Raw genomic sequence first — 144,179 nt, forward strand, 5'->3', positions numbered from 1 at the left:
TTCCATTACCTTTTCATACACTGTTTACTACGCAAACTTTGATGTAGATCAGGTAATTGTTGGAGTAAAACTCGTTCTATTCAAAATTATTCAATGCTTTCCAAGTGCTTAATTCATTTAGGCATACTTACGCATAGCAAAATTTTGTGATGTGTTACAACAATTCTGACTTCGGATTTGTAATCCGCACACTCGATTTAGTATAGGACAAATGTTTTTTGCCCAGTATCAGACGAAAAGTATTTTTTTTGCTGCGTGGTGGGAAAGAATGTCCCCAGAAAGAACTTTAGTCTATCGCCCAGATTTCATTGAAGGTATATGGACAGTGAAAAACTGTTACGGCCAATATGGACTAAAATATTTTTTGGCCATGTCTATGAAATGACTGTCCACCAAATGCTTGTTCAACTGCTGTTCATCTAACAACCAACCTATCTAATGTGTACTGCCACTTTTCAGGAAGGCAGCAGGAGAAGTGGAGTGGAGGCAGCAGGAGAAGTGGAGTGGAGGCAGCAGGAGAAGTGGAGTGGAGGCAACAGGAGATTAAGTGCTATACCACTCTACTAGCACTGCTGTCATTGCTAATAGTCAGGGGTCTAGAAATTCAAGGATGTCAGTAATCGAATCTCAGAATAACAGGATAACACCTCTCGACTCATCTCCATTCTTAATTCTGTCTGATTGGCTTTATTTCCATAATTTGGATGATGACCCCCAAAATCCATAGTCTATCCAAGGTTTTTTTTATATGGAGAGATTATGGTTTTAAAAATCCATATATTGAGTAAAAACATTTCCTAGCGGCAATTGCAGAATTGAGAATTTCCTCGTTTGTCGTTCATTGATTATCGAAATGCATGAATTTTGATTGTTACAACTTATCACTGCATATCATCAATTGGTGCTCTTTAAAAAAAAAAAAAACTGTAAAGGATTTCTTACTGTATTTCACTAAATGCCCCTCTACACAGGTTAACTCAGCAGGCAATTGTCAGAACCGTTTGTTCCTAATAATTGCCTTCTGGACCCAGGATGTGAGACCTGTATTTACATGCAGCAATCATCTTCTCTGTATGGAGACTAGAGATCGCTACTGCAATTGCTTGTCCTCATAGAGAATCGCTGTTTCTGGGCAGCAGATCTACTGCCCAGAGACAATGATTTAGGTCAGTGTTTCCCAACCAGTGTGCCTCCAACTGTTGCAAAACTACAACTCGCAGCATGCCCGGACAGCCTTTGTCTGTGCGGGCATGCTGGGAGTTGTAGTTTTGCAACAGCTGGAGGCACACTGGTTGGGAAACACTGATTTAGGTGACCACATCAACAATGCTTTTACCCAGGGCAGTACCAAGTATCAAGCGTTCCAAGTGCCGCTCCTTCCTGATAATTGCCTTATCATTGACTTGTGTAAAGGAGCCTTTACAGTGATGAGTCTATAGACCTTCCATGTATAATTTACTTCTGAGGTTAATCTTATCTCGGACTACACAAACAATGTAAGACTATTAATTAATATTCAAATCTGCCTTACTTTAGATGCATAAATATAAAGTCAAAATTATAAAATCTGCTAAATATTATATACTTACTATAACAGTGCCTCTGGCTAGTTCAGTGTCTTCAATGAGTACCCTTTCTACTGTGTCAGATTTGTCATTTGCATTGACGCAAAGAGAGACAGCGAGAACGCACAGGACTGCCTTAAGATCCATCTTCCTAGATGTCACTGAGTAAAATAGAAATTAAGAGTTTGTCGGTTCATATAGTAAGAATGAACCATTATGTCAGCAGGGGTGTTTCTTCACATTGGAACACAGCATGTACCACGTGATTGTCATTAAACCAGGCAGGTGTTCCACAATCAGATATTCTCAGATGGAATAAGACTCTTTGTCAAGGTCTATTTAAATGCATTGTTTGTCTTAGTTACACATTACAAAAATATGCGATTTCTCTTCAACTTCACAAACGTGTGATTGTTAATAAATAATAGTCGACAAAAAGTTCATACTAAGTATTATTACATATTTTTCCTTAGTAATTAAAGAGGTTGTCCAAGATTTTGATATTTTTGGCCTATCCCAAGGATAGGTCATCAATATCAGATTGGCGGGGGTCTGACTCCCAATACCCTGCCAATCAGCTGTTTAAAGAGGGGGCAGCACTTCGGTCAGTGCCACAGCCTCTTCCTAGGCCAATGACATTACGTTCATCAGTCACATGGCCTAGATGCAGCTCAGTCCCATTCAAGTGAGCTGTAATACCAGGCACTATCCAATGGACGGCGCTGTGTTTGATAAGCTGCAAGTGCCACCGACTCCTCAAACAGCTGTATTCCCAGGTGATGGACGCCCGCTGATCTGATATTGATGACCTACCCTAGGGATAGATTATCAATATCAGAATCTCAGAAAACTTCTATAAATATAACATTATTTCCCCCCCCCCCCCCACCCCAAAGGGGGTATTGCAAAAAGTTTTCTCCCAGAGAAAGTGCCACCTTTTGGAAGTGGCTCCCCTATAAGTTAACTTCTGCCTTTTAAACAAGCCTAAAATACTACAAGGATATATACCTGAGGAAGTTTCCCTAACCAAGGATAAAGCCAACCATAGGGCATACGGGCCTTGGGATCAAGACAGACAGGATTTCTGAGGAATAGTGCACAGGATTTCTGAGGAAAAGTGCAGCCTGTTCTGTAAGTGTGTTTACCCTCTCTGTATCTTGCAAGACCATTGTGCCTGACATTTTTATATAAGCCTGCTTGAGACTGCTTCTGTCATATGGAACTGAACCTAAAGAACTGTAAATAGTTAATTGCTTCAGTAAACAAAAGTTTTGGTTCACTGCAAACTGTGTACCTCACTTATTACTATTATCAATCGGTGTGCCACCGTTACCGGCACTGGCGTCACGAACTTAAAGGGATCTTGCCACCGGCACATTAAACCTGCAACACCCAGGGCACCTCACCTACCACCGGCCGGGTCCCTATATACAGAGAGTGCCCCAGAGGACTTCTGTGCCAGCCTCTCCATCACTGCTGTACGCCTGCCCAGGGTCTTCCTATAAACTGTGAGTAACCCAGAGCAACCCTCGTTTGCCTAATAACCGTGACCTCACCATCGCAATTCCCTGCAGGGCTGCGTACTGCATTATGAGATCCCCATAATGTAAGGCTGTCTATGCAGTGCACATTCCTATTGATGTATGGTGATGTGAAGGTGAGATGGGGGAAGATGGGGGGGGAATGGTTTATGTTTTGTCCCAGCACTAGGAATTTTGTCATCCATAGAACTGGAGTTCCTCTATAGGTTTCCCAATCTCAGATATTTATGGCATATGAATAAGGATATACTTTAAATGTCTGAGATGGGAAAACCCTTATGAAATCTGATGTCTGTTTCATTCACATCTCTTTTACACAGTTGTATAATGGTGCAAATGTTGTATACTGATGATGTTCCAATAGCACAAGGTCATAATGCCCCAACTCTTTCCTGTTACACACATTTAAAAGTCATTTTGTCTACTCCACAATGTCATCTTACTTTTTAAGGCCCTCTTAGTCTGAACAATTTTGGGAATAATATGGAGTATGAGGCTATGGGATGCAACACATTCCAAAATTGTGCTTTTAGGTATTTAAAATGTCTTTGAGTGTTTCTATTATATTGAAGGTAGTGGTGTTATACAGTGTGTTGTAATGTAACACAAAATGCTCACAGTTCATGTTCAGAAATGTAGATATGTCAGGGATTTCTTAACCAATATATCTGTAATGATGCTGCTGTTCACAAGACCACAGAACTAGACTTCACCTATAGCAGTCGCCTTTCCCAAGTCTCTTGGAAGTCAGATACTGGAAGGACTTACAGTAGGGCTGAAATGCACAACTATTGGATGGGCGCAAGAAACATATATGAAGCACATAGCAACACTGGCAGACAATAGTGTACTGAAATAAACTCATCAATAGATGACAGAAACTGAATGAAAACCATGGACGGAGGAGATGGGAGTCTGGCAATGGAGTGGATGGAAGATGGTTGGCAGGGGATGAATGACAGTGAAGGAAATAAAAATATACTGAACTGGGGGGGCGTGGCCAGCCAAGCATGTGAGCGGCCGCAGGTCCGGTGAGCTCCCGCACCTCCTCGGCAGTTTATCCTGACAAACCACCCCAGTTACTATATTTGGATCCCCAAAGTCTGCCTAACGGTGCCCCGAGTCCTCCGGTACCTGTGATATTGCAGCAGGAGGAGAAATGACCGGCTGGAGAGAAGCCAAAAGCGCCGACAGGGATATCCAAGATGGCGCCGGATCTGACACGCTGAGAGCGCGCTGGGGAGGTTCAGCGGGAAGCAGCAGCTAAGCTGGGCAAGTATGCCCGTAATGCAGCAAAGAATAGGGGTGGCAACAGGCAACATCCTCCCACTGATTCAGAGGAAGAAGATTCCGCTGAAGGGACTGCTGCCAGGCATGTCTCTGACACAAGTGAATCCTTGCTAAGTTATAAAGACAGAGCTGAGATGGATGCAGACCCAGAGCCAGAAGAACCTACTCTTAAGGACGTCCTGCGAGCCATCACTAAATGCAGTAAGTCCTTAACCGCTCTCACAATGCAAGTGGGTACTATTAAAGAGGACGTGTCTATAGTGTGCCATGATTTAAAACCGTTGGCGGAACGTACTACTGCTTTAGAAGGTCGCATGGGGGATCTGGAGGACGCCATACCACCTCTCAGAAGGGAAACGAGTGAACATACCCGTAAGCTAGATGTTATTGCGGCCAAATAGGACGACTTGGAAAATCGTCTACACAGAAATAATGTGCGTATTGTGGGAGTACCGGAAAAAGTAGAACGGCCGAACCCTACTGATTTCTTTGAAAATTGGATTAAAGAGCAATTCGGAACAGAATCCCTCACTCCGCTTTTCGCAGTGGAAAGAGCTCATCAGGTTCCGACCCGGCCCCTACCACCGGGTGCCCGACCCAGACCAGTGCTCATGAAAATACTCCATTATAAAGACCGGGACATTATTCTCAGAAAAGCTCGTGAAATGCCTGCAATGTCTATTAACGGCCAGAAGGTGTCACTCTTTCCTGACTATTCTCTTGATGTCCAGAAAAGAAGGGCGAAATTCCTGGATATAAAACTCTATGCTTTATCCGGCAAAATTGAGAGTAGTTGCCTTAGGGACTACCACATTTTTTGAAGACAAAAGAGAAGCAATGAGATGGCTAGATATGCACTAGAGTTTCCGTTTTTAAAGCACTGTTCTCCCTTTCTAAAAAAAAGATTAGGGATCCATAGTAGTTATATAATATGACTAGGTTTGAGATTATATTGAAATTGCATAGTCCGAGGGGGTGATAGCGGTGGGTCCAAGGACTCTACAGGCCCCAATGATTGCAGATTCTATTCTGTGTTACATGGTTTAAAAGTTTTACCATTTGTATTTTACTACCACTCCCCTCACGGGGTAGTCAACTACGGGGCAAGGCCCGGTAGTGCTGACGGGTTTTGATTACTGATCCCGCGGTCCTGTCATGGGAGTTTTTGCGGGGACCTGTTGGTACGGCCGGTGTCCGTCCTTTAGTTACAATTGTTTACATGGGATGGGGATAGGGAGGGTTCCAAGGGTCACGGTTAGGGAAAATTGGGCTCCTAAGAGGTACGCTTTAATTAGTCACTTGCTGATGTTTGATGACCATGGCTAGCTCCGTAAATCTTCTGAGCTGGAATGTGAGAGGGATTAAGGACGCCAACAACAGAAAAGCAGTTTTAGACAAGGTCCGACAGCACCAGCCTTTAATATGTTGTTTGCAGGAAACTCACTTGCTCTCCTCTGACACTCACTTGCTCACTCCTTTCTGGGCTGGACATAGCTTCCACTCCACGTATTCGTCATACGCCAGGGGAGTGAGCATTCTGGTTCATAAAAATATTCCATTTACCTGCATCACCAAAAGAATTGATGAGGAAGGGAGATATGTATACCTGCACTGCACTTTATTTAATGTCGAATGCGTTCTTATAGAGATCTATATCCTTCCGCCCTATTCAGCATCGCTGATAAGGAAGGTGATCTCCTTTATTGCGGACTTGCCACAGGTTCCCACTCTACTTTTTGGTGACTTTAATACTGTTCCCTGTCAGAAATTAGACAAGCTCAACCAGACCTCTAATGTGATAAGTGAGGGTATTACTCCCTTTACGCGCTTAATACAGGAGGCGGCGCTCTTTGACTTCTGGAGAATGAGAAATTCGGATGTGCGACAATATTCTTGTCACTCTAGTTCGTATGGCTCATTATCTAGAATTGATTTGGCGCTAGGAAATGAGACTATGGGCCGTTTTGTACGAGACATTGCTTACCTCCCTAGGAGGCTGTCTGATCATTCTCCGTTACTGACAATCATTGCCTTGCAGCAGGGAGACAGGTGTTGGAAATTTAACCCAAATTGGCTGCATATACTAGTGGATGTAGCAGATGTTAAGCAACAATTGGCAGAATTTTTCACTTTTAATTTACCTACTGTTTCGCGGATGATTGTTTGGGACGCGCTGAAAGCCTTTCTTCGAGGTATTCTTATAGCGAGGGTTAATGGGAGGAAAAAGGAGACTAGAGAAAAGGTGAGGAGGCTGACGCAAGAAGTAGCGGAAACTGAAGCTGAGTTTATATTAAGTCCAGCTGTAGATTCTGAGAATAAGTGGAATGAGGCCCAAAAGGTGCTGAATGATCGATTATTGGTGAATGCGCAGAATAGGAGATTCTTTCAAAAACAGCGGTACTTTGAGGAGGGAGAAAAGACAGGGCGATTGCTAGCTCTCTTAACTAAGGCCCAACATCAGTCCAGCTTTATACCAGCTCTGCGTAATTCAGATGGGTCGATATGCACCTCCCTGGAGCAGGTGATAGAGATCATGTATTCCTTTTACTCCAATTTATACTCCTCCAAAACTACTGCCTCTGAGGCTCTGATAGAAAACTTTCTGGTCCCACTTGACCTCCCTACTCTTACACAAGACCAACAATCTCAATTAGACGCCCCCATTTCCCTTATGGAATTAGAAATAGCACTGCGAGACATGTCCAATAATAAGGCTTCTGGGGGTGATGGACTACCAGCTGAAGTATATAAAACCTATTCCTCAGTACTCCTGCCCCAGTTGTTAGAAGTATTTAAAGAGGCTCATACCAGTAAGGCCCTGCCAGCTTCTATGAATGAGGCCATTATTGTGGTTATCCCAAAACCGGGGAAAGACGTCCTAGAGGCAGAATCTTACCGACCCATTTCCCTATTGCAGGTGGTCATCAAACTGTTGGCGAAGGTATTGGCTAACCGTTTGAACCTTGTGATTAAGTCTGTAATCCACTCTGATCAAGCCGGATTCATACCCAACATGTCAACGGCGGTGAATATTAGACGACTGTACCTGAATATTCAGGTGGGCCAAATTCATGCGTCGGAGTGGCGATACCTCATTACTGTACTGAAGGACATGGGATTTGGGTCAGGGTTTATTAATTGGGTCCAGTTACTATATGCGTGCCCTACTGCTAGAATACAAGGGAATGGCAATCTTTCTGACTCCTTTGAACTGCACAGGGGGACTAGACAGGGGTGCCCTCTTTCACCGCTATTGTTCGCAATCGTGGTGGAACCTTTGGCAGAGGCTCTCCATAAGGCAGAAACGGTAAAGGGTATTGCTTGTGGGTCAATAACGGAAAAGGTTGCTCTCTATGCGGAAGACCTTTTGCTATTTCTTGATGACTGGACCTCCCCCCTACCAGCAGCTATGCAAATCATTAATGATTTTGGGCGTCTCTCTGGCTTGACTATTAATTGGACAAAGTCAGTGCTAATGCCTTTGGGAAATACTACACAGACAGACCATAATTTTACTGCGGGCTTGCAGATTGTACCCTCCTTTAAGTATTTGGGCATACAGGTATCGGCAGATCCTCGAGATTTTATCAGTTTGAATTTATTACCGCTACTGGATAAATTCAGACGGAAAATCCAAGTATGGATTAGACTCCCATTGTCACTTATTGGTCGTACCAACTTGTTAAAAATTGTCCATATGCCACAGCTCTTGTACATTTTACATAACTCCCCGTCCTGGATCCCCTTAAGAATATTTCATTCTATTAATGCAATATTCCGAGACCTCATCTGGAAGAAAAAAACACCCCGAATTAAACTTGCGGTGCTGTGTAGATCCAAAACCCAGGGGGGTTGAGTGTCCACGACCCACGGATGTATTATATAGTGGCCCAATTACAGCATCTTCGAGGATGGGGAGAAGTAGATGGGCTGAACACTGCTGGGCGAGTTGTGCAGCAGCTTATCCATGCTAAGAACGTAATGGCAGCTTTGGAGGGTGGAGTTTTTTTATGACAAGGGTAGGCAATACGGTATCCTACGCACCATACACACAGTATGGTGGAAAGCTAAAGAGATTGTAAGAATCCAAGGGTATGCAGAACTTACCCCGATCTGACCTAATTACCTGTACAAGGAGCTAAATACGGTAACCAATGTGAAAGTATGGGACGTCTATGGTCTTAATTGAATGTGTCAACTATATGAGAATAACTGTCTTAAATCCTTTAATATGTTACAGCAGGAGTTTGGACTGCCTAAGACGTTATTTTATGTCTACCTTCAGGTACGGCATGCTATACAAATACAAGACCGTAAGGAGAAAATAGTCTCTGCTGATTCACATTCGATTATTACTCATATTACCTCCCAGGGGGATACAAGAGGGGTGATCTCCTCGTTCTGTCTGAGCTTAATGGAGGCGTTACACAAGGCCCATCCGCTACAGCTATATTCCAAATGGCAACATGATGTCACTGATCTAACAGTGGAACAATGGGAGGAGGTATTAGAAGACTTCCCGGTGGTAGCGGTAAGTGAGACCCACAGAGTCTCACAATTGCTATTACTACATAGAGTGTACAGGACTCCAGTCCTCTTACACAAAATGGGTATAGGACGGACGATACTTGCCCTAGATGTGGCGCGCACAATGCCGATTTAGTTCACTTAATGTGGAATTGCCCAAGGCTGCGAAGATATTGGTCAGATGTGGGGAGCTTAATATGTAATGTGTTTGATATAACTATTGATCTAACTCCTACAGTCTGTATTGTGGGATATACCAAACTGATACCTGCTACCCCTGAGCTTAGAATAGCGATCACAAGAATCCTTTACCAGGCAAGGAAGTTAATTGCGTATCACTGGATTGCCTCTGTCCCCCCGGCTATCCAGAATTTAGTGGATAAGATTCATATGCTAGTGAGACTGGAGAGTTATGTATACCAAAAACGAGGAAGTAATAAGAAATTCGAAAGAATATGGTCACTTTGGATATCACATTATAATGTTGTGGTGTAATGTAGTAGAATTGTTGCTTTGAATGGTGATGGAAAGGTATCGCATGATGATCTGTGAGCACGACGGGGTGATAGTTGGCGTGGATGCTGGATTTGCATGTGAAAAATGAAGAGCCAATGGGAAGTCGAGTAATGGCTTATCCTGAAGATCTTCTGGGACTATGGTTCTTGGAGTAACATGAAGCCATCATCGATGCCTCTCCTATGGACTTTCTTACAACCGCGGACTTGAGACTCCAGGTGTGGGGAGGGAGGGAGGGTTTATGTTTTCCCCTTTTTCGGGGTGTTTGCATAAAATCTTATTGAAAATCAATAAAAAAGATTTGATTAAAAAAAAAAATACTGAACTGACCCTGCTCTGAAATACAACCCATCAAAATGGCCAAGAAAAAAAAAAAAACTCAGCAAAAAGGCAAACTTCAATGCTGACAACCATGAAAAACCAGGACCAAGTAGGTATGGAATCTGGAAAAAAAATGCACATGGCATACGTTATCCCCAGCAACCAGAGGAGAAAAAACCCTGGACATGTAAAGGCTAAGCAATCAACAACTCCACCCAAAATTAACCAGGCTGAGTTAGGCCATAACCCATATGGATGCATGGCAGTGGCATGGCAATTACCCCAATAATGCTAGTAAATTGGTGAACATGAAGCAACAAGGAAATCTCATTTGCTCGTAACAATATCTGGGCCGTTCATATGCCAAACAAAGATCAGACACGATAAAATGTAATGCACAATGGTTGTCAATGCAATATTTTATTGGACTTAAAAAATAAATTCAGACATCATATAATGTACATTCCAAATGTAAGAACCAATTGAAATGATATAGTCAAAAACAAGGAAGGCCTTTTTTTCTACATAAGGCAGAATGTTAATCATGAAATGTGCATCGAAATTTACTGCAGTGTAGTTAACCATTTTCTACATTACAACTGTAGTTAAACGAGCTATTCTGGGATTTTAATATTGATAGTCTATCAATCCGATATCAAAGGCCATAAATATCTGATCAGTGGGTGTGCAGGGTCAGAACCCCACTCAGGGATGCCAACCTTCCAGAAATTTATGGACAATCTGTAAAAATAGGCAACTTTTTTCCAGTGTCTGTAAAAAAAAATTGTTTCAGAATTTTTTGAGGCTGGTGGTATTTTACTAGATTATTTCGGCGGTAATTATCATCATTTTACAGCTCACAGTAAATGCTGGTAATGAGTTCTTATCAGTATATTGAACTATAGACATGTATTACTTATAATCTTTATCATTCATTATGGTTTTCCAATTTGTCCATAAAAAATGTTGACTGTCCATGATTTTAGGATAAGCTGACCAGAAAAAAGAAAAATTCTGTTTGGCAACCCTGCCCCTGCTGATCAGATATTCATGGCCTTTCCTGATCAGCTGCTTCAGAATACCTTCAGCACCGGATGTCGGTACCAGAGCTACACAGCTTTGTCCATTGTGTACTAGACAGAGCTGATAACTGCACCCCTGCTCCCACTGAAATGAATAGAAGCAGTGCTGCCGTTACACGCTCCACCCTCTGCTCAATGGACAGAGCTGCCTCTGGAGCTACTCTGATACAGCTGATTGGGGTGTTGGGTATCGGACTCCTGTCATTCACATATTGATGGCCTATCTTGAGGATTTATAAGCAAAGACCCTTTTTGGCCAGAACATATTTGTAAATATTAATAACCAATAGCCAAAAGGTTATAAAGTTCAGTTTTTGGCCTATTATTTATTTCTTAAAATATAACTTTTATTATGGTCCTGTTTAAAATAAAATAAAATACATTTTATTTTAAACAGGACCATAATAAAAGTTATATTTTAACAAATAAATAATAGGCCAAAAACTGAACTTTATAACTTTTGGCTATTGGTTATTAATACCTATCTTGAGGATAACCCATCCATAGTAAAGAAGTGAACAACCCCTAAAAGGACGAGGAAGAAAAAAGAATGATACACTAAATTACTATACAAGTACATATAATCCTTTTACAGACCAGACTGGGAATAATTTCTTGTGTTTCCCTTAAAATTAATCGACCAAATTATCTTTCCTCTGAAGTACAACATATACTCAATAGTTAAAAAAAAAAAAAAAGAATCCCTGTAAAAAATGAATTCTTCAGTTCAATAGGCTAATATAAATTTTATCCCACCTCTGCCGTAAATACATACATATACAATATATTTCCTTTTAAACCAGGACAATAAATTACAATCTGTTTAACTAATAGCAATAATGTCAGTTTTGGCGACTTTTTACAGACTGGGAGGTGGAACTATATACATTATATATGTTTATGAAAGGAAATAATATATTTTTCAAATTGTATATATTACATTTTACAGTATATATATAGTAGAACTTGTTTAGTTGCCCATATCAACCAATCAGATTCCACCTTTCATTTTTAACAGCTCCTTTGGAAAATGAAAGGCGGAATCTGATTGGTTGCTATGGGCAACTAAACCAGTTCTACTTTACACCAGTTTGATAACTCTCCCCCAAAGTGTGTAAAAATAGAATTGACTTTTATTTTATTGAATGAAGGGTGCACTATATAGTAATGTTGTAGCAATATCTATTGTGTAGCTTATTTGTATTGCTTTATTATATTGTCCTTCCCTTTATGCTATGCTAATGCATTCAAAAAGCAATTATTCAGATTGCCTATAAAAGGTATATTATATATATACTACTGTCTATGAGAATGGCTGAACATAAAATTGGTCATGCAGAGGGCATTATTAAGTGATTATAATGACTAGAAGCACTCTAACGAGCAGTGGGTGAGGACTCACTGTACCAACTAACCATGTCATCCTTGTGATCCCCTGGTTTTCATCCTTTAACTGCTATGCAGGGATCTGGCCTTCACTGTAGGGGTCCCTACCCACCAAGCCGCTACCTCTTGGAATAGTCTCAGTGTAGTTGGCCGCTGACCAACTGGGATCATAGACACCTGAGCGACACATCAAGGGAACGAGCAATACTCGTAGTCAAGAAACAGGCCGAGGTCAGGGTAGGCAGAGCTTTTGTGTATCTGTGAAACTGGTTCAAGGTTAGGGTATGCAGCAATGGTTCAATATGGTAGTCAGGCAATAGTCAGGGTAGGCAGTGGATGATCAAATTTGATGAACAGGCAGAGGTACGGTATATGGGCAAACAAAAAGATCAGCGCACCTTCACTGAAACACTAGCAAGCTAGGAACCTAAATATCAGGCAAAGGGGTGGAACAAACAGCCCAGAATAAATAGGAGGATTGATTGGCACCTTAGTCAGCAACTGAACAGAAAGCAAGAGAGAAGGTTAACCTTTGCATTACGACAGAGAAGTTTCACTGAATATTAGCAGTGATACACATAGGATTAGTGGAGTGATGCCAGCCCTCCCTGGTATAGCAGTCCAGCGTAATAAGCATTTAATATGACACAAAGAGGTGGCTGTACTCAAGTCCACTGCATAGAGTGTCACAGGGACAGATGCCATGGTCCTGGGTTTCAGGTGGTGCACCAATAAGCCACTCCCTCTTGGTCAGGTATTTCCAAGGAAGGCAGAAATACCAAACTAGGAGAGGAAGGATCCAGCGTGTTGTATAAAATCCAAGGCTTTATTAGATAATTTCAGTAAAAATACTCTTCCTAGTAAAAGCTTTATGCATTTACATGTTTCAACAATCTAGTGTGGTCTTAACCCGCACTAGACAAAGACCGTACTAGATGGCTTGAACATGTAAGCATATGAAGCTTTTACTAGGAACATATGTTTTTACTGAAATTATCTAATAAAGACTTGGATTTTATACAACATGCTGGATCCCTCCTTTCTTACTTTGGTCTTTCTACAGGCCTAACAAGCTGTGGATCCATTGTGGACTGGGTTGTGCTTTCTCTGGGTGACCTGGTTGTGCAATACAACTGAATTTCCAAGGTAGGGCATGGAACATAATATTTGCTAGACTTTTGTTAAGGAAAGCCTAGCTAAATCTGGGGTATCCAAGGATTGAAAAATGAATTACTATCTAAGGTCAATGGGACACCTTTCTATTCCTGGTCACCAAGATCTGGTTACTAAAACTTTCTATTAAACCTACTTGAATGGAAGAACAATATAATGAAGTCGTAAATATTTTTCACGGATATAAAAAAAAAACTAAATTGCATTATTTGGGACAGCAGCTTAAAAATTTTAACATTTTAAAATTATAAAATTAATATACCGGTATGTTACAGATTAAAACCGTTTTTCAACCTCTACATCTTACAAGATTTTTGACACTTGACATTTAATAAAAATCAGCAAAGATAGGTGGCTAATCATAATGGTCCAATATTTCATTCATCCATCCATGAATTGTAGAGAACTAAAGTGACCAGCGAAAACCTTCAGATCAAAGTAACCAAAGTAGTGATGTTCTCAGCCAACATGCAGTTTCAATTTCCCAGCTAGGTTCAATAACAAAGATGAATCAAATTTGCAGCATTAATTTTTCCTTCATAGACTGAAGAATAGAACGGCTTCAGCATATGCTTGTCATTGAGCCAAAGTAGGATGGATATGGATCAAGAAGTGTCCAGAAGCAATCACAGTGTTAATATGTTTAGCATCACCATTCCACATGCATATTCGCTGAGATATAGTTCCATCCTTGACTACGAGCCTTTCCCTGTTAGCCAGGAGATATCACCAGTTCTATGAGAAAAACAGATAAAAAAGAAAAGTCATTAAACCCATCATTGTTCCGCTAAGGAGTTGAGGGAGTCAAAAGGTGGTAGGGGCATATGAGACAAAGGAGGAGAATGCATATGTTTTAACAACTATGCTTTGTTATATGGTCAAATGTAAAAGAAAATATAATTTTTGTTTTGTATTTGTAAGCCAACACCAGGAGTGGAACAAAGAAAAAGAAGTATAAGATCTTCCTTGTTTGAATCCACTGATGTAACATACTTCTAAAAATACTCAAGTGTTAAAGAAGCATGCCAACAAAAAATAATTATTTTCCCATTAGAAAGGTACATGATGTAAACTGTAGTGAAGGTAATCTTCTGACTGTAGTCATGAGTTATCCTCTCCTGTTTGGTCCTCTTCAATTGACTCATTAACTGACAAAGTGTCTTATGTGTGGACAGGAACTCCGTTTCTCTATTCAATTCTATAAGGCTGACATTGAGGCTTTCATAGGAATGAATAATTAAAATGACTTCCTGTCCACACATAAGATGTTGTGTCAGTTGAAGAGTCAGTGTCGGTCACATGACAAATCTGAGGATCAGAAGGGAGTGGTTAACTCACAACTACCGTCACCAATAAGAAAATGAGCTTCACTAAGGTTTACATCAATTACATTTTTAACAGGCCACAGAATAAAAAATGTGGGAGGGCTTCTTTAAAGGGACACTACCATCACTTTTTTTTAATCAGATATCAACAGTCTACATATAAATATTTTATGTATCTTTTTCTAAAATAAAATGGGTGGATGGATTTCTATATTAAATATATTGAAGTCACTTCATGTATTCTACTTCCTGTCCTGGCTCCTCCTCTACTTCCTCCTTTCTTTGGACTTTTAGCATGGCAAACAGCCTTGCTTGACTTTCTCAATTAGACCATTCACTGCAACCAGAGAGATGTACTCAATTAGAGCATCACACATTACACGCTTCCTATGTGTGAAGTAGGGCTTGTACTCATTGTAACTGTCTTCAGCACTGCTAGGGTTACACTTCTCCTGCGAGCTGCTGCATGGCTGTGTCCAGTTGCTAATCAACCACTCCTATATAGATATGCTGCTGACCTTATTTTCTTGCCTTGAAAGAAAACAAGGTCTGCACTTATATATGGTTGTGGGTGCTTGTGGAAGACTTGTCAGCCAGTATACTCAAAAGTTCACAGCACTCCAAAACATTAGATGCAATTATATCATATTTCATTTACACTTCCAAAAGGAAATCCAGGAATATAATAATATATATATATAATTGCATGATAATCTTAGATATACCACTTAATCCTAAACAATAGGACTTTTTGGTCGTCGACCTGTATCGACCTTCATCAGCATCAGGTTTCTGTAGCTTGGTGACAGGAGGTATAAAAAAAAGCCTGGATGTCCACTTTCTTGCCTCTTCAATTGATCTCTGTTGGCCTCTACAGATCTTGCTAGGTGTCTCTCTTGCTAGCAAGAGCCAGTAAAAGGGCTTTAATTCATTTTCCTGCCCATGTACCTGACCTGTGTCCTTTCATTATACTGTTCCTGTGCCGCCTACCCTGACCTTTGGATTGTTCCACACATTAGCATGAACTCTGACAGCCCTGACCTTTGCTTGTCTCCTGACCAGTTTCTCAGATTCCCCATGGGTCAGCAGCCAACTATACCATGACTATTCAAGGAAGTAGTGGTCTATTTGGTTCCCTGAAAATGGCAGCACTGATTGGATAGAGTGAGTTTGTGTAGGTACACACCCCAACTGTTTACCACCCCTCTGTACCCTTACTGTAGACTGCTAGCAATTCATTCATAACTTCTAGTAGAAATAATAAAGGAATGGCACAACATAAGAATAGATGCTCCAGAATTGTTATTACATGGAGAATGCATGAAGCTATTAAAACAGGCATGTCAGGGGTGGTGACAGGTCATATATATTTTTTTTTTTTAATTCTTTTTATTGAGCATAAAAATACCTAAGTTATACAGAGTACATACAACGGTATGTACCGTACAAAATCACAAATACAAATACAATCCGTACATGTCATGTTGGTCAATCACGTTACTTAAGAAATATTCCTATATATTGTTATAAAAGCTTATAGTACATTTAATGTAGCATGTGAGTACACAATTATCTCGATACTTCAGCTAAAGAGTTAGAAAGATCTTGCCTAGCATACATCGACTGCGGTGAAGAGCACCATCTTTCCCATATTTTATTGGACTTCGAGGCACAACCCCTATTCTTATATACGATATTCTCATACGGGATGATGATATTCACTAGGTTTTTCCATTGAGTCAAAGTGGGCCCTCTCTCTCCCATCCACCTAATTGCTATTGCTTTCCTTGCCAAAAATAAGGTTTCCCTCAAAAATATTCTCTCATAATGATCCCATAACTCGTCATCTAAAATACCAAAGATGCATACTTTGGGGTCCATTGATACTGGGCGCCCCATAAGAGTAGTTAAAAAATCAGTAACTTTTGTCCAAAACCTCTGAATGTGTGAGCATATCCACACCAGATCCCAAAAGTCAGCACCTTCCATGGAGCATCTGTGGCAACAAGAATGTGTGAGTACACCCATTTTATATAAGCGCCAAGGAGATAAATACCCCTGGTGTATTATACATAATTGTATAAACTTATTGTTTATGGCCGGGGATACCAATACTGGGGACTCTAGTAAATCTTCAATATCTTCATCAGTTAGATCTGGTATCAATGTTTGCCATTTTGACAAAACCTTCAATGGAACTAGCTTACATTTAGCATTCAGAAGATGGGTGTACAATCCTGAGATAAACCCTTTGGGGCCTTGAGATCGGATTACCCCAATCATAGGAAATTTGGTTATCTGAGTTTGGGGCGCACCAAAATGTGTCTGCAAAGCATGACGTATCTGTAGAAACTTATGAAATGAGCTCCTAGGTAAATCAAATTTACTGCACAAAGTGTCATAAGTACAAAAACTATTACCGTCATATACATCTCCGAACAGTTGTACATTATGCAGTTTGCAAAATTGAATTCCGGGAAGTGACAATAGAGATGGGAACATGGGGTTATCCCAAAGAGGGATTTCTGGTGTGTGATCCGAATATTCATATAAGGCTTTACATGCTTTCCACACCTGGATACCCAATCTATGTATTGGTAATAATCGTCTAGGGAATAAGTTCGGTTTTTCTAGAACAGGCCAAAGTGACTTTAGGTCCAAAAATTCAGCAAGGAGATATTCTGATCTAGGTGTTTGGATATCCATATTTAACCATGCTTTCAAATAGCGTAATTGCCCTGCTAAATAATATGTATATATGTCCGGTAAAGACATGCCCCCACATCCCCACTGACGGCATAAGGTATCTATTGACAACTTGTGTCTGTTAGGTCCCCATAGAAAGGGCGCTAGCATAGACTTATACTGTTGAAAAACCTTCTTTGGAATAATGTAAGGTGCATGCTCCATAACATATAAGAATTTGGGTAGAACAACCAGTTTAATCAAGTTGATACGACCTGCTACCGATAATGGCAGGCCCCCCCAAACCCTAAATTTCTCCTTACAAAAGTCCAGTAGAGGTACAATATTGGAAGCATGAAAGGAAACTGCATCCTTTGTGATGGTAACTCCCAGGTATTTAAAACTGGATACTATGGGTAAGTCCCCATTAGGAAGTTGCACAGGGTCCATGTCATATAAAGGAAAAAGTATGGACTTGGTCCAATTGATTAGGAGGCCAGAGAAGCGACTAAATCCTTCAATTATTGTTACAGCTCTAGGGAGAGTGGTTTCTACATCAGACATGAAGAGCACCATGTCGTCTGCATATAAACCTGTTCTGTCTTCCCCTTGTCTCAGACTCACTCCCTTAAAGATTCCATCTTCTCTAATGCGTATAGCCAAAGGCTCTATAGCCAGTGCAAATAGCAAGGGAGAAAGTGGGCATCCCTGCCGCGTGCCTCTACCCAACTGAAAGCTACTTGAGGATATTCCATTCACTAGGATATTGGACTTAGGCTCCTTATATAATATGGAGATCCATTTAATAAAATTCGAACCAATCCCAAATTGTTCCAGTGTGGCAAGTAAGTATGGCCATTCTATGGAATCGAAGGCCTTAGCCGCATCTAATGAAGCCAATGCCCATCTCTGATGTTTAGCCAAGCCCACTTGCGTGACCACCTGCACCCTTCTGATATTATCTGAAGTGGATCTCCCAGGCAGAAATCCCGACTGATCTGGATGAATCAATGGGCTAACTACCCCACTCAATCTTGATGCCAGAATTTTTGCTAAAATTTTATAATCCAGATTCAGCAGGGATATCGGCCTGTAAGAACCGCACTCCACTGGGTCCTTCCCAGGTTTCAACAAAATCACAATAGACGAGTCATATAGGGATGGTGGTAAATTTCCCTGTCTAAATGACTCATTGTACATGTGCAGCATAGATTGAGATATAGAGGCAGCATATTTGGAATAGACCTCCACTGGCAGTCCATCTGGACCAGGGGATTTCCCTTTTGCTAGTGCGGATATAGCATTCGAGATCTCTTGAATTGTTATCTGGGCATCCAATATATTCCTTGATTCCTGTGATAACTTCGGAATCTCTATGTCCGAGAGATAGTCCCTCACCTCATCAGTTGTATAATCTGCTCTTTCAGTATACAGCTCCTGGTAATACTCCCTGAATCTGCTGACAATGGCATCAGGTTCAGTTAGCATGACACCATTTACGTCCTTAATCCTAAGAATCGCTGGGGAGGCCTGGTTCTGTCTGATTATATGAGCTAACAGTTTACTGGATTGATTCCCCATTTCAAAGTAAAATTGTCTGGTAAAAAATAACCTACGCTGGGCCTTCTCTTTCAGGAGGGCCAAATATTGACTTCCTATCATAAGCCAATTTTGTTTGTACTGCTCAGTGGGATCATCAACATATATCCTCTCCAAAGCAGAGCATTCCGAAGCCATCTCCTCTTCCAACCTAGCTGAGGCTTTCTTCACAAAAGATATGGAGGATTTTAGACAGCCTCTCAAATAAGCCTTCAGTGTGTCCCATTTCAGCAAGGGATCTACATTATCATCATGAAAGTCTGCAAATACCGCGAGCTGATCCTGTACACGATCATTAGGTGAGAAAAGGGTAAGCCAGAAGGGATGTATCTTCATCGATTGACCCACTCTCTTATGTCCAGTTAAAAGAGTTAAGAGTATTGGTGAATGGTCAGATACCCCTCTCACACCAAATGCAATCTGATAGCTAGTTGAGCACATATCAGAATTCCCCATAATATAATCTATTCTAGACAGACTATTATGACTGGCAGAATGACAGGAATAAACATTATCATTAGGATGTTTGAGCCGCCACATATCCACCCATCCAACTTCTGCCATTAATTTAGCTAGAGAGGATCCACACCCATCAACATTGCTCATAGAACCACCTGGATGGAACCTATCCAAAGTGTTAGACATAATCATATTATAGTCACCCATACATAACACCCTAGCTGAAGGATAGGAAACAGCAAAGCTAATAGCCTGATGGAGTATTTGCAGAGAGGATGGGGGGGTATATACACACCTATCAAGACATACAGAATACCCTGAATATACAGTGGGGGAAATAATTATTTGACCCCTCACTGATTTTGTAAGTTTGTCCAATGACAAAGAAATGAAAAGTCTCAGAACAGTATCATTTCAATGGTAGGTTTATTGTAACAGTGGCAGATAGCACATCAAAAGGAAAATCGAAAAAATAACTTTAAATAAAAGATAGCAACTGATTTGCATTTCATTGAGTGAAATAAGTATTTGAACCCTCTAACAAAAAAAGACTTAATACTTGGTGGAAAAACCCTTGTTTGCAAGCACAGAGGTCAAACGTTTCTTGTAATTGATGACCAAGTTTGCGCACATTTTAGGAGGAATGTTGGTCCACTCCTCTTTGCAGATCATCTCTAAATCCCTAAGGTTTCGAGGCTGTCTCTGTGCAACTCTGAGCTTGAGCTCCCTCCATAGGTTTTCGATTGGATTAAGGTCCGGAGACTGACTAGGCCACTCCATGACCTTAATGTGCTTCTTCTTGAGCCACTCCTTTGTTGCCTTTGCTGTATGTTTTGGGTCATTGTCGTGCTGGAACACCCATCCACGACCCATTTTCAGTTTCCTGGCAGAGGGAAGGAGGTTGTCGCTCAGGATTTCACGATACATGGCTCCGTCCATTTTCCCGTTTATGCGAATAAGTTGTCCTGTGCCCTTAGCAGAAAAACACCCCCAAAGCAAAATGTTTCCACCCCCATGCTTGACGGTGGGGACGGTGTTTTGGGGGTCATAGGCAGCATTTTTCTTCCTCCAAACACAGCGAGTTGAGTTAATGCCAAAGAGCTCTATTTTGGTCTCATCAGACCACAGCACCTTCTCCCAGTCACTCTCTGAATCATTCAGGTGTTCATTGGCAAACTTCAGACGGGCCTGCACATGTGCCTTCCTGAGCAGGGGGACCTTGCGAGCCCTGCAGGATTTTAATCCATTGCGGTGTAATGTGTTTCCAATGGTTTTCTTGGTGACTGTGGTCCCTGCTAACTTGAGGTCATTAACTAACTCCTCCCGTGTAGTTCTAGGATGCTTTTTCACCTTTCTCAGAACCATTGACACCCCACGAGGTGAGATCTTGCGTGGAGCCCCAGAGCGAGGTCGATTGATGGTCATTTTGTGCTCCTTCCATTTTCGAACAATCGCACCAACAGTTGTCACCTTCTCTCCCAGCTTCTTGCTAATGGTTTTGTAGCCCATTCCAGCCTTGTGCAGGTCTACAATTTTGTCTCTGACATCCTTGGACAGCTCTTTGGTCTTTCCCATGTTGGAGAGTTTGGAGTCTGCTTGATTGATTGATTCTGTGGACAGGTGTCTTTTATACAGGTGACTAGTTAAGACAGGTGTCCTTAATGAGGGTGACTAATTGAGTAGAAGTGTCTAACCACTCTGTGGGAGCCAGAACTCTTAATGGTTGGTAGGGGTTCAAATACTTATTTCACTCAATGAAATGCAAATCAGTTGCTATCTTTTATTTAAAGTTTTTTTTTCGATTTTCCTTTTGATGTGCTATCTGCCACTGTTACAATAAACCTACCATTGAAATGATACTGTTCTGAGACTTTTCATTTCTTTGTCATTGGACAAACTTACAAAATCAGTGAGGGGTCAAATAATTATTTCCCCCACTGTACGCTGCCACAAATATGTATCGCCCAGCGGGATCTATCTGCATTTGCTCAAGTTCCCATCTTAATGATTTATGTATCAGTAAGGATACTCCACGGGACAAATTCGTATAGCAGGAATGCTGCGCCCATTGCTGCCACGGTTTTCTCAGTCGCTTAACCGTATCTTTGATTAAATGAGTCTCCTGCAGACATAATATGTGTGGGTTAAATTTCCTTATTTCAGAAAACACCATAGCTCTTTTCCTTACGCTCCCTAGACCCCGGATGTTCCACGACATTACTCTCATGTCTGCCATTTCCCAGCATTCACATCTGAAATCCTAGTAGTTACGTGATTTAGTGACCTTAATAACGTGGCATTGACATAGTACGGATCAGTGAACATGTAAAAGAAAAACTCAAAACAATACAAAAAAGCAGGATTCGGAATATGTTTCATTCCGAATAGGTACTTTTCAATCCTGCAATACTTAAATAGTGACAAAGCTCCGTGGCAACACTTGAACGGAGAGTACTAATGGTATATCTTTACCAGTCGCACTGATGTTGACAGCTGTAACATGTAAAAGAACGCATACCCTAGCTTTCACGTAGGTATATGAAAAAATGCACATACGCACAACTTAAGATTACTCTTATAAATGATATGAGGTTATCAACATTATAGGTGCTTAGGCCCAGGCGAGGCGTCTCTCCTCCATTCCCTTCACACTTATCCAGCATCAGAAGATATGTTATGGATCATATATCAATGGATCGTTATACTCCTATATCTAGAGGGAAGACGCCTCCCCAACCGCCACACAAAGCACATCACTCTCAGGGTTTCAAAACTGCACAGACAGCATATAAATTACTGAAACAAGGTAGAACATGAACGATTCATCTTGACAGATTTTTTCCCAATCAAAACAATGTAAGTGTGGAAATAAATTGCATTCCCGATATTAAGGCCTTACAGCCTGACATCACGCCCTCCTCCTATCACTGTATCATACCACATATGACCCAGGAATAAAGTCATCTTTGTTCTCTGACAGGACGAGGTCTGCTTTCCAACCAGGCGACAACCTCCGTCGGCGAGTTGAAGAATCTACTCCTCTCTCCATCAGCAATCCGCAGACGAGCTGGGTACGCCATAGAATATGGTATGTCCAGATCTCGGAGGCGTTTCTTCAGAGCCACAAATGTAGCCCTGCGCTTTTGTAATTCCGCGGAAAAATCCGGAAAAAGCATGATCGTGGCGTTTTTTAAAGCAGATATTCTGTTTACGCCTCGCCAGTTGAAGGATGCGATCCCTATCGTTGGAATTCAACAATCGCGCCAGCAGCGGACGTGGAGGGGCTCCTGGTGGTGGTGCCTTGGCGGGAACTCTGTGGGCTCTTTCCACAATGAATGCACTGGAGAAGGTGGCATCAGGAAAGGTAGATTTTTGCCATGTAGTGACAAAAGTACCAGGGTCAGTACCTTCTGCTCTTTCTGGAAGGCCAATTATGCGCAGATTATTACGTCTCGTGCGATTTTCAAAGTCATCGCATTTCTGCTGCCAAAATTCAACCTTCTTTTCTAAGTCAGATATTTGCTCAGGTATCGGGTTCACTCTATCTTCCACAACAGAGATTCTTTGCTCCGATTCCTTAATGCGCTCACACATGTTCTGCATGTCAGCCCGTAGCAGGCCTATGTCCACCTTCACCTCTTCTAACTTTCCTGATAAGGAGGACCGAGAAGATGTGATGGCTAGCAATAGCTGTTCCGTCACTTGTTTGAGTGATGGCTCACCCTGGGTCGCTTCCTCTGTTTCCACAAGCGATTCCCCAGAGGCCGATGATGAGCGTGCCTGCGCTCCTGCTCCGCCGCCATCTTGATTATCCAGGCGGGCAAACTCTTTGAGCTTTTCTGCGGCGGTAGGAGCTCTATTTCGGGACATTTTCAGTGCACGGGATCTACCCGATCTCTTACCCCTCGGTGTAGAAATGTTGGCGTTTGGTAATTTCAGGATTAATGTAAAAGCCAGGGTATGAGGTCCGGAGCTTCTGCTAACCGCGTCTGCTCATGCCAGCTTCCGGCCACGCCCCCGACAGGTCATCTTTAATTGCTATCCGGAATTAAGGTACTTTATAATGGATTTAGCACGGGTACCAGCGATTTTATTTTTTATTTTTGCTTGTCTGGAGAGCTGGTCCGTTTACTCCAAGTAACGTGGATCATGAGACCCTTGCTGCTGATCTTAAACCCTGCTAGGGCCTATTATAGTTGTTGTGGCTGATCACAATATTACCAGGTGAGCACCTCCAATTTGTCCTTATATCTAAACACTCTGTTACAAAGGGTATTATTCGATGTTGTGCTCTGCCTAATTTTTTATATGTAGTGGTTTTATTCTTCTATGTTGTCTGCTACAGAAGGTCAATATTTTGTATTTAATTTTAGATGGTATAGCACTAAAAATCCTAAATGAACTTGTTTCCTATGAATATTGAGTTACAAATACCCCTTTATGATGGAAGTGTCCTGTAAGCCAATATATCTACCTTATGGCCAGTTTTACACACGTGTATTATGGGTGCATGTTCTTTAGGATTCATTCACACGATCGTGCTGTGTTTTGCGGTCCGCAAATGATGGATCCGCAAAACAAGGATGCCGCCCGTGTGCCTTCTGCAATTTGCGGAACGGAATGGACAGCCCATTATAGAAATGCCTATTCTTGTCCGCAAAACGGACAAGAATAGGACATGATCTATCATTTTTGCGGGGCCACGGAACAGAGCAATGGATGCGGAAAGCACACAGATGCGGCTCGGAGGCGGAACCAAACCACAGTCGTGTGAATAAGCCCTTAAGCTGTACAGTCTCTTTTCAATTACATGTCTAGAATCTGACTGTATAGGGGCAGGTATTGAGACTTTATAACAAATGGCATTATTCACCATCACAAAAAATTACTCCTCCTGGGTAGATATTACCCTGACCTACAGTGTTAAGGGCCCTTTACATGGGCTGAGAATCCGCCAGATAATCGCTAACAAGCATTCATAGGAACGCTCATTAGCAATTATCTGGCGGTGTAAAGGTGCCACTGCTTACCCGATGAATGAGCGCTGGCATTAGCGATCCCTCCTCCCCATACTGTGGAAGAGATTGTTGCATGTAGCGGTCTCCTTCACTGACGAGCAGGCGCTTCCAGGAAGGAAGTGTTCGCCTGCTAAATTGTCCCATCTAAAGGGACCTTTGGTAACACACCGGCCTATATATGTCAGCCCATGCAGCAGTGCACAATAACAAGGTCATAACAAGGCACAGACTAACAATAGTCCACTGTAAACGTCTATTAACTTACTTGCAATGACGAACAAACATCCTATAAGAATGGAAGCATTAAAAGATTAAAAAAATAATTACAGATCATATCATTGTACAACAAAGATCTGATTTACCGTATTAAAACCGATATTCTATATGAATTTCTGTTGTGGTTTTGCTTTGGTTCTTGTCAGAATTTTAATTAATTTCAATAAATAACAACAATCTTTAAAATTTAGAAAAACAATGCAGCCATGGGTTGAGTATAACTGCAGCCAACACAGGCATCGGTGGCATACGTGGTTCTAGAGAGTAAAAAATGACTTCTTAAAAGGGTTTTCCTGGAATACAATATTGATGACCTACTATTCAGTGCTACCTACTAACTACCTACAAACATTTGAATTATCACTCATGGGACAAATTTAAGCCCTGCCCTGGTAGGAGGTGTTCATGTGTGTTTTACGGTATGGTTGATAAGCCATGTCAAGGGTTTTGTGGACTGTAAGCTCATATGGCCAGGGTTCCTACTTAATAGATCTAATGTTTGTTTGGTCTGTAGCAAACTGGGAGTAATTTATCAAGCCCAGTGTGCCAGTTTTCTGACGTGAAAAAAGTTGCAATTTTTTTTTTCTCCACTAGAGAAGCTTTTCTAAAAAGTGGGTGGGGCTCAGCAGAAAGGACAGGGAGACTGACAGGTGACAAATTTATCATACTGTACACCAGAATCATACCATAAATTATAGCTGACTTCTACATCAGCTCTTCGTAAATCTGATGCATGTTACTCCAAAAGAGTCTGCCCCACTGTTATAAATGTTATGTTTTACCTTAATGATTTGTAGATCACGATACAAGTTGATCATACTATATAAATAACTATAATGACGATAACCCGCCGGTCATTTCTTTGCTATTTGCGAAAGTCCACTTTTCATCCCAGTTTTTAGAGAATCACAATTTTTCATGCTGTTGTTACCAATAATAGAGGCTCACTAACTTCCTTCCAACAGTGACTACTTACTCAACATCCCGCTTGCGTATAGATTTTCCTGATGCCATGACTTCTGCTACTTTGGACACTATAGGGTCATAATTCATACTGGCAACTGCAATGACTTCATCATTACTAAAATATACAGAAACAGCACAAACACATTTCAATATGTGAATTGAACTTCAGTAAAGTATTACATTTGAATGTCTTACAAAAATAAAACATGTTGTGCTTTTTACTTAAATTGTATCTGTCATTTTTTTTGTAATGTGTAGGGGCAGTGACAATGACTATTTCTGGATTATACTTTAATTACTGAAACTGTACATTTCTATTAGAAAACAGCTCTAAATGCGCCCATTTTGTGCCTTAGCAACGCTCGCAGTCAGTGTGAAGCAAGTCTCCACAGTTAAGTAGACAGAAGACAGGGATCTATTTTTCTAATAGAAAAGTACGATTTCAGTAATTAAAGTATATTACAAAAATGGTCAGTGTCACTGCCCCTACACATTAGTAAGAAAAAAATATATAACAGTTACATTTTAATTCTGTTTTTATTAAAACAAAATAGAAGCATAATCTTAGAGTTCTTGACAGTAACGGCAAAGAGATGATCAACAATGAACTTGCAACCCCTAGTGAAGTCATCACAAGGCCGGGAAAGATCTTTGCAGTATCTTTTCCTTTTCCTGTAAGGACTTTTAAAGATTAAAGAGGACCTATCATCGGTCCAAACATTGTGAACTAAGTGTCATGATCTGTACAGGGGTGCCCAGGGATCTCACTGCACTTACTATTATCCCTGGACGCCGCTCCGTTCTCCCGCTATGCACTCCGGTATCTTCGGTCACTTGGTTATAGTAGGAGGAGACTGCCTTTGTTCTCCTGGGCGTCTCCTTCTCCTAGGCTGTAGCCCTGGCCAATCGCAGCGCAGAGCTCACAGCCTGGGAGAAAAAAACCTCCCAGGCTGTGAGCTCTGAGCTGCAATTGGCCAGCGCTACAGCCTGGGAGAAGAAAACGCCCAGGAGAACAAGGGCAGGCTCCACCCAGTATAACCAAGTCCCCTAAGTCTCCGCGTACTATAACCAAGCGAGCAAACATACCGAAGGGCATAGTGGGAGAACAGAGCAGCGCCCAGGGATAATAGTAAGTGCAGTGAGATCCCTGGGCGCCGCTGTACAGACCATGATACCTAGTTCACAATGTTTGGACCGATGAAAGGTCCTCTTTAAGGCAATATGACATTTTCATAGCTTTTTTTTACTACATTTAACAAACAATTTTTTTTTTTATGGTTGGTCTCTCCATATTTTGACATCTAGACTTTTTAATTGTTCTCTTGATGGAATTCATGCCTTGTATTTTGTAGGGCAAGCTGTAGTTTTGATTGGCACCATTTTGAAGTGTTGCGACATCATTATTTCTGTACATTACCATGGATTTGTCATACTGTTGTGACACCATCGTAAGCCTTATTGCTATACTGTGACATCATTCTGCACATTATGGACACTATTGCGACATCACTTTGTGCATTATCCTTGTACAATATGGAAACCAACATGGTCATAAGCTTCTCATGTTCTGAACTTTGCTTGAAGATGGTTATGGTGGAGTGGCGTCCCATTCCAAGTTTGGCTATGGGTCTCCATGGGGCACTTGTTCTGCCCCTGCTGTGCATGTGATAGTGTCATATACCGGAACATCAATATTGCAGTTTGTTAGCAAGCAAAAGCAGGAAGACTGGACCAGTGGTGCAGAGAACAACACTGAAGAAAGAGGTGAGTGTAACATATTTTTTTTATTGTAGCCAAGTGGGGGAGCTTGTTTGAGATTTTTATTACAGTATCTTGGACAACCCTTTTATAGGAAGTTGTAAAATCTCTTTGTAATGAGCTCCCCCTAGTGGTGGCTGCAGAAAAATGCTGTCAATCTATGTCGGGAACAGTAGAAGTTTAGCTCTGGGTCCCTTCTTACCCCGTGCCCAAAAGAAGTCACATAGTCTGCCTCTATGGTAGATATGCCACCGAGTGTCTCCATGCTCAACTTTTAATGCTATATTTGTGTAACTTAAAGGTTTAACTTTAAATCTTCATATAAATATAGCTTACAGACAATTATCTGTATTAAAGGGGTTGTTCAGTTTAGAAAACAGAGGAGAGGTCATCTGTTTAGTATTTTTCATATGTTTGGACAAATGTAGTGCAGTGTGGTTACAAAAAGTGTCTCCCACCCTGAAGGACCTGTCCTGGTGGTGCAGGAACACTGAGCACATGCTGCCAAGTTCCATCCTCAGCTACAACAGGGGGAAACATATTGTTGAGGAACTCTTCTAAAAGTAGAAATTGTCCACAGCAGAGAATCCTTTTAATGGCCCTTTAAAGGGCTAACTTATTAGAGGGGTTGTCTCATGAAAACAGCTCCTACCCATATCCTCTAACAGGGCATATAGCCATCATAGAGCACGTCTCACACTCAGAACTCTCCTCTATGAGCCAGGATGGCTCTGCTGGATTCGATCTTCTGTCCATGTGTTACACGGATAGCTATTGATATGAATGGCTACCATGTGATACTGCATTTGCTCTGCAGCAGAAATGCATTGCTGCTGCTTCCAACAACAAAATCAGTTGATTGAGTATATTATACTATATAAAATATATCTGCAACATACCTCCTTCTCTATTTAGTTTCAAAGTATTATGCTTTTTTTTTTTTACTTTACTAAAATATTTTAAAAAATTACAAAACATGTTAAACTTTTTTGTGATAACGTCTTACAAAATGATTACAGAAATATATAGTTACATTATGATAACAATAGTATGCTACAGGACTTACCAAACAGCACATTTCTCCATGTTAGTGTCTCTTCATTTAATATTTTTATGAATCATAGAAAAGCCGTGAGATACTGATTTGTATCATATTGTATCACAAAAAAAATGATTTCATTGAAAATTTTGTCCTAATTACTGTATTTATGGACTGCTGACATTTTAGTCTCAGATCATCCAGACTGACTATTCGCTCTTGAATTATCTGTGCTATACCATAGTCCATAAAATACGGTAATTAAAAGTGTGTCATGCAAAACTGGAAGAATATTTCCTGCTTAATGTGACATTCTGTTACTTTTATGTCCCCAGGATTGGCAAATTTGTAGCGGTTACAGACAGAACATCAGAAAGAAATGACGTATAGTTTTAAATGGAGATCCCACTAGCTTAGACTGAACAACAGAGTTACCAACTGACAAAACATTAAAGAACTTTTCCGCATTTTCTATTAACAAAAAAAAAGCAAATAAATCCTTATAAACTACATTCAGTTTACAAGATGGAGTGTCTTATGCCTAGTGACTAAAGGAAGCACTTAGGCTCAAGCTACACAGCAACATTTGATCATTTTAATGACAGGATTACTGCGACCTGTCCAATATTTTGTGACAGCTCAGGTGCAACCAAACATCACCATGTAGAATGAGCTTTAAAGAGTCACACAATTTCATTTAATTTAATAAAGAATAGTATAACTAGCAAATTTCAAAATCACTTAATTAAAAAAATGTGCCTGCATCCACCTATACCAAAGTTGTAAAGTCATGGCCACTATGGGTCTCACTTCCACCTTATTTACAGTCCGTTGTCAGGCAAGATCCATTCCTAGTAACAGAGACACAGAAGATGGTTCACAGGAAATGGGAGCGTGTCAGATCTAGGGCAAGTGGGAAGTAAGGGAAAGGACATCACAGCAGTACATTGCTGTCAGATTTCACAGAAGGGATACGCACCCTGCTTTTGAGTGAAATGCATCTAGCTGTTGTAGGAAGATGCAAGGGTCCATCATTGACGTAAGGTATGTGTCAATTATAGCTTGCTGCTTTTTCCAAGTGCTGATTTTTATAAGTGCATTGGAGATATTCAGGAGACTAACTTAGACTAACTCAGAGCTTTTCCACTGTAGCAGAACTTCAGCTGTGTTTCTGGTGGATACTCAGACATTGTGTTTCAAAACAGCAGAACTTCAGCTGTGTTTCTGGTGGATACTCAGACACTGTTTCAAAACAGTGCTGATTTTTATAAGTGCATTGGAGATATTCAGGAGATACTCAGGAGATAATCTGGAGGTGGATACAATCTAAACAAGTAAGGTTCTGCGCAGGAATTGTTGTGCTTTTATTTCAGGTTCCACTCTTCAGAGGTTTGGATGCTGTCTGATCTGTAGACCGCTTTCCATAATGCAGCAGGAAATAGAAACATAGAAACATAGAAACATAGAATGTGTCGGCAGATAAGAACCATTTGGCCCATCTAGTTCGCCCAATATATCTGAATCCTATGAATAGTCCCTGGCCCTATCTTATATGAAGGATAGCCTTATGCCTATCCCATGCATGCTTAAACTCCTTCACTGTATTTGCAGCTACCACTTCTGCAGGAAGGCTATTCCATGCATCCACTACTCTCTCAGTAAAGTAATACTTCCTTATATTACTTTTAAACCTTTGCCCCTCTAATTTAAAACTGTGTCCTCTTGTGGTAGTTTTTCTTCTTTTAAATATGCTCTCCTCCTTTACCAAGTTGATTCCCTTTATGTATTTAAAAGTTTCTATCATATCCCCTCTGTCTCTTCTTTCTTCCAAGCTATACATATTAAGGTCCTTTAACCTTTCCTGGTAAGTTTTATCCTGCAATCCATGTACTAGTTTAGTAGCTCTTCTCTGAACTCTCTCTAGAGTATCTATATCCTCCTGGAGATATGGCCTCCAGTACTGCGCACAATACTCCAGGTGAGGTCTCACCAGTGTTCTGTACAGCGGCATAAGCACTTCACTCTTTCTACTGCTTATACCTCTCCCTATACATCCAAGCATTCTGCTGGCATTTCGTGCTGCTCTATTACATTGTCTTCCCACCTTTAAGTCTTCTGAAATAATTACTCCTAAATCCCTTTCCTCAGATACTGAGGTCAGGACTGTGTCAAATATTCTATATTCTGCCCTTGGGTTTTTACGCCCCAGGTGCATTATCTTGCACTTATCCACATTAAATTTCAGTTGCCAGAGTTCTGACCATTCTTCTAGTTTTCCTAAATCCTTTTCCATTTGGCGTTTCCCTCCAGGAACATCAACCTTGTTACATATCTTTGTGTCATCAGCAAAAAGACAAACCTTACCATCGAGGCCTTTTGCAATATCACTTATGAAGATATTAAACAAAATTGGTCCCAGTACAGATCCCTGTGGAACCCCACTGGTAACATGACCTTGTTTTGAATGTTCTCCATTGACTACAACCCTCTGTTGTCTGTCACTCAGCCACTGCCTAATCCACTCAACAATATGGGAGTCCATGCTCAATGACTGCAGTTTATTGATAAGTCTTCTATGTGGGACAGTGTCAAAAGCCTTACTAAAATCTAGATATGCGATGTCTACTGCACCTCCACCGTCTATTATTTTAGTCACCCAGTCAAAAAAATCTATAAGATTTGTTTGACATGATCTCCCTGAAGTAAACCCATGTTGTTTTTCATCTTGCAATCCATGGGATTTTAGATGTTCCACAATCCTATCCTTTAATAGGGTTTCCATTAATTTGCCTACTATTGATGTCAGACTCACTGGTCTATAGTTGCTCGATTCCTCCCTACTACCTTTCTTGTGAATGGGCACGACATTTGCCAATTTCCAATCTTCCGGGACGACTCCTGTTACTAATGATTGGTTAAATAAATCTGTTAACGGTTTTGCCAGCTCACCACTAAGCTCTTTTAATAATTTTGGGTGTATCTCATCAGGCCCCTGTGACTTATTTGTCTTCACCTTAGACAGCAAACTTAGAACATCTTCCTCTGTAAAGACACATGCATCAAATGATTTATTAGTCATCCTTTCTAGTGAAGGTCCTTCTCCTTCTTTTTCTTTTGTAAAAACTGAACAGAAGTATTCATTAAGGCAGTCGGCTAGCCCTTTATTCTCTTCTACATAGAATAGAATTTTTGAAATCTGAGATTTGTAAATTAACCGTTAAACAAACTCCGGCTGAGAACATTGCAATGCCACTGCCACAGAGGCCCCCTAGAAATGGAAGATGGGTTACTGCAGGTTCTGGTAGACTGCGAGTTGTTGATAAAAGACATGTTCCACAGTCTGTGGCTCTCCATAATTCATTTGCAGCACTTTCAGAGTGCAAGAGCAACATGGAGGATGGCTCAAGCACAGTGGGTGAGAAACAATCATCTCCCATGCCTAAAGTATGCAAGACTGCAGCCAAAGACAAAAAGGAGAAGGTGAGGACTGATAGTAAGCAGCTGTTGGTGGGCGATTCCATCATAAGAGGTGTGAAGTTTGAGGAAAATGGTGTTGTGAGATGTCAACCTGGTGCTACCGCTAGCAGGGATAGACGACGGATCCTTAATATTGTTAGGCAAGCAAAGCAGGAAAGGGAGGTGGATGTTATTGTCCATCTTGGGACAAATGATCTGGCTTGCAATGAGAATTCAAAGGTGAAGGAAGCTTTTCACACACTTGGAAATGATATACGGGAGGTTGCATCAACTGTTTCATTCTCTGCAGTTTTGCCTGTGCATAACCTTCAGCATGACAGGAAGATGCGCATTAAGGAATTCAATGTATGGCTTGGAGAATGGTGTCTGAACCAAGGGTTTGGCTTTGTGTCTCATGTTAGCTCTCGTTGGAATGGAAAAGAACTGTACAAGAAAGATGGTTTGCATTTTTCTCTCAAGGGAACGAATGTCCTCAGTGAACAGTTCCAAATATTTGCTAAGGAGCATTTAAACTAGGAAAGGGGGGCAAAAGAGTGATTATCCAGCAGTCCAACTGCCCCCCGGAACAATGCCAGAAGATGCCAGTAGCACAAAGGTTAAAAAATGACAACCTCAGATTCTTGTCTACAAATGCTCGCAGTTTAGGGAATAATATCAATGAACTTGAGGCTTTAATGGCATCTGAGAATATAGATTTAGTGGCTGTTACTGAGACGTGGTTCAATGGGAGTAATGACTGGGATATAACAATACCAGGGTTCTCTCTATACAGGAAAGACAGAGAAGGCAAGAAGGGGGAGGGGTGTCCTGTATGTGAAAGATAGCATGAAATCTAATTTGATACAAGTTAGCGAGACCAATTTAGAGTCAGTTTGGGTTACCTTGCAGCTTGATAATCATAAGGTAACTCGTGTAGGTGTGATATATAGACCACCTAGCCAAGTCAAAGAATTAGATGATCTACTAGTTGAGGAAATAGCTAAAATGACATTGAAGGGGGGGAAGTTATCATTATGGGAGACTTTAATCTTCCTGATGTAAACTGGAAAACCAAAATAGCTAGTTCTGCCAGGACGTTTGCTAATGAGCCTAGCTCACTAAGGTGTTACATTTGTTGCTGGGGGAGGAGTTTGGGAAGGAGTGTGTGTATATATAGAGACAGACTCATTAGCTGGCCTAATTCATTAGCTGCAAGTACTACCTTCAAGTACTACATTAAGTACTAGTAAAGAGATATTGCAGGAGACTGAAGAGATTCAAGAGATACTGCAAGAGATTGGCTTAGAGTCTCCAACTGGCTCATCTGTGTTGTTTTTGCTGATCATTGCTTGAGAAGAGGTAAGGAATTTGGTCAGGTGTTTGCTATTGTGCGTTTGCTAATGAGCCTAGCTCACTAAGGTGTTACATTTGTTGCTGGGGGAGGAGTTTGGGAAGGAGTGTGTGTATATATAGAGACAGACTCATTAGCTGGCCTAATTCATTAGCTGCAAGTACTACCTTCAAGTACTACCTTCAAGTACTAGTAAAGAGATATTGCAGGAGATAGTCAGGAGGTAGGCTGGAAGGTGGAAACAATACAAAAAAAAAACGTAAGATTTGTTTGATTTAAAGTTACAAATTTTTATTTTATTTTTTTCTCCTCTTTAAAATGGCAGACTTGGTTCAGTGCAGGAATTGTTGTGCATTTATTTCATGTTCCACTCTTTGGAGATTCGGATGCTGTCAGATCTGTAGACAGTTCTCCTTACTGCAGCAGGAAATTGCATTTTTGAAAGCTGAAATATTTAAATTATCTGTTAAACAAACTCCAGCTAGGACTGCTGCAATGCCACTGCCACAGAGGACCCCCAGAAATGGCAGATGGGTTACTGTAGGTTCTGGAAGTCTTAGAGTGGTGGATAGAAGACATGTCCCACAGTCGGTGGTTCTCCATAATTCATTTGCAGCACTCTCAGAATGTAAGGACAACATGGATATGGACTCAAGCACAGAGGGTGAGAAACCATTGACTCCTATGTCTAATGTATGCAACAAAAAAGATAAAGTGAAGTCTCAAAGGAAGCAACTGTTGCTGGGTGATTCAATCATAAGAAGTGTGGAGCTTAAAGAAAATGGTTTTGTGAGATGTCTCCCTGGGGCTACTGCTAGAAGAGATAGAAGACGTATTATTAATATTGTTAAGCAAGCAAAGCAGGAAGGGGACGTGGATGTTCTTGTCCATCTAGGGACAAATGACCTGGCTTGCAATGAAGTGTCAGAGGTGAAAAAATCTTTTATCACACTTGGTAATGACGTACAGGATTTTGCATCCACCATTTCATTTTCTGAAGTTCTGCCTGTGCATAATGTTCAGAATGATAGGCAGAGGCGCATAAAGGAGTTCAACATATGGCTTGGTAAATGGTGTCAAGAGCAAGGATTTGGCTTTGTTTCTCATGATAGCTCTACTTGGAATAGAAAGGAACTGTACAAAAAAGATGGTTTGCATCTTTCTCTGAAAGGAACAAATGTACTTATTGAACAACTCCAAGAATTTGCGAAAGAGTATTTAAACTAGGAAGGGGGGGCAAAAGAGTGAAAATAAAAGAGTCCAATTGCCCCCCGAAACAATGCCAGAACAGGTCAGAAGCACAGAGGTTAAGAAATGATAAGCTCAGAGTCCTGTCTACAAATGCTCGCAGTTTAGGTAAAAAAATCAATGAACTTGGGTCAATAATTGGCATTTGAGAATGTAGATTTTGTGGCTGTTACGGAGACATGGTTTAATGAAAGAAATGACTGGGACATAACCATACCAGGGTACTCTTTATACAGAAGAGACAGAGAAGGCAAGAAAGGAGGAGGAGTGGCCCTGTATGTGAAAGATAGCATTAAATCTAACCTAATACAAGTTGGTGAGGCCAACATAGAGTCAGTTTGGGTTATGTTGCAGTTTGCTAACCATGCAGTAACTCGTGTAGGTGTGATATATAGACCACCTGGTCAAGTTAAAGAACTAGATGATCTACTAGTTGAAGAAATAGCTAAAATGACAATGAAAGGAGAAGTTATCATTATGGGAGATTTCAATCTTCCAGATATAAACTGGAAAACCAAAATAGCAAGTTCTACCAGGAGTACAGATATTCTAAATTCCCTACTGGCGTTATCTCTACAACAAGTGGTTGAGGAGCCAACCCGGAGGGAGGCCATTTTGGATTTGGTATTCACAAATGGGGATTCGGTATATGATGTCATTGTAGGCGAAACCTTGGGATCTAGTGATCACCAGTCAGTGTGGTTTAATAAAAGAACTGTGAAAGAGTCCCACCACACAAAAACAAAAGTTTTAGATTTTAGAAAAACAGACTTTTCAAAAATGAAATTAGTCATAAATGAGTCCTTATCAGACTGGAACGGATTACATGGAGTCCAGGAGAAATGGGACTACTTAAAAGGTGCATTATTGAAGGCAACAGAAAATTGCATTAGACTTGTCAGTAAAAGCAAAAAAAGGAGGAGACCACTGTGGTACTCAGCAGAAGTGGCCCAAATCATTAAAAATAAAAAGCTAGCATTTTGTAATTATAAAAAAAAACAGAGCAATGAAGATAAGGAAATCTACAAGATTAGGCAGAGAGAGGCCAAGCAAGTTATAAGAACTTCTAAAGCGCAGGCAGAAGAAAAACTAGCTCAGTCTATGAAAAAATGGGATAAGACATTCTTCAGATATATAAATGAAAAAAGGAAATTAAAACAAGGAATAACTAAATTAAAAACAAAGGACGGAAGGTATGTAGAAGAGAATAAAGGGCTAGCCGACTGCCTTAATGAATACTTCTGTTCAGTTTTTACAAAAGAAAAAGGAGAAGGACCTCCACTAGAAAGAATGACTAATAAATCGTTTGATGCATGTATCTTTACAGAGGAAGATGTTCTAAGTTTGCTGTCTAAGGTGAAGACAAATAAGTCACAGGGGCCTGATGAGATACACCCAAAATTATTAAAAGAGCTTAGTGGTGAGCTGGCAAAACCGTTAACAGATTTATTTAACCAATCATTAGTAACAGGAGTCGTCCCGGAAGATTGGAAATTGGCAAATGTCGTGCCCATTCACAAGAAAGGTAGTAGGGAGGAATCGAGCAACTATAGACCAGTGAGTCTGACATCAATAGTAGGCAAATTAATGGAAACCCTATTAAAGGATAGGATTGTGGAACATCTAAAATCCCATGGATTGCAAGATGAAAAACAACATGGGTTTACTTCAGGGAGATCATGTCAAACAAATCTTATAGATTTTTTTGACTGGGTGAATAAAATAATAGATGGTGGAGGTGCAGTAGACATTGCATATCTAGATTTTAGTAAGGCTTTTGACACTGTCCCATATATGTCTCATTGAGCATGGACTCCCATATTGTTGAGTGGATTAGGCAGTGGCTGAGTGACAGACAACAGAGGGTTGTAGTCAATGGAGAACATTCAAAACAAGGTCATGTTACCAGTGGGGTTCCACAGGGATCTGTACTGGGACCGATTTTGTTTAATATCTTCATAAGTGATATTGCAAAAGGCCTCGATGGTAAGGTTTGTCTTTTTGCTGATGACACAAAGATATGTAACAGGGTTGATGTTCCTGGAGGGAAACGCCAAATGGAAAAGGATTTAGGAAAACTAGAAGAATGGTCAGAACTCTGGCAACTGAAATTTAATGTGGATAAGTGCAAGATAATGCACCTGGGGCGTAAAAACCCAAGGGCAGAATATAGAATATTTGACACAGTCCTGACCTCAGTATCTGAGGAAAGGGATTTAGGAGTAATTATTTCAGAAGACTTAAAGGTGGGAAGACAATGTAATAGAGCAGCACGAAAAGCCAGCAGAATGCTTGGATGTATAGGGAGAGGTATAAGCAGTAGAAAGAGTGAAGTGCTTATGCCGCTGTACAGAACACTGGTGAGACCTCACTTGGAGTATTGTGCGCAGTACTGGAGGCCATATCTCCAGAAGGATATAGATACTCTAGAGAGAGTTCAGAGAAGAGCTACTAAACTAGTACATGGATTGCAGGATAAAACTTACCAGGAAAGGTTAAAGGACCTTAATATGTATAGCTTGGAAGAAAGAAGAGACAGAGGGGATATGATAGAAACTTTTAAATACATAAAGGGAATCAACTCGGTAAAGGAGGAGAGCATATTTAAAAGAAGAAAAACTACCACAAGAGGACACAGTTTTAAATTAGAGGGGCAAAGGTTTAAAAGTAATATAAGGAAGTATTACTTTACTGAGAGAGTAGTGGATGCATGGAATAGCCTTCCTGCAGAAGTTGTAGCTGCAAATACAGTGAAGGGGTTTAAGCATGCATGGGATAGGCATAAGGCTATCCTTCATATAAGATAGGGCCAGGGACTATTCATAGTACTCAGTATATTGGGCAGACTAGATGGGCCAAATGGTTCTTATCTGCCGACACATTCTATGTTTCTATGTTTCTATGAGTACAGATATTCTAAATTCCCTACTGGGATTATCTCTACAGCAAGTAGTTGAGGAGCCAACCCGGAAGGAGGCCATTTTAGATTTAGTATTCACAAATGGGAATTTGGTATCTGATATTACTGTAGGGGAAAGCTTGGGATCTAGTGATCACCAGTCAGTGTGGTTTACTATAATTACAGTGACTGAGTCACACCACACAAAAACAAAAGTTTTAGATTTTAGACTGACTTTTCTAAAATTAGATTAGTGGTATACGAGTCCCTATGAGATTGGAACCGTTTCAATGGAGTCCAGGAGAACTGGGACTACTTAAAAGTGGCACTATTGAAGGCAACAGAAAATTGCATTAGGCTTGTCAGTAAAAGCAAAAAAAAGGAACAGACCACTGTGGTACTCAGCAGAAGTGGCCAAAATCATTAAAAACAAAAAGATAGCATTTAGTAATTATTAAAAAAAAATAACGAGGCAGGCAAATTTATAAGATTAGGCAGAGAGAGGCCAAACAAGTTATAAGAGCTTCTAAAGCACAGGCAGAAGAGAAATTAGCTCAGTCAGTGAAAAAAGGCGATAAGACATTCTTCAGATACATAAATGAAAAAAGGAAACTAAAACAAGGAATTACTAAATTAAAAACAAAAGAAGGAAGGTATATGGAAGAAGATAAAGAACTAATTGACTGCCTAAATGAATACTTTTGTTCAGTTTTTACAAAGGAAAATGAAGGAAAAGGACCTCAGTTAGGAAAGAAGACTAATGAATCTTTTGATGCATGTGTCTTTACAGAGGAAGAGGTTCTAAGTCAGCTGTCTAAAATTTAATACAAATAAGTCACAGGGGCCTGATGGGATACACCCAAAGCTATTAAAAGAGCTCAGCAGCGAACTAGCAAAACCATTAACAGATTTATTTAACCAATAACTGGCAACAGGAGTCGTCCCAGAAGATTGGAAATTGGCAAATGTTGTGCCCATTCACAAGAAAGGCAGTAGGGGAGGAATCGAGCAACTATAGGCCAGTAAGCCTGACATCAATAGTGGGGAAATTAATGGAAACCATACTTAAGGAGAGGATTGTGCAACATCTAAAATCCCATGGATTAAAAGATGAAAAACAGCATGGGTTTACTTCAGGGAGATCATGTCAAACTAATCTTATTGATTTTTTTGATTGGGTGACTAAAATAATAGATGGCGGAGGTGCAGTAGACATCGCTTATCTGGACCTTAGTAAGGCTTTTGATTCTGTCCCACATAGAAGGCTTATCAATAAATTGCAGTCTTTGTGCGTGGACTCCCATATTGTTGATTGGATTAGACAGTGGCTGAGGGACAGACAACAGAGGGTTGTAGTCAATGGAGTATATTCAGACCATGGTCTTGTTACCAGTGGGGTACCTCAGGGATCTGTTCTGAGACCCATATTGTTTAATATCTTTATCAGCGAAAGATTTGTAACTGGGTTGATGTTCCTGGAGGGATACACCAAATTGAAAAGGATTAGGAAAACTAGAGGAATGGTCAAAAATCTGGCAACTAAAATTTAATGTTGATAAGTGCAAGATAATGCACCTGGGGTGTAAAAAACCAAGAGCAGAATATAAAATCAGTGATACAGTCCTAACCTCAGTATCTAAGGAAAGGGATTTAGGGGTCATTATTTCAGAAGACTTAAAGGTAGGCAGACAATGTCATAGAGCAGCAGGAAATGCGAGCAGAATGCTTGGGTGTATAGGGAGAGGCATTACCAGTAGAAAGAGGGAGGTGCTCATGCCGCTCTACAGAGCACTAGTGAGACCTCATTTGGAGTATTGTGAGCAGTACTGGAGACCATATCTCCAGAAGGATATTGATACTTTGGAGAGAGTTCAGAGAAGAGCTACTAAACTAGTACATGGATTGCAGGATAAAACTTACCAGGAGAGATTAAAGGACCTTAACATGTATAGCTTGGAAGAAAGACTAGACAGAGGGGATATGATAGAAACTTTTAAATACATAAAGGGAATCAACAAGATAAAAGAGGAGAGAATATTGAAAAGAAGAAAAACTGCTACAAGAGGACATAGTTTTAAATTAGAGGGGCAAAGGTTTAAAGGTAATATCAGGAAGTATTACTTTACTGAGAGAGTAGTGGATGCATGGAATAGCCTTCCTGCAGAAGTGGTAGCTGCAAATACAGTGAAGGAGTTTAAGCATGCATGGGATAGGCATAAGGCCATCCTTCATATAAGATAGGGCCAAGGGCTATTCATAGTATTCAGTATATTGGGAAGACTAGATGGGCCAAATGGTTCTTATCTGCCAACAAATTCTATGTTTCTATGTCACCGAGGTTCCTGGCCTCGGTCAGATAGAAACCGGTTATTTTGTGTGTCAGCGGCAGCTAGTGCTCGCTGACACTGTTTTTTCTTAGTGTGGCTTAAAAGCCGTTCCGGGCCGGTTCTTATTGAGAGCAGCCAAAGAGCAGGGTGGGTGGCTGTTCCCCACGTCCAGGCCAGGTTTTGGGCTGGGGTTTAAAAACCCAGCCAGCCGCTCAGCTGGATGTAGAATGATCCTCCAGGTGATAGTGGAGCTGTGGAAATCTCTGTATTGGCATCTGAGGCTGAGGCTGTGTCTGTGTGTGAGGCTTGTAGATGGATGCCTGCCTGCGACCTGTCTGGAAGAACAAGGGAACAACATCCAGGTCTGGAACTCTTTATGCGGTACCCGCAGCATGGTGTGAAGTGAACACTAGGACTTGACCTTCTATTGCGGTACCTGCAGCAAGGTGTGAATGGAACACCAGGGTTTAAACCAAGGTGACTTTGTTTATATTTTCTTTTCTGCCTTTTTGTGTGAATAAACACAGAAACTTTGCTTTTCAACCGTGATCTTGCCTCTGTAATGCGTCCGCTACCATGCCTACCAGAGCAAATCCCTACAATTGGTGGCTTGGAGCAGGCAAGCGCAGTGAGGCTGGCGTGAACGCCGAAATATTGTTGGTTTGCTCACAGTTGTATGTCATTCATCAAACCGGCTAAATTCAAACTTGTGTCACATGACGAAATGGAGGCTGTTATGAAGGCCCTCGTGGAGGCTAACCTGCAGCAACGTGAGGCTAATAAGCAGCAGCAGCAGACCAATCAGTTGCTGCTACAACACATAATGGCTTTGTAGACAGCAGGAGCAACCCCAAGCGTACACGATGCCTGGAAAGCAGTCCGTGCAGCGATCCCTAAAATGTCCCCCGCAGACGACGTCGAGACCCACCTGGCGATGTATGAGAAAGTGGCCACCAGGGAAAAGCTGCCCCAGGACCAGTGGGCTGAGGTCGTCACTCCTTTTCTGACATCAGAGTCACAGCGGGTGTATTTTGACTTGCCGGGGAGATTTTGGCAAGACTGGGGGTGAATGTGATGGTCCGGGCCCAGCGGGTGCATCAGTGGGGTTTCAACCTGGCTGAGCCCGTGAGACCCCAGTATTATGACCTGCTCAACCTGTTGCAAAAGTGTCTACAACCTGACATGCTGAGCCCCACTGCTATGTTGGACCGGTTGTTAGCAGACAGGTTCTGGAGGGCTCTGCCACCCCCTCTCCAGCAATGGATTGGCCAGGTCTCTCCAGGTAATGCGCTGGAGATGGTCGACCTGGTGGAGCGCTATGAGGCTACCCGGAACTGACAGGGCGGTTCTGTTGGGAGGGGGGCAGTCAAATCTCGTAACTCTCCACGCAGCCCCATTCATTTCTATGGGGCCAGGGCTGCGTGAAAAACGCAGAATATAGAACATGCTGCGATTTTCACGCAACGCAGAACTGATGTGTGAAAAACAAATTGAAATGAATGGGTCAGGATTCAGTGCGGGTGCTATGCGTTCACGTCACGCATTGCACCCGCGTGGAAAACTCGCTCGTGTGAAAGGGGCCTAAATGTGCATGTGTGTTTATTTCAACTGGGGGAGGGGAATAAGTTGGGAATAATCTGCTGGCGGTATGGGGAGCCTGGCCATGTTCGAGCAGACTGTCCACAGCAGGGGGAACCCATGGACATGAACTATGGCTTCCGTCAATCATTATATGCCAGGAAACTGTGTGCAGTGGGTGCTCCGGAGTCTCTGAACCACCTGTGCCAGGTTGAGGTAGGAGACATTCCAGCGGAGGCTCTGTTGGACTCAGGAAGTCTGGTGACCCTGGAAAGGGCTTCCCTGGTAAGCTCCGCTGAGTACACCGGCTGTAAGGTCAGAGTCATGTGTATACATAGGGACTTAAAAGACTACCCTACTGCTATGGTGTCTCTGTCTACGGTTTCCGGCAGGTGGAGACACGAGGTGGCTGTTGCAACCAACCTACACTATGAACTTATAGTAGGGAGAGACTTCCCGAGTTTCATGGCACTGTGGCCTGTTCTGAGAGTGACTGATAAGCATGAGACAGGTGTAACCCTAGCAGAGTGGCCAGGCTCAGGGGGGAGACCAGAACCCTGGGAACCTGAGTCCGAAGGGCCAGCAGTAGGGGTGACCGCCACTTTGGTGGAAGAGGAGGAGACAACCCTGCTGAGTGTATTGGTGGGAGACATGGAGGACTTGCCGCCGGGACCTGAGATGGCAGACCTCAATGTCTCCGGTGATAATTTTGGTACCGCACAACACCTGGATCCAACCTTATCCCGAGCCTGGGAAAATGTACTAATAGATGGTGAACCACAACAACCAGGGGCAGAGTCAGTGTTCCCCCGTTTTGTGGTTCATCAGGATATGTTGTATCGGGTAAATCAGCTGCGAGGTGAATCCGTTGAACAGTTGATGGTGCCCCAGGCTTATCGCAAACTCGTGTTAGAGTTAGCCCACCAGCATGTTCTTGGGGGTCATCTGGGAATGCAGAAAACACAGGACCGGATACTACAACGGTTTTACTGGCCCAGTGTGTTTAAAGAGGTGGACGAGTTCTGTAAGTCTTGCCTGACCTGCCAGGCAACTAGCCCCCAGCACCTTTTTTGCAGTCCCTTGGTACCCCTCCCAATCATTGAGGTACCGTTTGAGCGAATCTCTATGGACCTAGTAGGTCCTGTACCAAAGTCCGCTAGGGGACACCAACACATTTTGGTTGTCCTTGATTATGCTACTCGGTACCCGGAGGCAGTGCCACTGTGACATACATCAGCGAAACTTATAGCTAAAGAGCTAATGGAGATGTTCTCCCGAGTAGGGCTACCTGAAGAGGTCCTGACTGATCAGGGGACCCCTTTTATGACCAAGGTCATGAGGGAACTCTGCAAGTTGCTGCGTATTAAACAGTTATGGACGTCCGTGTATCATCCACAAACGGATGGACTGGTTGAAAGGTTTAACAAAACACTAAAAACCATGTTAAAAAGGGTGGTGACCAAAGATGGAAAGGATTGGGACCTTCTTCTGCCCTATCTCATGTTCGCAGTGCGAGAGGTGCCCCAGGCCTCTACTGGGTTCTCGCCCTTCGAATTTCTATATGGCAGACATCCTCGTGGCTTGTTGGACATAGCCAAAGAGGCATGGGAACAACAACCCACTCCGCATAAAAGCGTCCTGGAATCTGTTACCAAGATGCAACAGCGGATAGAGACTGTTTTGCCTCTTGTCAGGGAACATATGGAGGCCGCTCAGCGAGCCCAGAGTCGGATCTATAATCGGCAGGCTTGGGTCCGGAACTTTAACCCGGGTGATCGGGTTTTGGTTTCTGGTGCCGACAGTGGACAGTAAGTTCTTAGCCAGGTGGCAGGGGCCCTATGAGGTACGTGAGAAAATTGGAGAGGTAAATTACAAGGTACACCAGCCGGGGAGGCGAAAGCCTGAGCAGGTTTACCATGTTAATTTACTAAAACCTTGGATGGATAGGGAAACCTGTACGGAAGACAGCCCGCGGCCGGGCTTTCTTGGACAAAAGATTCCGGCTCCTATGTCTGATGCAAGGGAAGCGGTTGCCACAATAAAAATTGATGACAGCCTCTCCTCTAAACAGGCTCAAGAAACCAGGGAGTTCATTAGTCGGAACACGGATGTGTTCTCAAACCTCCCTGGATGCAATTCCGTAATCCAACATGACATTGTCACTGAGCCTCAGGCAAAAATCCGGTTAAAGCCATACCGAGTACCTGAGGCTCGGCAAAAATCCATCTAAGAGGAAGTGCAGCTCGGACCAGTCCTATAGTCTTAATTCCCAAGCCAGACGGGACGTTACTATTTTGTAACGGTTTTCGGAAATTAAACGAAATATCAAAGTTCGATGCATACCCAATGCCTCGGGTAGATGAACTAATTGAGAAATTAGGCCAAGCCAGGTATTTTTCTGTTTTGGACCTCACCAAAGGGTACTGGCAGGTACCCTTGACAGAGGCTGCCAAAGAGAAAACTGCCTTCATTACACCAGAGCGGCTGTACCAGTATAAGGTGTTACCCTTTGGCCTGCATGGCTTCCCCCGCCACTTTCCAACGTCCTATGGATATTGTACTTCGTCCACATCGGCGGTACACCTCGGCTTACCTGGACGATATTATCATTCACAGTACCGGGAAAGTCACCTGCCCAAAGTACAGGCCGTAGTGGACTCCCTTCAAAAGGCGGGACTAACAGCTAACCCAAAGAAATGTGCGATAGGGTTAGAGGAGACTAAATACCTTGGGTATGTCATTGGGCGCGGAGTCATTAAACCCCAAGTTTTAAGCAAAATAGAGGCAATACGGAATTGGCCCCGACCTGCCACCTCTAGACAAGTAAAGTCATTCCTGGGAATGGTGGGCTATTACATGAGTTTTGTCCCCATTTTGCCACTTTAGCGGCTCCGTTGACAGGGCTCTTAAAGGGACGGAAGTCCGTGATAGTCCGCTGGAATGACCAGGCGGAAGAGGCTTTCTCTGCTTTGAAGTCAGCCCTGTGTGGGTCCCTGCTTTTGGTGACGCCCGACTTCAAAAGGGAATTTGTGGTACAGACTGATGCCTCCGAAGTAGGCCTTGGCGCGGTACTGTCTCAGGAAGTCAACGGGGAGGAGCATCCCGTTGTCTTCCTCAGCCGTAAGCTCACTCCAGCGGAGACCCGGTACAGTATAGTGGAGACAGAGTGCCTGGCCATAAAGTGGGCACTCGAGTCTCTCCGCTATTATCTGTTGGGGAGGAAGTTCCGTCTGGTGACCGATCACTCCCCTCTCAAGTGGATCAGCCAGGCCAAAGAGAGGAATGCTCGGGTCACCATCTTGTCGCTGCAAAACTTTAAGTTCACAGTAGAACACAGGGCAGGCCGGTTACATGGAAACGCGGATGCCCTGTCCCGTGTACACTGTCTGGCGTGTGTTCACCCCCTCAGGGTTGAACAAAGGGGGAAGATATGTAGGAAGGCACAAGGGTCCGTCATTGACGGAAGGTACGTGTCACCGAGGTTCCTGGCCTCAGTGAGATAGGAACTGGTTATTTTGGGTTTCAACGGCAGCTAGTGCTCGCTGACACAGTTTTTTCTTAGAGTGGCTGAAAAGCAGATCCGGGCCGGTTCTTATTGGGAGCAGCCAAAGAGCAAGGTGGGTGGCTGTTCCCCACGTCCAGGCCAAGTTTTGGGCTGGGGTTTAAAAACCCAGCCAGCAGCTCAGCTGGTGGTGGAATGATCCTCCAGGTTATAGTGGAGCTGTGGAAATCTCTGTATTGGCATCTGAGGCTGTGTCTGTGTGTGAGGCTTGTAGCTGGATGCATGCCTGCGACCTGTCTGGAAGGACAAGGGAACGACATCCAGGTCTGGAACTCTTTATACGGTACCTGCAGCATGGTGTGAAGTGAACACCAGGACTTGACCTTCTATTGCGGTACCTGCAGCAAGGTGTGAATCAGGGCCGGTACAAGGCAGGGGCCGAAGGAGCGGGTGCCCTGGGCGCTACCATTTGCGGACAGGAGGGGGGCGCAGGTTAAGTGCCAGCAGCAGTGGCGTCGCCAGGGGGGGGCCAGAGGGGGCCACGGCCCCCCCTACATCATGCTGTGCCCCCCCATGTGCCCCCCCAACTAAAATGACCCCCCCCCCCAAGTGAGCAGCCGCCGCCGGGCACAGGGAGATGAGCGCTTCCATTGCGCTCATCTCCATTGTAAACTGTCTGTGCCAGCGGAGGTGCAGGGGAGGGAGAGGCGTGTCCCTTCCCTTTCCTCTGATAGGCTGCAGGCAGGCACCGAAGTGGAGGAGAGGCCCCGCCCCCTAATTACTCCTGTTTACCTTTCTAAAGCTAAAGGACCTTTGATGATGTCATCACAGGTCCTGTAAGGGAACTGCACAGTGTAAAGTGTAGTTCCCAGGTTAGAACAGTGCATCTGCCAGGACCTGTGATGACATCATCTTCAACATCACAGGTCCTGCAGAATCTAGCAAAGGAACTGCACCAAAAATGGTGTAGTTCCTAGGTTTCAAAGGTACATCTGCCAGGACCTGTGATGACATCATCACAGGTCCTTCAACCCCTAACAGCAAGTATTAAAAGTTCACAAGCAGCTCTGTATTGATCCATACAGACTGGAATGGAGAGGTAAGAGGAGGTCCTCCACTTTTCATCATTTACCCCCCCCCCTCCATGCCCTGTTTTTACTCATTGCTCACTCATGTATACTACTTCAGACAGTTACCACTACCTCATGTACCTCACAGTGACTATAATGCATAACTGACCACATATTTCTATAAACACTGCATCTACAGTATTATACCTTCTATGTGTCACATCAATACACTGCTCTGTATATATATATATATATATATATATATATATATATATATACACACACATACATGCACACACACTGCATATATTACACAGTATTATACATGCAATATGTACAGATATATAGTATATACCGCAGTGCACTGATATGTGAGGTATGAGGTATAATAGATGCTGTGTGTACAGATATCAGTACACTTCTGTATATACTATATATGTGAGGTACGAGGTATAATAGATGCAGTGTGTACAGATATATAGTATATACAGCAGTGTACTGATATGTGAGGTACGAGGTGTCAATACACTGCTGTATTTACTATATACCTGTACACACTGCATCTATTATACCTCGTACCTCACATATTACACTACTGTATATACTGTATACACTGCATATATTATACCCCGTACCTCACATATCAGTACACTGCTGTATATACTATATACCTGTACACACTGCATCTATTATACCCTGTACCTCACATATCAGAACACTAGGGAATATACTATATACCTGTACACACTGCATCTATTATACCGCGTACCTCACATAACTGTACACTGCTGTATATAATATACATCTGCATCTATTATACCTCTTTTGTGTGCCAGGGCTGTTTTGTAATCCCATTCCGGCCCTGATGGCATAAATTATAAAACGCAGCAGCAAGAATAGTTCATGGAACAAAGGGAGGGGCTATAAAAGGGGAATGGGGGCCCAATTTAGATTCCTGCTATGGGGCCCAGTGATTTTTATGTACGCCCCTGGCTGCAGGCACTAGGCCGGCAGCCTATCAGAGGCCGGCGCAATGACGTCATCGTGCCGCCTGAGCCTTACATTACAGCGTGGGACACAGGAAGAGGCTGCATCGCATCGCTGACACTTAGGTAAGTATAAGTGTTTTTTTTTTGTTTTTTTTTACAATAGTGTTACTGGCACATTGGGGGGGCTTATTACAAAACTGGCACATGATGATGGGGGGGACTTTATACTGGCACATGATGATGGGGGGGAACTTTATAGTGTCTGTGACTTTCAAAGTCCCACAGTCCTTTGTTCTATTGCTTTAAGTATATTCTTGTTTTGAAACAACATTGATTCTTTCTTAAAAACGGGGGGGGGGGGGGGGCGCAGTTTGCCATCTTCGCCCTGGGCACCAAATGGCCTTGTCCCAGCCCTGGTGTGAATAGAACACCAGGGTTTAAACCAAGGTGACTTTGTTTATATTTTCTTTTCTGCCTTTTTGTGTGAATAAACACGGAAACTTTTGCTTTTCAACCGTGATCTTGCCTCTGTATTGTGTCCGCTTACCCTGCCTACCAAAGCAAATCCCTACACTGTGCAGCTGAAACAGGGAATAATATAGCTGAAAGAGGCATTAGGGAAGCCCAGAAATACATGTTTCTTCACAGAAATGATTGTACAAAGATCCATCCATTATGCAAACTTTTTTTTGAAGCCTGTCTCCATTTAACCTACTCACTCTCTATTCTTAAGCCACTGTTTCTCAAACCAACTGGTCATGTCTTGAGGATATGCAGTATAAACATCCTAGCAAATAGCACCACAAATCTCAGCTGTGATAATGTATGTGTTTATGATTTTGAGTAGGCTACAACACTTAAAGGGATTGTGCAGTCCTACAATATTTCCGGTACCCCCAACAGTCAGCTGTTTAAAGGGGTAGTGTGAGCGAATTCAAGTGAATTGGATGAGCATTTGTAATTACATTGCACCAGCATGGCAAAGGAGATGAAATGCAGGTAGTTTTGATGACGAAAGAGTGTTAGAGGAGGTTAAACATTTAAACTCACCAAAAATTAGACTACCATTAAATTAATTTTGGCTAAAAAAACGATGTTTTTTTTTGTTTTGTTTTTTCAGAAGCAGCCACTTTCGTCCATTTGCTCTGTCTCGAATTGAAGATAAGAATATCTCTTCCTATTCAAGTATATAAGATTGAGCTGCAATACCAGACAATGTCCAAGGACAAGAGTGGTGTTGTTTCAGGAACAAACCTGACCTCTTTTTGTAATCCTAGATGAACACTTTACCTTGCCACTTTTTAATTATACTAATTTGACTTGTAGTCCAACATATATGTTGGATACCACTGACATAATAAAGGCAAGTTGTTAACTCTGTTGTTTAGTCTATGAGAAACCAGAGAGAGTAACCTTCAACCTGGAGATGTGAGCGTTCCTAAGTATTACCTCCATTGATCTACGAGGGATGTCATCTTACTATTGGAATACAAGCGCCTTGTGGACCTCCTAAATAGTAAAATAATGTATATCTTTACACAAACATTTTACAAGTTTAGGTAATAACCAGTGCTCGTGCACCACTTTTTGAGTGGTATTTTGAGTAAGACAGTAAAAAAACAGTTCAAAATAAACTTAGAGTAATTATTATAAATATCCACTCCTATCTCTTTGGATATATTTATGAGAATTATGAGAAAACACCTTGAAGCAGGTCAGCTAGGTTTTCAGGTGTATGATCCATCTGGACCTGAAAATGTGCACTGTGTGCTGGATTAAATTGCAAAGAGGATAATGAAAACATATAAAAAATAATTTCTACTTAGTGAGAAAAGACCAGTAGATTTCAATAAAACATACACTGTATGGACAAAAGTTTTGGGACACACCTCTTCATCGGTGAATTCAGGTATTGCATCCACTCTCATTGCCACAGGTGTATAAAATCCAGCAACTAGTCAAGTCAGCTCATGAAATTTCTTCTCTCCTAGATATTTCATCATCAACTGTGAGTGATATTATTGCAATGTGGAAGTGGTTAGGTACCACAGGAACCCAGCCACCAAGTGGCAGACCACATAGTGCAGGGTCAAGAAGCATAATGCATAAAAGTCTGAATGACTGTAGAGTTCCAAACCTCATCTGGCATTAACATCAGCACAAAAACTGAGTTGAGTTTCCATGGCCAAGCAACTGCGTGAAAGCCTTACATCACCAAGTTCAAGAGTCAGATGGAGAGGTGTAAAATAAAGCATGCAGCCACTGGACTTTCAAGCAGTGGAAATGTGTTCTTCGGAGTCATGGATCACGTTTCTCTGTCAGATGGACAAGTCTGTGTTTGGCGAATGCAAGGAGAATGTTAGCTGCCTGACTGCATTGTGCCAACTGTAAAGTTTGGTGGAGGAGGGATGATGTTATGGGGTTGTTTCTATGGGGCTGGGCTAGGCCACTTAGTTCGAGTGGAACAGGTTGGGAAAGGCCCTTTTTTGTTCTAGCATGATTGTGCCTCAGTGCACAAAGCAATGTCCATAAAGACATGGTTGGAGGAGTTTGGTATGGAAGAACTTCATCAAATATCTTTGGGATGAACTAGAATGGAGAGTGCAAGTAAGGCCCTCTCATTCAACATCAGTGTCTGACCTCATAAATGCTATTCTGGATGAATGGGCAAAAACTCACACAAACTACAAAAGTCTTCCCACAAGAGTGGATGCTGTTTTAGCTTCAAAAGGAGGATTCAATATTATTGCCTATGGCTTTAGAATGGGATGTCATAAAAGCTCCTGTAAGTATAATATGTAGGTGTCCACATAGTATATATGCCAATCTACCCTGTCCATCACTTCAAGGGTTTTTATACAGAAAATACAATTTAAAAAAATAGGACAAAGCTAAATTCCATACAAGTACACTGGTGCCACTAAAAGTTCTGCACACAGGTCCATGGGACCGTGCAACTGTTTGGAAAGCTGAAAAACTATGACTATCCAACAGAAGTCATGGGTGTGAGGTCCACTTCAGAGGAATACTGCTTCTATTTAAAAGTCTTCTCCAGAGGAATACGGTCTCCATTGAGATGCTGGTGTGATGTTTTTGCTTTTCTTTTTTTTTTTTAAATATACTTTTCATATACTTAATTGTTTAAAACTGCAAGTGACATTTGTATCTATTTATCTCAGATCTTTTGTGACAGTGAACCTTTGTGTATGTGTCTGAACCAATTAGTTAAATTTTTTTAATAAAAATATATTATTACGCAAAAACATTCATTACAATATAAAAACTAGTTTGCATACCGTGTGTAAAATGCCACAAATTTTAACTCTTCAATATCTCCTTGAATGATAACATCATCAAATCCTTCTCCGTTACCTGAAAAAAGAAGGTATTTTGAGTGTTTATCTGTTACTAGAACATGTCATCTGTGATTTGCATCCTGCTCATGGTAATGGTGAGTCACTCACATTTTTAAAGGGCATCTGTCAGTAGATTTGTACCTATGAAACTGGCTGACCTGTTGCATGTGTGCTTGGCAGCTAAAGGTATCTGTGTTAGTCCGATGTTCATATGTGACTGCATTGCTGAGAAATGAATTTTTAATATATGCAAATGAGGCTCTAGGGGGCTCTGCTCTCTCTGCAACTGCTGCGCACTCTGCGCTTTGATTGACAAGGTCAGATGTGATGACGTTTACACTGCCTGGCCTTGTCAATCAAAGTGCAGAGGGTGCGGCAGCTGCATAGAGAGCAGAGCCTCTAGGTGTAATGGCAACGCCCCCGTTGCTCCTAGAGGCTCATTTGCATATAATAAAACATAATTTTTCTCAGCAATGCGGGCACATTTGAACATGGAACTAACACAGATGCCTTCAGCTGCCAAGTGCACATGTAACAGGTCAGCCTATTTCATAGGTACAAATCTGCCTACAGATGCCCTTTAAGCTGTATGTATTGGCTGTATTTGTTACCTACTGTCCCTTTTTTATTGCAATATCTTAAAGAGCTTCTATCACCATGGTCATCCCTATTAAACCAAGCAGACTGCCTGGTAGGGTTGATCATGGTGACTAAAATAAGCTCTTTTTCTCTCTAATCGGTATTACTGATGCAGAGAAATTCTTATTTTTTGTTAAATGTAAATTAGGTGCTCAACGCACCAAAGGGTTGGCTTAGCTATTTGGAATATAGCTTCACTTGTGACCCTCCCTGTTTCTGCTTCCCTTCATATCATGCCTTGTTTAATAGGGTTGATCATGGTGGCAGATACTACTAATCAAGAGTTAGGTGTTAGTAACATATTTCTCAGTGATAGTTAAAATTTATTTCTGCAGATCTGTCCATCTCCATGGTAACAGACAAATCTGTCTCCATGGCAACAGACAAACAAAGTCCCTACTTATAGGTTAACAATAAGGTTGACAAGAGGTATGAGACAGATGAGAGAGCGAGTATAAATGCAAAATCAGACTACACAGCGTTTGTTGTCTGTTGCTATGGTAACAGATACTTCTGCATATGTAGGAGCTGTATACACAAAACAATAGAACATTTTCTTTATAACTATTGCAAGATTGTTTCTTTATTGATTTTAGTTGCATTGCGACAATAAAAAAAAGTCAGTTGCATATTTGGACATAGCCTTTAAGGATTATTTCAGAACAGAATACACTCACATTTTTCACTTTCCATTTGTTGTTACTTTCACTTATATTCATTTTTTACAACTTTACCCATGGAAATTGGAGAATTGGAGAACGATATCGTACTATTCATATTTAGCTATACCTACTAAATATTAATAATCAAGAATAAATTACTGTAATATAGGTAATAAGAATATACAACTACAAAAATAATCTTTATACCTGCATAGCGAATGCTCTTCCCAAACATGGCAGTCCACAGATAAGGAATTGTATTGATTTCTGTACCTTGAGCTAACATGTTCAGAGCTGCTATACGACCTGATTGAAAAAAGAGGGATTAGTCAGATTTAAAGGGGTTCTCCAGGAAATAATAAAATTACTTTAGTAATTACTGAGAATTACAAACTATTCTCTATACATCAGAAAATAATGTCTCTATTACTAGTTTCCTATAGGGTTAGAAGTTACAGGAGGAGATCTTAGTAATCGAGACATTATTTTCTGATATATAGAGAATAGTTAGTCATTCTCATAGAAAACCCTAAGTCTAGAGACATGCGCAGAAATGCTCACTAAGTGCAATGAGGCAAAGTCTGAGGTCTGGCAGAATAAACCTGCAGTGAAGTCCTATGACATGCGGCAGTGTGTAATCAGACAGAGCGCGATATAGAAGCGCAGCAACATGTGGGAGGAAAGAAGTGAAGGGCCAGGTACCAGTTGGCTGGGAGGAGGGGAAAGAAGGATGGGAACGCTACAATCAGCACTCCCAAAACTAACCCCATCAGTACACGTAACAACATAAAGGGCAATGATAGGCTGTTAAGGCTAATGAGGTCAAGACCAGAGGATTTAAAGACCATCCCTGCACCCTCTAAACACACTCTGCCTGAATCCCCTGAAGACGCCAGGTTAGCTGGCGAAACATGTTGGGGGGCAGTGTTTAAAGCAGTTTTAGACAGCAGGTGCACTGGTTATTAGAGATACACTATTAGGCATATTCTATGTAGACTGCCAGAGATAGCAGAATGTTTTCCCCTTCTACTTGGATTTTTCATACTCCCAAAACTAGCAGCTTATACTGTAGTAGCATAAGAATGACCCTGACAACTGCCTGGATGATGTTATCAGCATAGACACATTAAGGTAGTGACGTTGTCTGTCCCGGAGTCATCACCCACTATGGAGCATTATAGGGGACATCAAAAGCCTCTGGGTGGGCTACACCTGCCCCTGTGTCGCCAGGGCCTATAAAGACAACAACACCTCTATGATGTCACCACCCCCCGATTCCCTACAGGGGACCTACCAGCCCTGGTCCCTGGCAATTCCCTTGGTGATCTTATCAACAATGACGTTATCAAAACAGTGATATTGAAGTCACATCCACTGCATCGTAAGAAGAAGCCTTAATGGGGTTGACCAACCAAGGAGGTGACAACTCCAATGGGGGTAACCTGTGACCAAGTAAAAAAGAAACAACACACATGTCCACAGTCCTGCCATCCACAGTTAACTGCCAAACTTGAAGTTGCTTGGTGTTATGACCTCTGTGGCTAATCCATGGCCGCAGAAGTCACTAGTGCTAGAACGGCACATCTATAGCACAGTGACGTGTCATTCTAGACTAGACATTCTAGTCTAATAGTGAGGCCAGTGATTGGCTGCAGCGGTAACAGGCCCAAGCCACTTATGGATTAATGGGGACCAGAGGTGTCCAGAAATGGGGCAACACTGGGATGTTTTGGGGTCCAATGCCAGACAACCCCTTTAAAGGGGATGAAGCACACCTTTGCTATAGACCACCCCTGCTCCCATTGGCACCCCTTGTGATGTGACATCTTTGTGATTTTATGATCACATAGTGCTGTTGCTAATGTCTTTAAGAACCGTAGAAACAGAGGAGGATATAAAACACCTTAGCAATTCATTTGCTTTAGGTATTAATATTCTTGATATTAGTCTTTTTATTATGCAGGCTGTATGCCAAAGTATCTGGCCTCTGTATGCTCACTTTCCTAAGGTATTGACTAGATATGTACTTTTTCATAAGCCCCGAGTCGCTATATACACTTGCTATATAGTTGGATGGATGCCTGAGTAGTGGATCATAAGGCACTTTGTTACTGTGCAGTTATAAATACCTTGCATATGTGCCATCTGCCAATGAGGAACATTGACTTTTTTGTTATTTCGGAAAGCCAGAGGGAAAGTTACAACATCTCCTGCAGCAAAGACACTGGGAACATTGGTCTGCATCATCTAGAGGAGAGGAATATTATGTTGTATAATGTCAGTACATGTCATAACAACATATCGAATTGTATTAGTTTGGTCAAGTCGTACATTCTTTTACATGTACAATACCTATTTTGTACAGTGCCCAATCCATTTGCTATAATAACTGGATGAATATGTAGGACTGTAGCAAAAGTAGAAGTAGAGGAAAATTGTTATGTCTAGGTTTCATTAAAAAAAATGTATTGACTGAAAATTACCTATTGCTTAAGTCAAGTCTTTATGTTAAATGTATTTTTTTTATAACTGCCGCAAGCTCGGGAGGGCAGAGCGAGAGGAAGAGAGTGGCAATGATAGGAGTAGTAGTACTCATTGTGGGGATCATCACTCAGGCACTCCCTGGGCCTTACAGTGATAGGAGGGGTGCACCCTTTCTTTCCCTTGGGGCACACCCTAGTTTTGGGGGAGCCTCCTGCCTGGTGCTAGTTGGGGCACCCTTTGGCGTTGGCATGTTTTGGGGTATAAGGCAGGGTTCACTGGAGGCAAGAAAGGTGCAATATATAGGCTGTGGCAATGCCGGTGTCAGTGCATGCAAACACAAGGCTGGTTTTGTGAAATAACAACAGTTTTTACTGATGGCAAAGTGTACATATATGTACTCACAGCAGTAATCACAATTCAGATTATGCATGGAACAGAAGATCTTGTACAGATTGCAGTTTTCACAGTTCTTAAAATTCTGTAGGCTGCAAAGGTGGCAGAGAGGTCTAGATGTTTCCTCTCTGAGTCAATCAGCCTGTAATTTCTCTGTCCAATTCAGCCACAGGGAATCAAGATTCAATACATCTCTCTCCCTCTTTGTATACTTCTCTCTCAATGTACAACTATGGATACCCAGCTGTAAGGTATGTTTTTTTCTTAGTAAATGGCCAGTCTGTCCTCAACATATGCCAGAGTTCCTGTATTATTGGGCAAAATGCTAATAGCCGGGTGCAGGTTTACTTCACAGACTTTTAATCATGCACCTCTCTTCTCAAAGGCTGATACACTCTAATGAGCAGCGTCCCGCGGCAGAGCAGTAGTACACTGCAAATGGGTTTTATGTGCTTTTGTATGTAAAGGGATGCTAAAAAGGTAAAAACTGTGATTAAATGTGTATTTATGCATTTTCATGCAAAGGACCAGTGTGGATTTAACAGGCCATAAATTCCAGTCTGTTTTCACCCTCGACCCATGAGGGAGCAGCTCTGCCAGCCAAGTTTGGTGAGAGGAGCTCAGTTAGCTGAATCCTGCTCTGGATTGAACCAGCCAAAGTCAAGTTCTAAACAGCAAAGAGGAGGACCGCTCCAGTGCTATTGCAAAGGAGTATGCCAGATGCCAAAGTGGTGCATGGAAAAGCCTGTGGAGAATTGCTGTCTAACAAGGACCTCTTGCCTCCATAGCCCTGTGTCAAGTTGTTTAAAGTCTTACAGTGCCTGGAAACACCCGGAGTGCAGATTGATCACCTACTTAACTATCCATATCCAAAAGAGGACATTTGTGGAGAATTTTGCTGTGAGTACGACAACCAGTATACAAATGGTGCCACATTATGACGGACGTTGGAGACCTACCCGTGGTTGCAGCATCTCACTTAACTTTCTAATATAGAATCCCTTTATTCCTGAACAACAGTCAGCTAGTGGAGTGCAGTGTGTACATAATAACTCCAAAGACACTACCATGCCTGTTAACTCTGACTGCAGCCATGTAACCTCTAAGAACTGTTACAAAGCACATCTGCTGGTCCATGCATGCTGTAACTGATATGCTTGAACTTAATTCTTTAGTAAAGAACTGTTCTTCTACAAAACTGTCTCACAATTGCCTCTTCCATCACCATGAAGGTCACCCTGAACCACTACCAGGCAGGAGAAACCTAAAACCAGGGTGTGCCCTGAAGGTAAGAAAGGTGTGTCTTTCCTATCGTTGCATGGCCCAGGATAGTGTCAGAGTAACTACTACCACCATTCTTATCACTCCTATCCTCTGCAATACTATCCTCTTCCTGGGTCACTGCAAATGTAGTCTCAACTTTAATCAATCCACAATTTTACCTTGTTAACAGGAATGTATCCTTTGGAATCAATGGTCATACCACTCTGTTTTAGAAAACCTGTTGTTGGACTTGCTCCTAAAATACAAATATTGTTTGCAATTAGTTTATTGTTTTGGCTTCATCCACCATACAGGAGGTACACAGGGATTCTGTACAAGGAAGAAGTAGCAAGGCTCTGTTTACGTATTATTTTTCTTTCCGTGGGAGGCATACACTGGCACAGTATTTCCCAACACATGTTTCTGGTTGAAGACTGCAATGTATACCACTGTACACATACATACAGTAGCATATGACACTCAGGCTTTTAGGCTTTTGTATTTGAAATTAAAAATCAGAGAAAAAATGCATGTGCAAAATGTACTTCATTAAAAATTCTTGAACTTCAAGGCATTATTTTAAAAGTATTTTAAAAAGCTCAATGTGACTTTAGTAAAAGAATATTTTAGGAAAAGTAGCAAGAAAAATATGGAGTTGATCTATCTTCAGGGGAATTTTTTGTAAATTTTCCTTCCATCTATCTGGCTGTAATTTGTCCTAAATGTATCAAACTTTACAGGTTGCTTGATAAATTTGGTGTACATTCAAATACCGTTAGGGTCATTTAATAAGACCGGTGTTTTAGACGCCGGTCTTAATACCCCTAAACTGGCGCTCGATGTGCCCAAGTTATGTAGAGGAACCAGCCTGGCATAGAAAATGATAAGTCAGACAGGCCTTCCGGACCACCCCCTTCCCCACCCATGCCACACACCCTTTTTTAGAACTGGCATACGTGGCGTGGAAAGGGAAGAAGTCGCAGATTCGGCCTCAAATACTCTTTACAACCTAATCTGCGACAGATATCTAATATCTAATCATAAATGACCTCTTGTATGTCTAGAAATGTTACTGCAGTTTTAAGCCACCCCCTACTGGAGTAAAACTGCAACATTTTTGCAACTTTTTGAAAATTCGCATTTGTGCAACAAAATTTAATTTCGGCATAAAATCAATATACAGGCCTTGATAAATTCCCCCCAATGTCTGTTTAAAAGCTCTGTATACAGCAGTAAGGATTTTATTTGAGACAGTTCAGAGGCATTACTTTCTATTAAACATACATCTTACCTATTCCAATGACACAAACATCTGCTCGTAGAACTTTCCCACTCTTCAGCACCACTTCTTTCAGCTGAAAGGTATAATATTCAAGACATGAAGCCAGACAAAATATAAGGACAAAATAACATAGCAAGAATACTTCAGTAAGAGTATAGATACGTGTCCATGTGCTCCTCTGCTGTATTCGAGCTCTGTTTTCTAAATAAAAAACTTACAGATATAATCCCAGAAAAAATGTTTTTATGCTCCTGGTTAATAGTGAGCTTGTATACATAACTGTTTGTTTTAACAAACTTACATATTGACTGATTGATGTATTTTTACGTTACTTTTGGTGGTTAGATCATGTGGCACCCGATGTGACTCGCTGGATCTCACAGTGTCTGATGTGTGAACAGGAAGTCCGTTTCTTTATTTATTCCTGAGAATGACATCACAGCTCAAATGGAAATGGCCAAAGAAACTGACTTCCTGTCCGCATAGCGAGTCACATCGGGTGTCACATGATCTGAAAATAGTAACGGAGTCTGAAAATACATCCATAAATCAATGTGGCTGTGACGGACTGAACCATTACAGGGGCTGCTTGAGAAGCCTGAGGGCCAGCCTCCTTCCTACAGACTATGGACCGAGAACTATGGAGACCCCCTAAGACCTTTTGGGATTACAAGGAACTATGAACCCTGATTTATGTGTGTAATTTATATGCCACATATTTCCTATTGCCCATTAAAAAGGCATGGTGTGGATTCAGCAACACAAAAAGGGTTAACTCTGCACTGAGACTCCCACTGATTGTGTTAGTGATGGGATTAAGATAGTTGATTATAATAGCAGCCGACTCCTAGATGAGTAGATCAACATATGATACACTCAGGAGATAATCCCATCACGTGTCTCCACTGTCCCTATTCATTCATTATGGAGGGGGTGAAGATGTCTGTTTGCATGTGGTGTTTGTTAATTGCGTCACAGACAATGCCATTGTGTTTGTTGAATAGGGTTAGTTTTTGTGTTTAAACTGTAAAGGATTGGCTGCTATGTCATGTCCTCAGTTCCCAACCAGGTCCACAGGGGGGGTACCCTTGTTGAAAATGTGTATATAAGTCAATGCTTGTGTGTTCAATAAAGAGTTCCTGTTTTACATTCAACATAGAGCCTCGTCTCATGTGTATGGGGATTGCTATACGCTGTATACTCCCCTGGCTATAACTCCTAGCTCTTGTAAGAGCTGTTCCTGCTCTCTGGATTTAGGAGAGGTTCACCCACTGGAGCCTGGAGCCTTGTCGTAGGTCCAGGGTGGGTAGGAGACGGTGAGACCTCAACCAAGCTTCGGCGGTTCGTGGGGTCTGCAGTGCTTACGGTGTCAAGTGGAGTGCTTGGAGTCCTCGGGAAGCACTAGGAGCATCCATCAACGGAGGTACCCGGTCGGGGTGCCAGGAGATCCGTTACAGTGTCGTAGGCTTATTAAAGAAACAGTTTATGTATACCAGTACACATATAAATTAGAGGGACAAAAACATTTTTGGGGGATTGCCACATGGTATATATTTTTGTTGCTTGGGTTCCTATTGGTGACATATGCCACTTTATGGTAGATAGTGACAAAAGTAGAGGGTTTACGTTTAGCACATATGATAAGAATGTCAGGAATGCGATCAAGCCCCAATGAAATGAAACATGATATGTTTTTGGAGGTATTCTCCCCTATAACAATTATGCATTGTCACACAGTGTCTATGGTCCCCTGAGTATGGGGGCTCCATGCATATGCCACTGCTTGGTTTTGCCCGATATATGTGTCAAAAGTTTTCAGAAATTTATTTCATTTCACTGTACATATGTGATAAGAAAAATGCAAAAATCAAGTATTTTAATACAAGGCATAAACTATAGCTAATTAAAGTAAAAAGAACAAGAGTGGAGACCTCAGTAAGAATGATAGACTCCTTTGCAGACTGCAAAAAGATAGATAGATACATGTAGATACTAGATAGATAGATAGATAGATAGATAGATAGATAGATAAAAAAAAAGGAAATCCAAGGCAGCACTAACCACTACTTAAAAGGGGTTGTCCGGGTTCATTTTCCCCCCGGCAGCCCCCCTGACTTGAGCATCGGAGCAGTTCATGCTCCGATGCTCTCCTTTGCCCTGCGCTAAATTGCGCAGGGCAAAGGCATTTTTTGGAGATCCGGTGACGTACTGGGACTCTCCATGGGGCTGCCAGGAAACCCAGTGACATCACCGGCACTGATGGGCGGGATTTAGCGCTGCCCTAGCCAGTAAAAGGGCTAGGGCAGCGCTAAAGCCCGCCCATCAGAGCCGGTGACATCACCGAACACACTGCCGGGCGGAAGTTTCCGCCCGGCAATGTGTTATGATAAACAAAAAAGCCTGTGCCCTGCGTGATCTAGCGCAGGGCAAGGGAGCGCATCAGAGCATGAGATGCTCCGATGCCTTGCCTAAGGGGGGCTGCCTGGGTGAAAATAAGGGTATGTCCGGGTTCAGCTCTGAACCCGGACAACCCCTTTAAGTCTGCAGTGCCAGCAGTACTGACGCAACCAACCGTCCAAATGTATACAAAAAGAAGAAAAACTGCAGCACTTCCAATGTGGTGAAAGGAAAATGAAGTCCTTTATTCACCCGTGCAACGTTTCAGTCCACTTACTGGGACCGTTATCAAGCTTGATAACAGTCCCAGTAAGTGGACTGAAACGTTGCACGGGTGAATAAAGGACTTCATTTTTCTTTCACCACATTGGAAGTGCTGCAGTTTTTCTTCTTTTGTTAGATAGATAGATAAAAAGATAGATAGATACCTTTCCTTCTTGTTCCCTCAGTTCAGAAACTTCTGTCTGCATGTAAAACTTCACTCTGTTACTTTCAAACATCTTAGATTAAAAAAAAACAACAATTTAACATTTTTAACGAAAACATCACATTTTGCATAGAACATTGCAATTATACTGTAACTGTACCTTGAATGGCACAAGCACATTACAGAGTTTTTTGTGGCTACAGTCTAAATGAGAGGACTCAAAGCTTGTTATAGATTGGGAGCCATATTCAAATACAACAGGACTAAGAAAGAAGTCTGTTAATGGGGGTTTCTGGAAGTACAATATTGAAGACCTATAGGAACTTTGTTTCATATAGCTCCCTCACACTAATATAAGCCTGACATCATTGTTCTTTTCTGTCCCTTCCACTGCCTTTAATTTTTTTGGCTTCCTGTTTGCTTCTTTTCTCATATTAACAAGATAACACAGCTCCTGTCACATCTAGCTCTGTCATTAACATAATCAGACAAGTGGAGAGATCACAGATTCCCACTAGAATAACCTACTGACAGTATACGCATTATAATGATACAAAGTAAACAATGATAATTTGTCATGACCATCATTGACTGGATGATAAATAGATTATACTGAACACAGATAGCAAAATACAAACATTTATGCACTCATTTATTATCTAGTGACATGTATCTTTAAGGGGCATGTCTTAGTGTAGGTAAGGCTACTTTCACACTTGCGTTCGGAGCGGATCCGTCTTGTGTCTGTACAGACGGATCCGCTCCTATAATGCAAACGCTTGCATCCGTTCAGAACGGATCCGTCTGCATAACAGTTTTTTTCAGATCTGATTTTTCACTTTGTGAAAACTCAGATCCGACAGTATATTCTAACACAGAGGCGTTCCCATGGCGATGGGGACGCTTCAAGTTAGAATATACTAAAAGAACTGTGTACATGACTGCCCCCTGCTGCCTGGCAGGTGCTGCCAGGCAGCAGGGGGCAGACCCCCCCCCCCTCCCTCCCTCCCCTGTATTTAACTCATTGGTGGCCAGTGCAGCCGGCCCCCCCTCCCTCCCCCCTGTTTTTAACTCATTGGTGGCCAGTGCGGCCGGCCCCCCCTCCCTCCCCCCCCCTGTTTTTAACTCATTGGTGGCCAGTGCGGCCGGCCCCCCTCCCTCCCCCCCTGTTTTTAACTCATTGGTGGCCAGTGCGGCCGGCCCCCCCTCCCTCCCCCCCTGTTTTTAACTCATTGGTGGCCAGTGCGGCCGGCCCCCCCTCCCTCCCCCCCTGTTTTTAACTCATTGGTGGCCAGTGCGGCCGACCCCCCCCCCCTGTTTTTAACTCATTGGTGGCCAGTGCGGCCGACCCCCCTCCCTCTCCACCCCTGTTTTTAACTCATTGATGGCCAGTGCGGCCGACCCCCCCCCCCCCCCCCCCCCTGTTTTTAACTCATTGGTGGCCAGTGCGGCCAGCCCCCCTCCCTCCCCCCCCATTTTTAACTCATTGGTGGCCAGTGCAGCCGGCCCCCCCTCCCTCCCCCCTGTTTTTAACTCATTGGTGGCCAGTGCGGCCGGGCCCCCCCTCCCTCCCCCCCCTGTTTTTAACTCATTGGTGGCCAGTGCGGCCGGCCCCCCCTCCCTCCCCCCCCTGTTGTTAACTCATTGGTGGCCAGTGCGGCCGGCCCCCCCTCCCTCCCCCCCTGTTTTTAACTCATTGGTGGCCAGTGCAGCCGGCCCCCCCTCCCTCCCCCCTGTTTTTAACTCATTGGTGGCCAGTGCGGCCGGGCCCCCCCTCCCTCCCCCCCCTGTTTTTAACTCATTGGTGGCCAGTGCGGCCAGCCCCCCCCTCCCCCCCCCCCTATTTCTAACTCATTGGTGGCCAGTGCGGCCGCCCCCCCCCCTAATTAAAATGACCGACCCCCCATCATTGGTGGCAGCGGAGAGTTCCGATCGGAGTCCCAGTTTAATCGCTGGGACTCAGATCAGTAACCATGGCAACCAGGACGCTACTGCATTCCTGGCTGCCATGGTTACTTAGCAATTTTAGAAGCATTATACTTACCTGCGATGTCTGTGACCGGCCAGGCACTCCTCCTACTGGTAAGTGAAAGGTCTGTGCTATAAGCAATGCGATTAAACTGGGACTCCAATCGGAACTCTCCGCTGCCACAAATGATGGGGGGGTCGGTCATTTTAATTAGGGGGGAGGGGGACCGGCCGCACTGGCCACCAATGAGTTAAAAACAGGGGGGGGGGAGGGGGGGCCGGTGTTCTGAGATATTTTCCTACCTCAGATATTTTCCTACCCGGCAAACTGAGCATGCTCAGTACGAGTGAAGTCCCCACCCACATGTAAAGTTCCTGCCCATTCTCCACACCCATTATATTTTCTGCCAGGCAGCCAGGCAGCAGGGGGCAGTCATGTACACAGTTATTTTAGTATATTCTAACTTGAAGCATCCCCATCACCATGGGAACACCTCTGTGTTAGAATATACTGTTGGATCTGAGTTTCACGATCTAACTCAAATCCGATGGTATTTTCTAACATAGAGGTGTTCCTATGGTGATGGGGACGCTTCAAGTTAAAATATACCATAGGATTCGAGAAAACTCCAATCTGATAGTATATTAATAGGGACTCCTGACTTTACATTGAAAGTCAATGGGGGACGGATCCGTTTACAATTGCACCATTTTGTGTCAACGTCAAACGGATCCGTCCCCATTGACTTGCATTGTAAGCCTGGACGGATCCGTTTGGCTCCGCACGGCCAGGCGGACACGAAAACGCTGCAAGCTGCGTTCGGGTGTCCGCCTGCTGAGCGGATTGGAGGCCAAACGTTGCCAAACTGATGCATTCTGAGCGGATCCGCATCCATTCAGAATGCATTGGGGCAGTACGGATCCGTTCGGAGCCGCTTGTGAGAGCCTTCAAACGGAACTCACAAGCGGAACCCCGAATGCAAGTGTGAAAGTAGCCTAAGAAGTGTTAGGCTGCTCATATACTTTAGATAGCTATAAGCCAAACGTTCAGTTGAATGCGGACCCAACTGCTAGACACCTCTATTGGCAGCTCATTTTCCCTGAGAACAAAAGGATTGAGAATGTTGAAACGAAGCACGGCCAACACTTCTTTTTTCCAACGTCTCCCACTGAGGCAGAGTTGGGACAACAACACACCAAACAGAAAGTAGGCTGGTCTCACAGAAATTGATGGCTACTTCTAACCAGTGGCATACCTGCCATGGATGCAGACCACTATAACAATTCTTGGTCAGCACTCTGGAGAATAGCGCTCTGTGGTGAGGAAAAATCCTCAATCTTAGTGAATCATATAACACGGCACATGTAGCAAATGAAATGCAAGGTGTTCATCTTTTGTTAAGATGCTCCAAGCATAACAGTCATAGGGCCAACACTAGTATTTCGGTTCATCCTGGACATTTGGTCACAGCCATGGAGGAGATGGAGTGAGCATGCAGTGGGAGCTCCCCCTAGTGGACAGTTTTAGAATATATTGTGTCAGGGGAAGCACCACATATTTATATAATGTGTGCTTTGTTAATAATGCACCTGCTCCATATTTTCCAACACAAAAGTCTGGTAAAGTTGGTGACTTTTTTCATTAAAAAATTTCCTCCACATTATAAAAATTTTTTTTTTACATTTGCAGACTTCTTACTTGGTGGGGGCCAAACAATGTTTTGCTGTGGGTCCCTAAAAGATCTGTGTACAGCTCTGCTTCTAAGAGTCATCCAATGATTAGAAATGTTATCAAAGGACCCCATCTGTGGTATTTTGGTCCAAATTCATCTAATGTGCATAACTACCTTTACATAAATGGTGGTTTAACGCCCGACACACCCACCAATTTTGAAAAAAGGGATCATATGTCACCAGTTTTTTTTATAATCAGGCCAGGAAGAGATAAATGGAGCTAAGTGGTGACACTCTCCATTACAGTCTCTCCAGTCTCAACCATTGTATCGCCCATAGACTTGCAAGCAGTAGGCCATGCACATGCACTGCTTCCACTCCATTTATCTCCTCCATTTCTACTAGCAAGAATACAGGGGACAGCCAGAGGCATAACTAGAATTCGTATGGTCCCATAGCAAGGTACAGCAAGGAACCTCAATGGCTAGATGAAGAGGCAGTAATGCAAACATTTTAAGCAGTAATACCATTTTTGGCTAAACAGAAAGATTATGTTTGCAAGCTTTCAAACCACAGAGGCTCCTTCATCAGGCAGCAGTCAAATGAATTATTGTTGGAAAGACACAACATTTAAAAGATGTTACAGACATTTGTACATGAGGTGATACATTAAGATAAGACTGAGCAATAAAACTAAGTTATTGTTACCGATGGACAGGTGATAGAGGTTTAGGCTACATTCACACAGCTGTTTTTAGAACAAAGTAAAGTCAATTGGGCTATTCACAATGTGGTTTTAACAGCCAGTGAATAGCAGCTGTCCTATTTTTGTCATTTTTCACGGCCAAACAGACTACATTGAAATCATTGGGACAGTTTTTATGGCCATTAAAATGGGTACACTAGTGCAAAATGGCTTTTTAGGGGTTAAAAAATGTACTTGCCTCTTCTACTTGCATTTGCAGAGGCAGTCGCTCCTCTCTCGACGCTGAAGGACCTACGCTCAAGCGTGTTGATGTCACGCGATCATGCTGGGAGCACATGGTGACGTCATCACGCATGAGCGCAAGTCCTTTGGCAGGTCCTTCAGCATTAAGAGAGGAGCAACTGCCTCTGCGCATGCAAGTGGATGAGGTGAGTCATTTTTTAATGGCCGTTAAAAGCACATGCAAAATGGCTATTAAAAACAGCCAGATGGCCAGAGAGTGGATGCAAAACTGGTTGAAAAATAGACAGTGTGTTTTTCATGGCCGTTTTTGTTACTGTTGTGTGTACGCTAAGACTAAGGCTAGGTAAACATATGTGGCATGAACTTCAGTAGTCTGTTCCGGCAGAGTAACAGACTACCGGATTTTACCATATCCAATATAGAACCGCCAGATCCTCACTGACTATAATGGATCTGTCAGTGATTCGTCCGGTTTCCAGCATAAATGCTGGCTTTCGAGAGGACAAAAAAAATATTGTATGCTGGAACAGACCACCAGAGATTCTGCTGTATATGTGAACGTACCCTTAGAAATTAAGGAGATCTGGAGTCAGTCGGGGGTGTTCGTGTAGTGTCATAAATCCAGATGTTAGATTGAGTCCTCTTTTCAGTGACTGGAATACTGTTATCAATTTAAATTCCCAGAGTTTTCTCTCCCTGCCTAAAATTGCCTATCAGAATTAAGACCTAGTCAGAAGTGCCCTGCCATCACCATCAGTGATGGCACATTCCCTTGTTTTTTTTTAAACTGAATTGGAAAAACAACAGCATCATATACTTTTGTTGCCGAATACAGTATAGATATAGAAATCAAAAGACCTATGTGGTCCAATTCTCTTGATACAGAAAAATATAGCAACCGTTTAAACAGTTTCTCTAACCACCCATTGCAATGTTACATACTCCCTATTTCTTTAATTGACATACAGTGAATTTTAATATGTACAGGTATCCCCATTAAACCGAATAAACCACACTTCCTCGAGCTGCTGATATGACTTGTCGCAGTCTCGAGGTTGAATACATAGTTTGTGCTGCCCCACACCACAGGCCCCAAACTCTATCACATTTTTGTGGTTTGTTGCGATGTTTGTATACTAGTACTACATATGGTAGGATCTGATTTATCTGTAATTTCCACATGGTCAAGTTCGGTGGCTGTACCATCTCAGAGCAATACATTTATGTGCCATAAACAGGGATTCCCTCAGGAATATTGTCATATAGTGATCCTAATTATCTTCATTCAGTATTCCTAACAGGCAGACCTCAGGAGTGCAGGGCACCCGAACGGGCAGTAAAGAGGAAAGAAGATCAGTCACCTCCCTCCAAAACATAGCTATCGGGGTGCAGCTCCAAATCATGTGCCAGAAATCCACCTCCAGTTCCCCACACCACGGGCATGCTGTGGATAACACTCTGCCCATTCTATACATCCTAGTTGGTGTTAGATATGTCTGATTATTTTTTTATTGATTGCGGGTGATACTTGTAAATGTGATTCCAATAAAGTCATTATGGATTCATCTGTGAGTGTGGGTATCCTTCTTTTCCATTTGTCTATTACTGGGAGGGGATTTGCACTGATCTTTGCTTGTACTAAGTGCGAGTAGATTGCCGATACTAAGCCTCTGGGACCCTGGGTTTTGACAACTCCTATAAGTGGGTATTTGGAAACTCTGGTGCTGTTATGTGGAAATTGACTCTGTTTTGCAGCCCTAAGTTGCAAGTATGAGAAGAAATGGGTACGCGGTATGTTGTACTTTTGTGCCAAAGTCTCAAATGTCATTATAATTCCTTTATCATAGATATCGCCAAGGGTTTTAGCTCCCGCCGATTTCCATCTGTCCGCTTCCATCACCCTCTGCAAACTTGGCATGGACTGATTTTCCCACAAAGGTATGACAAGCTCTGCAAATTTGGCCAGTAATTTAGCCTCTTTCCAAACAGTCTGTGCCAATTTATGCAGTGGTAGCATTGACCTTTGGAACTTACTGTAGGTGACCCTTCTAATACCAACCATAGAGTATTATGTACAGTTTAGGTAGGTTTTTAAGAAGTACTCTGAAGTAGATATGTCTTCTGTTGTGAACCAGGTGTTAATGAGCCGTATCTGGCCAGCTAAATAATATATAAAATAATCCGGTAGGGCCATACCTCCCTCTAGCTCGGGATCTGCCCCAAATAAAGATCTCTAGCTCGGGATCTGCCCCAAATAAAGACCCTAGTCATGGAGTCTAATTCTTTGAACACTGATTTGGGTATGGGTGTTTCTGAGTGCTGAACAGCATATAAAACCTTTGGGAGTATGATCATTTTGACTAAGTTAATGAGTCCTGCCACTGAGATGGGTAAAGATTTCCAGTTTTTAAATTTGTTCCGAATGTGCTCGATTAATGGGCAAATATTAAGTGATAGAGCCTGAGAGTGTCGCTTAGTGATTTTGATTCCTAGATATTTAAATGTGTCCACTGCTTTCAGCTGGGCAACATGAGAGGGGCCATTCCATTTGGCCCTGCCCAGTGGCATGTACACCCATTTCCCCCAGTTAATTCTCAGACGTGACTAATCCCCAAATTCATCTATCAAAGCCACCGCACTGCTGAGGGACGAGTCAGGTGAAGACAGATATAGGATCATATCGTCAGCATATAGTCCTATACGAACCTCCCACTCTCCCATGGTCATTCCAGTTATGTTATTACTGTTTCTCACCCTAATGGCCAAGGTTTCAATTGCCAAGGCAAATAGGAGTGGTGACAAGGGGCAGCCCTGTCTCGTTCCTCTGTGAAGGGGGAAACTTTTGGATAACCACCGGGTTGCTATACAGGATGCTGACCCATCTGAGCAATTGAGGACCAAACCCAAAGCTTCGGAGGCAGCCAAACAAGTATGGCCATTCTATGGACACATTCCCTTGTTATAGTAAGAAATGCAAAATCTGTACCAATATCTTATCAACAGACATCGTTCACATATCCAACACATGGGACTACAAAATTACTGACACTTTCTCATGTGTGTCCTCCAATGTGGTGTACATGATACAATTCACAAAGTGCCCCAATAACGACATATATATTGGGGAAACCATGGAAAATCTATGATCAAGGATGAATTTACATAGGCACATAATAAAGAAAAATGTGGATACACTTGTGGGGCAAAACTTCTCTGGACCAGACCACAGTATCATGGATTTAAAGGTATTACTGAAAAGTAACTTAAAGACCAACAAAGATAGAAAAATCTGGGAATTCAAACTAACATTCTAGTCATTGAAAAGAGGACTCAATTTAACACTTGGAATTACGACCCACTACTTGGACATACACAACCCCTTCTTCCAATTAAACTCCAGATCTCCTTAATTCCTAAAGGTGGATTTAGACAGGCAGATAATCAGGCTTATTGTCAGGAATGCTCATTCCAGACAATCTGCCCGTCTAAATTTGCAGCCGATCACCCGATGAACAAGTGAAACACTTGTTCATTGGGTGAAATGATCGTTGGTGCAGGCACTTAAATTATCGGTTCTGGGCAGCAGATTGTGCTGTCTAAACAGTGATCTTCTGCCCAGAAACAATGCAGATGTATGATGATGAGCGATGGCAATAGCAATGCCTCGACCTCATACTGTGGAGGTGATCGCTGCATGTAACTGCAGCGCTTCACCTCCACTTAATGAGCAGCCGACTGTCGGGAAGGAACACTTCCTTCTCGACAATTGGCTGCTCGTCTGCCCGTGTAAATCCACCTTAAGTCTTAACCTCTGTTGCCTGTCCACCTATAACAAGAACTTTAGTTTTATTGCTTTGTCTTATCTGAATCATGTATCACCCCAAGAACAAATGTCTGCAACATATTTTAAATGTTGTGCCTTTCTCACAATCATTAATTTGTATACTACCTGATGCTGGAGCCTCTGTGGTCTGAAAGCCTGCAAATAGAATTTTTCTGGTTAGCCAATAAAGATACCTCTACTATAATAATTTTGTCCTTAAAGGCAAAAGTATTTAACATCACATTGTTTTTTTTTGTTTTTTTTAATGGTCTTCATCTCAGTGACCACCCCCACTATGGGCCTCATGACAGCTGCAATGATTGCTATGGCTAAAGTGACTCTAATGTTCATGGCACTCAAAACTCTTTAGTAAGCCCATAGCAATATATGCACAATGGTTTTGTGATCCCTTCAGAATTGTCTATACTTCTGTATAAATTTGACCTGAAACTGAATCAGATTTTCACTCAAGTCCTAAAAGTAGATAAACATAACCAAATGAAACTAATAAGTCAAAAATATTAGACTCGGTCATTTAGTTATTGAAGAAAATGATCCATTATTTATCACATGTCTGAGTGGCAAAAGTATGGGAACCTTTGCTTTCAGTATCTGGTGTGATCCCCTTGTGCAGCAATAACTGCAACTAAACATTTCTAGTCGATTAGTCCTGCACATTGGCTTGGGGGAATGTTAGCCCATTCCTCCATACAACACAGCTTCAATTGTTACATTGGTGGGTTTCCTTCCATGAACTGCTCGCAACTTCCACAACATTTCTATTCGATTAAGGTCAGGACTTTCACTTGGCTATTCCAAAACATTAATTTTATTCTTCTTTTACCATTCTTTAATACAGGCATGGCCAACCTGCGGCTCTCCAGCTGTTGTGAAACTAAAACCCCCACCATGCCCTGCTGTAAGCTGATAGCTGTAGGTAGTCTGGGCATGCTGGGAGTTGTAGTTTTGAAACAGCTGGAGAGCCTCAGGTTGGCCATCCCTGCTTTAATAGAACGACTTGCGTTCTTAGGGTTGTTGCCTTGCTGCATGACCCATGTTCAGCTTATTCAGCAGATTAACTGATGTCCTTACATTTTACTTTAAAATCTGCTGGTATAATTCAGAATTCATTATTCCATCATTTATAGCAAACTGTCCACAAACAGGCCCAATTTATTGAACATCTTTCTCTTGGCATCATCTTTGGTGGTTGATCACTCCTGAGAAGGAAAATAATGGTTTTGAATTATCTTAATTTGTGCGCAGTCTTTCTGATTGTAGATCCAAACTCTTTAAGATGGTTTTGTAACAGTTTCCAGCCTGATGAGCATCAACAACTCTTATTATGAGGTCCTCAGAAATCTCCTTTGTTCGTGCCATGAAACGCTTCCACAAACATGTGTTGCAAACAGGCTTGGACTGGCCCATAGGGGTACAGGTGAATTCCCCGGGTGGGCCCCTAAGCAAGGTGGGCCCTTGGTCTCCCACTCCCTACACAATTGGCATATAACACAGTAGACTTTCTGCACTATATATAGATATGCAGTGTACAGCACCTCAACCAGCCTATGTTCATATAAAAAACTTTATAGATTATTAAAGAAACTCCCAAGTTTATTATTATTAGAGATGAGCGAATTTCCTCAGGCTTCGTGGTAACTAGAGATGAGAGAATCGAATCAAACGAAGTAGAATTCGATCCGAATTTCAGGAAAAAGTCTATTCACAAGAAATGCGAATTTCCTCGCGTTTCGTGGTAACGAATCGCAATTTTTCCTAAAATGGTGGCTACACGTGTGAGGACTGAGGACATGGGGCGAGGAACTCTGGGAAGGCAGGATCACCCAGATTGACATGCATGCAGCCAATCAGCAGCCAGCCCTGCAATGTCACAGCCTTACAAATACGGCAGCCATTTTAGATTCTGCCATTTTCCAGCGTTCTGACTGCAGGGACAGACGTGAGAAGGCGCTAGGGACAGCAATAGGAAAAACCTCATTGCGAACAAAGAAACTGAAAAAATTATTTATGAGTGCAGGGAAAGGATAGGGAGGAATCCTTTCACAGCATCTTAGTGCAGGGAGAGACGTCAGAAGGCGTTAGGGACAGTGCTAGAAAAGCGATTTACAAGTGCAGGGAAAGATTATTTGGGGATCCAAATAGCCATTATACAGCTCTGTCATTTCAGCAATTTGTTCTTGGGGTGCAATTGCTATGTTGAAAAGCCTTTAGTGGCTTATATCTGTAGAAAAATAAAAATATATACGCAGTTCACTTCTGCAGTTATAGGTGGTGAAAGCGTTTAGTGACGTATTTCAGTACTAACAGAAAAATATATACGCAGTTCACTGTTGCAGTTATTTGTGGTGAAAGCGTTTAGTGACGTATTTCAGTACTAAAAAGAAAAATATTTGCGCAGTTAACTGTTGCATTTATTTTTGGTAATAGCTTTTAGTGGCCTATTTCAGTACATAAAGAAAAATATATGCGCACTTCACTGGTGCAGTTATTTATGGTAAAAGTGTTTAATGGCCTATTTCAGTAAAGAAAGAAAAATATATACGCACTTCACTGGTGCAGTTATTTATGGCAAAAGCATTTAGTGGCCTATTTCAGTACAGAAAGAAACATATATACGCACTTCACCGGTGCAGTTATTTGTGGTAAAAGGGTTTAGTGGCCTATTTCAGTACAAAAAGAAAAATATATTCTCAGTTCACTTCTGCAGTTATATGTGTTGAAAGAGTTTTGTGGCCTATTTCAGTACAGAAAGAAAAATATTTTCGTCGCTTTTAGGGGTGTTTTAATTTGCTTTTAATTTATTTAGTTCAGCTAAAAGTATGTCAGACAGAGAGGTGCCAGGCCATGCACAGAGGAGTGGCAGAGGCATAAATGTTTCTTGCGCAGGCAGAGGTCGCAGCAGAGTAAGGAGGCATGGCATCAGGAGTCGCAGCGAGAGGCCTGAGCTCCCGGTTTCTTCTAGCGGCCGTGTCTTCGATCACCGAAGAGATTGCCAAGAGACAACAGTATGCATGCACTCATCCAACGGCTCAGAAGCTGAATGTGCTCCTGGCCAAGTTACTGGTGCTGCAGTCCCTCAATTGGAGGACTCTGCACCTTTCAGAGAACTGATGGCTTGTGCCGAGCCAAGGTGGAGAGTCCCAAGCCGTCATTTCTTTGCCAAAAAGGCAGTACCAGCCCTGCACACGTATGTAGAAAAGAAGGTGGGCCAGTCCTTGAGTTTGTCGGTGTCTGCCAAAGTGCACTGCAGCGCCGATGTGTGGAGCTGTAACTACGGTCAGAGACAATACATGTTCTTTATGTCCTACTGGGTGTATGTGGCACACATGCTCAATCTGGTTGTCAAGCGGTTCCTGAAGTCTTCCACCCAAATGCAAGACATTCTAAAAATAGCCAGGAAACTTTGCATGCACGTCACTCGTACACCGCAAAGCACACCCTCCTTGAGCTGCAGCAGCAGAACGGCACACCCCAACATAGGCTGCTATGCGACGTTTCCACCTGTTGGAATTCCACCCTCCATATGTTGGACAGACTATACAAACAGAGAAAGGCCATAAACGATTTCTTGATGATCCAAGCGGACAGGAGTGCTCCTCTGTGTAACTTCGATGTCAGCCAGTGGCAGCTCATGTGTAACACCTGCCGTTTGCTCAGTCCCTTTGAGGAGGCCACGTTATTTGTCATTCGCTAGGACTACGGGATGAACAACGTCATTCAACTGCTTCATGTCCTGGAACAGATGCTGGTAAATCTGACTGGTGAGGGGACTGGAGACGTGGCGCCTAGATGTCATGGCCATATGAGCCCTGTGGGGGCTGAACTGGAGGAGGAGGAGGACATTGGAGCACAAGCAATGTGCAGCAAAATGGGTGGTTTTTATACACAGGTGACAGGAGAGGAGGAGCAGGAGCAGCCAGAGGAGCTACAGGGCGATGAGGAAGATGAGGCAGAGGACCCAGACACACCGTGGCAGTATGCAGTGGAGATGGAGGAAGGGAGTCCCTCTGAGTCACTTGCACAAATGGCCCGATGCATGCTCAATTCCTTGCTTGGCCCGAATTGTCAACATGCGTCAGAAGGATTACTTCTGGCTCTCCACCTTGTTGGACCCTCGCTACCAGTCCAAAATAGGGACCTTTTTTATACCCGCTGAGAGGGAGGACAAACTGAACTACTATAGAGACATCCTGTGTAGTCAGTTGGCTGCTGCCTATCTGCGCCATCGTCTTGTCATGGTCTTACCTTCTTGCTGTTCTCCTTCGTTTGACATGTGCTGGCGGCCATCTTGGTTTCTGGGTTTCTTGTAGCCTCCCACCCTGCGGCTCCTCCTTCCCACCGGGAGGAGCTGGATGCCTAGCTCATATATATAGGAGGTCTGTGGCTTCAGTTCCTTGCTTGGTCCTCCTGTGTTCACATGCTTCTAGACTGCTGCTGCTTCTGGTTCCTGATCCTGGTTTCGTCCGACTACCCTGCTGGTTCCTGATCCTGGCTTCGTCTGACTACCCTTCTGGTTCCTGACCTCTGGCTTCGCAAAGACTCTGCTTCGGTTTCGCCATCCGTTTGGACTTTTGCTTTACAGCTTTATTTTCAATAAAGCCTTCTTATTTTCACTTATCTCTTGTTGTACATCTGGTTCATGGTTCCGTGACATTAGGACCAAGCCATGAATTCTGACGGTACAGGGCCATCCTCGCTACCCACGCTGGTTGCCAGACTTGATCAGCAGGATCACCTGTTGGGTCGGTTCGCTGTGGCGTTGCAAACCCTGCTTGAACGCACGGCTCATTTCGCTCCCGTTGCCGATGGGTCGGTTGTCGCTCCTGGGCCCGCTCCTACTGCCGCTCCGGTTGTTGCGCCAGAGTCTACCCCGACACCTGTTGTTGCACCTGCGGTGTTTCGGGGTATGACCGGTTCTGCCCCTCTTCCACAGCGCTTTGGGGGAGAGCCAACTCAGTGCCGAGGTTTCCTTAACCAGGTGGGCATTTATTTCGAGTTGCTGCCACATGCCTTTCCTACTGAGAGATCAAAGGTGGGCTTCTTGATCTCGCTGCTCTCGGACAAGGCCTTGGCCTGGGCCAGCCCTTTATGGGAGAACAACAATCCGGTGGTTGCCGAGTTTTCCGGTTTTGTTGCTTCTCTTCGGAAGGTATTCGATGTGCCGGCTCGTGCTGCCTCTGCTGCGAAGCTCCTTATGTCCATCAGACAGGGTTCACGATCCGTAGCTGAATACGCCATTGAGTTTCGTACCCTGGCAGCAGAAGTGGGCTGGAATAATGAGGCTCTGGTCGCTGCTTTCTCTCATGGTCTCTCGGATGCCTTGAAGGATGAGGTTGCAGCTAAGGACCTACCAGTGGAGCTCGAGTCTCTTATTTCTTTCCTGATTTTGATTGACACCAGACTCAGGGAGAGACCTTCCTTTAAGGAGAGCCTGCGGAGGTTTTCTAACGGATTGGCGCCTACGTTTGCTGTCCCACCCGTGCCTCCCTCTCCTCCCACGCCTCCTGGGGATGACTTGTCTGGGGGTGAACCCATGCAGCTGGGGTTTGCTCGCCTGTCCGAGGGGGAGAGGGTACTCCGGAGACGCGAGGGCCGATGCATGTACTGTGGTCTCGGTGGGCATTTTCGGTTGGCATGTCCGAACCGTCCGGGAAACGCTCGCACCTGAGATCCTGTCGGGGGCAGATCTTGGGTGGAGTCTCCTCGTCCCCGGTTTCCCGTGTTGACAAACCACTGATCACTGTTGTCCTCTCCTGGGTCGGGGGCTCGGTGACGACCCAGGCGTTGGTGGACTCTGGTGCTGGTGGTTTGTTCATTGATAATGTGTTCGCTGCCGCCAATTCCATTCCTCTGCAGGCTCGAGGTTCCCCACTGGCTCTTGAGGCGATAGACGGCAGACCCCTTCTGCCGCCACACGTGACTCATGAGACCCTTCCAGTGGGGATAGCCATTGGTGCCGTTCACAGAGAGTCGGTCTGCCTCCAGGTTATTTCGTCTCCACACTACTCGGTGGTCTTGGGGTACCCCTGGCTCCGGAAGCATAATCCGACTTTCGATTGGAGATCGGCCGAGATCCTCTCGTGGTCACCGCAGTGTGGGGCTAGTTGCATCCATGGGTCTGTCAAGTTGCTGTGTACTTCCTCGGACTCTCTGTTGCCTCCTGAATACGAGGAGTACCGGGATGTATTCGATAAGGTGCGCGCGGTTGCCCTACCTCCGCACCGCCCATACGATTGTGCCATAGAGTTACAATCTGGTGACGTTCCTCCTCGTGGCAAAGTCTATCCACTGTCGGTAGCGGAGAATGAGGCCATGGAGGAGTACGTGAGGGAGGCGCTTTCACGCGGACACATTCGCAAATCCTCGTCCCCGGCAGGGGCTGGATTTTTCTTTGTGAAAAAGAAGGGTGGTGAGTTGAGGCCTTGCATCGATTGCAGGGGTCTCAATCGCATCACGATCAAGAACGCTTACCCGATACCCTTGATTTCCGAGCTGTTTGATCGCCTTAAAGGGGCCACGGTCTTTACTAAACTCGACCTGAGGGCGGCATATAACCTGGTAAGGATCAAGGCGGGCGATGAGTGGAAGACCGCGTTTAACACCAGGACCGGTCATTATGAATCCTTGGTTATGCCCTTTGGGTTGTGCAATGCGCCCGCAGTCTTTCAGGAATTCATCAACGATGTTTTCCGTGACCTGTTGCAGCAGTGTGTGGTGGTCTATTTGGATGACATCTTGGTATATTCTGAATCCATGGAGGCCCACATTCTGGATGTCAGACGAGTGTTGCAATGGTTACGAGAGAACAAGCTGTTCGGTAAGCTTGAGAAATGCGAATTTCACCGATCCCAGGTAACCTTCTTAGGTTACATCATTTCCGCTGAGGGGTTCTCCATGGATCCTGAGAAGGTTTCGGCTGTCTTACAGTGGCCCCAGCCCAGTGGTCTTCGTTCCCTGCAGCGCTTTTTGGGCTTCGCCAATTATTATCGGAAGTTCATCAGGGACTTTTCCATGCTAGCCAAGCCTCTCACGGATCTGACCAGGAAGGGCAGTAATTCCCAGGTCTGGCCGCTCGAGGCCATCCGAGCTTTTGAGGCTCTAAAGTCCGCCTTTGTGTCGGCTCCGATTCTGTCGCATCCCAACCCTGGGTTGCCCTTTGTCCTCGAGGTGGACGCGTCTGAGACGGGAGTAGGCGCCCTTCTGTCTCAGCGTAGAACACCAGAGGGTCCTCTGCTTCCTTGTGGGTTTTACTCCCAGAAACTGTCTTCCGCGGAGTGCAACTATCAGATTGGTGACAGGGAGTTATTGGCCATCGTGCAGGCCCTTAAAGAATGGAGGCACTTGCTCGAGGGTTCGGTGGTTCCGGTCCTCATCCTGACGGACCACAAGAATCTGACCTACCTTTCTGAGGCCAAGAGATTGACACCACGTCAGGCCAGATGGGCTCTGTTCTTGTCACGTTTTAATTACGTGGTCTCCTACCTACCCGGTTCCAAGAACATCAGGGCGGATGCCTTATCACGGCAGTACTCCGAGCTGTCCAGGGAGGAGTCGATTCCGACTTCGGTCATACCTCCGAATCAGATCTTGGCCGCCATTCGCACCAGCCTGACCTCTCCCCTGGGTGAGCAGATTTTGGCGGCTCAATCTGGTGCTCCCTCTGGGAGACCCAACGGCAGATGTTTTGTGCCTGAGGAGTTGCGCACTCGGTTGTTGCGAACCTACCATAACTCCAAGACCGCGGGGCATCCTGGAAAGAATCAGCTGTCCTGGGCTGTTTCACGTCTGTTCTGGTGGCCTTCCCTACGTTCCGACATCGCCGCATATGTAGCGGCATGCTCCGTTTGTGCCCAGAGTAAGTCCCCTCGGCAGCTTCCGTTGGGCCTTCTGCAACCCATAGCCACCGGGGAGCGCCCATGGTCACACCTGGGGATGGATTTCATTGTGGACCTCCCTGCATCCCGAGGCCATACGGTCATTCTCATGATTGTGGATCGGTTTTCCAAAATGTGCCACTGTGTTCCTCTCAAGAAGTTACCCTCTGCACAAGAGTTGGCCACGATTTTTGCCAGGGAGGTCTTCCGGTTGCACGGTTTGCCCAAGGAGATTGTGTCGGATCGGGGGAGTCAGTTTGTGTCCAGGTTCTGGCGCGCCTTTTGCTCCCAGTTGGGGATTCATCTCTCCTTCTCCTCGGCCTACCACCCTCAGTCCAATGGGGCCGCAGAACGATCCAATCAGGCCTTGGAGCAATTCCTTCGTTGCTATGTCTCCGATCACCAAGACAATTGGGTTGACCTCCTGCCTTGGGCTGAGTTTGCCAGGAACACGGCGGTGAACTCTTCCTCTGGGACGTCTCCCTTCATGGCCAATTATGGGTTCCAACCTGCCGTGTTACCGGAGGTATTCTCTCCCCAGGATATTCCGGCTGTGGAGGATCACCTTTCCGTCCTACGTGCTTCTTGGGTACTGATCCAGAAGTCCCTTGAGGTCTCTGCGCAGCGCCAGAGACTCCAGGCTGATCGCAGACGAGCGCCTGCTCCTTCCTACCAGGTCGGAGACCGGGTATGGTTGTCCACCCGCAACCTCAACCTTCGAGTGCCCACTCCCAAGCTGGCGCCTCGCTTTGTTGGTCCCTTCCGAGTGCTTCGCAGGGTAAACCCGGTAGCCTATGCCCTTGCGCTTCCTCCTGGCATGCGGATCTCCAACGTGTTTCATGTCTCCCTGTTGAAGCCACTGGTGTGTAATCGTTTCACTTCCTCGGTTCCTCGGCCTCGTCCGGTCCAAGTGGGCAATCGTGAGGAGTATGAGGTGAGCAATATCCTGGACTCACGCCTGGTCCGCGGTCGGGTGCAGTTTTTGGTCCATTGGCGTGGTTATGGTCCAGAGGAGCGTTCCTGGGTTCCCTCCGCAGATGTCCATGCTCCTGCCTTGCTCCGAGCCTTCCACGCACGCTTCCCTCAGAAACCGTTCTTTACTCCGCGGAGGAGGGGCCCTTGAGGGGGAGGTACTGTCATGGTCTTACCTTCTTGCTGTTCTCCTTCGTTTGACATGTGCTGGCGGCCATCTTGGTTTCTGGGTTTCTTGTAGCCTCCCACCCTGCGGCTCCTCCTTCCCACCGGGAGGAGCTGGATGCCTAGCTCATATATATAGGAGGTCTGTGGCTTCAGTTCCTTGCTTGGTCCTCCTGTGTTCACATGCTTCTAGACTGCTGCTGCTTCTGGTTCCTGATCCTGGTTTCGTCCGACTACCCTGCTGGTTCCTGATCCTGGTTTCGTCCGACTACCCTGCTGGTTCCTGATCCTGGCTTCGTCTGACTACCCTTCTGGTTCCTGACCTCTGGCTTCGCAAAGACTCTGCTTCGGTTTCGCCATCCGTTTGGACTTTTGCTTTACAGCTTTATTTTTAATAAAGCCTTCTTATTTTCACTTATCTCTTGTTGTACGTCTGGTTCATGGTTCCGTGACACGTCTATCCTCTCGCAGGTCTGACAGGGGGGGCCCTCTGTGCTCACGTTCCTCTGTCATGACTGCTGTGGCAGGGTGGGGGGTAGGATCAGTTCTAGCTCCATCAGCAGCAACTTGAGTCTAGAGTCGCTGATGAGCAGCTTTCTTCACCCGCCTAGTGAAGAAACTACCCACCAGCAGCAGCTAGACCTGGAGCAGAACCTGAACCAGCAGGTGGTTGCTTACTTGGACAGCACCCTGCCACCCCACATTGAAGATAGGCTGGACTACTGGCAGCCAGACTATATTTGTGGCCGCAACTGGCAGAGTTTGGCCTGGAAAAGCTGTCCTGCCCGGCCAGTAGTGTGGCATCAGAGAGGGTGTTTAGTGCAGCGGGGGTGATAGTTACCCCAAGAAGAACTCGACTGTCCACCCAAAATGTGGAAAGACTGACTTTTGTCAAGATGAATCAGGCGTGGATCAGCCAGGATTTCCACCCACCACTGCCTGATGCATCAGGCTAGATCATCCATGTTGCCACACCATCACTTTGACAAGAGAGACTGGTTTCTTCTGGCTACCTGCCTCAGCTACTATTTTGATGCTGCCACCTGCCTGATGCCACACATCTGATGCCAAGTGCTCCTTCTTTCACCCACCATCTTCAGCTGGTACTGGTTTTGCCACCAACCTCCCGACTCTGTCAACGGGTCAATCTGTGGTCTCCTGATGCTCCTGCCACCTCACCACTCAGGTCTCCTGATGCTGCTGCTGCCCCCTCCACAATGTCATTGTGCCACCCTGTGGCCTCCTCCTGATGCTGCTGCTGCCACCACCTCCACACTCTGTCATTGTGCCACTCTGTGGCCTCCTGATGCTGCTGCCACCTCCACACTGTCATTGGGCCACTTTGTGGTCTCCTCATGCTGCTTTCACCTCACCACTATGTCATAGGGCCACTCTGTGGACTTCTCATGCTGTTCCCACCCTCCTTACTTCATGACTGGGCCACTAATTTGCCTTTCGGCCTGGCTGACATCATCATTCATTTGACCCTTCTTCTGATCTGTTTATGTAACAGCTGTAAGGCCTGCATGACATGGTCTCTATTTTTAATAAGAATTGGCTTATGATTTGGTAGCCAAAAGCAGGAGTGGGTACAAAACACAGAAGACATGCAAATATTCCATTCACGTGTCATCTCTGTTTTGAAACCACATCCTGTTTTTTTTTTGGCTTTAGCAATACTGATGGATTACTGACCAAATACTGACCGAGTGAAGGTGGATGCTCCACAGACAGGATCCGTTTTTTGTGGGTTATTGTTCTGACGGATCAGAGGAAGGGCAAAATAATCAGTGACGTAAACACAAACTTACTGCTGACACCCACTCCACTCTGTCGGGGGGCTGGTTTTCTAAGCCTTACTAGCTAGCTGTTTGTTTGATACTCGGATCACTAACCTTTGCCTGTTGACTTTAACCCCATCAGGATCCTGCAATTTTTCACCTTAAGTACCAGGCGATTTTTAGCAAATCTGACATGTGTCACTTTATGTGGTGATAACTTTAAAACGCTTTTACTTATCCAGGCCATTCTGAGATTGCTTTCTCGTCACATATTGTACTTCATGACAGTGGTAAATTTGAGTCAAATATTTCATTTTCATTTATAAAAAAAATACCAAATTTACAAACAAAAAAAAAAAAAATTTGCAAATTTGAACATTTCTCTACTTTTATAATGGATAGTAATACCTCCAAAAATAATTATTACTTTACATTCCCCATGTCTACTTCATGTTTGGATAATTTTGAAAATGACATTTTATTTTTTTGGGACGTTAGAAGGCTTAGAAAGCACAGCTTAAAATTTGTAAGAAAATTTCCAAAACCCAATTTTTTAAGGACCAGTTCAGTTATGAAGTGTGGGGCTCACATATTAGAAACCACCCATAAATCACCCAATTTTAGAAACTACACCCCAAGCTATTCAAAACAGATTTTATAAACTTTGTTAACTCTTTTGGTTCCCCATGAGAATTAAAGGAAAAGGGAATGAAATTTCAAAATTTCACTTTTTTTTTAGCAGATTTTAAATTTTAATCTATTTTTTCTGCAACACATCAAGGGTCAACAGCACAAAAATACTCAAAATCTATTATCCTGAATCTGGAGTTTACAGAAACACCCCATATGTGCTCAAAAACTGATGTATGGGCGCACAACAGGCTTTAGAGTGGAAGGAGCACCATATGGCTTTTGCAGAGCGGATTTAGCTGGAATGGTAATTAGGAGCTATGTCGCATATGAAGACACCCTGAGGTGGCCCTACCGTGGAAACCCCCAAAAAGTGACCCCATTCCGGAAACTACACCCCTCAAGGAATATTTTAAGGTATGTAGTGAGCACTTTGACCTCAAAGGTCTTTCCTAGAATTAGGAAACACTTGGGAGTGAAAATGAAAAATTGCATTTTTTTCACAAAAAAGTTCCTTTACACCCACATTTTTCACTTTCCCAAAGGGTAACAGGACAAAATGTACCCCACATTTTGTTCCCCATTTCAACCCGAATACGGCAACACCCCATATGTGCTCAAAAAATGATGTATGGGCAAACAGCAGGGCTCTAGAGTCAAACAGCAAAATATGGATTTTGCTGACCCAATTTTGGAAAGAGCACCCCCGTGCGAACATTTTAAGTGGTGGAAAGGGTACTTTTCAGCAAACAGGATTTCAAAGCACACATTTGTGAAAATGAAAAATTACTAGCAACCCCAATTTTTCACTTTCACAAGGGGTTAAAGGAGAAAATGCACCCCAGTATGTGTTCCCCATTTTCTCCCCATTCAGGAAACACCCCATATGTACTTGTAGGCTGCTGTATGGGCACACAGCAGGCCAACAGCAAAATATGGATTTTGCTGGCGGGCCTGAATTGGCAAACATGGATTTTTAGGTGCCGTGTCGCATAAAAAAAAAAATCATGAGGTCCCCAGAAATTAAAACCCCAAGAATTGACCCCATTTTGGAAAGAGCACCCCCGTACGAACATTTTAAGGGGTGGAAAGAGCACTTTTGACCTAACAGGTGTTTCACAGAAATGAATATGTAGTGGATGGTGAAAAATTGGATCTGTTAGCTATGCGGACTAAATCAGATATATAAAGGTGGTAAAACTGCAGGGTACATCATGGATGAAATTAAATTAATACTCCATGGATGAGTGGTAGATTTTAAAACAGGTTTTTCAGGGCAGGTTTTGCAGTGGTAAATGGTGTCTTTCCTTATCCCCCTTTTGGAACACACCCTGCATCTTTTTTGGGTCCTTCCCTTCCTTGCTGTCTGGGGGACTTGACCTGGAAAATGTTGCCCTGGCACGACACGAGCACCATGACTTCCTGAAGTACTGGGACCCTCCCCGGCCTGGGTTTGAAAAATAAGGGCCTTGATAACCACCTCTTGGAACTGAAGGAAAGTTCCTGTGTGGCCTGCAGATTGAAATAGCACATACGCATTGCACATTGCCATCTGTACAATGTGTATGGCCAGCTTTTTGGACCACATTTTTGTTTTTCATGTGGCACTGTAGGGCTTCAGAAGTTAATCTGAAAGATCCACCCCTCCCATGTGCCTGTTGTAGTCCAGGATACAAACTGGTTTGGGGGTAGTGGTTGTGATACCTCGTACAGGAGCAGGGGAGCTGGTGCTAGTGTGAATGGTGGTCAGTACAAGGACGTCCCTCTTATTCTTGTACTTAACCACTGGCATGTTATCATGGAGGAGAGACCTACTTTCACCCATTCTCAGTGGTTGCCCTACCAGGGATCTAGGGAGGCCTCTCAGATTTTTGGGCACTGTGCCACAAGCCACAGTACCTCTGGCAGTTAGGGACATGAATAGGGGTATGCTACTATAATAGTTATCCACATAGAGGTGGTAACCCTTATCCAGCAGTGGGTACAGTAAGTCCCACAACATCTTTCCACTAACTCCCAGGGGGGCATTCTGGGGGTTCTATCCGGGAACCTTTCCCTTCGTAAATGCAGAACTTGTGGATGTACCCAGAGCTACTCTCACAAATTTTATATATTTTTATGCCATACCTTGCCAGTTTACTAGGCAGGTACTGGCGGAATCTAATCCTCCCTTTGAAAAGTAATAGGGACTCATCTACACAGACATTTTTATCTGGGTTGTACACCTCAGAAAACTTGGTGTTAAAGTGTTCAATGACAGGCCTAACCTTGAACAGACGGTCAAATGTTGGGTCGTTTTGGGGTGGGCTTTGTGCATTGTTGTTGTAGTGTAGGAATTTCCATATTGACTCAAATCGATTCCGGGTCATGGTCTTACTGTAAATTGGAGTCTGGTAGAAAATGTCCGAACTCCAATATTGGCTTCTTTACAACGCCCATATGCAGCACAAGTCCCGAAAACTTCATCATCTCTGCTGCACTTACTGGGGTCCAACCTAGGGGTCTAGCATATGCCGATGTAGGGTTATTCACTCTGGGGGGCTGCCTCAGCTGTTGTTCTGGGGCGCCTTCTAGAGGGTCCCTCATCAGCGGATGAAGATGATGATGATGATGAGGGGGTAGAGGAGTAGAGAAAAGTGGCATCCTCTTCTCCCTCACTGGCAGACTCAGTATCGGAGGCAAGCATGGCGTATGCCTCTTCAGCTGAGTATACTCGTTTGGACGGACGGGTCATTTTTATTTTATTGGGGTGTGACATGTGAAATGTGTAAACCTTTATTTAGTGTGAGGGGTGTGTATGTTGTGTTTTCACACGTGAATGGGGCTTGTATTAAATTTGAATTATAGAGAAAAGGAGTAGAGAAAAAAAAGTTTTTTTTAAAAAATGCAGGATGCATGCACGCACAAAGATGTTGCGTGCATGCAAAAATCTACACTAACACTACCTAACTAAAATAGAATTTTTTATATATATATATATACAGAGAGAGAGAGAGAGAGAGAGAGAGAGAGATACACAGGTGAAAATCGAAAAATTAGAATATCGTGCAAAAGTCCATTTATTTCAGTAAGGCAAATTAAAAGTAATTGCATTAATGCAGCTTAAAATTAGAAGTTTGTGAAAAGGTTCAATATCCTAGGCTCAAAGTGTCACACTCTAGTCAGCTAATTAGTCCATATCCCCTGAGCAAAGGATACCTCAAAATTTAAACTTTGGGGTTTCATAAGCTGTAAGCCATAATCATCCAAATTATAAAAACTAAAGGCTTGAAATATCTTGCTTTGCATGTAATGAGTCTATCTCATATGTTAGTTTCACCTTTTAAGTTGTATTACTGAAATAAAAGAACTTTGCACGATATTCAAATTTTTCGAGTTTCACCTGTATATACAGTATATATATATATATATACACACTGTATTTTTCGCCCCATTAAAACGTACTTTTTCCCCCCCAAAAGTGGGGAAAAATAGCAGTGCGTCTTATGGGGCAAAAGCTGCGGCCGTCGGGTGTATCGGCTGAGAGGGAGGAGGGGCTGGGGGCCGGCATCTGGTTCTGTAATGGCAGCGGGGCCCGTTGCAGTCACTGTATTCTACTACACCGGGCCCCGCTCACAGTAGTATCATCATATCTAACTTGTATGTATTAACTATTCAAATATCATCTGAAATCCAGCGCTTTACTTACTACTAACTTCGTAGCAGTCAGGAGGCCAGGCGGGTGCTTGCAGCGTGACTCACTACGTCATGCGCCTGCTCCGCCCACTTTATGAATAAAGCAGGTGCGTGACGTAGTGAGTCCGGCCTCCTGGCTGCCACGAAGTTAGAAGTAAGTAAAGCGCTGGATTTCAGATGATATTTGAATAGTTTAACAATACCTACAAGTTAGATATGATTATACTACTGTGAGCGGGGCCCGGTGTAGTAGAATAAAGTGACTGCACCGGGCCCCGCTGCCATTACAAAACCAGATGCTGGCCCCCATTCACTACACAGGGACACTGTTATAGGGGATCTGTGGATGACACATTAGATAAGATGCTATATATGTGTTATCCACAGATCCCCCTATAGCAGTGTCATACCATCCACAGATGCCCCCATAACAGTGCCATCCACAGATGCCCCCATAACAGTGCCATCCACAGATGCCCCCATAACAGTGCCATCCACAGATGCCCCCATTACAGTGTCATCCACAGATTCCCCCATAACAGTGCCATCCACAGATGCCCCCATAACAGTGCCATCCACATATGCCCCCATTACAGTGTCATCCACAGATGCCCCCATAACAGTGCCATCCACAGATGACCCCATAACAGTGCCATCCACAGATGCCCCCATAACAGTGCCATCCACAGATGCCCCCATAACAGTGCCATCCACAGATGCCCCCATAACAGTGCCATCCACAGATGCCCCCATAACAGTGCCATCCACAGATGCCCCCATAACAGTGCCATCCACAGATGCCCCCATAACAGTGCCATCCACAGATGCCCCCATAACAGTGCCATCCACAGATCCCCCATAACAGTGCCATCCACAGATGCCTCCATGACAGTACCATCCACAGATGCCCCCATGACAGTGCCATCCACAGATCCCCCATAATAGTGTCATCCACAGACCACCAATAGTTCAAAACCCACCAAAAGCACACCTTTTGGCTCAATTTTTTTTTTTCTTATTTTCCTCCTCAAAAACCTAGGTGCGTCTTATGGGCCGATTCGTCTTATAGGGTGAAAAATACGGTAACTATGCGGGGGGGGGGGGGGGGGGATCTGCATAGTAAACTGAGCAGACCGATCAGAAAAATGGATGTTTCTGATCAGCGCTCAGCAGGTGCAGAAAGCACGCACACACACAGAAGGGACAGGGATGGAGGGTGGTTTATGGATCTGGAACAGCTGCAAATGAAAAAATATATATAAGTGCAGCAATTCCAGATGTTGTTCTTCTTTTCTTCTTTCAGCAGGAAAAGCTCAAATCGCAGTGGTGGTGCACTACAAGTCCCAGCAAGCCAACAAGCAGCACAGAACCTCTCTGCATGCAGTCACCAGCTAGAATGGTTGCCTGCAGAGAGGTTCCCTTTCCTGTGCTGCTATATCGCTGTCATTGGCTGGAGTGTTGTTCCAGCCAATCGCAGCGCTGGCAGGGGACGCCAAACACTGTAGTCCCCTTCCTGACCTCAGAGGAGACCAGTGCTGACTAGTTCAGCACCAGTCACCTCTCCATGACCCCCCTGACCCGCCCGCAGCTTCCTTCTGCTTCCGGCACTGCGATGTGGCGGTCTTCATTGACCGTCCAATCGCATCGCTTGGAGCGGCAGGGGGGCGGAAAGACACCATGCTGCCTTACCCAGCATGGATACCTGCTGTTAGGAGCAGCCATGGTGCCCCGGCGCGGGGCCTTAAGGGGTTAACATTGCCTAGGATTACTGATTTTGCCTCTTAAATGACCTTTTGGTATTTGACTCTGCTAGTTTGTGACCTCGCCTTTGCCTGCTGACTTTGTCGCTGATATTTTCTCCTTTTTTCACTTTGCTGTGTATTTGTATCTGATTTTGGATCTTGATCCAGTCCTAATTTCACCTGTTTGGTTTTCGTGTCTTTCTGTCTTACTACTCTTTTGCCATTTTGGTTTAGGTCCCTGCACTTAGCTAAGAAGGGACTGCCATCCAGTTTTGGGCCATCCCTTATGATGGATCGTGCACGTAGGTAGGGACAGAGGTACTGGTGGAGCACAGGGCTGCACTGTTCCCTACCCTTTCATGATACTTTCATACACTACTGTATGTTGCTATGATAGTTAGCTTTCCCTACACTAAGCATTTGTGGAGGAGAATGGAAATGGGGTGATATGTGGAGTGTGTTAAATAAGAACACTACATTGTTTTTATCAATCACATACACTTTATGTGACATGGAAATTTTTAGGAATTGCTAATATAATTCAATATCACATTGTAATATACTTACCTGACCAGGCTTCAGCGAAGCGAGTCTCCGCTCCCTCACCCGTGCCCCCAGTGATGCGGTCTCATCTCTAGCAACAGATTGCAATGCTCTGTTTATCCCTGTAGCGTGTGTGCGCTTGGGGAGATTAGCAGTGGGCCAGCTGCCCAGTTACTGTGTAGTTTGTATCCTGTCCTATGGGGCACCGAGTCCATGGACCTATCAGGTTCTTATTCAGGGACTCGGCACTCTATTTAAAGGGGTATTCCCATCTCAGACAATGGGGGCATATCGCTAGGATATGTCCCCATTGTCTGATCGGTGCGGGTCCCACTGCTGGGACCCGCACCTATAACAAGAACGGAGCGGGGAGAGCTGTGGCTGGAGGACCCCAGATTTCCCGGGGCCGTCCACCACCAAGCGCTGCTCCCATAGCAGTGAATGGGAGCATACTGCGCATGCGCTGCCCAGGCTCCCATTCATTTCTATGGGCCCGACGGAAATAGCTGAGCCAGCGCTCGGCTATTTTCGGCTGCCCCATAGAAATGAATGGAGGGCGGCTGTGCATGCGCAGTGCGCCTTCCTTCACTTTCGGGGCCCTGTTCTCGATATAGGTGCAGGTCTCAGTGGTGGGACCCGCACCTATCAGACAATGGGGGCATATCCTATATCCCCTTTAACTCCCTTCCTGGCCATAAACCTTTGCCAATGATAGTCTTTTGACTCACTAGCTGTGTTCCTGGTTCTTGATCCTGTGCTTTATTGGATTGTTTCTGACCCCGGCTTGTCTTCTGACCACTCTCTGTCTCTTGTTTGGTACTGCGTAGCCCTTCTGGTTCTGACCCATTCACGTGCGACTCTGGTATTGTGTTTGTCTGTCTTTGTTTGTTAGTCCATCTCTGCACTTAATTAGCATAGGGACTATCGACCAGTTCTGGTCTAACTATCTAGGGCTTGTACTGCAAGTAGGTAGGGAAAGTGGGCTGGGTTCTAGCCTTAGGGATTACTGTCCTTGTCTGTTCATACCTACCGTTATATTCCATACATATTAGTGACAATATACTAACAAGTCTATTACCACAGATAACACTGTTCTGGATCAAATTATTACCAGTGATAAAAGCCAAATCAGTATCCAGTTGTTGATAATACTTAAAATATAACATGCAAGTTAGAAAAGCATGGTGGTCATTTTTGTTTTTGTGGGTATTTTTATTTTGTCACATATTACAGAATTATTATTATTATTATTTTTATTATTATTATTTCTACTGTACCTTCATGATTGCAAGCCCAACCTTGTCCCCTAAAAATTTCTTAAAGGGGATGTTCTCCATCTCTACCACAGAGACAGAGTGAGCTTTTTCACATAGATAGGCTGCCACTTCCATGCCTAGTAAATAGAAATACATTTTTTTTAAAATCCATTAATAAGGCTATGCTTATTCAGGATGCAACACTCAATGATCTTCTAAACAACTTGCCATTGATCTACAAGGACAGCCCTTGCTAAATTACATATCACTCTAATATACACTGCCTGTCCAAAAAAAAAGTCGCCACCTGGATTTAACCAAGCAAATAGTTATGAGCCTCCTATTGGATAATTACTGCATGGGCGATTATCTTTCAGTTGGCAACAAGTTATTTAACCCCAACTGGTGCAATGAGTTGCTTCCCATTTCTTAATCAACCATGTCGAAAGACACATCTAGTGGTCATGGAAAAGATGTTAGTCTGTTTGAGAAGGGTCAAATCATTGGCATGCATCAAGCAGAGAAAACATCTAAGGAGATTGCAGAAACTACTAAAATTGGGTTAAGAACTGTCCAACGCATTATTAAAACCTGGAAGGATAGTGGGGACCCATCGTATTCAAGGAAGAAATGTGGCAGGAAAAAAATTCTGAATGATTGTGATCGGCGATCACTTAAACGTTTGGTGAAATCAAATCGAAGAAAAACAACAGTAGAACTCAGGGCTATGTTTAATAGTGAAAGTAAGAGCATTTCCACACGTACAATGCGAAGGGAACTCAAGGGATTGGGACTGAACAGCGGTGTAGCCATAAGAGAACCACTAATCAGTGAGGCAAACCAGAAAAAAAGGCTTAAATTTGCTAGGGAGCATAAAGATTGGACTCTGGAGCAATGGAAGAAGGTTGTGTGGTCTGATGAGTCCAGATTTACCCTGTTGCAGAGTGATGGGCGCATCAGGGTAAGAAGAGAGGCAGATGAAGGGATGCAACTATCATGCCTAGTTCCTACTGTACAAGCCTGTGGGGGCAGTGCTATGATCTGGGGTTGCTGCAGTTGGTCAGGTCTAGGTTCAGCAACAGTATGCGCTCTAAGAATGAGGTCAGCTGACTACCTGAACATACTGAATGACCAGGTCATTCCATCAATGGATTTTTTCTTCCCTGATGACACAGGCATATTCCAAGATGACAATGCCAGGCTTCATCGGGCTCAAATTGTAAAAAAGAGTGGTTCAGGGAGCATGAGACATCATTTTCAAACATGGATTGGCCACCACAGTGTCCAGACCTTAACCCCCATTGAGAATCTTTGGGATGTGCTGGAGAAGGCTTTGTGCAGCAGTCAGACTCTACCATCATCAATGCAAGATCTTAGCGAAAAATTAATGCAACACTGGATGGAAATAAATCTTGTGACATTGCAAAAGCTTATCGAAACAATGCCACAGCGAATGCATGCCGTTATCAAAGCTAAAGGTGGTCCAACTAAATATTTTTGGTGGCGACTTTTTTGGGGGATGGGCAGTGTATCTGACAATTGGTTGGATGCAAATGGACAGTTTGTTTGATGCAGTTAGCTCAATAATGAAGAAGAGCAATATCTCCACTATCAATATGAAAAATCAGCTTTTGGTGGAGTTCTATAACTATACCTTTCCTTATACCCTCACACACATTGCAAAGCTGTGTACATGATACCTGTACAGCAACACATGGGGAGCCTACAGTATGCAATAATATGCACTCTGTGTACCACCGTGTGGAGTCTACATATACATCATATGTCTCCTAGAAACAATGCTCCACAATATGGCATCATGGAGCATGCCACTTTTTTCTAACTGGTTTGGAACGAATCCATGAAAAATAATCTTTCATACACCTCTGTAAGAAATGCAGTATGTAACCATATATTTCAATGAGTGCTGTATCTGGGCTAATGTACAACATGAATGTTTAATACAGCCTTTTGCAGTAGCCCTATTAGATTATTTTTTTCTGACTCTGGGAAGAGGACTCAGGTAGGCTAATAAAGGCAGAGAGACTAAAAATCTGCTGCATCAGAATAAGGCTTCATTCACACGACCATATTATCGGTCTGTGTCTGATCCACATTTTTTGCAGATTGGGCGCAGACCTATTCATTTCGACATGTACTGTCCATATCCATGTCAGTCCCAATGCATTTAACCATACCCATGGCCAGCTGGATATAAACAGACTGCAAAATGGAGACAGCAAATGCAGAGCGGAATCTTCTTTCTCAGGGGGCAGGGTTTGGGCACTTAATAAAAAATAATTATCTGAAAACCCCTTTATGTGTTACACAAGCATCCAAGTAACTATATATGTGACAATATTTTGTATTCCATTGGATAGCTTACCTAAGAAAGATGCACCCACAATCACAGCATTCCTTCCCATTGCCAGCTTTACCACCCTGTTTGCATCTTCAGGGGTTCGTAATGTGAATACATTATCCAGTTCTTTTCCTTTACAGGTAAGAGTTTTGGGACTGTGGAAAATCAACTTGTTACTGTTGATAAAACATCTATCTTTCCCAGTTTAAAGTCAATGGACACCTTTGGCATGGAAAACAATATTTTTACATACATGTACGTTTGTGATCATCTAAGCATAAAAAAGTTGCGATCTTCATTCAATCATTCATTTTTGATTCTTTAATATAGAGCTTGCCATCTGCTCCTACAGTAGTAGTTCCAGACTTCTATCATTAAGTAATACGTTGTATTTGAGGTATGTGGCTCCAGAATGCTGCTGCCTTCACTAGCTCTCATGATGCTGAGTTTGTAGTTCTCTCCTCTCTCTCTAATGTTGACTATGCCCCCACCACATGCAGAATATGTAGCGGTTTCTTTCCTCCCTCTCTACACAACGTTTCTAAGTTATCTTTTTCCCTCATTCTGTTCTCCTTACCCACTACACAGTCTGTTTGATCTCTGCCATGTACAACTTCTCCCCGTTTTCTACTGCTATGTCTTATCTCTGTGAAGAGAGAGGAGTAGAGTAGACAGATCAGATGATATCATCCCAGAGCTAAAAGCAGACAGGAGCTGTGTTTTTTTGTTTCTACTCCAGAAGCATCAACACAGCCAGCTATTAGTTGTACACACTGTAGAGCAGGGGTTAGCAATCTATTGATTATTACTGACAGGTTGATCACCAACATGGCTTATGTAGATCACGAGCCAAGAGCAACTTTCAACTTTAGTAGAAAACTGCACTGTATCTGGAAAAGGCATGTCCACTGTATAGTAAGTAGACATGATGATGTCAACAGCTTGACTGCTATGCCATGCAGATTGCTCAGGCTACAGTCTGAAAGACGCCTGCAGCCTGCACTATTGTGTTTGATGTGGGAATAGGTAAGTATTTTTACTTTTTTTGGTACAAAGGGTTAGGCACTCTGCTTTGGGCATTATAACTTTTGGGTACTTTGGGAAACTATTAATGTTAGGACACCATGGGGAACTTCTGTTTTGGCACATTTATTTTATGGGACAGTGTTCGTACTATCAATGTTGCCAACACTATAGTTGGCACAATTATTTTGGGGGAAACTGTGGGCTCTTACTGTTGGAGGCACACTTCTAGGCACTTTGAGGGTACTCTGCTACAATTATTTTGTGGGCACTGTGTGGGCATCGTTACTGATTTAGAGCAATATTTGCTGGACAGTTATTGTGGCTGGCATCATGTGGTAACAGTACTGTTAGGGGTACTATCTGTTTTATAGGGTTATTCTTTGGATCTGTAATACTGTTGAGGCACCACTATCTGAGTGACATAACTATTCTTGGGGGCACTGTGTGGGATACTAATTGCTATCAAGTAAATTACTTGTATCTAACTATTCAAGTAGCTGTGCTTGGACTCCTTCCACCTGAATATAAAATAAAACCACCAAGAGTTCGCAGGTCATTGGTTGAAGGGACTCCTATTGGCCAAGGTAATAATTCTTAGACATTGGTGAAGGATAGACCACCCACAATACACGAATGGCAAAGGCTAATGATAAGAGTAACAGATTTTGAATGTATGAAACGTCGTGGCGAGAAATAAATAATGAAAACAGGGATATGGCCGCGAAGAAATGACTAAAATAGAGGTATCACCGGGCTGGAACTGATGATCTACCATCTCTTTAGAAATAATTTATCATATAAGGATCTGGGGGACACACACACACACAAAAAAGAGGGCGTGATGCGCCCCCCGCCCCTTGAGGCAGTCGTACCAGGCCAGGTACAGCGGGGGGGATGGGTGGGCGGTTGGAAGGGGATGGTTTTGTTTTGTTATGGGTGACAGAAAGTTGGCGATAATTTCGAGGCGCTCTTGGTTTTGATATTTGTTGGGCTATATATGCGTGCCTCGACATCATGGGTAATATTGTACAAATGTACCTGTTGTGTCCATTCTCTGTGATCAGATACCTTTTTATATTGTTATGTCGCAAGAAAATCAATAAAGATATTATCAAAAAAAAATAAAAAATTACTTGTATCTGTATTTTTTGCGGCATTATTTACTGTCAGGGGGCAATATGTGCCTGGCACTATTATTGTTAGGGTGACTACAGTTATGTCACCCTTTTCTCTGCAATTCTGCATTTAGAGCACTGGGTAGCACAGCAGTCACAGTATTACGCGTAGCAGTAGGATGACATTGTTAGGGCACTTGGATACAGAGTTTGTGTTGAGATTGTGGGGAGGATGATGGAAAAGTGAGTAACCAAAGTTATCTTGAAGAAGTCTGAAGAGACAAGTTGTGGTTGCAAGAAGCATGTTTGGCAGTCTGGGCTGAATGGAGAAGGTGAAGAAGGTGTCACCTGTGAACCACAGGATAATCAGTTCTATATTTTCCTCTAGGTTCAATAGCGCTGAATTGAATTCCAAACATATCCATGAATGGGTGTATACACAGAAATGATAGGTCCCACTGCAAAATGTAAAATGCCATCCACCCAAATTAATGTCTGTTAATGGGACGTGGTGGGACCTGGCATTGTTTTGTGTCACTTTTATAAGGTTTACTTCACACACACATTTTTGTGGCCTATTTTTGGCCACACCTAGAGCATGCAAAACAACTTTGCACCAAAACGAAAGAAAATGCCCTAAAAACACACATATGGTAGTACGTTAAATGTTCCAATTGACTTTAAGCAAACATCTGGCCTTCGTTATTTGTGAAAGGACACTGAAAAAACACAATAAAAAGTGTCTTTTTTTTCACATATTTAACCTCCATAATAGTGACAGATGTGGTTACACAGTTGATTATAAAACGTATGGTGTTGATCCAAAACATATTTTTCAATGCATTTATGCCATAAAACTGCCATAAATACACTGCTTAATTTCCCCCAGTGAGCTCAATATTCCATTGCAAATGATAAAGCTATGGCTGCCTACAGTCACCACTAGGGGGCTTAATTACATGAATTTAGACTGCCGCAACAGAAGTCGAAATATTGGAAACATAGAAACATAGAATGTGTCGCAGATAAGAACCATTTGGCCGATCTAGTCTGCCCAATATACTGAATACTATGAATAGCCCCTGGCCCTATCTTATATGAAGGATGACCTTATGCCTATCCCATGCATGCTCAAACTCCTTCACTGTATTTGCAGCTACCACTTCTGCAGGAAGGCTATTCCATGCATCCACTACTCTCTCAGTAAAGTAATACTTCCGGATATTACTTTTAAACCTTTGCCCTCTAATTTAAAACTATGTCCTCTTGTAGCAGTTTTTCTTCTTTTAAATATTCTCTCCTCTTTTACCTTGTTGATTCCCCTTTATGTGTTTAAAAATTTCTATCATATCCCCTCTGTCTCGTCTTTCTTCCAAGCTATACATGTTAAGGTCCTTTAATCTTTCCTGGTAAGTTTTATCCTGCAATCCATGTACTAGTTTAGTAGCTCTTCTCTGAACTCTCTCCAAAGTATCATATCCTTCTGGAGATATGGTCTCCAGTACTGAGCACAATACCTCCAATGAGGTCTCACTAGTGCTCTGGTAGAGCGCATGAGCACCTCCCTCTTTCTACGGGTAATGCCTCTCCCTATACACCCAAGCATTCTGCCAGCATTTCCTGCTGCTTTATGACATTGTCTGCCTACCTTTAAGTCTTCTGAAATAATGACCCCTAAATCCCTTTCCTCAGATACTGAGGTTAGGACTGTATCACTGATTTTATATTCTGCTCTTGGGTTTTCACGCCCCAGGTGCATTATCTTGCACTTATCAACATTAAATTTTAGTTGCCATATTTTTGACTATTCCTCTAGTTTTCCTAAATCCTTTTCCATTTGGTGTATCTCTCCAGGAACATCAACCCTGTTACAAATCTTTGCGTAATCAGCAAAAAGAAAGACACACCTTACTATCGAGGCCTTCTGCAATTTCGCTAATAAAGATATTAAACAATATGGGTCCCAGAACAGATCCCTGAGGTACCCCACTGGTAACAAGACCATGGTCTGAATATACTCCATTGACTACACCCTCTGTTGCCTGTCCCTCAGCCACTGCCTAATCCATTCAACAATATGGGAGTCCAAGCACAAAGACTGTAATTTATTGATAGTATTGTGGGACAGTATCAAAAGCCTTACTAAAGTCTAGATAAGCAATGTCTACTGCACCTCTGCCATCATATTATTTAGTTACCCAATCAAAAAAATCAATAAGATTAGTTTTACATGATCTCCCTGAAGTAAACCCATGCTGTCTTTCAATCCATGGGATTTTAGATGTTCCACTATCCTCTCCTTAAGTATGGTTCCATTAATTTCCCCACTATTGATGTCAGGCTTACTGGCCTATAGTTGCCCAATTCTCCCTACTACCTTTCTTGTGAATGGGCACAACATTTTCTCATTTCCAATCTTTTGGGACGACTCCTGTTACCAGTGATTGGTTAAATAAATCTGTTAATGGTTTTGCTAATTCACCGCTTAGCTCTTTTAATAGCTTTGGGTGTATCCCATCAGGCCCCTGTGACTTATTTGTATTAATTTTAGACAGCTGACTTAGAACCTCTTCCTCTGTAAAGACACATGCATCAAAAGATTCATTAGTCTTCCTTCCTAATTGAGGTCCTTTTCCTTCATTTTCCTTTGTAAAAACTGAACAGAAGTATTCATTGAGGCAGTCAGCTAGTTCTTTATCTTCTTCCATATACCTTCCTTCTTTTGTTTTTAATTTGGCAATTCCTTGAATTAGTTTCCTTTTTTCAATTATGTATCTGAAGAATGTCTTATCGCCTTTTTTCACTGACTGAGCTAATTTCTCTTCTGCCTGTGCTTTAGAAGCTCTTATAACTTGCTTGGCCTCTCTCTGCCTAATCTTATAAATTTGCCTGTCATCCTCTTTTTTTTTAAAATAATTACTAAATGCTATCTTTTTGTTTTTAATGATTTTGGCCACTTCTGCTGAGTACCACAGTGGTCTCCTCCTTTTTTTGCTTTACTGACAAGCCTAATGCAATTATCTGTTGCCTTCAATAGTGCCACTTTTAAGTAGTCCTATTTCTCCTGGGCTTCATTGAAACGGTTCCAATCTGATAGGGACTCGTATACCTCTAATCTAATTTTAGAAAAGTCAGTTTTTCTAAAATCTAAAACTTTTGTGATTGAGTGGTGTGACTCAGTCACTGTACTTATAATAAACCACACTGACTGGTGATCACTAGATCCCAAGCTTTCCCCTACAGTAATATCAGATACCAAATTCCCATTTGTGAATACTAAATCTAAAATGGCCTCCTTCCGGGTTGGCTCCTCAACTACTTGCTGTAAAGATAATCCCAGTAGGGAATTTAGAATATCTGTACTCCTGGCAGAACTAGCTATTTTGGTTTTCCAGTTTGACATCAGGAAGATTAAAGTCTTCCATAATGTAACTTCCCCTTCAATGTCATTTTAGCTATTTCCTCAACTAGTTAGTCATCAAATTCTTTGACTTGCTAGATGGTCTATATATCACACCTACATAGTTACCTTATGATTACCAAACAGCAACGTAACCCAAACTGACTCTAAATTGGTCTTGCTAACTTGTATTAAATTATATTTTATGCTATTTGTCACATACAGGGCCACCCCTCCCCCTTTCTTGCCTTCTCTGTCTTCCTATATAGAGAGAACACTGGTATTGTTATATCCCAGTCATTACTCCCATTGAACCATGTCTCAGTAACAGCCACTAAATCTATATTCTCAGATGCCATTATAGACTCAAGTTCATTGATCTTTTTCCCTAAACTGCGAGCATTTGTAACAAGATTCTGAGCTTGTTATTTCTTAACCTATGTGCTACTGGCATCTTCTGGCATTGGTTCCGGGGGGCAGTCGGACTGCTGGGATTATCACTCTTTGCCCCCCTTTCTTAGTTTAAATGTTCCCTAGCAAATATTTTGAACTGTTCACTGAGGACATTCGTTCCCTTGAGAGAAAGATGCAAACCATCTTCTTGTACAGTTCTTTTCCATTCCAACAAGAAGCTCTATAAACATCTATGCAGTTAACTCTTCCTAGTGGTGGCTGCAGGAAATTCAATTTGACTTTGTCAGGAAGCAGTGAAAGCCTCCCTTTCCCCATGGCCCCTGCAGCAGTCGCATGCAAAGGTCCACCACAGCCAGGAACAGTGTCTTTTAAGATCCTACCAATGTCCCTGTTAACTTACACATCATTTCTCCATGGTCCTGTCATAACTCACTACCAGGAGATCTCCACCCCTCATAGGACGCCTACTGCTATTCTAGAGACAGATAATAGTAGTACATTTTAATGAATACTATTTAGACAGTAGCTTAATTTTGAAAAACAATAACAAAAATTTAAAAAATAAGTGTAGCAGCCTTAAGGTGTCCATAGACTTTAATGCTTGACAATACTTTCCAACGACTGTACACAAAATGTATTTCTATGGAAAATTTACCTTAGGTATTTTTTAAAGGAGTAATAAGTAATGCTACTAAGATCACAACCTCTAGTAAGCTGGGATGATAATGTCAATGATAATATATGTCAGGATTCAGCAACCTCCAGAACTCCAGCTGCAGTGATCTACAACTCCCAGCATTCACACCTGCTTGGTTGTTCTCACAACTGCCATAGACCTGAATTGAGCATGATGGGAGTTGTAGTTTCAGAACAGTTGAAGTGTCAGAGGTCATTGACCCCTGCTATATGATGTATAATTTATGATACTATAGTGTGCCTATAAAGAGGAGTAAGCTCCAGGATCCCAAAGAAACATCCATAATAAGGCCTCCCACTTACCATTGCCATACTACAGTATGTCTGCTGCTCCTGTTTCTACACCTTTATGTGTATGATCATCACTTAATTTTAATTTACACAAAGAATAAGGGAATCAGTATATGGGGGAGTATATAATGATCTCACGTGTTTCCAGTAGCATAAGCAGCTTGTTGTATTCCATTCGAAATCCATCCTTGAAAACAACCGTCTTGTTCTTTGTGTCAACATTGACAACCTGAAATAATTCTGTACAATGTTAATTTTAGAGAAATTTGATGTACAAGTTAAATAACAAGGAAGGTTTAATAAACTAAACTGCCACATCAAATAATTACTGTATTTTCCTGCGTAAGACTACTTTTTAACACATGAAAATCTTCTCAAAAGTCGGAGGTCGTCCTTATACGCCGGGTGTCGTCTCATATGCCGGTATAACGGCGTGCTGAAACTTACTTCCTAGCCGGACTGGAGAAGCTGTCCTTCTCCAGCTCAGGGACAGGCGCCCGGCCAGCTGCTCCTGAAGCAGCCCCCTCTCCCTGCGCTCAGTGGTTCTCATGCCGGCATTATCACATTGTGTACTACCGCAAAAGATCGTCTTGGAGACAGGGAGAGCTGGGCAGGCAGGAAGAGCTGACCACCCAATCCAAGCAGGCTTTGTATGCAGTGTGCACAGAAAATACCGGTACATCGTTTGCCGTGATTGGCTGGTTGTTGTATACTGGGTTGGATTGGCGATTCTGAGGGAGGCAGGGGGAAGCAGGAGCATCTGCACTTCAGCCATCTAATGTTGGAACTTTCAATTGGAACTGAATGTTGCAAATGAAAAAGCATTAAAGAGTATGCCAAGGGGTAATTGTGCATTAAGAAGGAGGCCACCCCACATTGGGCCAGAACTCGAAAAACCATGTAGCAACATGGTGAATGAGCATGCGCCAAAACGGTTTATGTAGTGGACCACGAAATAAAATTATGTTTGTTTGCACTACAGTGGGGCCAAATCTAACCCAGATCATCAGCAACAGATTTAAGGCCACTGTATCCTGGTGTACTAGATTTCTTGGAAAGGCATAATATGGTACTCAGGCAAAAGGACGAAATTGGCACACAATTACCTGCAGATCTGATGCAAAAGTAAATAGCGTTGGGAGGGGTTGTCTTATACGGCGAGTATATCCCAAACCTACTTTTTTAACTGGGAAAAGTTGGGGGTCGCTTATACTCCCAGTCGTCTTATCCGCCGAAAATACGGTAACCTACCAAAATATGGGCCCAAATTCCCATAAGACCCATGCCTATGGGTAGTCCTGCTTCAGCAAAACTCTCAGATCTACTGCTGGGCAGGTAACACACAGCTTCCACCATGTGGTTACTTCTGCATAGCTCTGTCACCTAATAGGTAAATTCAGGACTGACTATAAAATGTATTTAAATAAAAATTATTGTATGTTTGGACTAAAAGACGCACTGGACTTTAAGACGCAACTTGGATTGGGAGAAGGAAAATAAGAAAAAAATATTTTCCATCAGACCTCAGAGAGACCCCCCAAATCAGATCCCCATTCTTCATCAGACCTCAGATCAGACCCTCATCAGACCCCTCAATCTTCATAAGACCCCCAAATCAGACCCTCATTCTTCATCAGACCTCAGATCAGACCCCAAAAAATCAGACCTCCTAGCTCTATCAGCCTCAGGGGTCAGCCCCCCACCTCCATCAGCCTTCCATCAGACCCCCCAGCCTCCATCCAGTCCTATATCAGACCCCCCAGCTTCCTTTAGCCTCAGATTAGACCCCCCAGCCCCCATCAGACTTAGATCAGACCCCCAATCAGCCTTAATCAGACCCAGTCAGCCTAAGATCGGACCCCCCAGCTCCCATCAGCCTCAGATCAGCCCCCATTAGATTTAGATCAGACCCCCCAGCCCCAATCAGCCTCCAGATTGGACTCCCCCAGCCCCAATCACCTCAGATCGGGACCCCCCCAGCCCATCAGCCTCAGATCGGACCCCCCACCCCATCAGCCTCAGATCGGACCCCCCAGCCCCCATTAACGCAGATCAGACCCCCAATCAACTCTATCAGCCTCAATCGCACCTACTGACTCACTCAGTCTCAGATCAGACCCCCAGCCCCCATCAGCCTCAGACTGGACCCCCATCAGACCTCATGTCAAAAAAATAAATAAATAAATAAATGAACTTACTTCACTTTCTTCCGATGGCACAGCAGATCCAGGACACGCTGCTCCATTGCTTATTCCAGGGCCCGCTGTGTATTGTGACCTCATGGCGCACAGCATCAAGTCATAATGCGTGTCTACGTGCACTACATCCTGCTGCTGTGTGCGGTCAGGACACCACAGCGGGACCCAGAAGAAGACCAGGAAGGTAGTACAGCCAGAGCAGTGCTGCCCTCACCTCCCCGTGCCTCCCGCATGCTAATGAGCACTTCATAATGCAAGAGGTCATTAGCATTCAGACTATAAGACACCACTGCCACTTTCCCCAAAATAGTCTTATAGTCAAAAAATACGGTATTATTTTATCCAGGAACATACAATAATAGTTATTTAATGGAGACTTTTGAGCAAAAAAAATTATTTTACTAATTGTTAAATAATGCAGATTTCTTACCTGTGTTTCTGTAAGAACTTCAATGTCATACGTATGGAAGAATTCTTTGGATCGAAGCAAAATTTGCTCTGCTTGAGAGTCCATTGACTGGAAGGCAACAAAAGCTAAGTATAACAAGAAGATTATGTAATACCATTGTGTCTTTAAAATTGCATCTAATTAAAAGGGTAATTGTTATCATTTGCCACATACTGCCAAGTTTTGGCGACCTGACTCAACAGTGTATTGAGAGATGGGCTATGTATAAATGGGATATTGAGCAATAAAGAGTACCGTATTTTTGCACAAGGAGACTTTAAAGGGAATGCAACAATTTTTTCTGCCACTTAAAAAAAAAGATAGTCATCCTTTTTTTCTAATCCATTTTATTTTCTGGTTGCATGATTCTTTATTTTAAGTTTGGGAACATGATAGTGGGGCTTCCATCTTGCCTGACTTTTCTAACAGCATTTAGAGATATGCTTTACAGCACCACAATTGTGATTGACACAATGGACTAGGAGGTGATCTCACTGACTTCTATGTCAAAGTTTTCTAGCATGCTCTGTGGACCTGTACAGACTTATAGAGGTCAGGAGAGTAGATAAGCTTGACAATCACCTATTGTGAATGGTTAAATGCTGTGTTATCTTTGTATAGGCGATATCTGTCATTTTAAATCCTTCTGTAAAAATAAGCAGATAACTACAGTAAAGTGATCTGTACAGACCAAGAAATGGCACCTATAATTAGGCTTAGTGGCCAGTATGAAAACTGTAGGATTTCATGTTTTTTGTTAATATAGATATGGATATTGAAAAATAAAAATAACATTGCCCAAACTTCTTTAACCACCTCCCGTCCGCACGTTGACTAGAAACGGTCCGGGAGGGTGGTTCTCTATTTCTGATGGACGTTCCAGAACGTCCGTTCAGAAACTGCAGCTGCATGCTAATCGTGTAGCGGCTGATCGGTTGCCCGCTGTCAGTGACAGCAGGGCAACCCAAGAGAAGGCAGAGACAGTGCCCAGGGTGTCCTGCCTTTTGGATCGCTGCATACACAGCGCTCACTCAGAGAGTGCAGGGAGCTGTGTGAGGTCTTTCAGAGACCTCGATCAGCCCTGCACTGAGGCTGTACAGCGCCTCTGGGGGGTGTTATTTTCTCCTGTAAACTGGGGCTACTATGTCAGCCCCAGTTACAGGAGAAATCAACAATGAAAAAAAAAAAAGAAAAAGTGAAGTAAATGTCCCCCAGAGGTCTTGTATGACCTTAGGCTTCCTTTCACACGTCCGTCGTGGTGTTGCGACCCGCAAATTGCGGATCCGCAACACACCCGCCCGACACCCCTATAGAAATGCCTATTCTTATCCGCAAGCTGCGGAGAAAAATAGAACATGTTCTATCTGTGTGCTGTCCGCATCCATTCCGTCCCCATAGAAAATGAATGGGTCCGCACCCGTTCCGCAAAATTGCGGAACGGATGCGGACCCATTTGCGGACGTGTGAATGGGAGCCTTATGGGGGACAAAAGTGTAAAATAAATTTTTTTTAAAAAAAGTTAAAAAAAATTAAATAAAAAAAAAGGTTTCACATGTAAAAAAAAAAATTAACCAAGTAAGGAAAAAAAATAAAAAAGTTAAAAATAGAAAAAATAAAATAGACCATATTTGGTATGCCACATCCGTGACAGTCGGCTCTATAAATATATCACATAAACACCATTAAAAAAAACTGTCAAAAAAAGCAATTTTTTGTCACCTTAAATCACAAAAATTGCAACACCAAGCGATCAAAAATGTGTATGCCCCCCAAAATAGTACCAAACAGTCACCTCATCCCGCCAAAAATGAGCCCTACATAAGAAAATCTCTCAAAAAATAAAAAAATAATATAGCTCTTAAACATGGAGACACTAAAACATCATTTTTTGGGTTTCTAAAATGCTATTATTGTGTATAACTTAAATAAATAAGATAAAGTTATACATATTAGGTATCGCCACGTCCGTAACAATCTGCTCTATAAAAAACTCATTTGAACGAACCCTCAGGTGAATGCTGTAAAATATAAATAAATAAAAACTGTGCTAAAACCACCAATTTTTTGGTCACCTTGCCCCATAAAGTGTTATAATGAATGATCAAAAAATAAGTATGTACCCAAAAATAGTACTAATAAAACTGGTCACCTTATCCCCTAGTTTCCAAAATGGGAACACTTCTTGGAGTTTCTACTGTAAGCGTGCATCAGGGGGCTTCAAATGGGGACATGGCATCTAAAAATTCTGTGGAGTTCCTTTCTTCTGTGCCCTGCCGTGTGCCCATACAGCAATTTATGACCACATATGGGGTGTTTCTGTAAACCGCAGAAGCTGGGTAATACCGTAAATATTGAGGTTTTGTTTGGGTGTTAACCATCGATGTGTTAAAGAAAAAATTGGATTAAAATTGAAAAAATCTGCCAAAAAAGTAAAATTTTAAATTTTGATCTCCATTTTCCTTTAATTCCTGTGGAACGCCTAAAGGGTTAACAAAAATTGTAAAATCGGTTTTAAGTAACTTGAGGAGTGTAGTTCAGGTCTGAAGCCCCACAAAGTGACTTCAGACCTGAACTGGTCCTCAAAAAGTGAGTTTTGGCAATTTTCTTAAAAATGTGAAGAATTGCTTCTAAACTTCTAAGCCTTCTAACGGCCTAAAAAAAAATAAAATGACATTTCCAAAATGATGCCAACATAAAGTAGACACATGGGGAATGTTAAGTAATAAATATTTTATGAGGTATCACTTTCTGTTTTAAAAGCAGAGAAATTGAAATTTAGAAAATTGCGAATTTTTCAAAATTTTTGGTAAATTTGGGATTTTTTCATAAATAAACGTGAAATATATTGACTCAAATTTATGACTATCATGAAGTACAATGTGTCACGAGAAAACAATCTCTGAATGACTTGGATAAGTAAAGGCGTTCCAAAGTTATTACCACATAAAGTGAGATATGTCAGTTTTGCAAAATTAGGCCTGGTCAGGAAGGGGGCAAATGGCCCAGATGGGAAGTGGTTAAAAATATGCTTAACGTAAAAACCTGATTGAAACAAATAATTTTCTGGTGACACATTCCCTTTAACCTGATTGCTGGACAGCAAGTCTGATAGCAGTATATGATCACTGGGGGCTGAATCGCTGGGACCTCCATCAATCACTAGGTCCCATGCCACCATTCTGGAGGAGTTTGAATGGAGTGATGGTCATGCATGTGCACTGCTGCTCCATTTAATTTGTATGGGACAGACTAGAAATAGACTCAGCAATCTCCACCAGACATTGAACGGAGCAGCACGGTACATAAGTAACCATTGCACCAATCAAACTCCTCTGGAACGGGGGCTTGGGTCCCACCTCTACCCTGTAAATCAAGCATTCAAATACAGTAATGGTACTATTAAACATACAGTGTAAAGTAATCATAGATATCACATGTGATGTTAAATACATACTTGCTTAATTTGACCGATCATATGGTAGAATACTTCTCAGAAGTACACATTACAATCCTGTCGGAAAAGCCTTCTTGTCTCAGTGTTTCTGCACACACTAAACCAGCTGGACTATAGGGGGAAAAAAGCACAATTTTTTGAATTTCCATTGTTCCTATTTTGATCAGTGAATTTTTACGTTTTACTTCTGTAGCTTTTTACCTGCTCCAATTATAGCAAGTTAGTAATGGCTGTACTATAGTTGCTGAGTGCTATACACTTTGCCATAACTTTGGTCCTTCTTTTGACTGTAAAGCCTACAAAAGACAAAGATACACTTAGTTCTGTCTTTAAATATGAAGTGGTTGCATTCGAGAACTGTGTCCCCCCTGCTGGGGAATCCCTGTTATCTCTGGGGAAACTTTGCAGAAAGTGTTACATTTTTCATGTACAGTCGCCCACCAAAGGGGAAAATTGGACAATACATGATGCCCATTTAAAGGGAACCTGTCATCAACTTTATGCTGACCTCACAGAGGGCAGCACAAATAAGGCCTCTTTCACACGGGGCGTTGCGGAAAAATGTGCGGGTGCGTTGCGGGAACACCCGCGATTTTTTCCGCGCGAGTGCAAAACATTGTAATGTGTTTTGCACTCGCGTGAGAAAAATCGCGCGTGTTTGGTACCCAAACCCAAACTTCTTCACAGAAGTTCGGGCTTGGGATCGGTGTTCTGTAAATAGTATTATTTTCCCCTATACCAGGTTATAAGGGAAAAATAATAGCATTCTGAAATACAGAATGCTAAGTAAAACAGGGCTGGAGGGGGTTAAAAAAAAAAAAAAAAAATCATTTAACTCACCTTAATCCACTTTGCTCGCGATGCCGGGCATCTCCGTCTGACTCTTTTACTGTATAGGACCTGTGGAGGAGCATTAACTATAGTTTAAGGACCTGGGATGACGTCACTCTGGTCATCACAAGGTACGTCACATGATCTTTTACCATGGTTGAATCACCATGGTAAAAGATCATGTGACGTACCATGTGATGACCGGAGTGACGTCATCCCCAGGTCCTTAAACTATAGTTAATGCTCTCCACAGGTCCTTATACAGTAAAAGAGTCAGACGGAGATGCCCGCATCGCGAGCAAGGTTGATTAAGGGTGAGTTAAATAATTTTTTATTTTTTTTAACCCCCTCCAGCCCTGTTTTACTTAGCATTCTGTATTCAGAATGCTATTATTTTCCCTTATAACCATGTATAAGGGAAAATAATAAGGTTCGGGTCTCCATCCCGATCGTCTCCTCCTAGCAACCGTGGCGTGAAAAATCGCATCCGCATCCGCACTTGCTTTGCGGATGCTTGCGATTTCACGCAACCCCATTCATTTCTATGGGGCCTGCGTTACGTGAAAAACGCACAAAGAGGAGCATGCTGCGATTTTCACGCAACGCAAAAAGTGATTGCGTGAAAATCACCGCTCGGTGAGCCCACCCCATAGAAATTAATGGGTCAGTATTCAGTGCGGGTGCAATGCGTTCACCTCCCGCATCGCATCCGCGCGGAATACTCGCTCGTGTGAAAGGGGCCAAAGTGACAGAAATGCTGATGTCAGCGGTGGTGTCACTCATGAGCTAAAAGTAAGTGGTTGCTGAGAACCAGCATCATAATCATTTGCAGCCCAGCCTTGAGAAGAGTCATGGTTATTATAAACTCCTGCTCTCTCTCACCCATCTGCTGATGATTGGCAGTTCTCCTCCTAGAGAGAAAGGGAGAAAACTAGTAGAAGCCTGTCCAGTCATCAGCAGGTGGGGCAGGAGAGCAGGAATTCAGGAATAACCAGGACTCTTCTCAGGTGGCCGTGACTCTGTCCAGGCCCAGTCTGCAATGATTGTGATGTTGGTTCTCGGCAACCACTTACTTTTAACTTATAAATGACAGACCGCTGAAATGACCTCACCTGTCTATTCTTTATGCTGCCATTAGTATGGGCAGCATAAAGTTGATGACAGGTTCCCTTTAAGGTCTCATGCACACGGCCATAGTTTCTGTCTGCATCCAATTAGTATTTTTGGGGATCGGATGCGGACCAATTAATTTCAAAGGTGCAAAAAAATAGAACATGTCCTATTCTACTCCGTTTTGCAGACAAGGATAAGACATTTCTACAGAAGTTAAAAAATAAATGCTGGCATGTACTCGGCTGGGAAATGTGTTTTGCGGATTCGCGATTTGTGGACAGCAAAACTGACGTGGTCAGTTTTGACTGGGATTTCTGTGTAATGCAGGATAGGACAGGTCAAGATAATCTTTATATCTTCCACTCTAGCCTAAAGAGATTACACTTCTCGCCAACCAGAACATATATGAGCATCACAATTGGTCAAAGTCCATGGCAATTATTATTAAAGGGATTCTGTCACCAGGTTTCACCCCCTCCAGATAAAAATATGGTTATGTTCAGGGAGCTTTCACGATTCCTAATGTGGTCTTATAAATGTAATCTGAAGGCTCATTTTGCTAAAAAAAAAACGCTATTACTAACCTGTCATTCAACAAAATAAGGTGCCCAAGGGGATGTAAATGGATCCAAGCTGCCACCCGCACCCGCCGTCGTTGGTGCCCAGCTCCGCCTTTCCCGACCTCAGCGCCGCCTCATAATCCTGTGTGACGCCTCCGGCTCTCCCTCCCTCCCCCCTCCTTCTGCTCTAACATCTCGCGCGTGCGCACAGGGCTCTGCCTGATGCGCCCATGCGGACTTCTCCGTTCGGCTTCATAGAGCGAAGTGCGCATGCGCCGGCACTTCGCTCAACCTCTCGATGACCTGCACACTGGCAGAGCCCTGTGCGCACGCGCGAGATGTTAGAGCAGAAAGAGGGGGGAGGGAGGGAGAGCCGGAGGCGTCACACAGGATTATGAGGCAGCGCTGAGGTCGGGAAAGGCGGAGCTGGGCACGAAGGACGGCGGGTGCGGGCGGCAGTTTGGATCCATTTACATCCCCTTGGGCACCTTATTTTGTTGAATGACAGGTTAGTAATAGCGTTTTTTTAGCAAAATGAGCCTACAGATTACATTTATAAGACCACATTAGGAATCGTGAAAGCTCCCTGAACATAACCATATTTTTATCTGAAGGGGGTGAAACCTGGTGACAGAATCCCTTTAAGCAGTACATTTAAATCATGCAAATCATAATATTGTAAGCAGATTACTTGCCTGTTTACTTGCACGAATATATACTCTTTCCTTCTCTATCTTAACCTGCAATCCACATGAATAAAACAAGAAAATAAAAAATAAATATCAACAAATATCTTGTATCCAACAATTATTGGAGGATACATTCCTACAATCATTGTGTGTCACCATGTCATTTTACGGCTGCAGAAATATTTTACCATAATCGGCAGATGTTTTGGAGGGAAAAAGCCAGACTTGTTTACCACCAAAACCAGACAGACTGAATGTCTGATTGTAGCTATTTTATGTCTGGAAACTTGTTTTTGGAAAAACTGCTGTGTCATTGCCATTGAGTACCATTGAAGAGCTAATGTAAGTCTATGCCAGATGAGAGTGGTAACTTTGTAATTGTTTGTGCTGAGTTTCTCCACTACACTCCTCCCACTAGAAGGTTCCAGTCTAGCTAGAAATGGTATATAAGGAGAGCAGTCAGAGCCCCTAGTGTTCTACAGTTAGAGACCAATACTTGGAGGGGGAGACTAAGGCCAGTCTTCATGAGTGACCAGAAGAAGACGTTGAGATGGGGACACTCAGCCACAGACCATGGGTAATCAGCCCTGTGACCAAAGAGCCACCCAGACTACTGAGCCACAGACCGTGGGTCTCAAGCCTTTGGCCAGGGTACCATCCTTCTGAGGGAGAGAGGGACAGCTAGCTCAGGCCTTTCCACAGCATCAAACCCTTCTTCTGCCATGGAGGAGACTGGAGAAGCCAGCCCTATGCCTCGCCTGTATTGTCTTGCACCTGAATTCCTCTAGTAAAGAAGCGCCCTGGTTTACTGCAGACCCTGACTCTATGGACGTATTTCGCAATGCGGTGCACCACGCCTTACCATCCGTTCCGGAGAGCAGGAACACATGGTGACACCTCAATGGTGTTTGAGGGACATAGCATAGCGTTGGGGCCGCCCCAAACCTGCCCACTGCATTAGCATCAATGCAGCCTGGCAGGACATGGTAAACCCAGCATACTTTGTGCTGTAATATTTCACAGGCCTTGCTTCACCTGCCACACTGTTCTCTTTGCCCCTACACCTCCCCTCTCCATGTAAGCTAGGAGGCACAAGCCTCAGAGAGACATTATAGAGCAAAGCATGCTGTTTTGGTTAGAAAATCCAGTAGGACGCTGATGAAGACAGTAAGTTCTGCTAGGATGCAGTGATGCTGAAAACAGTGGAAGGAAAGTGCTGACATGAAAAACTGGTATATGAGGGAAAATATGTAGTGTTTGGGGTACTCTGGGCAGATAAATAATTTATAAAACCAGAAGTCCCTTTTAACCCAGATTTATTAGCTTAATATGCTGCCCTATGTAAGCTGAAGGTAGTACAGCAGCCAAAACGGCAACAAAAATGTTTTGTCATTTGGCTACAATAAACCCTAAAAGAATAAAATGGACACATTGTTATGAATGAGGACTATTCTTTGGTAGATTGCTCCCCTCTATCAGGGCAGTGACAGACAGGCTGCTGTGTATGTATGTATACGAATCAGCCTGTCAATCACTGCACTCGGGGAAGGGGGGGGGGGGTCAGTGCTCTGCTCATGAATTCACTAGACTCCAAAAATGTGTCCAGTGTATTACCTCAAGCCTAATAGTAGCTAGATGGTGCAACAGTTTTTGCCGTTTTGTTTATAAGTAATATGGGCCTGTAGCTATAATGACGGGGAATCTACACAGTTTACATTTCTCACTTAGTTTTCTTTCACCGTTGTCTTTATTACACACAGTTTTTAGCCTAAACAGGTTGATGTTATTCTTTTCTTAAATTTTGGATCCACTCTTGCCTTTGTGTAAAAAAAGTTCATCATCAAAACTACACAAAACTGGCCCATGTGACACTAGAGGTATCTGACAAATATAGCCTATACTCACTTATAATGAATGCTCACTTTATCTGTTAAATGGGTTGTCCGCTTTTTTTTATATTAATGACCCACAGAATGAATACCTGTGGTAAGTCCTGATGCATGGACACTAATTATATCACCTGCTCAATACTAAGGAAATCCTGAAAACATGACTGGTAGGTGGGTCCCAAGGACCGGAGTTAAGAAACCCTGATCTATTGGAATGCCTCAGTACAGTACAGTGGACTTGTTGCATAAAACCCGGCCACATCGTTCTCTGCATCAATACCTGCATTGGTGCCACGTCAATCAGGGACCCTGTCTTGCACCAGGGCACCCTACCTAACCTTAAGCAGGAGCCCAAAAAAACAGGGTGTGCCCTAAAGGAAAGAAAAGGTGTGCCTTTCCTATGACTGTATGGCTCGTGGAGCGGCATGGCGAGGACTGCCACAGTGAGTACAACTACTCCCATCCTCTCCCAGCCTTTCCTGAAGCTCCCTGCAGTAATAAAAAAACGGAATGATATTATTTTAGCTGAAATGGAATTCAGAGTGATGCACTTAATATACCTGAAATTTTGGCAGACCATCTAGCCCTGGGAAATCTTCAATATCACCAGTTGCAATATTAAAGCATGCTCCATGCCAGGGGCAACGTACTCTGCCTCTAGATAGCACACCTGTGGAGTGAAAACAGCTGAGTTAGCCTGCAGTGTATAGCATGATGACAATAAAGAACTGGTTTATAATGCAACACGGAAAATATCACTGCCTTGTATGAGCCCTGTCATTATATGAGGGTTCCAGACCAAGCTTTGGTGAAAACCTCCAGCTCCTAATAATGATGCAGTACCCCAGAATAGGATCACTGCAAAGGGTTAACAGATGTAATATTATATTGTTAAGTAAAATGTTGTGATTTGTTGCATTTGTGCATATTTACAGGTCATGTTGTTGGGGAGATGGACCCTAGATCCGCCCACAGAGGAGTCTGGTCTAAGCAGGGGAAAAGGAGAGACATGTGTGAAAAAGGTTCTGCAGACAAGAGAAGCACCATTTCTGAGACTTCTAAAGAACATCTGCTACACCACAGTTTTCCAGAGAGAGAAGGAAGTTAGAAGGTCCAGAATCTACAAGACCATGTATAGGAGTTAGTCATCAATGTATTGCGCACGTTTATGCCAGAGAGACCTAACTGCTGTGAGAGAGAACATTGCCAGCGCTCTCTTCCACAAATTGAGATGGTTTGGCCAGCCATATCTTAAATCTGCACCCTCTAGCCTGGGAATTTGTGGAAGTACTTAACAAGAACCTCATTGCCTGCCTTAGATTCTGTTGAGAGAAAGAGAAAAGGAGCACTACAACCCCCATCATTGCAGTTCTCCATACACTGCTATACTACTCCTATTCTGCACTTTAGTAAAGAGAGATTTATTTATACCAACAGGCCTGGTTACTGACTCCAATATACATCGGCCGCTGCATCCACACTCCTGCCTTACATCCTGCCAAACATCTAACATCAAGGTTACTCTGGCTACCATCAGGCAGAAGCCCCAATACCAGGGAGTGCCCTGAGGGAGAACAGGGTGCACCTGCCAGTAACTGTATGGCCCCAGGGAGAGATAGGGTGAGGATTGCCACTGTGAACCATCAGCATAGCCACTACTACCAATACTTTCATCCTCTCCCCTTTCCTAAGCTTGCTGCAATTCTACTGGTTTTACTGGGGCTTGGAAATTATCATATTATTTTATTAGCTTATAAAATTGGGCCTTTGACTTTTAGTAGATTAGGTGAGTGTCAAAAGTAGGAAAATGAAGATTAGGTGAAATATTATTGAAGTCACTGTATGTTTTTAGTGTAGGATACATTTTTAATATCAAAGGCTACGTAGATTGTTGCAACCAGTTTTTATTTTTTTATTTAATGGCATCTACTATATAAAGCTGAGTGTATGTATGTGTGTATGTCCGCTAAAGCAATCTGCACCGTCACATTTACAATTACGAAATTTGGCACACAGGTACATCAGGTGTCCGGAAGGTTTTAGACCGGGTCTCAGCTCTCTAGCACGTACCGTTCCTGACATATTCCCAAAAAATTAATTAGCCAATAGAAGCCTGGTCACATGACTCTTAGCCAATAGAAGCTCGCAGGACCTTAATCTCCATATACACACAGTTTTACACCAGATTTCCATAACAACCCAGCCATTTTTCTTCACTGCTGTAGGGGCGGTGTGCTGTGGATGACACTGTTAAGGGAGCGGACTGCTGTGGAGGTCACAGTTCAGGGGGCAGTAGGGTGGCCATTCAGTCCACCCTCAAAAGACTGACTTTAAAAAAAACACCCCCAGTCCCAGATTGCTGTGAGGCCACTGTTAAGGAGACGGGTTGTTTGTGGAAATCACTATTAAGGAGATGGGGTACTGTGGGGTCAATAATAAAAGGGGGTGGCCGCTGTGGAGGTCACTGCTGGAGGTCATTTTTAAGGACAGCGGAATGCTGTGGAGGTCGCTGTTAAAGGGGCGGGCTGCTGTGGAGGTCTCTGTTAAAAGGGCGGGCTCTGTGGAGGTCTGTGTTAAGGGGGCAGAGAATGGTGGAGGTCACAGTTAAGGGGACAGTCCGCTTTGGAGGTCAGTGTTAAGTGGCGGGGTGCTGTAGAGGTCACTGTTAGGGGTCGGGGTGTTGTGGAAGTCACATTTAAGGGAAACAGAGCTCTGTGGAGGTCACTGTTAAGGGGGTTGGTTATTGTGGAAATCACTGTTAACGAGACGGGGGTTATTGGGGAGGTCACTAATAAAAGGGCGGTCGCGGTGGAGGTCACTGTTAAAGGAAGAGCGCTGTGGATGTTACTGTTAAGGGGGCAGGCAGCTATAGAGATCACTGTTAAAGGGGCGGGGTATTGTAGATGTCACTGTTATAGTGGATACTGTCGTATATCTTTTATGACACACACAGACATAAATGAAATAGATGAAATAGATGAAATATACCCGTGTGAAGCCGGGTCCTCCTACTAGCATAAAATAAAAAAACAACCTTAGAAAAATATTCTATAATTTTTAACTTGCATCTCCATGGTAACAGACAACAAACCGACTCTATGTAGTCTGATCTTGCAGTCATGGTTCCTTTCATCTGCCTCCTACTTCTTTCAAAGATACATTAGTACAATAGCATGTGCTAGGGGACACATGGAGTTTGTGCGTTGTCTGTTACTATGGAGACACATACAGCAGGGTTAGCATACCACAAATGGTTGGCCATTTTTAACCGAGACTACTTGTAAAGTACTTAAGTTTTTAGTTTACATGCACTGAAGCAATAATAAGGGATTGGTCACAAAGGTGTACATACAGTACAGACCAAAAGTTTGGACGACACCCTTCTCATTCAAAGAGTTTTTCTTTATTTTCATGGACTATGAAGGCACCAAAAACTATGAATTAACACATGTGGAATTATATACATAACAACAAGTGTGAAACAACTGAAAATATGTCATATTCTAGTTCTTCAAAAGTAGCCACCTTTTGCTTTGATTACTGCTTTGCACACTCTTGGCATTCTCTTGATGAGCTTCAAGAGGTAGTCCCCTGAAATGGTCTTCCAACAGTCTTGAAGGAGTTCCCAGAGATGCTTAGCACTTGTTGGCCCTTTTGCTTCACTCTGCGGTCCAGCTCACCCCAAACAATCTCGATTGGGTTCAGGTCCGGTGACTGTGGAGGCCAGGTCATCTGGCGCAGCACCCCCATCACTCTCCTTCATGGTCATATAGCCCTTACTTTCAAATTTTTCCCAATTTTTCGGCTGACTGACCTTCATTTCTTAAGTAATGATGGCCACTCGTTTTTCTTTACTTAGCTGCTTTTTTCTTGCCATAATACAAATTCTCACTGTCTATTCAGTAGACTATCAGCTGTGTATCCACCTAACTTCTCCTCAACGCTAACTGATGGGTCCCCAACCACATTTAGAAGGCAAGAAATCCCACTTATTAAACCTGACAGGGCACACCTGTGAAGTGAAAACCATTTCAAGGGGACTACCTCTTGAAGCTCATCTAGAGAATGCCAAGAGTGTGCAAAGCAGCAATCAAAGCAAAAGGTGGCTACTTTGAAGAACCTAGAATATGACATATTGTCAGTTGTTTCACACTTGTTTGTTATGTATATATAATTCCACATGTGTTAATTCATAGTTTTGATGCCTTCAGTGTGAATCTACAATTTTCATAGTCATGAAAATAAAGAAAACTCTTTGAATGACAAGGTGTGTCCCAAACTTTTGGTCTGTACTGTACATACAAACCCTTTAGAATTATGCAGTCCTAACACAAATAATGTTTTTTTATGCTATATATGGGTTTTTTCTCAATTTTGTAAAGAAAGTAATCTGGTAAATTGAAAGCTCTCGAGGGCAGGATGCTCCTTTAATGGAGGACAACGGAACCCTCATGCTCAGTCAGGACCCATGGGGGTCCAGTGTTGGAACCTCCACCGACCAAACGCATCTATTCTACAGTTTTCAAATCAGCACCTGGATCTCATACTTTTGTAGTTATTCAATAACATGTATCTGTATAATGCCAAACTACTGTTTGTTCTTTTCCTTATTTCTTTGTCCGGCTCACTGAGAAGACCACACATGCTCAGTTTTCATCCTTCAACTGCATCCCTGAGTTGTGATAGGCCGAAAGTTCCAGCAGAAACGATATGCCCCCCTGAGAAAGGATACTCCCCTTGAGCTGCTAGCAGAGCAATGAATGGGAGTATCTCTGGATCCATGTGAGGTACAGGGCTGGTTCTAGTTTTGTTAAAAGATCCCCATGTACTATATGATTTCTGATTTTTACATTAGTCATAGATAACCCATTTGTGTCTGATAAACTGTAATTCTCTTTCTGGGAACAACCCCTCAGGTAGGTATAAACGGAGAAGACATGAAAGAAAATATTATTATTTGACACAATCATAAAAAAAATTAAGATCAAGACAACTGATTCATAAAAAAAAAAATAGTATAAGGAATCAAACGGTAGGTTAATCCGTTTAAATGTAAGTCTTTAGACGCTGTAATATTAAGATCACACCTTTCACTAGTGGGGCTCCATAATGTGGGCACTTGTGTCCCATTGAATAGTATTCTCCATTTTGCTTGATTAGCAAAGCTTTACCACATCCCAGGTCAACCTCTCGCATCCTGCAGAGAAAAATTAAAATTCATCAGACAAATAAAAATGGTAGATAAAAGATATTCAGCAGGTGGTAGTCACATGTCTAGAGCAAAGCCATTGCTAGGCGTAATATTTTTTTTAGTGCTGATACAATAAATAATATAATAATTGAACTACATACATCTCAGAATATATGCTGTATGATATAATTATACACACGTCATTGACACTGACACCTGTAATAGCAGAGCAAATTATTAAGGACAAGTTATTAACCACGTACTGTCCATTTCCAGATCTTTTACATGGCACACAGAGGCTTCTACCATGTCTTTGGGATTTGTGTATGGATTAAGGACAATAGGCCTTTCCTCATGATGATAGTGTCGAGTTTGTCCCATTGGCTTTGTAGGCAAGAGGGCTGGCTTTCCCATTAGGAGACATTTCTTCTTTTTCCCTTTCTTTTTCAGGTAAACAACTTCAACCTTTACTTCTACTGTAAAACAAAATGGAAACTTGAATAACTTTGCATGAATATTTGTAATGCAGCTGTCAGTGATACTACTATACTACCCAGATTATGGAGAACTGAATGGACTGAGTGGTCCTTGTAATGCAGCCTAACACACTTCGGTTCTCGCAAATGTAGGTATGAAAAACGCTGAGGACCTCTGGTCTATGTTATATCATGTCACTAAAAGGAGTGCACAAGTCTAAACATCCAAAGAACCACTTATAATAGGAAACATTATACAGCGGTCCCTCAAATTACAATATTAATTGGTTACAGGATGACCATTGTATGTTGAAACCATTGTAACAGCCCAAAATTTTATCCAAGAAAAGAGAAAATTAAGACTTAAGAAAACTAAGCAGATAACTAGAGAGATAAAAACAAGTCCCTTACATATAACAGTCAGGAATCGCTGCTAACTAGCAACTAATACAGTTATTTTACCAGAGAAGTGGCCTTATTGGTTGGATCTGAGGCGCAGCCATTGTACTGTCGTGGCCAAAAGTTTTGAGAATGACACAAATATTAGTTTTCACAAAGTTTGCTGCTAAACTGCTTTTAGATCTTTGTTTCAATTGTTTCTGTGATGTAGTGAAAATATAATTACACGCACTTCCTACGTTTCAAAGGCTTTTATCGACAATTACATGACATCATGCAAAGAGTCAGTATTTGCAGTGTTGGCCCTTCTTTTTCAGGACCTCTGCAATTCGACTGGGCATGCTCTCAATCAACTTCTGGGCCAATTCCTGACTGATAGCAACCCATTCTTTCATAATCACTTTTTGGAGTTTGTCAGAATTAGTAGGTTTTGTTTGTCCACCCGCCTCTTGAGGATTGACCACAAGTTCTCAATGGGATTAAGATCTGGGGAGTTTCCAGGCCATGGACCCAAAATGTCAATGTTTTGGTCCCTGAGCCACTTAGTTATCACTTTTGCCTTATGGCACGGTGCTCCATCGTGCTGGAAAATGCATTGTTCTTCACCAAACTGTTGTTGGATTGTTGGAAGAAGTTGCTGTTGGAGGGTGTTTTGGTACCATTCTTATATTCATAGCTGTGTTTTTGGCAAAATTGTGAGTGAGCCAACTCCCTTGGATGAGAAGCAACCCCACACATGAATGGTCTCAGATGCTTTACTGTTGGCATGACATAGGACTGATGGTAGCGCTCACCTTTTCTTCTCCAGACAAGCCTTTTTCCAGATGTCACCATGGTTAACAATGGAAGAACAATGATTTCAAGCATCACCCTCCTTTTAACATGTCCAAGTCTGCCATTTTAACCCAATCAGCCTGACATAATGATCTCCAGCCTTGTGCTCGTCAACATTCTCACCTGAGTTAACAAGACGATTACTGAAATGATCTCAGCAGGTCCTTTATGACAGCAATGAAATGCAGTGAAAGTTTTCTTGGGGATTAAGTTCATTTTCATGGCAAAGAAGGACTATGCAATTCATATGATCACTCTTCAATAACATTCTGGAGTATATGCAAATTGCTATTATAAAAACTTAAGCAGCAACTTTTTCCAATTTCCAATATTTATGTAATCCTCAAAACTTTTGGCCACGACAGTATGTGAGGTCTGGTTACAACTTACAATGGGTCAGAAAAGACCATTGTATGCTGAAAATTTGATATCCTGAGGCCATTGTATCTTGAGGGACCACTGTACATCAAACACATTTATTCCACCTTTAAAAAAGAAATTTTCCAAAAACAATTTAACTCAAATTTTTTAGACACAAATGAACCTCGTTTTTTTAAGATATTAATTAACTTTTCTAACACGTGTATTTACTCAACTATTAATCTGCTTCAAAATATATTAACCCATATGACTTGCCTTTTCAATTAAAAGAATAATTCTCTCGTATGCAGAACTGCCAGAACTGTGCAGCTATCAGACTACTCCCTACTGCTGCAAGAGTGAAAGGATTTGGAATTATTATCATTATTGTAGCCTACTTTTGCCGAGTATGAACTATATTATTCCAAGCTCATTATAGTAAATGTTCTGTACTCATTCCAGCTGAATAGTTTTGGTATGTGAAGGAAAGTTGTAATTTTCCTTGGATTAATTGTAACCTAGAGCGTTCTTAATCCTCCTTGCAAGAGCGCAGAATTAACATTCCTTCCAGCAGTCCGCCCTGCAGAGTCACTTTGTCTGACCTAGTTCTCTGCACATGACAGAAGAACATGGGACATATAATGTAACATAAATGATCTCTCACCTGGTTTAGGTTTGGAGAAGCATCCCCCCATTATGAGTCAAATACAAAAAAAAATGAATATATTACAAATCAATGGTCCCACACATAAAGATCCCAAAATGGAATGCTAGGTCATTTTCTGCTGGGTAGCTAATATAAGAGCTTGACACATAAGTCAAGGGCAATGGACATCTTCATGACTGGTATTTCCCATCTGTTCATCTTCGAAGTGTTCTGCCTATATGAGACACAATATATTGAGAGGTAGAAGATAAAGAATAGGCACTAAACTTCCAAAAACTCTAAATCAGGACAATCTTTAATGGGTTTCCTGAGATTTTCATATTGATGGCCTATTCTCAGGATAGGTCATCAATATATCGGTGAGGGTCCAACTCCACCCCGCCTGATCAGCTGTTTGAAGAGGTCGTGCTGTTCCGATGAGCGCTGCAGACTCCTTGCAGCTTACCAATTACAACTCCGTTCATTTGATAGTGGCTGTGCTCGGTATCACCGCTCAGCCCCCATTCACTTCAATGGGACTAAGTGGTGCCTAGGTCACTGATGAACGTGCTGTCATCTGGCCTAGGAAGAGTCCTCTCTACACATAGCTGAATGGCAGGTGTGCCAGGAGTCGGACCCCTGCTAAACTTTTAGTATTGACCTATCCTGAGGATAGTCATCAATATAAAAATCCCAAAATACCCCTTTAAATGATCATTGTAAATTCACTTAACTTTGCATATATTAATAGCAGAGGGAGAATCTAAGAAACGTAATATATCTTATCAAAGAAAAATATCTGCCCCTTCCCTTTACTAAACTAACATTCTGTGAACTCTGTTAGAAATGCATCTTGTTAAAGAGTACCTGTCACTACTCCTGACATGTCTTCCTGACTACTTGCATTCCCCATGCAGTAACAATTTTAAAGCATCTATTCTTAATACTCTATGTTGTGCCATTCCTCTATTATTCCTACAAGTTAAATTTCCAACTGGGTGTTACCAATTTGGGTGTGTCCTTGCACAGTCTGACACACTCAGCACTGACAGTACAGTATCAAGCTGTTGCGGGCAACAATCCCAACTTGTAAAACCCAGTTGACAATTTACTCATAAACTTCTAGTAGTAAAAATATAGAAATGACACAGAGCCAAAGGGATAGAGATAGACAAGTAGTTTATTGTAGAATACAATTATTTACTAAAAGAGATATGTCAAGAGTGGTGACAGGTTATCTTTAAAACCAAGACAGGCTGTCTGCTCAGTGAAGGATCTGAATACATCATCCACTAGAAGTCTGTGTGAGGAGAGGGGGAGGAGGAATAAGGAAGTGCAGAGAGACTAGACAGCACAGACATGAGTCAGCAGCTCATAGTAAGTGTTATTCTCTCCCCAAGTGCTTCATTCACATCTATACTGCTCAGTTCTTCGCGATAGAGTCATATATGGCACATTGAGTAATTCTAAGTCAGGGAGAGACAGGGAGAAGAATTTCTTGTCTCCATGTGTAGTAGTTTCAAAGCAGCTCCTCTCCATCCACCAGCTCAGAGACAACTAAAATTTATAGATGCAGTAGGCAAATGGAGAAACTGCTGAGATAATGCCAAATACAAGTCATACAATAGTCAGATATAGTTTTAGCACTCATGTATACACATATGGCAATTCAGTATTTTTTTTTTTAAACCTCTACAGTTGCAACAGGGTTGCCATCCTGCTTTTATACATCTGTGACATGAGGTCATTTCTACAATACTCACACTTTAGAAAAGCTATGAATCGAGAAACAATTTTTTTATTCTTAGAAAAGGTGCGAGGAATCTGTAACACGGTGTTCTCTTCTTTTTGTCTCTTATCACTGCTTTATCTTCTACTGGTCAAAGGGCCTGAGCTAGGTATGACTGATATTTATAGTACTTACCTATGGAGATACTCTTAGCACATCTCAGCAAGTTGGAAACACTCCTAAAGTAGCAGTTACAGCTAAACTATGGTATTGTCTAAAAAAAAGTCTAACTTAACAAATGAAGGAAATGTGAATGCTAGAAATTATGTGGAAAGGCGCACATTATCTGTCTCCCCTAATACAATAGCAAGAAACTGGGAAGTCAACAAAGCATTGTTTAACCATCAACAATGCTGCGTCCCAGAGGGTTCATCTACTATAGCTCATGGTCACCGAGTGTTAAAATACTTGGCAATGGGCCATCGAGCTTGGAACTGTGACAATATAATCCCAGCTTTGCTTATAACTGATCCTGTGTGCAAATGACTATTTTTCAAAGTATTATTTTCCAATACTAATCCTCTTGTGCATTCACTAAGGGACACATACCTTACGTATAAAGCCGATCTATAGTGTTATTATTGTCTGAGCGGCAGATTTTGCTGGTTTGTCTTGTACACAGAGACCACGAGAATCAATTACTTACCTCTCCTGTTATTCTAATTAATACTTTGTATGCGGAAGGGCTCATGCACACGAACGTGTGCTGTCTGGGCCGGTATTGCGACCCACAAGCAGCTAGTCCGCAATATATGGGCCTTGGCCATTTGTGCACCAAATCACGGATGCGGACCCATTCACTTGAATGGGTCAACAATCTGGAAGGTGCGGTGCAGAATGGAGGCAAGGAACCCCACGGAAGCACCACAGAATTACTGTGAGCCAAAACCAGTAGTGAACGTATAATGAAAAGGTCTGCACCTGTTCCGTGTTTCAGACCTGCACCTAGTTTTGGCTCACAATAACCGATGGAAATAACTGACCAAATGACTGAATTGTGAACTCAGCCTAGGCAGTGAAAACATGCTGCAAAATCACATGCATGAAACAGAGCGGTTCCACAATCACTTTTTGACGCTTGTCAAGCAAAAGTAACAAAAAACACGAACCTACCGTACTTTACTATTCTAAATATTTAGCCTAGGACTACATGAAGCCATTGTGTAGTCCTACTGGTTGATTTTAAAGGGGTTTTCTGGGATATTAATATTGATGGTCTATCCTCAATATCAGATTGGCGAGGGTCTGACACCCAGGACCCCTGCCGATCAACTATTTGAAGAGGCCTGGTGACCGCTGCGGCTCTTCCTAGGCCAATGATGACATGTTCATCGATCATGTGGCCTAAGCGCAGCTCAGTCCTATTTAAGTGAATGGGGGTGAGCTGCAATACCTTTCTGCATTCCATACGATTTTTGATCACTTTCAATAAAAATTTTAGCGGGGAATACAACATGACCAAAAAACTGTAAATCAACCATGTAAATGTTTTCAATTATGGCGTTATGACAATGTTGTTTATTTTATTTAATTTTTTATATGTAAAGTTGCAAAAAGGGGTGATTTCAATTTTTTATATTTTTGTATTCTAGGGCTACAGTAAAACTATATTTTAGAAATCAAGTATTCTATCGATTATTTTTTACAATTAATTGAGTAAAAAATGAATTAAAGGGTTTCTGTCACCCCACAAAACTCTTTTTTTTTTTTTTGGATAGTTAGATTCCTTATAGGGCGATATAGGAGAATATAATAGTCTTACTTACTTTCATGCGGCCGATTCTTTATAAAACGAAGTTTTATAATATGTAAATGAGGGCTCTACCAGCAGTAGGGCGTCTACTTGCTGGTAGCCGCAGCAGCAATCCGCCCCCTCGCCGTGTTGATTGACAGGGCCAGCCGTGATCTCCTCCTCCGGCCGGCCCTGTCAGTAATTCAAAAATCGCGTGCCTCTGTTCATTCGGCGCAGGCGCTCTGAGATGAGGAGGCTCGTCTCCTCAGCACTCCCTCAGTGCGCCTGCGCCGATGACGTCTTCTCTTTCGGTGATGTCATCGGCGCAGGCGCACTGAGGAGACGAGCCTCCTCATCTCAGAGCGCCTGCGCCGAATGACCAGAGGCGCGCGAATTTTGAATTACTGACAGGGCCGGCCGGAGGAGGAGATCACGGCTGGCCCTGTCAATCAACACGGCGAGGGGACGGATTGCTGCTGCGGCTACCAGCAAGTAGATGCCCTACTTGCTGGTAGAGACCGGATTTACATATTATAAAACTTCGTTTTATAAAGAATCGGCCGCATGAAAGTAAGTAAGACTATTATATTCTCCTATATCGCCCTATAAGGAATCTAACTATCCCAAAAAAAAAAAATGAGTTTTGTGGGGTGACAGAAACCCTTTAATAGACTGTTTTCATTATAAAAACTCATCAGATCCCCTACCATCAATCCCCAATACCCTTCGTTCCCCTGTGCGATCAGCCCTAGTGCATCAGCTCCACTCCCCCAGTGCCTTCAGCTCTCCCCACCCCAGTGCCATCAGCTCTCCCCCCTTGGTGCTAGCAGCTCTCCCCCCCTTGTGCCAGCAGCTCTCCTCCCCTTGTGCCAGCAGCTCTCCTCCCCATTGTGCCAGCAGCTCTCCCCCCCCATTGTGCCAGCAGCTTCCCCCCCCCATTGTGCCATCAGCTCTCCCCCCATTGTGCCATCTGCTCTCCCCCTCATTTTGCCATCACCTCCCCCCCCCCCATTGTGCCATCAGCTCTCCCCCCATTGTGCCATCAGCTCTCCCTTCATTGTGCCATCAGCTCTCCCCCCATTGTGCCATCAGCATTCGCCCCTTGTGCCAGCAGCGCTCCCCACTGCTCCTCCTGACACCTGGAGTGCAAAGCATCATTGTCTGCTATGACGCTGTGCACTCCGGGCGCCCGGCCTTAGTCGCACCAACTTACCTTTCCAGCAGGGGTGCTGCCGACACTCCATCATTCCACGCTGCTCTGCACCTGACGTCTTACACAGCGCGTCAGGTCACGGCGTGCGTACGTCAGAAGGTCAGTGCAGCACGGAACCATGGACGTGCTGTGGAGTGTCTGGAGGCCCCCTGCTGGAAAGGTGAGTATTCCGAGTGCAGCGGGAGACCACGGAGCGGGAGTAATAGCAAGCGCTTCACTCCCGCTTCGTGGTCACGTGACACAAACAAATTCTTGATGCAAAAAATTTGCATTGAGGATTTTTTTGTGTTGAATTACTCGATTTAGTCGAGTACTCGTTGCAGCCCTATTGCAGTCTTTGGGATTTTAACAACCATCCTGTTAAGTTGTGCCATACAAAGTTCCAGTCTGCCACACCAACTGATTGAAGCTCTGCGATTTCCCCATGGGGGGCTCCAGTTGGAAGACAAGTGAAGCCCCCTCCCTCAGTCTACCCCTCAGATAACTGTCACTATTGACTGCAGCAACTGAGGAGTTAAATGACCACAATCAAAGTTATGTCCAATCCTGGTTTACAGCAGGTATCTGCTGTATTCTACAGCTGGCAACCCACCATGTATGGAGAGGCGATTTTGATTTAGGCTGGGTTCACACCTGAGCGTATTCGATAACAGGCGTTTTTATCGGTGTTTTTGAGGCGTATTTTGGGGCGTTTTGTATTTTAGAAACGCGCGTCGTACGCGCGTTATTGCTATTGACCACAGAGGTGTACAATGAAAAACAGAGGTGTTACGCGCGACAATACGCCCCAAAGAAGCTCCTGTACTTCTTGGGGCGTAGGGCGTTTTACAGTGCGTTCGTACGCGCTGTAAAACGCTCAGGTGAGAACCATGCCCATAGGGAAACATGGTTTTTGCCTGTTGAGCGTTTTACAGCGCGTAGGAACGCGCTGTAAAACGCTCAGGTGTGAACCTAGCCTAAAGGGATTAATATGTTTGAAACATTTTTCTAGGCAGTAATGCCTAGTTCTGTGTTTGTGCAGAGGCAAGTGGGAGTGTTAGACCCCTTTCACACGAGCGAGTTTTCCGCGTGGGTACAATGCATGACGTGAACACATTGCACCCGCACTGAATCCGGACCCATTCATTTCTATAGGGCTGTGCACATGAGCGGTGATTTTCACGCATCACTTGTGCGTTGCGTGAAAATCACAGCATGTTCTATATTCTGCGTTTTTCACGCAATGCAGGCCCCATAGAATTGAATGGGGCTGCGTGAAAATCTCAAGTATCCGCAAGCAAGTGCGGATGCGGTGCGATTTTCATGCACGGTTGCTAGGAGATGATCGGGATGGGGACCCGATCATTATTATTTTCCCTTATAACCATGTTATAAGGGAAAATAATAGCATTCTTAATACAGAATGCATAGTACATAGGGCTGGAGGGGTTAAAAAATAATAATATATAACTCACCTTATCCACTTGATCGCACAGCCCGGCTTCTCTTCTGTCTTCTTCTTTGCTGTGCACAGGAAAAGGACCTTTGATGACGTCACTGCGCTCATCACATGGTCCGTCACATGATCCATCACCATGGTAAAAGATCATGTGATGAGCGCAGTGACGTCATCAAAGGTCCTATTCCTCAAAGAAGAAGACAGAAGAGATGCCGGCAGCGCGAACAAGTGGATTAAGGTGAGTTTAAATCATTTTTTTATTTTTTTTAACCCCTCCAGCAATATTGTACTATGCATTCTGTACCATGTTTTAAGGGGTAATAATACAATCTACACAACCTTGAACCCAAAGCTGAACTTCTGTGAAGAAGTTCGGGTCTGAGTACCACATTCAGTTTTTTATCACGCGCGTGCAAAACACATTACACCGGCGCGATACAAACTGAACAACGGAACGCGATCGCAGTCAAAACTGACTGCAATTGCGTACCTACTCGCGCGGGTTTGCCGCAACGCATCCAGACCTTATCCGGACACGCTCGTCTGCAAGGGGACTTAGGCCTATTTCACATGAGCATGACGGATTGGGTCCGGATGCGTTCAGGGTAAATTCAGTGAAACCCGCACCATTTTGCAAGCAAGTTCAGTCAGTTTGGTCTGCAATTGCGTTCAGTTGCTCAGTTTTTTCCACACCGGGTGCAAAGCATTTTGATGCTTTGTATTAAACGGTATTAAAGGGATTAGACCCCCAAAAGTTGAAGTCCCAAAGTGGGACAAAAAATAAAGTAAAAAAAAAGTTTAAAAAATAAAGTTTCCCCCCCCGAAAAATTAAGTTTCAAGTAAAAATAAACAAAAACGTCATTTTCCCCAAATAAAGTAAAAAAAAAAAAAAGTATACATATTAGGCATCGCCGCGTCCGTATCGAACGGCTCTATAAACCTATCACATGACCTAACCCCTCAGATGAACACCGTAAAAAATAAAAAATAAAAACTGTGCTAAATAAACCATTTTTTGTCACCTTACATCACAAAAAGTACAACAGCAAGCGATCAAAAAGGCGTTTGCCCACCAAAATAGTACTAATCTAACCATCATCCCGCAAAAAATGAGCCCCTACCTGAGTCAATCGCCCAAAAAATAAAAAAACTATGGCTCAGAATTTGGAGACACTAAAACATCATTTTTTTTTTTTTAAATTATATTATTGTGTAAAACTTACATAAATAAAAAAAAAAAGAGTATACATATTAGGTATCGCTGCGTCCGTATCGACCGGCTCTATAAAAATATCACATGACCTAACCCCACAGATGAACACCGTAAAAAATTAAAAAATAAAAACTGTGCTAAATAAACCTTTTTTTGCCACCTTACATCACAAAAAGTGTAATAGCAAGCGATCAAAAAGTCATATGCACCCCAAAATAGTGTCAATAAAACCGTCATCTCATCCCACAAAAATAATACCCTACCCAAGGTAATCGCCCAAAAACTGAAAAAAGTATGTCTCTCAGACTATGGAAACACTAAAACATGATTTTTTTTGTTTCAAAAAAGAAATCATTGTGTAAAACTTACATAAATAAAAAAAAAGTATACATATTAGGTATCGCCGCATCTGTGACAACCTGGTCTATAAAAATATCACATGATCTAACCTGTCAGATGAATGTTGTAAATAACAAAAAATAAAAACGGTGCCAAAACAGCTATTTCTTGTTACCTTGCCTCACAAAAAGTGTAATTTAGAGCAACCAAAAATCATATGTACCCTAAACTAGTACCAACAAAACTGCCACCCTATCCCGTAGTTGCTAAAATGGGGTCACTTTTTTGGAGTTTCTACTCTAGGGGTGCATCAGGGGGGCTTCAAATGGGACATGGTGTCAAAAAAACCAGTCCAGCCAAATCTGCCTTCCAAAAAACCGTATGGCATTCCTTTCCTTCTGCGCCCTGCCGTGTGCCCGTACAGCGGTTTACGACCACATATGGGGTGTTTCTGTAAACTACAGAATCAGGGCCATAAATATTGAGTTTTGTTTGGCTGTTAACCTTGCTTTGTTACTGGGAAAAATTATTAAAATGGAAAATTTGCCAAAAAAGTGAAATTTTGAAATTGTATCTCCATTTGCCAATAACTCTTGTGGAACACCTAAAGGGTTAAACGACGTTTGTAAAATCAGTTTTGAATACCTTGAGGGGTGTAGTTTCTAGAATTTTTGGTGGTTTCTATTATGTAAGCCTCGCAAAGTGACTTCAGACCTGAACTGGTCCCTAAAAATTGGGATTTTGAAAATTTCTGAAAAATTTCAAGATTTGCTTCTAAACTTCTAAGCCTTGTAACATCCCCAAAAAATAAAATATCATTCCCAAAATGATCAATCATGAAGTAGACATATGGGGAATGTAAAGTAATAACTATTTTTGGAGGTATTACTATGTATTATAGAAGTAGAGAAAATTAAACTTGGAAATGTGCAATTTTTTTTACACATTTTTGGTAAATTTGGTATTTTTTTATAAATAAAATGACATTTTTTACTTCATTTTACCAGTGTCATGAAGTACAATTTGTGACGAAAAAACAATCTCAGAATGGCCTGGATAAGTCAAAGCGTTTAAAGTTATCAGCACTTAAAGTGACACTGGTCAGATTTGCAAAAAATGGGCCAAGTCCTTAAGGTGAAATAGGGCTGAGTCCTTAAGGGGTTAAATGCCACAGGCATTAGCACTCGCGGCATATAGGCGGTTACAGAGGGAGCGGACTCCCTTCTGTCTCCCATTGGCACTCCACGAATGAGATCGCAGGGTTCCGATGTCAGTGCAGGCACATACAGTACCTCCCAAATTTTGAAAATTGCAAAGAGTGACAATATGTACGGCACGCATCACGCCCTTTTTTCATACTAACTCTGTCCAAAGCATAATTACTGACTCCCATCACAACTGCAGTAGCTGGGGATTGGTTAGGTGAATGTAAGTGCCTTTATTATTTTTACAGCATGTGGAGCCCTTGGACAATTTATTCTCTTGCACTTCAATATCCATTTAGATATTAGCACATACATCATGGGATTATAGGTATCTTAAAGCCCAAATTGCACCAAATAATGAAGTTCTGGTCTAATATACAGGTAGAAACTAGACAGATAGTTTAGTAAGGAGCTATTTAGTAAATTTATTAATGCACATTTTTTGCACTAATTCCCCAGGTCGAAAAGAGGGACACTTGGGAAGTATGCAGGCAGGCCAGGGCCTAGTGAAGACCCAAGGCCTGCTTCCAGTGTTTCCCAGCAGGCTGTGTCTCTTTGGCACAGCCTGTTGGTTAATGTCAGTGTAGCAATATTATTAAAATACATTTAGATAGCCAGATAATGGGGCAGATTATCACGACAATCTGCCAGTCTAAAGGTGCAGCCGATCACCTGTCAAAATGGGAATAATTATTTCTGGACAGCAGATCGTGCCGTTTAAACAGCGATCTGCTGCATGGAAACATTGCTGATGTGTGTGGACGAACGAGATTTTTTTGCAGTCTGGAGGCACAGGCCAAAATGCCACAGAAGTACTCGGTAGTGCTTCCATGGCCTTCCGCTGTGGGCCTCCGTACCGTATCTTCCGGATTGTGGATCTATTCAAGTGATACGGGCACGGGCCTCCTATGGTCGTGTGCATGAGGCCGAAAGGGACCTTTAGTAAGGATGTGTATGATATCTTCCGTGGTTTGGATTTGGTGCATATTTTTAGCCTATATAAAACAACCTAGGGATTGTCCAACTTCAACAAATGGCATTTTATTTTGTAGTTAGTACAATTCAAGTGAATACAAGACACTAATGTATTGTAATTGTCCATATTGCTTCCTTTGCTGTCTTCATTTCTTTTTCTATCACATTATACTACATGCCTCACTCCATTTCCATTTTAAAAAGTTTCATAAAAAAAAAACTGTGGCTCGGATGCGGACCAAAACAACGTCTGTGTGCATGAGACCTATATCTCATCATTCTCTTAGAATGTGCCTGTTTTGGAAGGTGAGGACCAAGGGTGTTCCAAGCTTCACAAAATAGTGTCTTGTCACCTATTGTTTTAGTTCAGTTATTGAGCAATGTCTGAGAACATATCAATGGGTTACAACCACAGGTTTTCTACGGAAAAGGTGGAATCAGAGATGTAGCTAGCGGGGGTGGCGGTGGTGGGGGGCAACCCTGGGCCCACCAGGATTGGAGCAGCCAAGCTATCAACTGTAACGGTTTTGTGTTAATGCAAATACAGTTGAAGCGTGTGGTAGAGCAGGGAGTACATGTTCCCCACCGCACCATTCTCCATACTGTAAGCCACAGGCCACTTTAGACCTACAGGATGCCAGAACGTCAGCAAGTCAGAGCAGGCAGCACAATCACATATGACTTGTCTTGCTCAACGGGGGATCAAGGTGAGTGCAAGTTATTTTTTTTTCTAGTGGCATTAGTCTATAAGCATGAAGGGTATTAATATTTATTCAAGGGGCACAAAGGCATTATTTGTTCAGGGGCACAAGTGCCATTAATATTTATTCAGGGAGCACAAGGGTTTATTATTATTTATTCAGCGGGCAATATGAGGCACATGAGACATTATTCCATTTTAGGTTGCACTTATTTTTTAGTATGCATTATTACTTTTTAGGAGCACTCATGGGACATTATTACCTTCAAAGAGTCAAACATTGGGCATTATTACAGTCTAATTTCACAAATGGGGCACTATTACTTTCTAAGGGGACATTCTAAAACATTTAATGTAAAAATGGCTTAATGTAGCTTAATGGACCATAATGTGCCTAAACCTCAATCAATTGCCTTGAAACTTTGCACAACCTAAGATCTCAGCTTCCCAAACCTATCCTGGAAGTTTCATGGATTTTTGCTACCCACAAGGCAAATGAGTGACATTTAGCTTGTTTTTTGGGGAGCTTAATGTGGCTTAACGTACAAAAAAACAACTCAGATGTTAATGAATTTTTTTGGTCTTTTTTTTTTTTTTTTTACCATTTTCCAGCTCTGCACCACTTTTTCTGCATGCAAGCTGTGACCGCCAAGTGCTGTTCAGTGCCTACCTGCCTGATCAGCACCTGCAGATTATTTGTGCTGATTTTTTGGCAAATTTTTCATTATTTTTTTTGTTAAAATATATATAGAGTTCTAGATTTCTATACATATATAGATATAAGAAAAATTTTTAGCCCGTGTTCAATGTAGTGAATTTTTATACTACAGTTTTTGCACGCACAATATGTGTGCGTGCGTGCGTGCTTCAGAGCACCGATCAGTAGTGTCTGCACATTTTTGGGTTTTTAGTTTTTTTTGCAGAAAAGGCTTTTTCTTTTTACAACTTTTCTTCAAAATTTTATTTCAAATGTGAAAACACTACATACACACACCTCACACTAAATAAAGGTTTACACATTTCACACATCACACCCCAATAAAATAAAAATGGCTCGTCCATCCCAACGTGTATACTCAGCTGAAGAGGAATAGGCCATGCTTGCCTCCGATACTGAATCTACCAGTGAGGGAGAAGAGGATGCCACTTTATTCCTCTACCCCCTAATCATCATCATCATCATCCTCCGCTGATGAGGGACCCTCTAGAAGGCGCCCCAGGGTAGCAGAGGAGGCAGCCCCCCAGAGTGAACCCTTATGGACCCCACCCCCTGACGATTATCAGCCCCAAATTCCAGAGTTTGTGGAAAAATCTGGAATCCAAATTGACTGCACGGGCTTCACAGAAATTGGTTTTTTTCTAAATCTTTTTCTCAGAAGATTTTATAAATTTGATGGTGACCCAAACAAATTTATATGCCTAGCAATTTATTTCCCAGAACCCTACTTCGCCATATGCTAGACCCCTAGGTTGGACCCCAGTAAGTGCAGCAGAGGTGATGACATTTTGGGGACTCGTGCTGCATATGAGAGTTGTAATAAAGCCAACCATTAGGCAATATTGGAGTTCAGACATTTTCTATCAGAATCCAATTTACAGTAAGACCATGACCCGGAATCGATTTGATTCAATTCGGAAATTCCTACACTACAATGACAATGCACAGTGCCCACCCCAAAACGACCCAACATTTGAATGTCTGTTCAAGGTTAGGCCTGTCATTGAACACTTTAACACCAAGTTTTCTGAGGTGTACAACCCAGATAAAAATGTCTGTGTAGATGAGTCCCTATTACTTTTCAAAGGGAGGATTAGATTCCGCCAGTACCTGCCTAGCAAACAGGCAAGGTTTGGCATGAAAATATACAAACTTTGTGAGAGTAGCTCCGGGTACACCCACAAATTCCGCGTGTATAAAGGGAGAGATTCCAGGGAATAGAACTCCCAGAATGCCCATCCTAGGAGTTAGTGGGAAGATTGTGTGGGAGTTACTGCAACTACTGCTGGATAAGGCTGGGTTCACACGAGCGTGTCCGGATTAGTTCCGGATGCGTCCCGGTGTGTTGCGGCAAACCCGCGCGAGTAGGAATGCAATTGCAGTCAGTTTTGACTGCGATTGCGTTCCGATGTTCAGTTTTTATCGCGCGGGTGCAATGTGTTTTGCACGCGCGTGATAAAAAAACGACTGTGGTACCCAGACCCGAACTTCTTCACTGAAGTTCAGGTTTGGGTTCGGTGTTGTGTAGATGTTATTATTTTCCCTTATAACATGGTTATAAGGGAAAATAATAGCATTCTGAATACAGAATGCTTAGTAGGTGATCAATTGAGGGTTAAAAAATAAAAAAAATTAACTCACCTTGTCCTCTTGTTCGCGTAGTTCTCCCGGTCTTTAGTTCTTTAAAAAGATGAACTATGGGCTAAAGGACCTTTGGTGACGCCAGATCACATGCTCCAATCACATGGTACATCACCTAGCAACCGTGCGTGAAAATCGCACCGCATCCGCACTTGCTTGCGGATGCATGCGATTTTCACGCAACCCCATTCACTTCTATGGGGCCTGCGTTGCGTGAAAAACGCAGAATATAGAGCATGCTGCGATTTTCACGCAACGCATAAGTGATGCGTGAAAATCATCGCTCATCTGAACAGCCCCATTGAAATGAATGGGTCCAGATTCAGTGCGGGTGCAATGCGTTCACCTACCGCATTGCACCCGCGCGGAAATCTCGCCTGTGTGAACGCAGCCTAAGGGTTACCACCTCTATGTGGATAACTATTATACCAGCATAACCCTATTCAGGTCCCTTACTGCCAGGGATACTGTGGCTTGCGGCACAGTGCGCAAAAATCTGAGCGGACTCCCTAGATCCTGGTAAGGCAACCACTGAGAATGGGTGAAAGTAGGGCTCTCCTCCATGATAACATGCTGGTGGTTAAGTACAAGGACAAGAGGGACGTCTTTGTACTGAACACCATTCACACTAATGCCAGCTCCCCTGCGCCTGTACGTGGTACCACAACCACTACCCCCAAACCAGTTTGCATCCTGGACTATAACAGGCACATGGGAGGGGTGGATCTTGCAGATCAACTCCTGAAGTCCTACAGTGCCACATGAAAAACAAAAGTGTGGTACAAAAAGCTGGCCGTACACATTGTACAGATGGCAATGTGCAATGCGTATGTGCTATTTCATTCTGCAGGCCACAGAGGAACTTTCCTTCAGTTCCAAGAGGTGGTAATCAAGGCCCTAATTTTTCAAACCTAGGCCGGGGAGGGTCCCAGTACTTCAGGAAGTTACGGTGCCAGTGTTGTACCAGGGCAACATTTTCCAGGTCAAGTCATCCAGACAGCAAGGAAGGGACGGACCCAAAAAAGATGCAGGGTGTGTTCCAAAAGGGATAAGGAAAGACAATTTACCACTGTGAAACCTGCCCTGAAAAACCTGGCCTGTGCATGCAGGAGTGTTTCAGAATCTACCACACATCTATGGAGTACTAATTTAATTTCATCCATGATGTACCCTGTAATATTTCCACTTTAGATCTCTGATTTAGTCCACCTCGCTTGCATATCCACTTTCCAAAAACCACTACATATTTTTTTTCTGTGAGACAACTGTGCCCTTTCCACCCCTTAAAATGTTCGTACGGGGGTGCACTTTCCAAAAAGGGGTCACTTCTTGGGGTTTTTTAATTTCTGGGGACCTCAGGAATTTTTTTAATGCGACATGGCACCTAAAATCCATGTCTGTTTATTCAGGCCTGCAAAAAAACTGTTTTTGCACTTTGCCTCTAGAGACTTGCTGTGCACCAATACAGAAGGCTACAAGCACATATGGGGTGTTTTTAAAAAGGGGAGAAAATGGGGAACATATACTGCATTTTCTCCTTTAACCCCTTGTGAAAGTGAAAAATTGGGCTCTGCTAGTAATTTTTCATTTTTACAAATGTGTGCTTTGAAATCCTTTCTCTAGAATTTCTGCCTTCTGTGAGACACCTGTTTGCTGAAAAGTACCCTTTCTACCGCTTAAAATGTTCGTACAGGGGTGCTCTTTCCAAAATGGGGTCACTTGTTGGGGTTTTTCATTTCTGAGGACCTCAGGAATTTATTTAATGCGACATGGCACCTAAAATCCATGTCTGCCAATTCAGGTCAGCAAAATCCATATTTAGATGGTAGAGCCCTGCCATGCGCCCATGCATAATTTTTTGAGCACATTTGGTGTGCTGGCATATTTGAGGGGAAATGGGGAACAAAATGTGGGGTGCATTTTGTCCTGTTACCCGTTGTGAAAGTGTAAAATGTGGGTGTAAAGCAACTTTTTCTGGAAAAAAATGTAATTTTTAATTTTCACAGCTAAGCTTTTTCTAATTATGTGAAACGCCCGATGGTTCAAAGTACTCACTACACACCTTGAAATATTCCTTGAGGGGTGTAGTTCGCTGGAATGGAGTCACTTTTGGCGTGGTTTCCACTCTAGGGGTACCTCAGGGTGTGTTCAATTGCAAGATGGCGCCTGTCAATTATTCCGGCGAAATCTGTCTTCCAGAAGCCATTTGGTGCTCCTTTCCTTCTGACCCCTGTGGTACGCTCATATAGCAGTATACAAGTAGGGTTGTTGCGGGTATCGAAATTTCGATACCCAATCGATACTTTTGTCCATTTTTTCGATACTGGGCTGCGCTGCTGTGCAGTCTAGTATCACAGAACATGAGCACGCAGCTGTCAGCGCACTCATGTTCCCTCAGCAGCACAGGGGAGAAGGAGTCACTCTCTCCCTCCCCCCTGTGCCGCGCTGCCAATAAAGAGAGAGGGGCGGAGGAGGGGCGGGCGCACTGCGCCACCAATGATAGGAGGACTTTTCATGGGTCCAGACTTTAAAGGGCTTCTGTCACCCCACTAAAGTCATTATTTTTTTTTTGGGCTAGTTAAATTACTTATACTGCGATATATGAAAATATAATGGTCTTACTTACTTTGCTTCAGCAGTTTCTTATAAAAATGAACTTTTATAATATGTAAATTAGGTCTCTACCAGCAAGTAGGGCGTCTACTTGCTGGTAGCCGCCGCAAAAAACCGCCCCCTCGTCGTGTTGATTGACAGGCCCAGCCGCGATCTCCTCCTCCGGCCGGCCCTGTCAGCATTTCAAAAATCGCGCGCCTGTGTTCATTCGGCGCAGGCGCTCTGAGATGAGGAGGATCGCCTCCTCAGCACTCCCTCAGTGCGCCTGCGCCGATGACGTCTTCTATTTCGGTGATGTCATAGGCGCAGGCGCAGTGAGGGAGTTCTGAGGTGGCGAGCCTCCTCATCTCAGAGCGCCTGCGCCGAATGAACACAGGCGCGCGATTTTGAAATGCTGACAGGGCCGGCCGGAGGAGGAGATCGCGGCTGGCCCTGTCAATCAACTCGACGAGGGGGCGGTTTTTTTGCGGCGGCTACCAGCAAGTAGACGCCCTACTTGCTGGTAGAGACCTAATTTACATATTATAAAAGTTCGTTTTTATAAGAAACTGCTGAAGCAAAGTAAGTAAGACCATTATATTTTCATATATCGCAGTATAAGTAATTTAACTAGCCCAAAAAAAAAATATGACTTTAGTGGGGTGACAGAAGCCCTTTAAGTAGCAGGCTACATAGAGCAGTGCCCAGGGATCTCCCTGCACTTACTATTATTCCTGGGCTCCACTCCGTTCGCCCGCTGTTCCCAGTTACCGTCTCCTGCTCCGTATGCTAATTACTACTATCGTAGAAATGGGGAGGAGACATCAGCTTCTCTCCTGGGCGTTCCTTCTCCCTGGCTGTGGCGCTGTCGAATCGCTGTCGAAGCTGATGTCTCCTCCCCATTGCTCCAATAGTAGTAATTAGCATACAGAGCAGGAGACGGTAACTGGGCCACAGTGGGAGAATGGAGCGGCACCCAGGAATAATAGTAAGTGCAGGAAGATCCCTGGGAGCCGCTCTATGTAGTCTGCTAACTTAACAAAGTCCGGACCCATGAAAGGTCGTCTTTAACTTTTAATACAGGAGGCAGGTGCCGGCAGCAGAATCACATAGCCGGCACCCTACCTCTGACAGGGAGCTGCGATCAGCGGCAGTTAACCCCTCAGGTGCCGCACCTGAGGGGTTAACTGCCGCTGATCTGCTGCCGGCACCTGCCTCCTGTATTAAAGGTTAATTAACCCCCCCAGTATTAAAATCATTGGTAGTGCAGTGTGCCCGCCCCCTCAACCCCCCCAGTATTAAAATCATTGGTGGCAGTGACCACAGGGTCCCCTCCCCTTCTCATTGGGGGCAGTGGCCACAGGGTCCCCTCCCCTCCTCGTCATTGGTGGCAGTGGAAGCTTCTGATTGGAGCCCCAGCAGTGTAATATTGGGGCTCCGATCGGTTACCATGGCAGCCAGGACGCTACTGAAGCCCTGGCTGCCATGGTCAGCTCCCTGCTGCTATGTGTACTATGCACAGGGCAGCAGGGAGAGTGTGATGTCCTATTCACCCAAATATAGATCTATCAGGGTGAATAGGACAAGGGATGAAAAGATCCCAGGTTCTAGCCCCTAAGGGGGGAAATGAGTCCAAACTATTAAAATATTAAAAAAATCTATGCAGTGAACGCGGGAACAGAAAAAATAAATAAATAAAAACTGCGCGATTCGTCATTTTTTTAAAATGCGGAATGCACGTGGCTTTTTTGATGTTTTATTTTTTTCACGTGGTATCGAGTATCGCAATACTTTTTTATGGTATCGAAATCGAATCAAAAATTTGGTATCGCAACAACTCTATATACAAGCACATTTGGGGTATTGCTGTAATCAGGAGAAAATGGGCAATAAATTAGGGGGTAAATTTTCTCCAGTTCCCCCTGGTGAAAGTGAAACATTTGGGCCTAAAGTAAATTTTTCTAGAAAAAATTTGAATTTTTTATTTTCACAGCCAATTCCATGAATCACTGTTAAGGAGAAAGTTCTCACTACACATCTTGAAATATTCCTTGAGGGTGTAATGACCGGCATCACACACAGGGAGGGAAAAGGGAAAGCCCTGCCCAAGGGAGAGGGAAAGGTGGTGACCCCTGACTCACCTTGCGGCTGGCACCTGACTGCCCTGACGTCCCTAGACAGGTTCCTCACCCGTGCGGCGATCACGTGCCTAAACCCTGGCTTTCCCTAGAATGAGCCCTAGATAGTGAATCGCTAGTCCGCACCACTGACACTAAGAGGGAAACACCAGGGAGAGGACAGACAATACAGACAAACACATACACGCAGGTGGGCGACCACAGCAGACCACAAAGGTCCAACAGGGATCCGGAGGGTAACGTTCTGGACCAACTACTAGAGAACGCAGCAACACAGCTCCAGAGGGTCAGAATAGAAGTCCAGGCAGGAAGCTCTATATCTGGCAACCAGAGAAGTGTGAGAGGGGAATATAAGGAGGTTGGGAGTGCTGGACAAGGAACAGCTGAGGAGAAGGAGCTACGGATCCCTGAGTGAGCCAAAAAGGGTTGCAAAGCAAACTCAGAAAGCTACCATAAGGAAACAGCCCTATCTTACATAGAGCGCGCAGCCAACCTCTGCGACTTCCTGACCCCGGGTATAGCGGAGTCAGGCGTGGTTCTTGACACCCTCGTGACAGTACCCCCCTCTCTACGAGGGGCCTCCGGACACTCAGGACCAGGTCTCTCAGGATGAGAGGCATGAAAAGCCCGAACTAGCCTGTCGGCGTTTACCTCAGACGCAGGAACCCACATTCTTTCCTCGGGACCGTAACCTCTCCAATGCACCAGATATTGAAGAGAGTGGCGGACCCGACGAGAATTAACAATTTTGGATATCTGAAATTCTAGATTACCATCCACAACAACAGGAGGGGGTGGCAGCGGTGACGGTTCTAGAGGTGGAACATATTTTTTGAGTAATGACTTATGAAAGACGTTATGGATTTTAAAAGTCTGAGGTAGCTCCAGTCGAAAAGCCACGGGGTTGATGATGGCTACAATTTTGTAAGGGCCAATGAACCTAGGACCCAGTTTCCAAGAGGGAACCTTTAATTTAATATTCCTAGTAGACAACCACACATAGTCATTCACTCCTAGGTCCAGACCTGGCGACCGTCTCTCATCAGCCATGCATTTGTATTTACCTCCCATATTTTTCAAGTTAGCTTGCACCTTCTGCCATACCGATGAAAGAGATGACGAAAACCGTTCCTCTTCGGGAACCCCAGAAGACCCCCCCTCATTGAAAGTACAGAATTGGGGATGAAAACCATATGCACCAAGAAATGGTGACTTGCCAGTGGATTCCTGACGACGATTATTTATGGCAAACTCAGCTAACGGTAAATATGATGACCACAACTCTTGGTTTTCAGACACAAAACATCTTAGATATGTCTCCAGGTTTTGGTTGGTGCGCTCAGTCTGTCCATTCGACTGAGGATGGAAAGTTGAGGAAAAGGACAAGTGTACCCCCAAACGGGAACAAAAAGCTTTCCAAAATTTAGAAATAAACTGGGTACCCCAATCCGAAACAACATCGGAAGGGACCCCGTGAAGCTTCACGATTTCACTGATGAATACCTGAGCAAGAGTCTTAGCATTAGGTAGTGCGGGTAACGCAATGAAGTGTACCATTTTGCTAAACCTGTCCACTACTACCAAAATAACTGTTTTACCCGCAGACAAATGCAAGTCAGTGATAAAATCCATTGACAGATGTGTCCATGGTCTATTGGGAATGACGAGTGGTAATAGAGACCCTGCAGGACGTGTATGAGAGACTTTTGCGCGAGCACAGGTAGAACAAGAAGACACAAAATCCAATACATCCTGACGCAACCTTGGCCACCAAAAACGCCGAGACAATAGCTCCAAGGTTGCTTTACTACCCGGGTGCCCAGCAAGTGCCGAATTATGATGTTCCTTTAATAATTCGAAATGCAGGTTCAATGGTACAAACAATTTCTCTGAGGGGCAAGAGACCGGGGCGTCCCCCTGGGCCTCTAACACCTTCCCCTCCAGAGCAGAGTGTACCGCAGAAACAACCACTCCTCTTTGAAGAATGGGTACCGGATCACTCACATTACCCCCTCCAGGGAAACAACGAGATAGTGCATCAGCCTTGGTATTCTTTGCCCCAGGACGATAGGTAATAACAAAGTTGAACCTGGTAAAAAATAGCGACCACCTAGCTTGTCTAGGGGTGAGACGCTTAGCTGATTCGAGGTACAGAAGATTTTTGTGGTCCGTAATCACAGTGACGGGGTGGACTGCCCCCTCTAAAAAGTGACGCCATTCTTCAAACGCTAGTTTAATAGCTAATAGTTCCCTATTGCCAATATCGTAGTTCTTTTCTGCTGCAGATAGTTTTTTAGAAAAGAAAGCACAAGGACGCCATTTGCCAGGAGACGGACCCTGAGACAGCACCGCCCCCACTCCCACCTCTGACGCATCGACTTCAACAATAAAAGGCTGAGAGACATCAGGTTGGACTAGTACAGGTGCCGAGGTAAACCTCTCTTTTAGAGAGGAAAAAGCAACTTTAGCGGCGTCAGACCATTTTGAAAAATCAGTCCCCTTCCTAGTCATGTCAATAAGGGGTTTTACAATAACAATAATTTTTAATGAATTTCCTATAGAAATTTGCGAAGCCCAAGAACCGTTGCAGTGCTTTGAGGTTCTCAGGAAGATCCCAATCTAAAATTGCCTGGACCTTCCTAGGATCCATTCGGAAACCTGAAGCAGATAAAAAATAACCCAGGAATTGTATCTCCTGAACGGCGAAGACACATTTTTCAATTTTAGCATATAATTTATTCGTTCGTAGGACCTGCAGTACCTGTCTGACATGCACCTCATGTGTTTTCAGATCAGACGAATAAATTAAAATATCATCTAGGTATATTACCACAAACCTGCCGATTAGATGACTAAAAATGTCATTAACGAAATGTTGAAAGACGGCAGGAGCATTGGTCAGACCGAAAGGCATAACTAGATTTTCATAATGCCCCTCAGGGGTGTTAAAAGCTGTCTTCCACTCATCCCCCTCCTTGATACGAATCAGATTGTAGGCCCCCCTAAGATCAAGTTTGGAGAACCACCTAGCACCCGCAATCTGGTTAAACAGGTCAGGAATGAGAGGAAGAGGGTATGGGTCTCGGATGGTTATCCGATTTAATTCGCGAAAATCTAGGCAAGGACGCAGGCCCCCATCTTTCTTTTTAACGAAGAAAAACCCTGCAGCCACGGGTGAAGAAGAGGGTCTGATGTGTCCCTTAGCCAAGCTCTCGGAGATATAATCTTTCATGGCTTGTCTCTCTGGACCCGAAAGATTATATAACCTGGTCTTGGGTAATTTTGAGCCGGGAATAAGGTTAACCGGGCAATCATAAGGACGGTGAGGTGGTAACTTCTGACAACCCTTTTCAGAAAAAACATCCTCAAAATCCGAAATAAATGTAGGTAGGGTAGTTATGGAGGCGACTAAGCAATTGCTATTTAAGCAATTTTCTCTGCAATGCTCACTCCACTCCGATATCTCCCTGGCCTGCCAATCCACCACTGGATTGTGCGCTACCAACCAGGGAAGGCCCAGCACTACCGGAGTGGGAAGCCCCTCCAGAACATAACATGAAAGCATCTCGTTATGATGGTCCCCTACCCGAAGGTGTAAATTATGAACAATGTGAGTGAGGTTTCTCTGAGACAGAGGAGCAGAATCAATAGCGAATATGGGAATAGGTCTCTGTAGCGTACAGAGAGACAAATCCATAGTGCGGGCAAAATGGGCATCTATCAAATTTACCCCTGCTCCACTGTCTAGAAAGAAAGAAATATTCTCCGTCTTAACACCAAAAACAATAACCGCTGGCAACACAAATTGCGATGTACGTATGGAGGAAACATATACCCCCCGGCTGACATCCTCCACACAGCCTGGGGTTAGTAGTTTTCCGACGGTCTTTTGTTTCTGAGGAAAGAAGGACAGACATTAATGAAATGACCCCTCTCCCCACAAAAAAAACAAACCCCACGCCTACGGCGAGCCTCAGGAGGACGGACCTGACGAGTAGTTCCTCCTAGCTGCATAGGCTCGTCTAAGTCCGTACAGACTAACTGCTGCTTGGGAGGGATTACCAATTGCTCCGGTTTTTTCAACCTGTCCCTAAGGCGTCTATCTATACGGATAGAAAGGGACAGAACCGCATCAAGGGAAAAGGGGGTCTCATATAATGCAAGCGCATCCTTAAGCCTTTCGGATAACCCAGAGCAGAAGTGACTCCTGAGAGCCGGGTCGTTGCACTGGGTATCCGTAGCCCACCTACGGAAGTCAGAGCAATATTCCTCTACCGGCCGCTCTCCTTGTAAGAGTCTCCGTAATCTTGATTCAGCCAGTGCGACTCGGTCACGGTCGTCATATATGAGACCCAAGGCCCCGAAAAACTCATCCACTGACCGAAGAGCCTGGGAATCAGTGGGTAAAGAGAATGCCCAGGACTGCGGGTCCCCCTGCAGCAGGGAAATAACAACCCCCACCCGCTGTTCTTCATTACCAGAGGAGTAAGGGCGCAGTTTAAAATATAATTTACAGGCCTCACGGAATGTCAAAAACTTGTCCGTTCCCCCAGAAAATCTGTCAGGGAGAGGGATCTTGGGTTCCGCAACAACCTGGTTACCAGTAGCAACCGCTGGGCTTGCGGTCAGTTGAAATTGTTACTGTTGCTGGAGGACCGACGCCTTCAATCCTGCCACCTCCAAAGACAGGCCATGAAATTGTTTGGACAGAGCAGCAATTTGATCCATACAGGAATCTAAGTAGGTAAAAAAATGTTGTTGTTTTTTTTTTATTTTTTTACCTACACCAAATAAGGGCCAGATATAATGTAATGACCGGCGTCACACACAGGGAGAGAAAAGGGAAAGCCCTGCCCAAGGGAGAGGGAAAGGTGGTGACCCCTGACTCACCTTGCGGCTGGCACCTGACTGCCCTGACGTCCCTAGACGGGTTCCTCACCCGCGCGGCGATCACGTGCCTAAACCCTGGCTTTCCCTAGAATAAGCGCTAGATAGTGAACAGGCCGGTGGGATTGCTAGTCCGCACCACTGACACTAAGAGGGAAACACCAGGAAGAGGACAAACAATACAGACAAACACATACACCCAGGTGGGCGACCACAGCAGACCACAAAGGTCCAACAGGGATCCGGGGGGGAACGTTCTGGACCAACTACCAGAGAACGCAGCAACACAGCTCCAGAGGGTCAGAATAGAAGTCCAGGCAGGAAGCTCTATATCTGGCAACCAGAGAAGTGTGAGAGGGGAATATAAGGAGGTTGGGAGTGCTGGACAAGGAACAGCTGAGGAGAAGGAGCTACGGATCGCTGAGTGAGCCAAAAAGGGTTGCAAAGCAAACTCAAAGCTACCATAAGGAAACAGCCCTATCTTACATAGAGCGCGCAGCCAACCGCTGCGACTTCCTGACCCCGGGTATAGTGGAGTCAGGCGTGGTTCTTGACACCCTCGTGACAGAGGGTTTTCAGAATGGGGTCACTATTTGGGGGTTTCCACTCTAGGGGTACCTCAGGGTGTCTTTATATGCAACATAGTTCCCAAAAGCCAATCCTGCTAAATCTGTCCTCCAAAAGCCCTATGGCGCTACTTCCCCTTGGAACCCTGCCATGCATCCATACATCATTTTTTTTAGTACATATGGGGTGTTGGTGTATTCTGGGGGAAATGGGGAACAATATCTGGGGTGCATTTTGTCCTGTTTCCCCTTGTGAAAGTGAAAATTTTGGGTGTAAAGCAACTTTTTCTGGAAAGAATTTTAATTTTTCTTTTTCACAGCCAATTGTTTCCTAATTCTTTGAAACGCCTGATGGGTCAAGGTGCTCACTACACACTTTGAAATATTCCTTGAGGGATTTTGTTTCTGGAATGGGGTCACTTTTTGGGGGTTTCCACTGTAGGGCCACCTCGGGGTGTCTTCATATGCAACATAGCTCCCAATTACCATTCCAGCTAAATCCGCTCTCCAAAAGCCATATGGTGCTCCTTCCACTTTGAAGCATGCTGTGTGCCCATACACACATGGGGTGTTTCTGTAAACTCCAGATTCAGGGTAATAGATTTTGAGTTTTTTTTTTGCTGTTAACCCTTGATGTGTTGCAGAAAAAATAGATGAAAATTTAAAATCTGCAAAAAAAAGTGAAATTTTGAAGTTTCATTCCCATTTTCATTTAATTCTAGTGGGACACCTAAAGGGTTAACAAAGTTTGTAAAATCCATTTTGAAAAGTTTATGGGTGGTCTCTAATATGTAAGCCCCAGAAAATTGGGGTTTGGAAATGTTCTAAAAAATTTTAAGATTTGCTTCTAAACTTCTAAGCCTTCTAACGTCCCAAAAAAATAAAACGTCATTTTCAAAATGATCCAAACATGAAGTAGACTTATGGGGAATGTAAAGTAATAACTATTTTTGGAGGTATTACTATCTATTATAAAAGTAGAGAAATTGAAATGTGCTAATTTTTCCACATTTTTGGTAAATTTGGTATTTTCTTTTATAAATAAAAATGAAATTTTTTGACTTAATTTTACCACTGTAATGAAGTACAATATGTGACGAGAAAACAATCTCTGAATGGCTTGGATAAGTAAAAGCGTTTTAAAGTTATTATCACATAAAGTGACACGTGTCAGATTTGCTAAAAATGGCCTGGGCAGAAAGGTGAAAAATGGCCCGGTCCTGAAAGGGTTGAGGTAACTGAACAACACAAACAATGAAGTCAAGGTCTCCCCATACCTGAATGGCAGTTTTTTTTTCTGTTCTCCTTAGAACTATTCTCAGGGGGAGCAGACAGCTTGAGACTGTGACAACAGCAGGCAAACCTTGACAAGTGTCAGACCTTTTGGGCTTGGAGGACTAACGGGATCTGGAAAATACCGCTAGTAAAGCCTCATTCACACGTCAGTGTTTTGGTCAGTGATTTCCATCAGTGATTGTGAGCCAAAACCAGGATTGGCGCCTCCACAGCTATAAGGTATAAGGGAAAGATCTGCTCCTGTTCTGTGTTTAGAGATGCACCTGGTTTTGGCTCAAAATCACTGAAGGAATCACTGACCAAACACTGACGTGTGAATGAGGCATTACAGTGACAGTCATTTAAGACTCTAGGTATGCTTGAACTCATCTTTTGTCATCATCTAAACCACGTATATACTTGCAGACTAAAGCAGAAATATGTGCAGCATACCAAAGAAGACTTTAGCAGATTTACTTGACCGTACCAGCTTTACGTGCCATTCGTGACCTGACATGACCTCTGAAAAACTTGTTTAGAAGATGAAACTCTGATTCACTTGTAAAACTGTTTTATACAAGTGAATTAGTGAGAAAGTTCATCTATGAACAAGTTAAGTTTCTGCAGTTCTTGCTGGATTATTTTCCCAGAGGCATCTATCTGCTTTACACCTGTCTCACAAATCACCTCCCATCAAAACTAACCCTTGAGCCAGTATATCTGCTGGCGTTCTCTGTGTAGCTGGTCTTCAAGGCATAAAATTTCAGGCAGAGCAAGGAATCAGTTTACACATTTACCCTGGACAATTGTCACTTAGGCCTCTTTCACACTTGCGTTGTCCGGATCCGTCGTGCACTCCATTTGCCGGAAGTGCCCGCCGGATCCGTAACAACGCAAGTGAACTGAAAGCATTTAAAGACGGATCCGTCTTCAAAATGCGTTCAGTGTTACTATGGCACCCAGGACGCTATTAAAGTCCTGGTTGCCGCAGTAGTAGTGGGGAGCAGGGGAGCAGTATACTTACCGTTCGTGCGGCTCCCGGGCGCTCCAGAATGACGTCAGAGCGCCCCATGCGCATGGATGACGTGATCCATGCGACACATCATCCATGCGCGTGGGGCGCCCCGACGTCACTCTGGAGCGCCCCGGGAGCCGCACGGACGGTAAGTATACTGCTCCCCCGCTCCCCACTACACTTTACCATGGCAACCAGGACTTTAGCGTCCTGGCAGCCATGGTAACCATTCAGAAAAAGCTAAACTTCGGATCCAGTAATGCGCCGAAACTACGTTTAGCTTAATTAATGCCTTTCAATGGGCATTAATTCCGGATCCGGCCTTGCGGCAAGTGTTCAGGATTTTTGACCGGAGCAAAAAGCGCAGCATGCTGCGGTATTTTCTCCGGCCAAAAAACGTTCCGGTCCGGAACTGAAGACATCCTGATGCATCCTGAATGGATTTCTCTCCATTCAGAATGCATTGGGATAATCCTGATCAGGATTCTTCCGGCATAGAGCCCCGACGACGGAACTCTATGCCGGAACACAACAATGCAAGTGTGAAAGAGCCCTTAGATTTCAAGTGAAATAACAGTAAAGATGGTTATATATTAAATAACTGCACATTCAGGGTCATAGCTAAAGGCTCATGGGCCCTGGTGCAAGAGTTCAGCTTGGGCCCCCCTTCCATCAGTGCTTTGTGGCCAGGAAAGCACATAGACTTCATGCTGCCTGAGGCAAAAATTGAAACAGCACCCTTTCCCCATGCCAAATTCTTGACCTAACCCTTTCCCTCCATCCAGAGGTATAAATTGACCTGCATGTACTTTCTACAATACCGATGTCTTCTTATGAGGCACAAGGGTATTTGGGCCCCCTCAGGCTCCAGGGCCTGGTAGCGACTGCTACCTCTATACCCCCTATAGCTACACCCCTGTGCACGTTACACCCCAAAAAACTTGCACATTATGCACAGCCGATTGTACTTATTTAATTTAACAAAATGAGTAAAATAAGCGGCTGCCAGATACCCCTGTCCCCTGCGGCCACCTCTGGCACTGGCTCTTCACCCATGGAGATGAAGCATTGTGCATATTGAAAAACAACATGCTGAACACTTCTTTCCTCTGCTGGGAAAGAGTCAGGTTGCTCCCATGCACTTTAGATTTTCAGTATATCCTTTTTTATCTAATGTGCACCCTCTGGTTCAGGGAAAAAAATTCAGATTAAGTGGGAAATTAACAGAACCCTTACTTGGTGTCCTCTTTTCAGCTGCAGATCCACTGATACTCAGGCTCTTCTTCTGTCATCTAATGGCTGCACCACTTTTCAGAATACCTAATCCACACTGTGAATCAGTACTCCAAGACACTTCCTGCTTATCCAGCCCTGCTCTTGGATTGGCCATCACTGCCCACATAAGCACTGCTGGCCAATCCGAGGGCAGCAGGAAGTGTCTTGGAGTATTGCATGGCCTATAAGATTCCTTACTACTCCTAGGAGCTCTCCACAAGGACCACCAGATACTAAATAAGGCCTTTCACCCAGTTAAGCCAGTACTCTCTGCTCTGCACTAATGAGAGGCAATCACACTAAAACAGCTGTCTGCAGATGAGGTGCTGGCTTAGCTATAATCATAAATTATGTCTCAAGATCTGTTTAAAAAGTTGAACATTAGCTTATAGAATAGCTACCTTACATCTTAGACATTAGAGGCTTAAAGGGGTTGTCCGGGTTCAGAGCTGAACCCGGACATACCTCCATTTTCACCCAGACAGCCCCCCTGACTTGAGCATCGGAGCAGTTCATGCTCCGATGCTCTCCTTTGCCCTGCGTGATGTTTTGGAGATCCGGTGACGTACCGGACTCTCCATGGGGCTGCCAGGAAGCCCGGTGACATCACCAGCACTGATGGGCGGGCTTTAGTGCTGCCCTAGCCAGTAAAACAGCTAGGGCAGCGCTAAAGCACACCCATCACAGCCGGTGAAGTCACCGAACACACTGCCGGGCAGAAGCTTCCGCCCGGCAGTGTGTGATTGTAAACAAAAGAGCCTTTGCCCTGCGCAATTTAGCGCAGGGCAAAGGAGAGCATTAGAGCATGAACTGCTCCGATGCTCAAGTCAGGGGGGCTGCCGGGGTGAAAATGGAGGTATGTCCAGGTTCAGCTCTGAAACCCGGACAACCCCTTTAACTTTCATTTCTTTTTGGAAAGAGAGCTAATTTGCCTACATTTGTACTTCCAAATGCACATTTTGCATCAGGTAGTCTGAGGAGTGGTGTGGTCATCTGCAGCTGAAAAGATGAAAAGGAGGGCAACATCTAAGTTCTCTGCTCATTCACTAGTTAGGGCTCATGCACACAACCGTATGCTCCCGGGCCGCCCGCTGGACTACTGTCCCGCACTCATATGATATTATGAGTGCAGGACAATAGCCCCGCGGGTGCCCAATGCGCACAGCATCATAGTAACCTATGATGCTGTGCTCTCCCGTGGGGACGATGTATGCCGCTCCGGAACATATGGCCCGCTCACGGACCATATGTCTCGGAGGGTATACGGTCATGTGCATGCGCCCTTAATGTGATTTTTTTTTTTCTTGAATCAAAGGGTTGCTTTAAGGCTGGGTCTACATAGGGATCTTGGCCTCAACTCCCATAACACGATCAAAGATTGCTGTGTAGCAGTGCAGCCATTGAACTGAGTGGGGATACACCATAATTTGTAAGTTGCCACAACCCCAGAATTGGAAAAAATCCAACACTGCTGGTTCTGGGGTCAAGTTCATGGCAACTTGTAAATTACACTGTGACCACATTCCGTTCAGCGATCACTGTGTAGCCATGGCCAAAGGAGAACCTGTCACCAGGTTTATTCTGCCCTACCTGAAGGCAGCATAAAGTGTAACGCCCCGAGTGGCCTTACCACACCTACGCCCTGTTTCTATCTGGATATGCAATCTCAATGTCATTTTATTCATTTATTCCAGGTCCCATATATTGTGCATTACCGGTTATGCATCTGTTTATGTTCAAATGTAATGTGCCAGGCAGTATGTAGAAAAAGAATGGAACCTTCCAATCCATTCCAACACCACCACCCCCTGTGGAGGAGTGGGCGAGTCCCAAGTCCTGCAGGAAGGGTGGGGATCAGTTAGTTCAAGTTAGTGAGTGCTAGCTGACCCCCTGCTAAGGAAGCAGGTGTGCAGTGCTGCGTCCCTCCTGGATTTGTGTTGCCCACACCAGCCAGAACACCTTCAGTTCTGCTAGAGCAGAGAGACCACTTCTAGGAGTCTCATTAGCCAGGAAGAAGTTGCCCTGTGCCTTGCCATAGAGAGTCAGACAAAGAGAGGAGTTGCAGCAGAAAGCAAAAGGAAAAGTTCCTATTTAATCCTGTCAGCATAAGAGAGCCGAGAGGGTTTGCCTGCCATTTTCATGCTAACACTTGCT

The 144,179-nt window shown here is 43.4% G+C and overlaps 1 protein-coding gene across 1 annotated transcript; it reads right to left on the reverse strand.

Moving 5' to 3' along the window:
• Positions 1-14,047: 14,047 nt before the first annotated feature.
• LOC120990756 (apoptosis-inducing factor 3-like) lies at positions 14,048-115,363 on the reverse strand. The gene is given in 22 exon segments (XM_040419658.1): positions 14,048-14,136; positions 25,740-25,844; positions 50,243-50,318; positions 51,811-51,909; positions 53,733-53,850; positions 55,923-55,999; positions 57,035-57,098; positions 59,851-59,922; positions 86,944-87,059; positions 89,309-89,439; positions 95,669-95,683; positions 96,379-96,455; positions 98,855-98,941; positions 102,323-102,432; positions 102,521-102,622; positions 105,522-105,570; positions 107,969-108,078; positions 112,496-112,605; positions 112,859-112,971; positions 112,973-113,055; positions 113,058-113,075; positions 115,333-115,363. Coding segments are annotated over 22 exon segments (1,803 nt in total). The 3' UTR covers positions 14,048-14,096.
• Between the last annotated feature and the right edge of the window lie 28,816 nt (positions 115,364-144,179).

This window comes from Bufo bufo, chromosome 2 (genome assembly GCF_905171765.1).
Source record: "Bufo bufo chromosome 2, aBufBuf1.1, whole genome shotgun sequence".
NCBI classification, from domain to species: Eukaryota; Metazoa; Chordata; class Amphibia; order Anura; family Bufonidae; genus Bufo; species Bufo bufo.